At 44.5% G+C, this 144,179-nt stretch overlaps 2 protein-coding genes across 4 annotated transcripts; one reads left to right on the forward strand and one right to left on the reverse strand.

Annotated features, from left to right (window-relative positions):
• The first annotated feature begins 3,424 nt into the window (after positions 1 to 3,424).
• On the forward strand, positions 3,425 to 106,516 carry ARHGAP20 (Rho GTPase activating protein 20). 3 transcript variants are annotated; one of them, XM_083169966.1, is made up of 15 exons: positions 3,425 to 3,698; positions 26,241 to 26,326; positions 42,058 to 42,228; positions 49,563 to 49,712; positions 57,742 to 57,783; positions 60,066 to 60,150; positions 69,557 to 69,634; positions 72,172 to 72,238; positions 86,808 to 86,990; positions 94,995 to 95,173; positions 100,285 to 100,446; positions 101,391 to 101,500; positions 101,909 to 102,116; positions 102,252 to 102,366; positions 104,065 to 106,516. In XM_083169966.1, exons 1-15 carry the CDS (start codon positions 3,600 to 3,602, stop codon positions 105,906 to 105,908), a joined length of 3,579 nt encoding a protein of 1,192 aa, XP_083026092.1. In that variant the 5' UTR covers positions 3,425 to 3,599; the 3' UTR covers positions 105,909 to 106,516. The 3 variants fall into 3 exon arrangements, with proteins under 3 accessions (XP_083026092.1, XP_083026093.1, XP_083026094.1); XM_083169967.1 differs by having other exon boundaries at positions 3,426 to 3,698; positions 101,927 to 102,116; XM_083169968.1 differs by lacking the exons at positions 3,425 to 3,698; positions 26,241 to 26,326; positions 42,058 to 42,228 and adding an exon at positions 45,606 to 45,665.
• Positions 106,517 to 109,243: 2,727 nt separating this feature from the next.
• Positions 109,244 to 112,611, reverse strand: LOC146058026 (uncharacterized). The gene is made up of 3 exons (XM_083169969.1): positions 111,995 to 112,611; positions 111,109 to 111,530; positions 109,244 to 110,192 (listed from the first exon to the last, which is right to left on the reverse strand). Exons 1-3 carry the CDS (start codon positions 112,047 to 112,049, stop codon positions 109,647 to 109,649), a joined length of 1,023 nt encoding a protein of 340 aa, XP_083026095.1. The 5' UTR covers positions 112,050 to 112,611; the 3' UTR covers positions 109,244 to 109,646.
• Positions 112,612 to 144,179: the final 31,568 nt, after the last annotated feature.

Here is a 144,179-nt window from a genome sequence, read left to right on the forward strand (position 1 = left end):
GAATCGGCAGTTATGACCCTGTGCAAGCGTGAAAATTAGCAATTCGCAATCACTCACCATCAAATGATTTTTCCATTGCGTGCAGTCCGTGCGTAGCCCGGGACTTACTCAGTGTCTGTGATCATAGGCAAACACAGGGGGGGTGGGGGTTCTGGTTGCCTGGAAACCCCCCTCCTCTTGGTAAGTGCCTTAAATTATGACAATAGCACTGGTATATAATATGATCAATCGATGCCACCACATCATGCAGTGTAAGGGACAGAGCAGAACTGCTGCACATGACCAGTGTACCAGCTTCTTCTACCACATTTACTGCTCTCAAACATCGCAATGGACCAGAGAGCAGCTGTCAGGAGGAAGAGACAGGTGCCTTCCCATGAAGTGGGAGATTAGAAAGTGCAGTACTGTTTCTATTTTGTTTCTGTTTTTATTTATTATATGTTTAACTTTTCCTGACCACTTATCTTATTTAAATGTTTGAAACAGCCTAACTGTCTAACAACTTGCTGGTGACCCAATGACCGTATCCCGTTGGGAGGTATGCACGATCGAATGAACCCCTCCCCCTTTAACCCGGTTCCCCTGTCTTATGTGGTATGATCTGTACGCATGTGCAGTCTCTCGATAATCGGCCAACCTTTGAATTCTTAGATGTGCGATCAGGGCTGAATAACCCACAAAGTCACATAAACATGTGGGAAATATGGTGGGATCATAGAGAATACCCACGCACATAACAATCTGATCATCAAAAACTTTTGTTTGTGAACAAATTTCTTTGGGTTTATCACCAAAACAATCGGTCATATGCAGAGAAAGCTGCACTGGGACCCTGTCAGTGTGATCAGCTATGGGTGTCCGATGGACCCACAAGCTGTTCAAAGTAGAAAAAAAGAGATACAAAAAAAATAAAATTATATTCCCAGGGACTAGTGATCGGTGTTTCATAGAGGGTTGCTGGTCACTGGGTTCTCCAACACTGATGCATGACCCCATAGGCGCCGATTCCGTGTGTGCTAAAGGGCTTGAGCACCCACGGAAATTCCATGAGCACCCACTGGCCACCCCCCTAGTCCCTCTGGCCGCAGCAGTGCTGAATCAAATCATACCTGCGCCGCGGCCGCTGTACTTTACTTCTGCCCTGCCTGCAGACCACGCCCCAGCCGAGCACTCTGTCTTACGTGTCCTGCTGCTGCGTAGCCGCCTGGCACCATCGCCAACCTTCCCTACCTCCCTCTCCCCCGCGCATGATCACACAGCGCGCCCGGGCCTGGCCACCTGAGTGCGATGAGGACTCATGAGGCAGGCAGCAGCTTACCCGGCCGGTCCCGTTCCAGACCAGTCCCTGAGCCTCAGGATGAGAAATGATGCACAGATAACTGTTGATAAAGATATTTTTGTTCTATGCAATCTGACTGTATATATATATATATATTTATGTGCCTCCACAATGCTGCCATCCATGCATGTGCTGTCTGCTGACTACACATGTCACATGTGGAGGCACAAAATGATGTAAAATAATTTATATATTATACAGCCAGATTGTAATGTGTAAAAGGGGGACTCTGCTGCTGCAATGTGTAAAATGGGGAACTCTGATGCTGTAATTTGAATATTGGAGACAACTGTGCTGCGTAATATAAATTGGTATTATTTTGTGGACACGCCCCTTCCCCATGAAGCCACTCCCCTAAAGTTTTGGCTTGAACACCCACCTGCAAAACGATAAATCGGCACCTATGCATGACCCTCGTTGCTGGTGTAAAGTGATGCTCTGAAATGGCAGCTCACTTTTCACCGTTCACCGATCAGGGGAGTACTGTATAAGCAGTAGGGATGGCCTTCGACCATGGATGATTCAAAATTCAGCCGATGTTGAATACTTTTGCCATCGATGGATGAGAACCAGAATGTTTCCCTCCATCGATGGCACAGCAAAACGATGTTTTGCATAGCTCCGCCACCCCAACACCCGCGAAGCCCCGCTGTGTGTTTTGATTGGCCAACAGGCCAATGAGTCAAACACAATGGATGACCATTGATAGTTAAAAATATTGATGGTCATTCAATGTATATTTTAACACTATCGATGGCCAGTTGCACGATTGCCATCAATGGGAACCATCGATGGCCATCCCTAAAAGGCAGCGGTGTGTGGAGTGGGGGCTTGTTGCATGTGAGCTTACATTGGGGGGTGGGCAAGGTGCAGTAGCGGCAGCGATGTTGACAGTGGCGCATTTCCAATACATTCTTCGTGAAACATAACCTAGACAGTGTTGCGAGGGAATTTGCCGGGACGAGCTTTGCGATGCAGTACGATGTAATTAATATTGGCATTGTGGGATTAGTAGAAAGGCTTTATTATGCATTAGTGTGAGGTATCACATGCGGTACCCCGGCAGCTCCCGGGAGGCCGGATCGCATACGTTGGTACTTGTTTCCTAGCACGGCGCCCACAATATTAAGTTGTATGGTATTGCATCGCATGCCATATGCCCGCATGCGATGCGATTTTAAATTGTATAAGCCCCTATACGATTTTTAATTGTATAAGCACCCTAATGGGTGCTTACAATGTTAAATGCACCCCCACTATCAACGCGGCGGTACGCGTCCTCCGACCTTTTCATACCCCCACTATCCACGTTGGCGTGGAGTTGATTTTATATAGTGTGGCGAGTGCAACGAGCCACCGAGCCCGAAGCGTGGCGAGCGGGCGCGTATTACTTTACATGTATTCCGCGTCCCCTCGCGGGGCTCGCTGCGTTCGCCACGCTTCGGGCTCGCTGCACTCGCCATGGCATACAATGGCATACAATGTGATGGTATACAATTTTAAATTGTATAACATCGGCTGCCATCGCGTAACATCGTATCGCATACCATCGTATGCCTTATGGTATGCGATGCGATGGGCGCCGTGCTAGGAAACAAGTACCCATGCGTTACATCATAGATGGTCCTTCTGCACATGATGTATCATATGTGATCCCATTCATGGATGCGGGATTCGGTAGATCCTTGTGGCAGGCAGCCACTGAGATCTGCCATGCAAGAAAAAGACATGCAATATGATACTTTTCGTGCGATCCATCGCAACAATGCACTAGAATCGCATGATGAATAGTGCCCATATTGCACTAGTGGATGGGGACCTTAATACCACCGCTACATTCACCACCACCAAGCAGTAAGATGCGCAGGAAATACCGTCATGTATTTAATGTAGGATCTTAGGGAGCTGAGAGCCCACATACAGTATGACACTTGGCCTGCCTGCATAGATATTGATAATAAGCTATCAGCCACTGCTCTATGCTGTAATGTAACACAGCAAGCAGATGCTGCAGTGCCACAGGCCAGCGCTACATGCTGCACGGCCGGGAGATGTGCGGAGACTGAGCGGCAGCTGCCGGGAGGAGGAGGCGGGGAGGCAGCAGCGGGGCGGGCCCGGGCACTACTAGAACGTGATCTCAGTACAGCAGCAGCTCAGAGCAGCCAGCAATGCCCGTGCAGGTGATGCCTGTCCCTCTGCCCGTCTCTGCCAGCCTCCCGGGTATGAGCCACCAATTGTGGGATTATTAGGGAATATCTTAATGGAAGCTATGTCACCTCAACAGGACAATGTAGGACAAGCGAGATCTTCCTCTTTGACTGGAGAACTCAAAATATCCGGGGACACAGAGAATAAAAAGGTAAATTATGCCAATGATGGCACACACAGATGGCTGGCATAATGGCATACATTATATCACTGACAAACACATGAATGGCTGGCATAGGGGCATATATTATAGCGCACTGATACACTCATAGATGGCTGGCATAGGGTCATATATCACACTGACACACAGAGATGGCTGGCATAGGGGCATATATTATGTCACACTGACACACATAGATGGCTGGCATAGGGGCATATATTATGTCACACTGACACACATAGATGGCTGGCATAGGGGCATATATTATATCACACTGACACACATAGATGGCTGGCATAGGGGCATATATTATGTCACACTGACACACACACATAGATGGCTGGCATAGGGGCATATATTATGTCACACTGACACACATAGATGGCTGGCATAGGGGCATATATTATATCACACTGACACAGAGATGGCTGGCATAGGGGCATATATTATATCACACTGACACATAGATGGCTGGCATAGGGGCATATAATATATCACACTGACACACATAGATGGCTGGCATAGGGGCATATAATATATCACACTGATACACACATAGATGGCTGGCATAGGGGCATATATTTAATCACACTGACCCACATAGATGGCTGGCAGAGGGTCATACATTATATCAGCACAGCACACACATAGATGGCTGGCAGAGGGTCATACATTATATCAGCACAGCACACTCATAGATGGCTGGCAGAGGGTCGTACATTATATCAGCACAGCACACACATAGATGGCTGGCAGAGGGTCATACATTATATCAGCACAGCACACACATAGATGGCTGGCAGAGGGTCATACATTATATCAGCACAGCACACACATAGATGACTGGCATAGGGTCATACATTATATCAGCACAGCACACACATAGATGGCTGGCAGAGGGTCATACATTATATCAGCACAGCACACACATAGATGGCTGGCAGAGGTCATACATTATATCAGCACAGCACACGCATAGATGACTGGCAGAGGGTCATACATTATATCAGCACAGCACACACATAGATGGCTGGCAGAGGTCATACATTATATCAGCACAGCACACACATAGACGGCTGGCAGAGGGTCATACATTATATCAGCACAGCACAGACATAGATGGCTGGCAGAGGGTCATACATTATATCAGCACAGCACACACATAGATGGCTGGCAGAGGGTCATACATTATATCAGCACAGCACAGACATAGATGGCTGGCAGAGGTCATACATTATATCAGGACAGCACACGCATAGATGACTGGCAGAGGGGCATACATTATATCAGCACAGCACAGACATAGATGGCTGGCAGAGGGTCATACATTATATCAGCACAGCACAGACATAGATGACTGGCAGAGGTCATACATTATATCAGGACAGCACACGCATAGATGACTGGCAGAGGTCATACATTATATCAGGACAGCACACGCATAGATGGCTGGCAGAGGTCATACATTATATCAGGACAGCACACGCATAGATGGCTGGCATAAATGTATTGATTATAACAGGATGCCACACAGATGGCTTATTTATATTGCATGAATATATGTTTATTTCACTGGTTGCTGTATCAGGATGTTTTGGCTCAGTGTAGATTCCTCAGTGATCACTGCAGACCATTCTGTGTGACAGCAGTGTGCACTATGTTGTATGCCAGGTACTATGGGGTATGTGGTGGCTGGTGTCAGTGTAGACTCATCAGGGATCACTGCAGACCATTCTGTATGACAGCAGTGTGCACTATGTTATATGCCAGGTCCTATGGGGTATGTGGTGGCTGGTGTCAGTGTAGACTCCTCAGTGATCACTGCAGACCATTCTGTATGACAGCAGTGTGCACTATGTTATATGCCAGGTCCTATGGGGTATGTGGTGGCTGGTGTCAGTGTAGACTCCTCAGTGATCACTGCAGACCATTCTGTGTGACAGCAGTGTGCACTATGTTATATGCCAGGTACTATGGGGTATGTGGTGGCTGGTGTCAGTGTAGACTCCTCAGTGATCACTGCAGACCATTCTGTATGACAGCAGTGTGCACTATGTTGTATGCCAGGTACTATGGGGTATGTGGTGGCTGGTGTCAGTGTAGACTCCTCAGTGATCACTGCAGACCATTCTGTGTGACAGCAGTGTGCACTATGTTGTATGCCAGGTACTATGGGGTATGTGGTGGCTGGTGTCAGTGTAGACTCCTCAGTGATCACTGCAGACCATTCTGTATGACAGCAGTATGCACTATGTTATATGCCAGGTCCTATGGGGTATGTGGTGCCTGGTGTCAGTGTAGCTATCGGAACGCGTCCTCTATGCACATGATGTATCTATATGCATTTATATATACACTGAGGATAAATGTGTGTGTGTGTATATACGCATGCATCCTCAATAAATAAATAAATATATATATATTATATATGTGCATAATAATACTACTTGGTCATAGTACCATTGTCAGCGATTCATCTGGCATGTGCTTATGCAATTTAGTTTCCTTTCACTTTTTCATAGGAAAAGGGAAGCTGCCAGTGCATGTGTGTCTGTGTGTAGAGATATATATAACTAGTGTCTGTGAGTCTCCAAAACACTGCCATCTGCTGGCATAGAGTGAAACTACATCTCTTTTTCACACATGCACAAACACAGAAGGTAGCAGACTAGCTTTCGAAGCTTTTGCTTTGAGCGGGCGAGCGGGCTTCCTAGTACAGTATACTGAGATATGGCTGCAGCATATCAGTAACTTCACTCTTTACAAACACCTTGTTAATACAGTGGCCTTTTATATTACAGTGTATGTATATATAGCTGTAGCGTTCCCTACACCATCTCAAAAACGGTCCTCAGGGCCCTACACAGGTCACGTTTTCTAGGTCACCCAGCAGGTGTGCTGTGTATCACCAACTGTCACATTTTAAAACCTGGAAACATGACCATGACCTGAGGATCAGGTTTGAGAACCTGTGTCCTATACTGTATTATATATTGGAAGAGAGGAATGCAAAGAAAACAAGTGTAGCAGCGCACAGCTTTGAGAATAAATGAAAAATAGTTTCAGATTGGATGATCTTGGATACGATACATTTATTAACACTTAATATAGTTTAAAAATGCATATATCATAAAAATAATGGTAGTAAAATATACATGAACACCCCAAGATATATTAATGATGACCGGAGAGTCAGTTCCTAGTATACCTCTGGGAAAAGATAATTGGATAAAGATAGTTACCACCCTTTTAGAGGGTACAGAAGTCCTCCAACAGTCCTTAATCGGTCCAAGATGGCACAAATTACCAATGGCTGTGAGGGGGTGGGTGAGTCCAGTCCACGGGTCCGTGGATGCAGGGACTTTAAGGCAGATGCCAGCTGTAGTAGGTGTATTGCAATGGAAAAGTTCCTTCAAAGTTTTTGGAAGGGTCCCAGAGGTTGGTTCAGACTTCTATCCGGTATGGGTTTGCATATGTGGTTGTCCAAACAGCTCACTGACGCATTTCGCCACTCTTGGAAGAGAGGCAACCCAGTCTGGTGGCAGCTGGTGACGTAGTACTGGTTACCAGCCGGTCCCTGAGTCGACAATGTCTAGGTTGGCAGTCACTAGGTCGGCCACTAATGGTCGACAGTGACTTGGTGGACTCCTAAAAATGGTCGACATACACTAGGTCCACATTGACAGAAGTTCGACACAAGGAAAATGTCAATATTGACATGATCCACACTGAAAAAGTCGACACATTTTTATTTTTTTTTAGACCAACTTGGTTCATACTTTCCCATCCAAGTAGGCATAGAGGGCAAGTTAGATAACAAGAGTGTGCCGAGTGCAGCGAGCCACAGGAGGGGACGCAGAACACTTATACGGCGTCCATGTCAACATATGTCAACATAGACACTAAAAATGCAAAAAAAAAACGTGTGTCGACTTTTTTTAGTGGCGTCCATGCCAATGTCTACCTTTTGCATGTGTCAACCTTTGGTCATTGTCGACCTGTGGTATGTCAACCATTTATAGGTGTCCACCTAGTCACTGTCAATCATTAGTGGTTGACCTAGTAACATTGTCGACCCACTGTGACTACATCATAACTGTACCATCCACCTAGCATCTAACAGTCACAGTCTGCTCACTTCAGAGGGTGAGGATCCCGGCCTCAGCGTTCCATTACATCTTTCCTTGTTTGTTCTACTATGATAAAAGAGAAATCCTCGTCAAACCGCGCTTTGTGTATGTCATAGTTCACAGTTATACTGCGTCTGTCCAAGGAAGACCTGTGTGTAGGGGAACTGGTTATACCAGCTATATTTACAGTGCATCTGGTCTGTCATATCCTTGCCTGCTACGCTCTCCAGTTTGAGCTTAATTAAAATACCCAGTTAAAGCAAATCTCTGTTTATCTAGAGGGCAGTGTCACCACGTCACGTTCCATCTTTGCCATCTTCAGTTTAGGAACTTGCACCTCCTTCGCTACACACTGTAGTTATTTACACAACAAAGCTTTACTATTATTCCTCTGTCCTGCTACCCGTGGCACACTCTATGCATGCGCTCATTACTTGGGGGTGAGCAATGCTACAGGACTAAGTACATACAGAAAACGATGCAACATAATTATTTTTGAATTATTATTATTATTACCTTTTGGGCTAGAGAACACTATACTGTTGATAGATTGTTTATAGAAGAATGCGACATTACCAAGCAATCAATAATACATCTGGGGCTTCCTGGTAGCATAGAGTTTAAAGGGCTGGTTCCGTTATGTACAGGGGCTGGTACTGTCTGATGCCACAGATTTACTTCCATATGCTAATATGGGATTCCATACAACTAATGCGTAATCCGTGCATCTTGGAGTGGGAAGCCAGGTGGGTCACTGATTTCACGCCAATCACCACACCTCTACCAGCCCCTTGCTAACAGTAAGGGGCCCATTTGCCATAGGATCGCATATGCAATGTGATCTGGGCGGGATCTACCACCCAGGATCGCATTGCAATATGCAAACATATAGCTTGGATTTATGTCTTTGCAGATGCAGGGACATGGTGTCTGAAAGGAGCCCATCCCTGCGATCTGCTGTACAGGGATGCCGTCGTTCTGGGCATACACACTTAGCGCTGACCGCACTTACCCGCCCAAATATTCAATAGTAAATGGGCACCTAATAAGATACCTTAATAACAGAACAAGGGGGGAAAGGAGGAGTGTCTCAGTGTGGTGCACCACACCGAGACACTCCTCCTTTCCCCCCTTGTTTTGCAACTCTGCTGTGTCCAGTGGTAGCACACCCCTAATTGACATATGTCTGATTAACCGTCAATGCTTATTTAGGGGGCCGCTTTAAATACTCCTCGATAATTTCTGTGTGACCAGTCACCCCAAAAAAAACCTCTTCTATGTACCTTAATAACAGACTTTCCTTCCCCATACTCCCGGAACCCAGAATCACTCAGAGCTGTAGCTAAATGCCAATGAGACTCCCGCAAGACTGATCTCTTGGGTGTCATCGTCCAGTTGAGCTCAATTTCAGCTCGTTTTACAAAAAAGTGAGATCCGGCAAAGATCCACACAACTCAGATTCTGAAATAGGTGCTTCTGAGTCTGTGAAATATGTTAAAGATCGCTATTTGTGTCTGTGAGGATAAATCAGACTGAATCAAGTGCTTGTCAGCGTGCATCAACATTGTTTCAGCAAGGTAAAAACACACAACACTCCTACCTGTGTCAAGTGCTTGTCAGCGTGCATCAACATTGTTTCAGCAAAGTACAAACACACCACACTCCTATCTGCCTGTTAAATTCTATGGTAGTGCATGAAGTAGAAAGACAGATTATAAAGCCCGTATTACAGTATGTCCATTAAAAATAATATCAGTTGGCACAAGCAGATAATGGAGTTGGTCCAGAACAATATACAAATTGGGAAAAATGACTGCATGGAAAAAAAGCGGATCCGTACCCGCATGCACAGTGGCTTGTCTCTGTCGCTGTGCCTCAGAGGTAGGAGGCATCACTACCAGCGTGCATTCGCAACACTCCTATCTTTGGTACAAAAAGTGTGTTTGGAATGAGCCGGATCCGTGTGTATACTCAAGTTACTGTAGCCCGCAATTCCGCCAACACGCCAACATCATGCCTACATACAGTAGCCTCGGTGTGAAGATGAGCTGCTGCTAGTGGATCTGTAAGAGGAGGGGAAATACACACGTGTATAATTGCCATGCATCTGTTGTGTATTTTGCCCCAGACCCGTTCACTGCAGCCTCACTATATACATAAGATCCATCGTATCCCATGATAAAGGTTGTCCTGGTTGCTCACTGACATTGCACAGATCAGCGAGTCAGCGTACCATTTCCCAGACTTCTATGCTGTGCTGCTGGTAGCGTGGCCCTAACAGTAGCTGTGTTTTTCTTACTGACTTAAATGCTGATTCGGTGCCAATGATAAGTCTGTGGTTGGAGGAGAAAAGGAAAAATTAAAACAAAACAAACAAAAAAAAACCAGTCCCTATTTGTTATGAGATAATTGCTTGTGAGGTGTCCTTCTGTAAGCACCAGAATATACCTGACAGTACTGTAGTACGAAGATAATTACACCTTGGTTACACTTTTGCGTTTGGGTACATGTTTTGTAAGACAAAAAACATTATGGAGACTGCACTTTTATGGACTGAAATATCAACATTCACAGAGGGAGATTCTGTAAAGCAATTATGCGGTAAAAACCCCGTTATCAGGGTTTTTACCGCATTTTGGTATGCAGCAAAACCTGCACGGCGGGTTTTCGCTGCGAGGGGTAACACCAGCAAAAGCTGGCGATACCCCATAGAAGTCTATGGGCTTCTTAACGCGACCCACGCCGCCCCGAAAGGACCCCCGCCGCCTCGCGCCGACACCCCCCCCCCCCCCCCTCACCTGCTGTGTCCAGGCAGCACAGCGTGTGCTGCCTGGACCTGTGACCTCCTCCCTGCACTGTATCCTCTTCCGGGTGCAGGGAGGAGGAGGAGAGGCCACCCGGCAGCAGCAGCCCTGGGTAATGGAGGGAGGGGGGAGCTGTGGGACCCGCAGCACATCGCCGGCAAGATCGCAAAGGACAGCTCTTAACGCAAGAGCTGTCCTTTGCCATGATTATCACATATGTTACAGCATATGCGATAATTAGGCGATGTGCGGCGGTAAGGGGGCGCGGATGATACAGCATCCTGCCCACAGTGTGTAAGTAACTGGAGAACTTTCACTTGCTCTATGTAATCCAGTTTTCCAAACTTTTGAGGATATTCATACTTGAGCACAGGTGGCTTAGGGATCTATTTACTAAGCTTTGGATGGAGATAAAATAGACAGAGATAAAGAACCAGCCAATCAGATCCTAAGGGGCAGATTGATTAAGCTTGGTGAAGTGATAATGTGTCTGTTTTTTATCACCGGCCAATCAGCTCCTATCTGTGATGTTACAGGCTTGGTTTGAAAAATGACAGGTAGGAGCTGATTGGCCGGTGATAAAAACCAGACACTTTATCACTTCACCGAGCTTAATAAATCTAGCCCTAACTTCCATGTTACAGGCTGGGTTTAAAAATACAGTTAGGAGCTGGTTGGTTGGTACTTTACCTCCATCTACATTATCTCCATCCAAGTCTTAAGGTCCATACACTCTGGGCGACTATGCAAAGCCGCCCTCAAAGCCGCTTTTTCGGAGATGATGCGGGAGCGCGTAGCAGCGCTCACCGCTCATCGCTGGGGCATACACACTGGGCGGCTTTGAGCTGAAAGCCGCTCAAACATGCTGTTTTGAGCGGCTTTCAGCTCAAAGTCACCCGGTGTGTATGGGCCTTTACTCTGCGGTAATTTATGAAAGAAGTTCTTGCTCTCCACCAATGTCTTGGACATACTATATGAAGGGAATTCAACTGTGATTGTATATGAGATAAACGCATGATTTTGACCATGTTTCCATTGTGTCTTATTGTAAGATTCTGTTTGAGGTGACAGCCGTTAAGATGGCATCTGGCATGGTAGAATGCCATTTGTGGCTGCATGGAGGCTCAGTCCAGCCCAAATTTAATCTCAAAGGTGGGATTATGCCCATGGCAAGTAATAAATGGGCATTAGATGAAGGGCATTAGATGAAGGCTCCACCAAACCTTGATTAAGCATGACCCATATGTATTTGGTCATTTCACGTGGTTGTAACACCAGCATTTGTTTTTGGTTGGTACTGGTGCGGTATGTTTTTGTTAGATAAAGTATATACATATATAATAGAAATGTGCTGCTAATACTAATCTAACTATTACGTATTTGTAGCACAATGACTGATCTATAATAAGCATCTATTGCGTCATGGGCAGTGTAACAGGAAAAGGCACCGAATACTATAACACATTTATAATACGCTCTTATGATTAATAATGACCACCTTTCAGGTTCCCATTTTTCACTGTCTGTTGCCTTTGCAATTACCTATTAATACCGTACTGACTGTTCCCGATGGCTAAATCCACATTACCTGGGTCATTGTGCCATTAAATGAATAAAACATTGCGGAGAAAGAAGACAAAAAATCGTTTCCAAACCTAGAATGAGTTATTTCGTTTCCTGAGTCAACAATCCCGAGACTGTTTAATGTCTGGTAAAACAGGAACAGCATGACGGGACTTTGGTTGATAGCGTTTGACATGTCCCAGGAATATGTTTTGAGTTTGAAGGTCCTAAACAAAAATGAAGTACATGAAGGTTTATACATGAATTTGAGGCTTAGTGGATGAAAGAGCGTAAACAGGCCGGGCTGGAGTGTTTGCGTTCTAACCCAAAACACATTTCCAAAGTCTTCGTATGTGAGCTCTATATTCAGTGAGTTCTGCATGACTGGTTTAGCAGGCCAGATACCTCTGTTTACTTCTCCTTCTTAATATATTTAGGAAGTGACCATGACACAAAGCCTTGATTATTTGTAAGCTTAGCATAGTTTCAAGGAAAACATTTTTAGTATTGTTTGTATACAATAATCAGAGAATGAACAACAGGTCCTGAAGCTGGCCACACGGGTGTGGTATGATATGATGACAGTACTGTTTTCATCTAAAAGTGACCCTAACCCAATTTGCAACCTGTCCCTAATACTAATTGAAGCCTAAACCTAATCCTAATTGCATTATACTATAATGGCAGCCTAATCCTAACTGTAGCCCTATGCTAGTGGCTGTCTTTTGGCTGCAGTTCAGCTCAAATGGAGGTGTTGCGGTGGGAGTGGCTTTATAAAGGGTGCTGGATGGCGGCTAAAGAAGATGTGTGGCTGTGGGCAAGTGTGTCATCATGGGCACGCCCCCACTGCTGAGATCACTGGAAATGTAAAGCAGGGTGTGGCTACAATGGCACAATCCAACGCAAATGATGTCATTGTCTGCTAGATCACCCCCACTTTACTTGGCAAGTGGGCGGCTGGGCTGTGGGTGGTTTCGGGAAACTTGCCTTCGCTTCTGGGCCACTGGGAGTGGCAGCTGATTTTTAGGAGACTTTCGTCCATTTCCATAAAGTAGGCATGTATACCTACAGTAACCCTAAATGCAGCCTTAGCCTCATTTCAGCGTAACCCTACATAATTGTAGCCTATCTGTAATTGAAGGGTTGGAATAAAAATTAAATGATAAAAACTTTATTTTGTTTCAACTATTTTTTTTTAATTTGTGTTTTAGTGGGAAAAAAATGTGATTCCATTGATTAAATTAATAATATTTTAATTTCAGTGAAACATTGCTATGTATAAGATGCCTCAATTAACCATGTTTTTATGCGTTCTAACATTAACAATAGTGTTTCTAGGATTTGATATCATTTATTATACAACTTTCAGTAAAACCAATTTTTACTGCTTTCTATATTGCATGTGAATATATGTATGTATGTAGATAGATGAGACATATTAGAACATACAAAGTACAATCAGAGACATCTCAATTGGACCGAAGGATTTGAATTTAAGTAAACAGGAAGGAAATTAAACCATGACGAGTTTCTCTGTGTATTACCTCTTTCATTCTGTATGATGGAGTTGTTTACCCTTTATTATTGAGATTGTTAGTTGTAGTTTTCTCCTGTCCTATAGGATTGTTAGGAGAACGTCTTAACTGATGCTAAGCAGATTTAATACTTCTCTGATCTGGATCATCGTGCCAATAGCTCTGTTCTGTACTTAATACATTGGTTCAGCTTAGTCAAATGAAGACAAAAAACAGGGGGATTCCCTTACAATATATAAATATATATTTTTTTTTTCTAAAGAAGTCTTGTCCCTGTGCCTGTACTCACAGCTAGAGTGGCCGATCCCGGGATCCCCAAATTTGCCGGGATTACAATCCCGGGATTGTAGTTTCCAATCCTGGGATTTTAGTATTGGAATGTACATGCGCAGTCTAGTGCCGGGCAGCATCTAAACACCCGCTCAGACGCTTCCCGGCTGTTCCTGACCACGACATGCGTCTCTGCGCAGCGTGGCGGTCGCCTGCCTACTTCCGGTATCACCCCCCACACCCGGCTGCCTGTCTGATGTCGGCGGCACCGCCGCACTCCTGCCTAGAATGGAGTGGCATGAAGTTTGCTCTAGTGCAGTGATGGAGAAACTTGGCACTCCAGCTGTTGTTGGACTACACATTCCAGCATGCCCTGCAACAATTTTAAAATGGTCAAATAGCAAAATTGTTACAGGGCATGCTGGGATGTGTAGTTCAACAACAATTGGAGTGCCAAGGTTCTCCATTCCTACTCTAGTGTGTCCATGAGCAGTGATATATCGCAAGCATCTAAATGATGTCAGATATTGTTCAGACGTTAGCAAATTACAGTGCGTGTATGCAGTGGGATTAATATAGGGTACACACCAGAAAGATCATCATCGTGAGCAGATCGTGAGACGGTCATACGATGGTCACACAATCTGTTTGTGCACACAATCTGCGCACGATCTGATCACGATCTGTACCCAGTTGAAGGGATCATTTTCGAATCCTGACTGCAGCCGGTAGGATCTGCAAAACGACCATCGGATCAGAATTGTATCTAAAACGTGACAAAACATGCACAATTGACATACAATCGGTCGAGATTGTATCAAAATTGGGGGACTTGAGGCTAAATCGTTCTGGTGTGTACCCAGCATAATGTTTATTGACGGGGACACGGCCGTTAGGTTGACACAGCTAAGGTCGACATACATTGGGTCGACCACTGAAGGTCGACAGGCCTTAGGTTGACACAGACAAAAGGTTGACTTGCCTATGGTCGACAGGCTCATAAGGTCGACAAATGTGTTAGGTCGACAGTCAAAAGGTCGACAAAGCAAATTACCGTGTTAAACATTTCTACCCGGTAATTTGCCTTTCAAGTGGTTTAACACGGGTCATTTTCTAGTGTGAAAGGCTCAAGCTGGGTCTTTGACCTGGGAATAAAGCAGGATTGGAGAACTTGGAATTTCCACCAGGGTTGACCCTCACACTAGACCCGTGTTGAAAGGTAAATTACCAGGTAGAAAAAGCTAGACCCGGTAATTTGCTTTGCAGTATGAACGAGTGGTCAGACTGGACCCTTCAAAATGACCCAGCATTTAAATGCCTGGTAAAAGCTGGAATTTGCAGTCTGTTTAGTCAGAACTTGGTATTAGTAAATACTGCAAAATAGCCCCCATATCGCCATGGATGCCAATCAATTTTTTTTGTAGACTGGCCGATTTCTGACCGATCAGACCAAAAATCAACCGATAATCGGCCGATATTGATCAAATGCGCGCTTCTGCGGATCTTTTTCTAAATCTTCTGATCTTACATACTGCATTAAAAATCAGAAGATTTAGTAAAAGATCCATAGGGACGCACACGGGATCTTAAGAGAAATCTTTGGTGAAGATGTGCGCTTGCCTGAAATCTTTTGGGTACTTGTGAGTTATCCGGGCTGCCGATTTTTTCATTGCGCCCGAAATCGTGGGCATCGCGTCGGTCGTGGCCGTTATAAGGAGCCGCAACGCGATGCCCGCGATTTCCCATAGACAGTAATGTTAAAAGACACGATGGACCCGATTTCCGACCCGATTTCCCATAGACAGTAATGTTAAAAGACGCGATGGACCCGATTTCCCATAGACAGCAATGTTAAAATAAAATGACAATGTGAAATTGGCCAATATGGGCATTTCACATTGGATATGTTTTAAAAAAAATGTTTCATGGCCCCCCACCACCGTTAACGCCACCCCGCTATTGACGCCAACCCGAAGTGTGGCGAGCGCAGCGAGCCCGCGAGGGGCGGCGGTACGCGTCCTCCGACCTTTTCATACCCCTACTATCCACGTCGGCGTGGAGTTGAGAATAGAATAGTGTGGCGAGCGCAGCGAGCCACCAAGCCCGAAGTGTGGCGAGCGCAGCGAGCCCCACGAGGGGACGCGGACACCTGTGAAGCCCGCAAGGGCACGCGGATACCTGTGAAGGTATCCGCGTCCCCTCGCGGGGCTCGCTGCGCTCGCCACGCTTCGGGCTCGGTGGCTCGCTGCGCTCGCCACACTATTCTATTCTCAACTCCACGCCGACGTGGATAGTAGGGGTATGAAAAGGTCGGAGGACGCGTACCGCCGCCCCTCGCGGGCTCGCTGCGCTCGCCACGCTTCGGGTTGGCGTCAATAGCGGGGTGGCGTTAACGGTGGTGGGGGGCCATGAAACATTTTTTTTTAAAACATATCCAATGTGAAATGCCCATATTGGCCAATTTCACATTGTCATTTTATTTTAACATTGCTGTCTATGGGAAATCGGGTCCATCGCGTCTTTTAACATTACTGTCTATGGGAAATTGGGTCCATTGTGTCTTTTAACATTACTGTCTATGGGAAATCGCGGGCATCGCGTTGCGGCCCCTTATAACGGCCACGACCGACGCGATGCCCCCGATTTGGGGCTAAATCGCGGGCATCGCGTCGGTCGGGTGTCCTTAAATTAACTAAACTTAAGGACAAAATCGGCAGCCCAGATAATTCACAAGTACCATCTTTTGTCCAGGATGGACAAAAGATTTCAAGGCTAATTTATGCGCACATCTTAAGATCGCAGATCTCTCTAGTGTGTGGGCACCTTAAGCTTCAGCCAATCTACTGCTTAGTAAATGTACTATGGAATCAGATGCTTCTGTATGCTGCAGGACTTCTCCGCATGCAATATCCCAGTCTGACCTTCCCTACCTTTTATATTCAGAGGTAATTTTCCAGTAGACAAGACGTTGACATTTTGCAGCACACAACTCTCCTGCCAGTCCCTATTTATTTCTACTCAGATATTTTGTTTGTAAGGAAAATTCCAGCCTCCCTTGATATTTGCAGGGCTTTTACTTTATGGCGTGGCACATTGGAACCTTGGTTGACTCTGTTTCCAATTTCTGTCAACATTTTTTGTAACATCAACATTAATCTTCATGCAATGCGTCCTTCTTGGACAAAGGTTTTTGTGGCTTTAAATCCTCTGCCTGAATTTAGCAGAGGACAGAAGTTTGACAGACACCGGTTGTGCTCCAATTTTGCCTTCAACCGGGCAGGTATCATAAAATATAATAACATATCCAGAGATCTCAGTTACTTCAGCACTTTGAAGTTTTAGCATTCAGCCAGATCCTTACTGGAAGAAGAGGATTTGAGTTCTTAAAAGTGGGATTTGTTCTCAATGCCTTCTTTAAAATCCTGGCAGCCTAGTAAACTTACTGAGAACTCCATTATTTACAAATGATAGGCACTTTTTTTTTTAAAGTGCACATAATACAGCAATCTGTATTTGTTTTGGTTGTTTTCATGAGGTATTGGCGAAGAGTAAAGGAGGCCCCCATACACTAGTCCCACTTGTCTGAGGTGCAAGTAGGACCTGATTTGCATGGAGATGACTTTGCCCCTCCAGCTGTTGTTAGACTGCACATCCCAGCATGCCCTGCTACAGCTTTGCTATTTGGCAATGCTAAAACTGTTGCAGGGCATACTGGGATATGTAGTTCAACAACAGCTGGGAATGCCAAGGTTCTCCGTTGATTTAGGTGCTCCAGTGCATAGAAATAGCGTGTGTAGGCAAAACAAGGATACTGTGTGCTTCATGTATATAAGCTATGTCACTATTATGAGATGACGTCATAAGCTGAAGTTTCAGGAATATTGATTCATTTGTTTCCTTTTTGTTCTTTTATTTTTATTTTTTTAAATAAAACTGTGCCCGTGACATTCTTATGGTGAAGGTTATTGATATAGCCAGTGCTATAACAAGAGCTGTGTAAGAGGGGGCAGCTGCCCTAGGTAAACAACTTGGTTACAGCTGAAGAGTAACATCCCATCTTGCCCTAGTTTTATACTATGTTTCCATGTTTCTGTTTTCATTTGGAGCCTGTGGATATCACTGAGCAGAAATAATCTCAGGGGTAGATGTATGAAGCAGTGGAAAGGGAGAAGTGAGCCAGAGGAGAAGTGACCCATGGCAACCAATCAGCACTGAAGTTACATCTATAATTTGGATAATGTAACATTATACAGAGCAGCTGATTGGTTGCCATGGGCCACTTCTCCTCTGGCTCCCTTTTCACTGCTTCTTACATCAGAGTGATGGCTTGGCTTACAGGCATTTTGTGACTAGTCCAATAATCACTTTGGGGGGTATTTAATTTGTGCCGTATTTTTTGCCAGGTGAAAAACATCAAGTTTCACCCGTTTGTAGAGTGAATTAGATCCACCCTATTCAATCTCCGTGATATTTTTTCCCACCTGTGCAGAAATCCGACGTGCAAAAACCACGTGGATCTTGGAATTTGTCTCCGATGCACAAGTTTTGTTGAATTTATGGATGCCTTCGACAAAGTTTGAGTCCGTTTTTGTCCATAGCAATTCAACCCAAAAAAAAAAAAGTGGAAAGGTATGGGCAAAAACATACAAAAAAATGAGTGAAACCGCCTTGATTTAATATGGATCAGTGAATTATTACCATTTTTTTCACCTGGCATAAAAAAAAATGGCAATGATGAAATATCCCCCTTTATTTGTTTTGCATCAGTTATATTATTATATCCTGGTGAATTGGTTATTTTAAATCATATGGCCATCTCCAATGTGAGATCTCAGCCTGCAATGAATAGTGCACTGTTGCGCCTCTGTCTTTATTGTTTTCACTAAAAGTTCATTGATGTCTATTGTTTGATCTCTATGTAGATTTTAGTTTTATGCACAATTTATTTAGCATTACTATAACTCAGCATTAATATATAAGGAAGGATGTATATTACCACTCTGCATACCAGAATTAAGCAGGGTGCTTACTGTATATGTATAAATATTTCCATTTCTTAAATATGTACACTATGTATAACCCTTTTAAATACATGTTGTCATGGAAACAGTGAGATGCTTCTGTCTCCGGCACAGAGTGACTGAGAGGCCTGTAGACTTGCAATAAAAACATGTGTTGTGGATAGGGGGAGTCATATAAATGGATGTCAGTGATTACCATCATCCATTACTATCAGTGGCGTGATCAAAATGTTTTTTTTTATTCTCATAGGGCAGTGTTTTTCAACCACTGCGCCGTGGCACACTAGTGTGCCTTGAGCTGTTCTCAAGTGTGGCCCCCAGATCTAGAGATGCCCAAATCAGTTTACAGCCACCACCAGTTATTTACTGGTCACTTCTTTTCATGTAAAGATCCAATGTATTTTATTTTTGTTACCTGTGGGGACCAGTTGGATTGTTTTTTTTTTTTTAAACACATTGCAGTTCCATGTAACAGACAATTTATACAACAGTGATAAAATTAAAAGTGATAAACCACCAACCAATCAGATCCTAGCTGTCATTTTTTTTCAAACACAACCTGTAGTATGGCAGTAAAGAGTTGATTGGCTGGTACCTTATCACTCTCTATTTGATCACTTTTCAAGCTTAGTACATCTGGTCCTCAGCCTTGCATGACTTGGAGCTGCTATAAAACTGCTATAAAACTTAAAAATAAGTACTATAGTCCAGTTACTTTTATGTGTATCAATGGGGCAGTATGGATGATGTAATGGTTAGCAGGTCATGGGTCTGAATCCCACCATAGCCATAACTGTGTGGATTTTGTATATTGTCCCCTTGCTTGCGTAGAATTCCTCCTGGTACTCCGTTTTCCTCACACATAAAAAAAATACACTGGTAGCTTAATTGTCTCCCACCAAAATTTTGCCTTTGTGTGCAGTTGTAGGTATGTAACCCTAGTGTGTAAGTGTACATGGGCAGACTAGATAGGCCAAGTGGTTCTTATGTTACATCAATTTCTATGTTTCTGATGGAAAAATAGGTGATAATGGAAATGTTATTGTTTAACTAGGGATGTGAAAGATTTGCCCACAAACATGGCAGTATGCAGTAAGCAACGCCTCAAGAATGTTCCAATTAAGCAGAGGCCTACTGCCATTTAAGGATAAACAAGATAATCCAATTTATTCTCCTCTACTTCATGTCAAAAATATTTTTGTAATGTTAATTTTAAAGGAATGATAGCGATAATCAACTTTTTCAGCATTTTGCAGTAATATGTTAACGTATTTTGTTTACATATTTGGCCGGTATTGTTTACCCAGTTTGCTTGTGTCCGTGTTGCTATGCATCACTGACCCCGGTAACCACTTGTCAGCATACATTCTCTGAATACAGACTACAGTCACTGGCTTTTTATAAACATTGGTTAAGAAGTGGGATCTGTATTAGCGGACAGTATAACACGAGCTTGGGTGGCGTAGAAGTGTAAAATGATGTAGACAGGTCGTTAGACAGCAGGTTGGGTTTACTATCGAGATAGGAATTAAGACAACAATAATGTACTGTTAGAACATTTGCTCTCCAGTTCTATATATTCTGAAAAGGTTACATAATTAGATGATGCAGGGAATTCCAATGTGAAAGTGCAATAGAGGGTAAAAGTGGAACAATGATATAGGAAAGTCCTTGGCAAATTGAAGCAGATTATTAATGAGACAGTTTGACACGTGACGCGTCATCTTGCTCCGGACCACACAATACTTGGTCAGGGAGGTTGATTTACTCTACTGGGAATCTGGGAGACCTCTTTGCAAATCAGAAGTCTCCCGGACATTGTGTAGGCAAATATGCTTCCAACATCCAATCCCTGACTCCCCAACTCTGCTGTCACTTCCAATCTACTGATCAGATCCACCGATTGGCGGCCGATCCACAGGGGAATCTGGGAAATAAAACATGGCAAAAAAATTCAGATTTGCAAATCCCGACAGTTTTGGTCAGGAACCGGGAATCTGCATTCTTCGACATATTTAATATTCCCGATTTCCCGACCCGGACGGCAAAAGGATAGGGATATTGTCGCAATTTATCTGTAATGTATGGGGGGCATTAAAGGAAGTCAGCCCTCACTTATAAATGCATCACGCACAAATGTTTATAGTACCTTGTTTTCAGCACATAAGCTTCCATAACTGTACCATAAACCCCCTTCAGAAATGATGGTTCTAATTCTGAAAATAGAGGCTAGAAAACAAATAGAATAATATGAGCCACAAGCAAGATGCATGCTGGGACAGACTCCGCACAGATGTCTGCTCTGATGTATCTCTTGGATGCTTGTTTTGCTGATTCCACTGTACTGCCAAATGCTGGTTGTCAGGGGAAATAACACACGTCTGTGATTTCATCCAAGTCAGCTATAATATGAGAGAAAAATGCATTATATTGTGGTATGCATTACATGTTTTCCAATCTCAGGTGCTCTGTACATTCCACAGATGCATGTAAAAGTGTATAAGGGGAAGACATCCATAAGGCTGCATACAGCTCTTTACCTATCACCAAATATCTCCCAGCGTGACCTCTGCACTGTGCACATAATCTGCGTCTCTCAGCCGCACTAGTTACCTGCTCCCATTCATGGTTACAGGACTGTGTGTGCTGCACCCTCTCTGTGGAATGCTCTCCCACATATAACTCTCTCCAGTCTCCAATCCTTCCAGTGTTCCCTGAAAACTCAGTTTTTCAGACAAGCTTGTCAAATTCCATGACCACCCACATAACCTCCATAAGCTATCCCACCATGTTACAGCCCCTCTACAGTGCGCACATAACTTATTATTTTGTTTCTTCACTCTGATTGTGTGTCCAGGGACTCCAACCTTTGTCACACCCAGGACCAACCAGATACAAGACCAGATTGGGATATTGCCGCAGAAGACATGTGCACACGCCAGAGCATGCATGCTCGAGTCCTGAAACTGCGATCACATCAGATCGCAGTTCCAGCATTGGTCAGGGGTGGCAACGACGCAACATTTTGTGTGAGCGGTTTGGACAATGCAGGTAGCACTCATTGTGCTGCTGTCAATGCTGGTAGGTTTGTGGTGTTGTGCTGCTGTTGTAGCTGGTAGGTGTGTGGTCTGGGTAAGAGGCTGTTGGTACTTGTGGGCGATGCTGTACTATTGGCGCTGGTAGGTGGGTGGTGTTTTTGCAATGCTGTCGCATTGGCAGGTTGGGGATGTGTGGGTGGTGCTGTACTGGTGCTGGCAGGTGTGTGGTGTGTGTGGGCGATGCTGCTGCAGACAACATGCTAGGCGGGGCCTGATTAAGGGTTCCAGCCACCCCTCCCTTCCCCACAACCAAATTTTATGTTCATATTTAGCTAAAAATCGGTAAGAGGCTCAGGCCTCAGCTCCATTCATATTGCCACTTGTCGCCCTAGCAGTGCTGGCAATGGCACCAGTGGCATCCATTACAGCCTCTCACAGGACCTCCTCTTCCACACATGCATCTGTAATTTCCTCCCAACTAGGCAATGAGGGGTTAGCGGGGGTTACTTTATACGAGGAATATTTAACAACAAGTTACATTCTTGTTATCACTTGTTACAAATGTTAAATGTTTCTCTATCCAATCAGCTCCCATATGTCATGTGCTTGAATAATTAGAGGAGCTGACTGGCTGGATCCCTATTTAGCATTTGTAATGACTAATAACAAGAATATCGCTCATTGTTAAATCTGCACAATAATAAACTGTGTGGTGATGAAGTACCGCTTCTACAATATATATCGGCACGCCTAAGTAATTAGGTTTCATCCAAACCTCGGAGGCCCTTGGAACCCCAGGTGTCCCCCTATTGTATCCCCAGTTGCTGGGCCTGGTAATCTGTCCCATCATTTTTGACAGGCATGATATTTATGTGGAGTTTCTATGATCTCCCAGCGCAATTGGTGGCGCAATAGAAATAAAAGTAAATAATAAAATTAAGCATTTACTACCATGAAGATAATAGGAGTGAGCAATGGACAGGCAAAAGATACAGCTTATGGGGCCTTATTCAGATCTGATCGCAGTACAAATTTGTTTGGAAAATGGGCAAAACCATGTGCACTGCAGGTGGGGCAGATGTAACATGTGCAGAGAGAGTTAAATTTGGGTGGGGTGGGGTGTGCTGAAACTGAAATCTAAATTTCAGTGTAAAAATAAAGAAGCCAGTATTTACCCTGCACAGAAACAAAATAACTCACACAAATCTAACTCTCTCTATACATGTTACATCTGCCCCACCTGCAGTGCACATGGTTTTGCCCATTTTCCAAACAAATTTGTACTGAGCTGAATAAGGCCCATAGTCTTGGAGTTTCCCGAGATATCAGTCCTGCCAAATTAAAATATAATAAATACTAAAATATAACACAAGAAAATATTTTTGGCGGTTAAATCTTTAGGAAACTTATTGCGATGCCAGACAATCGTTCACCAAAACATTTGCTCTGGCGCTAGATGCCTTGAAACAAATGCATTAAATTAGAGTGAACCTGTTAAATAAACACTCGTTACGGCGAAAAAATGATATATTAACCCTTTGAGTGCAAACATCGCTGTGAGAGATGTGCAAAATATCCTCTAAAATTGCCGGCGTCGCTCACATTTGTTATATACATTCAAGAAAAAATGTGCAAAAAAAAATAAAATAAAGATTATATTTCCTATATAAGGTAAACATTACGGGTCATTATGATCAATAAAAATGTTTGCTTGGCAATTTTCACACCAATTTTGCCAAATTCACTTGGCACTGAAAGCGTTAACGTGAACTCTGTAAAGTAAGAACAGAAACAGTATTTGCATGAGATAATCCGCGGCTGTGAGGAAGTTGCACTGAGCTTCCCTCATCTGCCGCTTCCAGAGTTCATAACTAATAAGCTATAAACACTTCAGTGATAAGCTCCTGTTACACATGATCCTTCCTGAGGTAAAACAAGTACGTGAATACAATGTGTATTATATAACCAAGCCGTCATAAATCAATTAACAACTCAGGTAGCGTAATAATCTTAATAGCCCACAACAAGCGTAATGTAAAAAGGACACAAAACACAGCATACATGTAAAATAACTATGTAATACAACCTGCAATAATAATCCTTGTGATAAGTTGCCTTTCAACCAACAGGAAACGGATTCAAGATATGAGTTTATTACATTCAAATTTTTTTAACTATGGCCCTTATTCTGGTTGACTCGCTCCCTTGCGAGTCATCCAGAACCCGCCCTCCTTCGCGCATGGGTTCGTTCGCAAGGCTTGCGAATGGATGTTTTACATAAACACCATTGGGAACCTCCCCCATATTTCAATGGTCGCCGACCATCGAATGATGGTGAAGGCGCACGCATATGTAAGGGTGGTCCAGACCACTCGTACATATGCGTGTAGAAATCCAGGCAATAGGGCGGGCAGCTGACATCCGGTTATGTCAGCTGCCTGCCCCCCGCACGTGCGTCATGGGAACCCCCATGAAACGCTGGGCATTCACATATGCCATGCCTCCCAACATTCCATCGACAGGGAGGCGGGACATCTCACACGCCGTAGGCGCGTACCAATTTTTTTGGGGCGTGGCTACAGAAAAGGGGGTGTGTTCACACGCTCCCAGCGTGTGCACATGCGCAAAACATTGGTCCCAGTGCGAATCAACCTGAATAAGGGCCAATGTTAGAAATGCTATTGTAGGTTATATTGTAAGGCCTTATTTTCTGCACTTACTACATAATGATCACCCTGTTGTGACCTCGGAGTTGCTGGAGAAACTTATAATAGGCGTACAGTAGGACACATTTTGAACCTTCCAGTTCTGTTGAAGAACATATTTTTAGATGCACTTTGGCCAATGTAATAAAGACATTTATACAAATAATGTGGCATCAATAATTCTGTGAGCAGGAGGAAGTAGAGAAAGTAACGCCGCACAATGGCCCTGATTCACAGCTGGACAATATTGCAGCAATGGACACACTTGCCGTGCAACTGCAATAACATGCTAATGACCCAGAAGCCTTCTTGTGTATAGGAACAGCGACATGTGCGGCTTTGGCGCACGCGCTTTGCCAAATAATCACTAGGTACAACATCGGTATTGTGTGAAATTATCAATCGAGACCAATGTACACAGACTTAGTGGGGGTAAGGACAGGGCATTGTTCAAAGAAACGCGCAATAAGTCCAGATCGGATTGCAGTCCCAGGATTTTGGCACAAAAATGCTGATTTTTGAGTCCCGGGATTGGAGCCTTCACTCCTGGAACTCATGGGATAACTTGCACATGCGCCTATGTGCCCGGCACATGTGCACTAGCAGCACTTGGTTCAGACACTGTCGGGCTGTGTGGCAGTGGTGTATATGGCGCTTAGATGGGTAGCTATAGGCACACAGACAGGGCCAGCAGTATTTCAAAAGTAGTACCTGCCTCCAGCCATCATAGCTAGTAGACTGGCAGACAATCAGGGAAGCCGCTGCATCAGCAGCAGCTCCCGATTGGCTGATGGACTGCCAGATCTAATTGGCTGGTGGCCAACTCTTTTCACCAAATAATTAGTGCCATCCATGTGCATCCATCTATACACACCCTCCCTGCTTTCTACTCCCACCCTTCCCTACTGATCTCTGCACCTTTCCTCACTACTCCCTACACTCACCGTCCCTCAGTGCTCCCTACTCACATCCATCCTCACTGCTCCCTACTCACATCCATCCTCACTGCTCTCTACATTTACCTTCCCTCACTGCTCCTTACACTTGCTGCTTTCTGTACCCTTGCACACTGCTCCCCACACACCCTTTTCCTACTCCCTACAGCAATCCATAATTTAATCATGGGATTGAGTGTTTTGTAATTCCAAAATGTATAGAAGATGCTAGATAAATGTTAGCTAGCCAGTCCCCTTTTGAAAGTTTAATACCTCTCCCCCTTAGTGAGGTCAAAAAGGACCAATTAAATCTACATTTACTATATTTTAACTGTGTTGATCTGTGTCGGCAAAGCAAACCCCTGGAGATGTGGCTCAATTCAATCTGACAGGTGCGCCATATCCTTACTGACACCATTGGTTAATTCCCTGGTTAATTTCAGCTGTTTCTTGTTGTTTTCTTGTTGCGTTTGCATTGGAGGAAGAAAAAAAAAAAAGTTCACAAAAAAATATATACATTTGTCTTTTGCAGAAAATGAAGAGTTTGGCCCAGAGACGACAATCCGCACCGTCCCTTGTAATAAGCAAAGCGCTTAATAAATCAAGAACCATAAACAAGTAAGTGACACAATAATTTAATAATATTTGATGTACAGTGATGGGATGGGAAATGTCATGACATTATCAAACTGTATTGTAATGTGCCTGAAATATTTCTGCAGTCACTTGGGTTACTGTATGGTAAAGCTGTGCACTTCTGACCAATACACCAGCCGGCCGACCATTGCACTGGCTTAGAGGCTGATTTGGTAAGATTGCACATTCACCAGTTGGCTGCTCGATATGTCTAGCCAGACAGCACTTTTGCGAGGGCATTTAAATTGCATGCACACAGCGCCTATTCACAGATGACAGGGGGGACTCCGCGGATGCTGCCAGCCCATGGCGGGATGCAGGAATGTCCCAAAAAAACAGGATGTTCCCACGAAAAGCAGGACAGTTGGGAGGTATGTATTGATTAAGATTCTATTAGTTTAATTAACCCCTTGAGTGGTGGCCCCAGCAAAACCCACCACAGATCCTAGGAAGCCGCCGCCCCCCCCCCCCTCACCTCCGCTCCGGTGTTAGTACACCGGAGCTCTCCTGCCGCCGCTTCCCCCTGCCGCCTGTCAGTTATCACAGCGGCAGGCTCAGGGATGTTTCATGGCGGCTCGGGAGGACTCGGGCGCCTGAACTCTCCCGAGTCCCCCTGAGCCGCGCCGACCATCCCCGAGCCTGCCGCCTACGTCACTTATGCAAATGTCGGCTGGCGGCAGGGGAGCTCCGGTGGTGAGTGGGTGATAGGGGGTATAATAGGAGGGGGGGGGCAAAGGTAATGCGCCAGTGGTGCTCCGCTGAATGCAAAGTGGTATGCCCGGAAATTTTCCGGGACAGCCCGCTGTGGCAGCGCAGCTGAGCCCAGAAAATTTCCGGGCATACCACCCAAGGGGTTAATGGTTCAAACCTCAACTAGGTCAGCTTCGGCTGCAAGTGAAATGTTCTCGGAGCTCTGAATAGGTTAAATAATTTTTCGATATTATACAGCACATAACCGCTGAATGGCCATTTCCTGAGTGGCTGAATAAAAGGGAGTTTGGCCCTCTGTATAATAAGATATGTGCCAAGATATGTAAGAATTGTTACTTTTAAAGGACAGAATGAGAAGCGGGTGGTAATACAGAGGATCAGTCAGATGTTCTTTCTATGAGTCCTTGCGGAATATTCTCCATGTATCTGTTAGTCTTTGTTGGCTTAGGTCAAGGACAAGACACAAATGTGAGAATGTATCAAAGCAAGTATTCTGAGTCTCGCTGAATGGATGTGATTGTGTCAGCAGCGAGCGAGGAGCTGTTCTCTACAAAGAATACATGTGTAGCATTTGTGACTAATTTAAAGAGGAATTAAACACTGGCACGTTTCCAAACCAAACAATGGGAGCGAACTTTAATGGAAGTGTAAACAGATAGTCTCCAAAAACGATTGTCATACCTCGTAAAACTGCTACAGCCTGAATGCAAAGTTCTGTAAATTGTTTTTTTTTTTTTGTGCCCAGTGATTGTGAGCCCATTTTAAGCATTTTGGCTAATTGTTTTGAAAGTTCAGCTTACTATATAGATTGGTTACACAAAGACATGAAATTTAGACAATACTATGCGATAAGATCGTGGTAATTTATACCCCTTTTACACCGCCGCAAAAACCCGGGTTTTTCCCTCCTGGACCCGGGTCAGTGTCCTGCGGTCAGGATGGAGGTTGGGCACACAGCCTCTGCTGCTGTCTGCTGTACTGTGCAGACAGCAGCGGAGGCAGGGAGGAGGTTAATGGATGACTCTGTGCGGCATCCATTTACCTCATGGACGGGTGCTGCCCAGCAGCTTACCTTGGTCCGACGTTTGGAGATGATGTCATCTCCAAGCGCCGGGGCGGTTTACACTGCAGGTAGGCACCGCAGTGTAAACGGTGCAAATCCCGGATCCGACCTGGCTTGGATCCGTGTTCCAAATGCCGGGTCGGATCCAGGATTTGGGTGTAAAACGGGTATTACTTGGTAAAGGGGTCGGTTGGTTCAATGTGTAGGTGCTAAAGCAGGACACAGCTATTTAGGTAATTAACGGTGCTTTACTGTCAGCATAAATGAAATGGAAAACAACAAACTGCCCAGCCCCCATAATCCACTTCTTCGCCCTACACTCATCTGCACACAATGCTGGCCATACATTAGAGCAGTGGTTCTCAAACTCAGTCCTCAGGACCCCACACAGTTTACATTTTCCAGGTCACCGGCAGGTGCACAGGTGCACTCATTACTCACTGGCACATTTTAAAAGATCCACAGGTGGAGCTAATAATTTCACTTGCGATTCTGTGAGGAGACCTGCAAAACATGCACTGTGTGGGGCCCTGAGGACCGAATTTGTGAACCTGTGCATTAGCGTGATTTCACGGCCAAATGAATGATTTCGATGGCTGTTGCGATGCATTGTCTGTGTTTTTGCGCACATGCTGAAGTGTTTCGGTACAATTATGATCCGATGCGCGGGTCGTGAGAGGGATGCTATGATCTTACGTGCTGCACCTATGATCTGTCGGGATTGGGTGCAGATCGTGAGGTGTTTATTTCACATGCAATCAATCTTCAGATGGACCCTGCGACCTGCGTTATTTGAGAGGCATTGAATCTTCAAGATGATTGCATGCTGTTTGTGAGGCAGAAGATCGATCGTGAGGCGAATCATCGTACTGGGCAGCTGGATCAAACATTACACAGTTAACACATATTGGGGCAGATGTATTAAGCCTGGTGAAGAGATAAAGTGGAGATAAAGTAAGAGGTGATAAAGCACCAGCCAATCAATTCCTAACTGTCATTTTTCAAACACAGCTGATTGCCTGGTGCATTATCACCTTCTACTTTATCACTTTTGCAGCCTTAATACATCTGCCTCCATGTATCATAACGCACCAAATTGTGAGTCCTGGACTGGCAGGGAGGTGCTGGGGAGTCTGTCCATCTGTCTGTCAATGCCACCAATGTCCATCTTTGCCCCATATGCTGGCTTGTCTGCCCGTGCCCCTGTCCGTCCATCCATGCCCCCCCAGCCGTCTGCCCATCTATGCCTTTATACCAGTCCTGTGCTGTAGTCAGGTAGTGTCTCTTCTGCTCAGTCCTTCGTCCTCTCTCTTTACCCTCTCTCTTCCTAACACTCTCTATGCTCTTTTTCTCTCTCCCTGACACTATCTTTCTTACATTCCCCCTTTTTCCATGGAAAACGTCTCTCTCCCTCTAACTCGCTCCTCATTCTCTCTTACTCCCCTCTTTCACGTGCCCCTAAGAGGTGTTGTAGTGATAAAGGTTGGGGGCTTTCAAGATGTAGCTATGAGGTCCACAAAGTTCTAAATATGCCCCTGCTCACACCTGCCATTTCTTTCCTGTGTGGACTGATCCCTCCTGACCCACCCAACGCCCATAGCTCACTAATGCAAGTTACCCTCATACTGCCACACAAAATGATTGTGCTAATCATAGGCCTGATTCCAATATGTACGGTATTGCAGAAAAGCAGTTGTGCAATTCCTACAACTGATATGGTCAATTGGCCATACTTGCCTACCCTCCCGGAATGGCCGGGAGGGTCCCGCAAATCGGGTCCCACTCCCGGCCCCCCAGGAAGGGGGGGCAAGTCTCCCGCATTTTCCCCACAGCCCCGGTTCTCCCATTCTCCGTGGTATAAACCCCCAAATTTTGCGGGTCCGCAGGGAGGGGGCAGGGCTAAAATGACACAATTCGCGTAATTTTGCGTCAATTTAGCCCCTCCCACCATCCACAGACCCGCAAATTGTTGCAGCTGCTAGTCATGGGGGAGGGGCTTAGTACCATCAGCCTTGCATCGCCCCCAAAACGTGGCCTCTTCCCGCTTCCCTCTCACTCCTCTCCGGGCAAGTATGCAATTGGCGGTGACATGCCCTAGTTTTGTAGAACAGTTCTGGAAGGCCATGCCCAAATGCGGAGCCTGAGAATGATCTGGCTCAGTATACCTGCCATCACATTTGTACATACACTGCTCTGTCAGCTTTCGTCTTATTGGCCTACATAACATTAAAGACTTCTGATTTTCTGTCTCTAGGACAGGTCTAAACCTACAGTACCACAAATTAAATAATGTTGAATCGTCTTTCTCAGTAGTATTGCATAATGTCACGGTTAATCTTTAGGAAGAGAGGCCATTATAAAATGTGTTCCTCTGCTTATGCTTTGTCTCAATATGTGTTTGTATGTCAGGCTGAAAACATGTTTACCAATAATAAGGGTTCACTGTGTGTGGTCAAGTCACACAATGAAACAATCTCAGTTATTTGCAGCTGCAGAATGCACTGTACTTTATGCTCCATTGGCAAAAACACTAAACCCTGCTAAAAGCCAAATCATTAGCTGTGTTCAGCATTAGCACTGCAGCATCCGGCAACGATGGGCTCCTTCATTTCCGTTCCCTGCAGTAAGGCCCAAAATATACCAAGGCTGAAATATAAGGTTGGCAGGTTGTCCCTGTTTATTTATTTCCTGCCAGTATAAGAGGACAACTGTTGTCATTGTTGGTAGAATACACATATACAACGGGTAAGTTGAGCTTATGCGTGGGAGGAGCTATGTGCGGTCCGCATGGGAGGGGCTAAGGTTAAATGTAGGATTGCCTGCAGCTGTGTTCTGTTTTATTCCTTCTCTACTTACAAGGGGGACCACACACACATGGGCTAATTTCTTGCATTGCACTCATGCAATTACTATTTAACCCTTTGAGTGCCAACATCTCTGTGATAGATGTTCAAGATATCTGCTAAAAATGCCAGCGTCGCTCACATTTGTTATATAAATTCACATAAAAAATGTTATGTTAAAAAAAAAAGATTATATTTACAGGTCAATATGATGAATAAAAATGTTTGCGTGCCAATTTTTACACCTATTTTGACAAATTCACTTGGCACTCAAAGGGTTAAGCAATAGGGCCCATTTGATCCCTGCATCTGCCTTTCATAGTGTGGGAATGCACTATGAGAAGATATGTATAGAACAAGTGTGTACTAACTGAGGGGAATAGAACTGGCCGTGGAATGTCACTCTGTTTTGTATATACCATAAAGGAAGAAAACCAAAATAGTTAACAGCATTGGTAGAACCTCATAGTCACTGGGGTCAAACATTGGACAGAATGTAGCAACCTTGGTGTTTCTGTGGGCAGTACACTAGCAAGTATGGAAATTACAGGCCTCGGGACTAAGACACGGGTCTGTCCCAGGAGCGACCCGGCATTTGCGCTGAATGTGGCTGTCAGCAACCCAGCTTATTGCTGGGGGGAGGGGTGGAGCAACGGCACGTCAGGTGGGGGAGGAGGCAGTACTAAGGTAACACTGTTTCTTCCTCCATAGAAGAGAATGGGACCAGGTCAGACCCGGGTAGAACCCTTTTTTTACCCAGGTCAGATTTCCGGTTGCCCTTTCACAATTCACAGTGACCCAGGTCGACCTGGCAACAACCCGGGTCGGACTTGGGTTATTTGTGCGGTGTTAAGGGGTACTAGTGTTCTGTTTATAGGGGCTGATTCAGACCTATTCGGCGGTGGACAATTTGCACAGCGGCAGATTATTGATGAAGTGCGCATGCGTATGTGTCGCAAGGCGGGATTTCACTATAGCAGGGCAGTGTCTCCCTGATCGTATTTGCCCCAGCAGCGAACAGCTTTGGCGAGTTACACACTGGCCAGGCTGATCATTGGGGGAGGGTGGGGCAGGGGGTGACGGGAATGGGGCTTTTATTTGCAAGCGCTACGACGAAGAATGGGGCCGGCGGCTAACGTCACAGGACCTCAGCAACCCGCCCTATTTTCAATGTAGTTCTCAAGAATAAAAGTCAGTTTTCACCGATTTCTGGAGAAATCATTCAATGGACCGCGACAGTAGAATGATGTCTCCTGTTAGTGGAGGCATGCAAAGGAACGTGTTCTCATTACACATCCCCTCACATGTTACCGAGGGGAATTGGGGGGCGGGCGTTCAGTCAGGCGGTGTCTCAGGCGCTCGGCAAGCTGCTATGTTAGCAGCTTACTGTGAGCTAACCTGAATCAGGCCGTTTGTACCTAATGGAATGGGTCATGTTGGAGTGTATGTTCCCCTCACTGTAAATGTAATAGCTGAGGACAGGATCTGTGTAACTAGACCACAATCAAAATCTCTAAATAGTCTTTTTATCATATGTTCTAACTTACTATTTAATTATGTTTAATTGGATATTTCCCTCTCTCTAATTGCATTTGAATAAGATTCCGGTAATCCATTTACTTGCTCTAATATCTCATGTGTTTTATATTTGATTTACATCAATACAAACCAAAAAAATATCACTTGCTGTAACACGATTGACGGATAGAACATTTACTTTGACTTTACTGTCTTTAAAAGAGGCCTACTATGTTAATTACAAGGCATTTAAAGCCAGAAATACCCCAGCTCCTTTGCTTAGTAGAGGCTGAAGTGGGCCGGAGTAACAGCAGGCTAATTAGGCTGTACAGTCTGCTAATCAAACAGGATGCTAATCTCTGCTTAATGTGTGAAATAGACTAGTTAGGTCTGGTAGAGTTAATCTATATATGTGTGGAATAGACTAGTTAGTTCTGGCAGAGTGAATCTATAAATGTGTGAAATAGACTAGTTAGGTCTGGTAGAGGTAATCTATAGATGTGTGGAATAGACTAGTTAGTTCTGGCAGAGTGAATCTATAAATGTGTGAAATAGGCTAGTTGGGTCTGGGGGAGTGCCCCCTTCTTTGCACCAGCTCTCTGGACTACTGAGAAGTGGTGGGGTGGAAGATGGATTTTAGGTTAGGGAGAAAAGACTTATCATTTACCAGCCATACTTTATTTTTACATCCAAACCTTAACAGAGGCCTGGAATTGGTATGTCAACAAGGGTGTGCAGATGTGTGGGGGCGTGTGAGGGGCGAGCATTTAGAAAATTTTAAGTACAGGTTCTGATTAAATGGCATTGGACAAATAATTCTTACGCGCCATCTGTTTCACAGTTTTTTTCTTAAATGCTTCAGCAATTTTATAGTGTGGGCATAAATTGGGCACTTCCCCAGCTTATACTGATAGCCAGGCATGCTTGCCAACATCACAGTAATGATCAGCAGATTACCATCAATTCTAAATGCATTCAGTTCAACTACTTTTCATAACTGTAAAGACATTTTTGGAGCTGCCATGAGCATTCAATTCAAAGCTAACATTTTAGTTTTCAAGTTTGGAAAGTAAAAATAAGTGTTTGCATCTGATTGGTCACCATTTTATCACCTTTTCCGCTGTGCTCAGTTCCATAGATCTCCCCCCTCTCTTTTGTGCAGAACAGGAATTTCTATTTACAGTATAAGTGCGAGAAAGAGAGAGCCACACACAGCCTCTTATAAAGGAGATAAGAGGACAATTCATTGTACTCAGCCATGGGAAAGAACCCATTATGAAATATAGTGAATTATTTCCTGCATACCTCCTAAATGTATTTTGTATGGAGTGAAGTTTTAATCTTTGCTTGTAATTGCTCCATATTTCATTAAAGACAGTTATGTGTTAATGGAATTCCTGCATTTGCTTTCTAAGTTTGTGAATTTTGCTATTTTGTGGCATTTATTGCTCTATATAGTTGTGGTTCACAAAGAGGGATTGTAACCTCTAAAGATTAAAATAAATATTGTTGAGGGACTGAGAAATGCGCAAAATAGACTAACTAGGTCTGGGGGAGTGAATCTATAAATGTGTGAAATAGACTAGTTGGGTCTGGGGGAGTAAATCTATAAATGTGTGAAATAGACTAGTTGGGTCTGGGGGAGTTAATCTATAGATGTGTGGAATAGACTAGTTAGTTCTGGCAGTGTGAATCTATAAATGTGTGAAATAGGCTAGTTGGGTCTGGGGGAGTGAATTTATAAATGTGTGAAATAGACTAGTTAGGTCTGGCAGAGTGAATCTATCTAGAACCTTTTTGTGAATTGTCTTGATCTTCAGTCTGTCAGTTCTATATGTATCTTTGTGTCTGACCACTCAGCATCTTATCACAAGTACATTCTCCCACCATCATTGGGTTCTTGTCAACTCCAGCTGCACACACCGCAGTGGGGGATATCCATATACGGGGAAAGCACACATCTGTCCCACTGAGGGACAAGACTCTAATATATCCAGCACTTTGCAAATCAGCCAAAATATCACAGAAAACTGTTGATTTAATTTCAGCATTCAGCATTTTCATTACATTTCCCCCATCATTCATTAATTGGAATAAAATGTTTGTGCTGGCCTGGACACTGTCGACCTAACAACCGGAACAAACATTTATAGATTCACTCTGCCAGACCTAACTAGTCTATTCCACACATCTATAGATTAACCAGACCTAACTAGTCTATTTCACACATTTATAGATTCACTCCCCCAGACCCAACTAGTCTATTTCTCACATTTATAGATTCACTCTGTCAACTCTAACTAGTCTATTTCACACATTTATAGATTCACTCTACCAGGCCGAACTAGTCTATCTCACACATTTATAGAGTCCAGGTCAATATTTAATAGGTGGTCAACAGGCAAAAGGTTGAAATTGTCAAAATGTTGACACAAACAATTGGTCAACACATGAAAAGGTCAACATGCGTTTTTCCTTTTCGGTAGTTTGTTCATACTTTACAATCTACAATTGAGAATGGTAAAGTGCCAGAAGTTCGCTCACTATGCAGGGTACACATTACAGTAATTGGTAGACCATATGTCGACGGATGACAACGAGGATACAAAAGCGTGTTGTCATTTTCCCACGGCGACATATTGCCTTTTTTTGGACATGTTGATCTTTTTCACATGTCGACCATTCATAGTCAACGTTATGACTGTTGACCCCATAATTCACACCCATAAAATGTAACTATAGCACAAAATAAGGAACTTTAAAGATGACATTTGCATTTGTGAAAAGGAATCAGAGGAATTACTTGAACTTAGTCAGCACATGCTTAATGTACGTTAATGTTTTTTTTATGAGTTGTAAAGTCTTTGTTGTTAACCTATAATAAGCTTTAACAAGATTTTAATTAGCAGGCACCAGTTATTTGTTACACGTATTTGCAAATCACTTATTTTATACTGATATTTTTGTTGAATAACATTAGAACCTATTAAACCACAAAAATGCAACTTAGCCAGATGAAGGGTAGAACCTAGGATGGGGTGGGGGAAATATTGCAGAGCTAGAACTTGGGATGGAAGGGGTGGGGGAGTATTGCAGAGCTAGAACCTAGGATGGGGTGGGGGAGTATTGCAGAGCTAGAACCTAGGATGGGGGGGGGGGGTATTGCAGAGCTAGAACCTAGGATGGGGGGTTATTGCAAAGCGGTACTTGTGTATTATAGCGGCGCCCCCGATGTACATCGCGCAATGTTTTTATCGCATCGTATCGCATGCCATGCACCCGATGGCATGCGATGCGACGCGATTTTTGCCCCCTATGCGATGGAACATTGTATAAGCACCCTAAAGGGTGCTTTTAAGCACCCAAATGGGTGCTTACAATGTGAAATGCACCCCCACGCCACCCCCCCACCCCCCCCCACTATAAATGTGAACCCGAAGCGTGGCGAGCGCAGCGGTACGCGTCCTCCGACCTTTTCATACCCCCACTATCCACGTCGGCGTGGAGTTGAGAATAGAAAGTGTGGCGAGCGCAGCGAGCCACCGAGCCCGAAGTGCGGCGAGCGGACGCGGATACCTGTGAAGCCCGCGAGGGGACGCCGATACCTGTGAAGGTATCCGCGTCCGCTCGCCATGCTTTGGGCTCGGTGGCTCGCCGCGCTCGCCACACTTTCTGTTCTCAACTCCACGCCGACGTGGATAGTGGGGGTATGAAAAGGTCGGAGGACGCGTACCGCCGCCCCTCGCGGGCTCGCTGCGCTCGTCACGCTTCGGGTTCACGTTTATAGTGGGGGGTGGCGTGGGGGTGCATTTCACATTGTAAGCACCCATTAGGGTGCTTATACAATTTTTAATCGCATCGCATCGCATTGTATGGCATTGTATGCCATACACAATGTCATACAATTTGAAAATTGTATGACATTGTACAATATTGCGCGATGTCGCATCGCATACCATCGCATGCCTTATGGTATGCGATGCGATGGGCGCCGCTATAATACACAAGTATCTGCAAAGCTAGAACCTAGGATCGGGGGAGGGGGCGTATTGCAGAGCTGGCAGTTTCCTTCTGGTGTACCCTAATTTGCTTGCTAGGGACAGATGCCTTGGACGTGCTCTCTTTCCATTTTCTTTCTTTTTATTTGAGCTCCGTGTACGATCTATGATTTATTTAAAAGTATTGTAAACGTTATAAGAAGTGTTTATGAAACCTTAAATTTGCCAAAGTAAATATTCACATTATAGACTTGCGCATTATGGACCTTATTCTGGTTGACTCGAAAGGCTGTGAATTTTGCAGCCTTACGAGTCATCTGTCCGCAGTGCCGGCTGCCCTCAAGCACCGCGATCCCCCCACGAATGCCCATAATCATACATTCGCAGCAGTTGATGGTTGGTGACCGTCGAATGCTTTTTTTCCAAGGGCTCGCAGATCAGAGACACATCTGTGGTGACCAGAGACACATCTGTGGTGTCTCTGATCTCCGAGCACCCTGTGCGGGAAGCAGGCAGGCACCCACCTCACCAGGCGATTACCATGGGAATGCCCAGCGTTTTCGTGAGAAGGCCCATGAAATGCTGCCCGTTTCCATGGGCCACATCCCCCGGGCGCACTGTTAGGTGCGAGCGGGACAGCGAACATGTAGTTCACCATGCCCACTCGCACCCTGCGTCAGAACAAGTGCAGAGACGCACCTGCGAATACGCAGATGCAAAACATTGGTCCGAACCAATCAAAATATCCCCCTATGTTCATTTATTGAGAATTGGATGCACAATACTAACAATTGATTGTATGTAAGTAGTATTTTTATTGTATAAATTGCAATTTTACATCTCATATTTACAAATATACAAATTGTGACTCCATGAAGAAAATATTATATAACATATTTATTGTACAACTGTGCAATTCAATCATACAATTATTACTACATGAAGAAAATAATGAGAAAATGAATGAAAACGTTTTACTATTGTTCAATTCTACTCTATAGTAATTTCTCCATTAATTGCAATAAACAACAATTTAGAAAAAAATATGTATAAATTGCTTTGCTATTTTTGGAGGCCAATAGTTGCCTTGTCTTTAAAGAGTCTTTAAATAATGGCATTGAGCAGTCAACTGCTTGGGAATGAGCTGGAAGTGAGTCACCCCCCATTGGATGTAGCTTCTAATTATTAGATTCTATTGAGTAGCAGAGATTGCTTAGCATAGATTAACTGTGCAGGTAAGGCAATTTTGACTAGATCATAAACTATCATTACAAAATCTGTAGTGCATCTAGTCAAAATCTCTCACAAAATTGCTTAGTCAAAATTGTCCATTAGCCAAAATCTCTACGTGTGTACACCCCTAAGATTTGAGTGGGGTAAATGCCTCCAGGGTTTTTGCCAGCCTTGCTATTATCAGCTTCATACAGTCAGAAGCACCAGGCTAATGCTATCAATGATCATCACAATCACAGTGTATTTGCACTAACCCTGGTGTACCCACAAGTGAGGAACCGGTAGACGTATCCGCGTTTATGTGCAAGTGTCAGATCCACATACAGATCTGGGGGTGCCACTTGCACACCTCCCAACCGCCCCGATAACCGTGGGAACGTCCCAGTTTTCGGGGGAACTTCCCGCATCCCTCCCGCCACCGGCAGTGTCCCACGGCAGGGAGGGGGGGCAGTTGGGACTCCCCTGTTAGTTGCTGGTGAGCAGAAAATAGACGCTGTGTGTAAAACGGGTCGTGGCCTCGCGGGACGACACAATTATAGGCCACGTCCCCTCCCGCGGCAAGCAATGCCCCCTAATTTCAGGCACGCGCCTTCAGCGTGCGCAACTGTCCCTCCTTGGATAATCTCAAAGTTGTAAAGATACAATTTTACATTGGGCAGACAGACTTTGCCACAGTTCTCCTTGAGCACTAGTGTTTACCACCCGCACAAGTCTTTTTGTATTCATTAACAGGTCATTCGCTTACGATGCATTTTTTGCTCATTAGTATATGTGTCATGACATATCCAGTTTTTATGGTTTCTGTGGGTTTGCTGTCTGCGAGGATGTTTATATGGATAGCTAGACGGCCAGTCAGGGTGATAACATGACTTCATTTAATTTGACTGCTACATATTGGCTTTTATTCCAGTATACTTTTAGAAATGAGGTTTAAGACAGCCAAAAGCAGAAAAACAGTCTATCCACGGACAGCGGTAGTGACTCGCAGATGTCAGGCTGCATCTCAGCATCACTGCGTGTTATATTACACCTTAGGGAAGATTTACGCTGAATATACAGACAGTGACTGATCCAGCATTTGTTTATTATAGAAAAAAGTTACAAATTAGGATTTGGATGTGGTACAATGTACTGTGTGCTTCCACTGTGGTACAATGTACTGTGTGCTTCCACTGGTTCCGACATAGCTGCGTTCTCGTGAGACTTTTATTTATATACCTTATTTCCTAATGAACAGTTTAAGACATTATTTTAACACACAGGTTCTCAAACTCGGTCCTCAGGACCCCACACAGTGCAGGTTTTGCAGGTCTCCTCACAGAATCACAAGTGATATAATGAGCTCCACCTGTGGATCATTTAAAATGTGTCAGTGAGTAATGAGTGCACCTGCCGGGTGACCTGGAAAACATGGCATGTGTGGGGTCCTGTGGATCGAGTTTGAGAACCCCCGTTTTAACGCATATAAAATCTGTATATTACTGAGCTAAATAATGCAAACTGGGCCTGATTCAGACGTGTTCGCTAGGCTGCATATGTTCGCAGCCTAGCAAACAGATAAAAGTTGCTCGACCGCCCATAAAACGTGCCCTCTGCCCGCACCCTCCCCTGCCGTGCAAACACCTTGGCAAGTGTGATACCCGGACAGAGGGTCTGCAAATGCGCATATTCCCCCACGCGCATGTGCAGACCTGCACAATCGGAAACGGGGACGAATTCGGGCCGGTCTAATTGAACCTGAATCACCCCCTATGTGTATATTTAAATATCCCAAGTTAGTAGAGAGGTTTTTCTCTAACCAAGTAGCCAGAGCTCAACTGATCAATTTTCACAGTTGTACTGTAGATATTATCACTGTGGCTGTTTACATGCACTGGTATGGTTATGCAGCACAAGGCATCTGATATAAGTAGAGGCCTCCTGTTTGCATGCTCATCAGATCACCTGCAACATCATCAGCCAGCGGCTCATCAGATCACCGGGAACATCATCAGCCAGCGGCTCATCAGATCACCTGCAACACCATCAGCCAGTGGCTCATCATATCACCTGCAACACCATCAGCCAATGGCTCATCAGATCACCTGCAACATCATCAGCCAGTGGCTCATCATATCACCTGCAACACCATCAGCCAGCTGCTCATCAGATCACCTGCAACATCATCAGCCAGCGGCTCATCAGATCACTGACAACATCATCAGCCAGCGGCTCATCAGATCACTGACAACATCATCAGCCAGCGGCTCATCATATCACCTGCAACACCATCAGCCAGCTGCTCATCAGATCACCTGCAACATCATCAGCCAGCGGCTCATCAGATCACTGACAACATCATCAGCCAGCAGCTCATCAGATCACCGGCAACATCATCAGCCAGCGGCTCATCAGTTCACCTGCAACACCATCAGCCAGCGGCTTATCAGATCACCGGCAACATCATCAGCCAGCGGCTCATCAGATCACCTGCAACACCATCAGCCAGCGGCTCATCAGATCACCGGCAACATCATCAGCCAGCGGCTCATCAGTTCACCTGCAACACCATCAGCCAGCGGCTCATCAGATCACTGACAACATCATCAGCCAGCGGCTCATCAGATCACTGACAACACCATCAGCCAGCGGCTCATCAGATCACCTGCAACATCATCAGCCAGCGGCTCATCAGATCACTGGCAACATCATCAGCCAGCGGCTCATCAGATCACCTGCAACACCATCAGCCAGCGGCTCATCAGATCACCGGGAACATCATCAGCCAGCGGCTCATCAGTTCACCTGCAACACCATCAGCCAGCGGCTTATCAGATCACCGGCAACATCATCAGCCAGCGGCTCATCAGATCACCTGCAACACCATCAGCCAGTGGCTCATCAGATCACCGGCAACATCATCAGCCAGCGGCTCATCAGATCACTGACAACATCATCAGCCAGCGGCTCATCATATCACCTGCAACACCATCAGCCAGCTGCTCATCAGATCACCTGCAACATCATCAGCCAGCGGCTCATCAGATCACTGACAACATCATCAGCCAGCGGCTCATCAGATCACTGACAACATCATCAGCCAGCGGCTCATCATATCACCTGCAACACCATCAGCCAGCTGCTCATCAGATCACCTGCAACATCATCAGCCAGCGGCTCATCAGATCACTGACAACATCATCAGCCAGCGGCTCATCAGATCACCGGCAACATCATCAGCCAGCGGCTCATCAGTTCACCTGCAACACCATCAGCCAGCGGCTTATCAGATCACCGGCAACATCATCAGCCAGCGGCTCATCAGATCACCTGCAACACCATCAGCCAGCGGCTCATCAGATCACCGGCAACATCATCAGCCAGCGGCTCATCAGTTCACCTGCAACACCATCAGCCAGCGGCTCATCAGATCACTGGCAACACCATCAGCCAGCTGCTCATCATATCACCTGCAACACCATCAGCCAGCGGCTCATCAGATCACCTGCAACATCATCAGCCAGCGGCTCATCAGATCACTGGCAACATCATCAGCCAGCGGCTCATCAGATCACCTGCAACACCATCAGCCAGCGGCTCATCAGATCACCGGGAACATCATCAGCCAGCGGCTCATCAGTTCACCTGCAACACCATCAGCCAGCGGCTTATCAGATCACCGGCAACATCATCAGCCAGCGGCTCATCAGATCACCTGCAACACCATCAGCCAGTGGCTCATCAGATCACCGGCAACATCATCAGCTAGCGGCTCATCAGATCACCAGCAACATCATCAGCCAGCGGCTTATCAGATCACCGGCAACATCATCCATCAGCCAGCGACTCATCAGATCACCTGCAACACCATCAGTCGGCGGCTCATCAGATCACCTGCAACAACAGTGGCTCATCAGATCACCTCCAACATCATCAGCCAGCGGCGTGACCCGCAGTCACTGCAGTTCTTATAAAGAGGTCAGGAGACCCTGTAGATCTTATTGAGATCCTGGCTTCACGCCTCCGTTTACCCTCACCACCTCCTCTCCCCCCCCAAATGTCAATCACTGATGTCAATCACTGCCAGCCTGCGCATCTCTATCGCTGTGGCCCCTACGCACAGAGCGATGTACTGGCCTTTTCTAAGTGATCTAGTAATCACCCCGTGTGTAGGCCCCATAAGACTAGGTTAGATAATTGACAGAAGCTGATTGGTTGCTTTGGGCCACTTCTCTGAATTCCCCCATAGAAAGTTGGCCATCTCTTGTGTTTACATAACCACCTCAATAATGCTTGTTGTTATTTATAGTGCATTACGTGCTACTGATTAGTAGTTTAATGGTAATTGCTTTTCTCCTGTGATTGCAGAGATGGTTGTTTTTCACCTGTAAGTCCGGAATCGTGCCCGCTAGTCCAGGCGTTCATCTGCCCCAGCCGATCCTTCATAACGCATGGCCATGTGCAGCTGAAGACCGGTCTGCAGACCCAGGACCGACACCTGTTCCTCTTCACAGACATCCTGATCATTGCAAAGTCAAAGTGAGTACAATGTATCCATACAGGATTGCTCTGGTGTACTGTTGCATTAAGATCAAATGGGTACAAATTCACCCATTCGTACCCATTAGATGTTAAATACGACCGGGACCCGTCAACTTCAGCCAAATTCGGCTGTATGAATGAAAAAAACATCGATAGAACTGGGCCGTATAAGACCATGAGTTCTATCAGATCAGCTAATTTACAAAAATTCATACTGCTGAAGTCAGCAGTAAATACAACTGGAAAATAGACCTCATTGTCCAGGCGTATTTGGCTGAAGCCTGCATTAATCAGTCAGATCCGTGCAGTCTTCAGCCGGTCCTGGTTGCAGAAATACAGTTGGAATAATCAAATGGGCTTCCCTGGTATTTCTATAACCAGCACCAGGCTCTTGTCCTGGTCCTTGTTCCCAAAATATGGTCGACAAAAGTAGTAGGGGTCTCCCGTATTGCGGAAACCAGCATCGGGCTCCAACAGCCGGCAGTGTCATGTCACAGCCTGGGGAAACTTTTTACATAAATCTTCCTGCCAAAGCATGAGCAACGTGGCTGGTCAGCCCGGGCTGGGTCCCCTCTGCCAGGGCTGAAGCACAGGGCTGTCCCCGGGGTCCCTGGGCTGTGGACGCCGGGGTGATTGTATAAATCGAGATAAATAAAATGTTAAAAATAGATCCTGTGTTCTGTATTAGAGCTACAAGACCCAGCAAGTCTCCCCCGCATGCTGGGACATGGAGATCCACAAATGCCAGCATGTGGGGCATTAACGGGCCCACCGGGACTTGTAGTCCTACTACAGAACCAATACCTCACAAACATACACACACCTGTAAATATAAAACTTTAATACATACCACATACATACTTACCTATAGGTCCAATGTAGGCCTGTCGTTTTGTCCAGTAGAATCCACATCGGTACCTGTGAACAAAAAAAAATCATACCATCCCATTTGGCAAAGATCAGGTCCTCTTTGGTCCATGTAGCATGGACCAGGGATACAAAACAAATAATCACTTAACCGCACCTGACATGAGCAGTGCACAATGCAGCTTCCATGCTGTCTCAGCGTCTCCTTGTATTCTGTCTCGGCCTCTGCATCCGTATATTGTGAAAGCAGCTCCTGTACAGCCAGGCCGTCCGTAAGAAGCAATGGGGCCCGTTTATCACCAAGTTTTACCTTTTTAGCTATTTTAAACTAGTTGTGTATGATAAATGGTGCCACTTGGCTCCCAACTGTCATTTTCCAAACATGACAGCTAAGAGCTGGAACACCATTTATCAACAAGTAATAAATAGCTAAAACTGGTTGATAAATGGGCCACAATGAAAGTAAGTGTAAAAGTTTGGATGATCACCTGCACTGTCCTTACCAAGTGGAACGATTTGTAGAGTCAGCTTTTAGAACTGATCTTCTTATGACAAATATATGGTGCAGAGACTCATTAGATCAAGGCTCTAACATGTTCCCAGCTCTCTGAGCCTAGAGGTAACATGGTTCACTCTATACACTGTGGTCCTTTCTTTATGTTGTTTGTTTATACAGAGACAGAGGCCACATCTTGCTGCCAGAGGCCGTGGCTAGGACAAGGCTGTACAAATGCCCAAACCCAATTATCATGTAACATCGTGCTCCTATATTCAATCCTCAAATTAGGTTTTATATGGAGATAGTTGCTATAGGATAATATTAATGAGCTTCTCTACCCTGCCCGAGCCCCTTTCCTAATGAGTTTTCTGTAATAGTCCGAGTAGAAGGTCCTCTAACCTGATGGTTATGGGGGACCTGTTAATAACACTTCCAGAAATTGGAAGATACTTTTTCCCCCAATAACACAAATAATTATTCGGAAAAATTAGAGAGCGCAGTGAATTAAACACACAATGGTATTTATTAAAAATAACAATTTAAAATAGTCTCAAAACACTTAAAATGAATACATGTAATTATGTTATTGCACCAATTTGATCACCTTTACCTGTCACAGTCTAAATTTAGTATAAATTTACCTGTATATTTAGTCCAAGTGCTCTTACCCACTTAAATGCTGGCGGATGGAATGTCCAATTATAAGCGGGGAGCCAGTTTATGGTGGTATATGAAAAGATGATGAAGTCAGGGGCGGATTGGGTTCCAAATCCGGCCCGGGAGCGCGGGGGGGGGGGGGGGTGTGTGTGTTTGCTGCAGCATGAACGCCCGGGGGGGTTTGCGGCGGCATGTACGCCCAAGGGGGCATCGGTATGTATGCCCGGGGGGGAGGGGAGATCGGCGGCGGTGGTATGCGACAATGCTCCCGGGGTGGGGGGCCTGGCTCACCTGCCGCTGCTGCTTCAGTCAGTGCTGGCCGGGCGGAGGGGGAACAGGAGCTGGGAGCCTCGGGAGGTGCTGTGCGCGCATGCGCAGCAGCCCTCCCACGGCCATTTTGGAAGTGGGCAAAGTCCACGGCCGGACCCTTTTTAATGACTTTTGGCACGGCCTACCGGTCATATACCACCATAAACTTGCTCCCTGCTTATAATTGGACCATCCACCAGCATTTAAGTGGGTAAGAGCACTTGGACTAAATATACAGGTATATTTATACTAAATTCAATCTAACACTGTGACAGGTAAAGGTGGTCAAATTGGTGCAATAACATAATTACATGTATTCATTTGAAGTGTTTTGTTCTTTATTCAAATTCAAATTGTTATTTTTAATAAATACCATTCAGTGCGCTCTCTAATTATTCCGAATAATTATTTGTGTTGTTTTTTTATTGGGATTTGATGTTGCTCCCTCTGGGAGCTGCCATATAGAATTAATACTTTGTTTGAGAAATATATATAACCTCTAATTAGCGCCTGATTTTTAGATATAGTATTTACCCCAATAGTAATAATTCTGGTGTGTGTGTGATGTGGAGAAGGGGGTAGGGGGGCATTAGCAGGGGTGAGCAAATGGCAGGTACAAAATAGGAGAAGGCTCTTATGGGTAAATTTAATAGCTGGCACAATTCAGACATCAGCAATATCCCAGCGTCTGCGACTCGCACTTTTAACATTTACCCCATGGGGTTAACTGACCAAACTTTGTTTATATTCAGTGCTCTCCGGGGGTATTTCTGTACATTGGGTTTCTCTGAGGACATCTTTAGTAAAGAGATAGATTGTGCTTAAATCAAAACAATTTAGTTTGTTTCTTGATGACTTCATAGTCTGAAAGATAAGTGGATAATATATCATAAGAATGCAGTTGACCAGTTCATGTGAAATTTAAGTTATATTTAATTTTGGGAGACTGTTCCCTGATTTAACTGGCCTAAAGAAGCTTGGGCTGGACCCCTGCTATGCAACATGTTTTTGTTCTGTATTTAAAGGGCTGATGTGACCAGTGTCAGACTGGGACAGGAAGGGCGCACCAGGGAATGCAGTGCTAGGGGCCCAAGCTTAAGAGGTATGACCAGCCACCACATGGGGAGTTGCCAGCCACCACAGACAGATGGCCAACCATTACATAGATCCTGCAAAGAACAAGGCCTCTTTAAAAAAAAAAGAGTGGGCAGGGATGTGTCAGGATCACCCACTTTGATTAGTTTCCCTAAAAACGGACCAAGCACTCAAGTTCATCTGTGAAATTGCTCCACTGACCTTTAAGGGGGGGTGGGTTTGTTTACCATGGATTACCAGGAGCCAGGGGAAGGAGCCCAGGTGGAATAGGTGGTTCCATGTGCTGGTATAGGAGACTGGTGGTGGCAGCAAGTTATCCACCAACAGTGCAGTGGGAGGAGTCAGTCACAGGTTATTACTGAGGATTAAAGGTCATCCCTATTAGTGGTAAAGTAAGCCCACTGAGACTGATTGGCTGAGTAAGGTCATCTGCAGGGCTTAAGTGGTCCTGGAGAGGTGATGGAACTCATTTTCACTTAAGTACCAGGACAGATGGACCACAGGTGGAGGAGAACCATTGAGCCACCAGGACCTGATGAGGGAGACGTGGCTCCAGCTCGTTAGCGGCACTACTGCCACCTGCATCCTCTATTGATGTGGGTGGTGGTGCATACTTTTATGTGGGAATTACTGTGCGGGGGATTGTGGACCTAGTTTTACCTACTACTACAGGTGGTGGAACTCAGTCCCACCCCCAATCCACCAACTCGATCCCCTGGTCATCTGGTCACACCCGTATACTTTAAGACATTTATGAAGCCCAAAAAAGTACAAGAAGTTACTCCTGGATAGATGCAAGTGTTCTACAAGTCACAATGGACACTGCAGAGTTTATTTACTAAGAAGGGAGTGAAGATGGGATGTTGGTATGGGCATCCAATCAGATTCTATCCATTATCTTCTAGGAGGTACTAAATAAATAAGAAGTAAATTATGATTGGTTGCCCATATCTTCAAATAAACCCCTGCATGTGGGTAATATTACATTGCAAATCATCTCTGGTTGTTGGACATTATTATAATTCAATGTTCTCATATGTTAATTGCTCGTTTAGTGTTCCCATGACCATGAATTTAATCCGCAAATTTGTTACTCTTTCTCCATTGTAGCCAGCTCTGTATTGCTCTGAATGCTCAGTGCTGTTTTCTATTTATATATGTTATGTAACTGGATCATGTGTTCACCGCGTGCTCTTGTCCCGGTCTCCCCCTAAGGTACACTGAGAGACATGGGTCAGACCATAGGACATAAATGTTCATGCAGAACCCTATTGATTTCCTCATCTCCTATAGGCAGACATGGGGGAAGATTACAGCGGTTGGGAATAACAGTTATTTTTGGAAATCCTTAACCTGTTCTATACAAATTATAACATTAGCAATGTGTCATTTTATATCATTTGCATATTACGAATAAACAAAGGTTTGAATATTTTTATGGATGTCAAAACCGAAATCCCCTCCTGAATTTACAGAAAGGGGATCATATCGGCTGCGGGAGTGACATCACACGGGAGTGACATCACACGTCCCTTGGACTTCGGCTGCATTCTTAGCAATGCAACCGCAGTTTAAGGATTAGCCCACTCGATCAGTGATTCTTGCAGATGCGCGGGGCTAGCTGAATGGGTTGGGATCATTTGATCTACAGCAAGTTGGTCGACAAGTGTTATGTCGACACCGTTAGGTCGACGTGGGGAAAGGACGACACAGTTCTAGGTTCGACATGGGTCAAGGTCGACATGGGTCTAGGTCGTCATGGGTTTAGGTCGACAGGTCAATAGGTCGACACAAGCAATAGGTCGACAGGGTCTAGGTCGACAATCAAAAGGTCGATATGGGGTTTTTCACAGTTTTTTGACCCAAATGTCAACACAGTCGACATGGGCACAGTTTCCAATGCACCACATCCCTTCCCATTGCTCGATATGCTTCGGGCACGGTGCCTCGCTGCGCTGGGCACATTATTTTATTCTCCCACCATGCCCTAGTGGATGGTAGGGCATGAAACACCGCCTGTCGGCACATGTCGGCTCAAAAAACAGTGAAAACAGTGAAAAACCCCATGTCGTCCTTTTGACTGTTCACCTAGACCCTGTCGACCTAAACTCATGTCAACCTTAACCCATGTCGCCCTATCCCCATGTCGACCCAACACTTGTCGACCAACTTGCTGTAGACCAAGTGACCGTATCCCAGCTGAATTAGCCCCCACAGATTGTAACACTTTACACTTTAGTAAATCATCCTGCTGTACTAATGTGCATAGCCTCCTATAATTGTGCAGACAGTGTCCTGAATAATGTACTGCATTTGCCACTCCAAATAAAAACTGTGTTTAATACGATAATGACCTTAAAAAAAATCATTGTTGTCCTCTGTTAGTTGTCAACATGATTACATTATAGGAGGGGGGGCAGGGGGGAGGGGGGGGGGGGGTTCTGCACAGCGCTGCCAGGCAAACTTTTCCTTCTTATGTAAGTAAATCACGGCAGAACCATTTGTTTTTTTAGGAAGTAGATTGTTTTCTTCATTCAAATCTTTTCTAATGGGAATCGTCAGGAAAGGGAACAATGGAACCCGGGCAAAAATCTTTCCAGCTCTGGCATTTAAAATAATATCCGTCATGTAAACAGTAAAACATGAGTGACAAGCTCAATGAGAAATCATCACTCGCAGATGAGTCTGTTAAACGGACAGGAACGTCACACTAATGATTTTTATTGACGACAACAGCATCGTTATTGGGAGAGGATGTGATGCTGCTGTTTGTCTTGGTCACTATTTATAAACCTCATATAACAAATGCGATCTTGGCAATTAAAGGAAGTTACTGCCTGTTCTTACAGTGAATATGATACTGCCTTCCCCAGCAGAGGAGCAGCACACTGGTAATTAGATGGACTGGACTGAATATGTACACTTGTTTCCTACTCTGAGTACTTTGGCAGTTCTCTGCAATGGAAAAGCACAGCCTAGAACTGAGCAATTTACCTTTATTATATCACAGGAAAATAGATCCGTCATTCTGATAATAGCTTGTGTAATGGGATTTTATGTGGACCCTTCCCTTACTGCCTGATCCAATCTATATGTTGGCATAGTCAGGCTCTGGAGTAGGGGGCTGTGGAGGCCAGACATTCGCCCCTGTCCCCTCGCTCCACCAGAAACACTGTTTGAAGTACGTGCTATTATATGACAGTTTCTTGCTCTGCTTAACAGCTTACATTCTCAGAACATGAGATAATATCAATATTTTGGTGAATTGTAAAGTTGGAATGCACCTTCTCCCTTGTCAATAACCTGACCTTGCCCCTGTGGGCCGGCTTAGTATTATCACTGTGTACAGCAGGGATGGGGAAACCTTAGGCCCTCCAGCTGTTTTTGAACTTCACGTCCCAGCATGCCCTGCAACAGTTTTGCTTTTTGCCCATGCTAAAACTGTTGCAGGGCATGCTGGGATGTGTAGTTCAACCACATTAGAACTTTCAATGCAACATTCACGACATAAAAGTCAACAAGGTTGTAACCAGCATAGAACAAGACAGGCGCGTAATAAAAACACCTGTACATGGGATATTGGGCCTAATTCAGACTTGATCGCAGGACAAATTTCTTCTCAAAATGGGCTAAACCATGCTGCACTGCAGGTGGGGAAGATGTAACATGTGCAGAGAGCGTTCGATTTGGGTGGGATGTGTTAAAACAGATATCTAATTTGAGAACAAATTTGTCCTGCGATCATGTCTTAAGTACGCCCATAGTCCACGCATCCAGCGCCTTGTACATTTTATGTTCTATCTTTCTATGCAAGAAATATACAACAGTGAAGTTTATGAAATATAAATGTGATACTTTCCATATACAGTATATGCATTTCATGGTCTTTTGCACTTTTTTGCAGGTCCCCATCTCACTATAAACTGAAGCACCATGTGCGCGTGGGTGAGATGTGGATTGCATCCTGCATGGATGAAGTCTGTGAGGGCAGCACATTCCCAGAGAGGTCGTTTGTCATAGGCTGGCCAATCACCAACTGCGTTGCAACGTTCAGGTATGTCCTTGTCATGTGGCGGAAAAACAGTTCTAAGTAAATATGTGTGTTTACTTGTTTCTGAAACCTTCCATTACAAAGTATTTATCATTATAAGATTATAGGATTATTGTTGGCAGAATTATGACAGGGGGTTTGGCTGTGGGGGGGTTAAAGATAGGTTGGCCATGAGAGGGGAGGGGGGAGTTAGGGTAAGGCACTAGAGGGAAGATTAAGGGTAGAGAATAAGGTTACATTAGTCATTTCTACCACAATGGCGGAAGTCTGACCCGGAAGTGACAATCATATGGCCACCGGGTCACTGCTGAGCCACTAGGGACAATAGGTTGACATTCTCCAAAATGTCAAAAATTTACGAGGCTAATTCTGTATAAGATGCAGTTTTCTGGAATTTCAAACTGATATAAAACCACTTTTCTAATTCGAGATGGGTTTTAAGTTTTTCTTCTGTTATCAATGTTGCTGTTCCAAGGCATTTGGGTGAACAATATGTTGGTCTTCCCACCTCCATTTCTGTCAGTTATTTTAGTTCATTGATTTATGGTGGCTTCAGTCAGTTATTTCAGGTCATTCAAGTTTTCATCCAAATAGATCCAGCAGAAGGCCCAGAACAGGCTCCCTGGCTCAAAGTTTTGGCCAGTGGACACCAACGAGAGGTCCAAGACCCCAACCCCTTGTTATGTCTTCTGGGATCCGATGTCACCACTCTGTGAGGTTTTCATCCAAATCCTTCCAGTGGAAAGCTCAGAATAGGCTCCCTGGGTCAGAATTCTTCTCACCCACCAAGGTCTGACCAGGACCTGGCCAGGATCCAACTGGACCACCTGGTTTCATCCTTATCGGTGCAGAGGTGTCTGAATGCATACCAGGACAAACAAACCAACAGACCAATTCATTTTATAAATAAGATTATTAATTGATGTTGACAATTTGGTATTTAAGGAATTCATTTGTGTAAGTTCTGTAGACATTCATATGTTAATATTCTCTAGAAAAACAATATTTTGGCTGAAGCTACATTTTGGAACGGCATGGCGTAGTAGAGAGTATGTGTTGCGTGACTCACCGGCACCCGTGCCATGTCACACGTTTGCAGTATTATTAATATCATTATTATTCAGAACATCTATTTTATTTATTGGAAAACCAGAAATGGAGTTAAAAGCGTATTAATTTATTGAAAACACAACTATAGAACCTTATTTAAATGTATATACAATTCTGTGAGTGTGTCTTAAAGCTAATAAACGTTGCGAAAATCATTAGTGATATGTTTATGGGGTATGTTTACGGGGTATGTTTGTGTAAGCTTGGAGAAAGATAAAGTATCAGCTAATCAGCTCCCAACTGTCACTTTACAGCAGCATTTCTCAACCACTGTGCTGTGGCACACTAGTGTGTCTTGAGCTGTTCTCAAGTGTGCCCCCAGAGCTAAAGATGTCCACACCAGTTTAAATGTTATTCACTGGTCTCTTGTTTTTATGTGAGGGACAATATATTTTATTTGAGTTACCTCTATGATTGTTTTTTCATATGGGGCACCAATGAGCCAGCATCTCATAAAAAAGTGAGGAAGAGGTTTTCTTCTAAGGTGCCTTTTTGCATTTATGGTGGCATGGGATAGGGTGGGGTGGGGTGTTGGGGGAGATGAGGGACTCTTGGTCATTGTTTTATGGCCCGCATATTTTTAAAAACAGTTACTCTGCTGTTTTTTCGGGGGGGGGGGGGGGGGGGGGGAGGCAGCACTCTCCCAGGGAATGGGGTTTTACATAGCATTTTTATTTTTGTCACCAAAAGGTTAGGTAGCAGGTGCCATTGGTGGGAATAATTTGGCCCTTATCAGTATAGGGGTGCCCGTATATGTGCAATATCAGTCCAGGAGTGCCCGCATGTGTGCTGTATAATTATATGGGTGCTCACATGTGTGCTGTATAATCCCATGGGTGCCCCCATGTGTCCCAAATCAGTCATGTAATACCACGACCCTTTTGTGATGCCACGCCTTCTTTTGTGAGACCACGCCCCCTTTTCGCCATGCGGCTTCTCCGCACAATGGTCCCACATACTAAGTGGTTGATTCTGGGACCACCCATTACCATATTTCTAGATTCGCCTATGATTTTGTGTACTTATTATCTCCACCTACTGTCTCCTTACTGCAGTATGTATACGGGTGTGGATCATTTGGTCGACAGTCAAAAGGATGTCCACTATTGGTCGACATGGTTTAGGTCAACATTACCAATAAGTCAACACAAGCAAAAGGTCACAGTAAAAAATGGGTGACACAGAAAAATGTCATCATGAGTTGTTTAAAAAAAAATTGTGTGTCTATGTCGAAATCTGGCATGGCTTGCTGCGCTCGCCATTCTTCGGACACGGTGCTTCGCTGTGCTCAACACATTGCTATAATCTAAATCTAAAATCATCATGAAAAACTCCTGTCGACCTTTTCCTGTAGCAACTTGGTTTTCCGAAACGCGTTAAGCGTGTTTTACTGGTGTATGGACACTTGACTTCCGGGTAGCAGTTATCCACGACTGAGGAGGATCCTGGACTGAGCCCCCCTTGACTCCGGACCAAGGGACCCTGAACAGGAGACTTCCCTGAACATCTCTATGCCTGCTGCTTTGCCTGGGATTCACTGTTATACGCTTTTATTACTGTCAACACTTTGTAAGTGTATCTTCCACATTAAAACCTTTTTTACCATTATGATCTGCACCATGTCTTTCCCTATTTTGTCTCCCCTTTATGCTTAATAGGGGAGAATCTACTTGGATCTATTTGGAGTATTGAATCCATCCATTGTATTCAAATCCTGTGCAACATATGACCAGTTGTATATGGTTTTGTATAAAAATATATATATATATTTTTTTTTATATATATATTTGAGGCTATTCACCCTCTGAACTTAGCTACCACTGAGCGCTATCTTTCAGTTCCACTTCATCTTCTGTTGCATTGTCTTTTTGAGTAGTTGGAGGTGTATCTACTCTGTGGTTCTGTATGCTAGCAGCACTTTGGTTTTATTGCGCATCTACACAGCTTTAACTATTGCACTTTCAACCTCGGGTGAAGGGCATGGCTTACCGCCACAACTCCCGTTCTGGTCATTTTGATGCGCATCTAGTTCAGTGATCACCAGCTGCTTTGCAGAGCAGAGTAGCTGTGGTTACTGGCTCTCCCAACTGTCATGTCCCCTCCCCCACCATCTGCTGGAGGGACAGTGTCCAATTCTCGTCACTGTCCCGCTGTAATCAGGACAGTTGGGAGTTGCGTGTTTCAGCAAGCCTTTGTACTGACATTAAGTCCACTTGCTGTCGTATTCCTGGCGCACCTGCTCCTGTGATGCTGCTTTCAGACCGCAAAACTGGCTTTGACCAGGTATTTTAAAATGTTTCTAAAAATGGGTCTGCCAGCTAAAACCCCTTTCACACCGCATGTCTTTAACCGGTATTTCAGTGCAGTTTTTGTCCTTAAACGGTATTTCAATGCAGTTTTTGTTCCTTCACAACACTGAACCCGTTTTATCCCATAGAAAACAGTGGATGAAAAAAAACGGGTCTGAAACGGGTAGGACCCTGCTTTATTACCGTTTAGAAATACCAGTTCAATGGAACCGGTAAATTCACTCTGCACCATTCAGACTGCACAAATTACCATTTTAAAACGGTAAAAAAAACTGCAAAATAACAGGTAAAAAGTGCGGTCTGAAACGGTCATTGAGTGGTTTGGGGAAAGGCTCACATTGCAGTGTTGGTTTCATCTCACATTTTGGTCCAACCTCGCATTGATACAAGAATTACACTTTTTTTCCAACTCAATGAGGTCCACTGAACCATTCGTTTTGTAACGTGCAGTGTTATGGAGTGTGCTAAGTTCTGAGCAGAGTGCAGGATTTAAATTCCACCTGGCAGTAAGGTCAGTGGAAATTTGACAGCCCACATTCCCCTTTGCTATTTGAGCTTTCTGACCCGCATCAGCAAACGTTATTGGCTGCGAAACTGGTGGACTGTGCCATTGGTGTTAGCTGTGGATGGTGCTCTGAAAATACTCCATGACGCTTTGTTATTTAATACAGTGGAATGTCAAATAAAAATTGAGGGTTACTGATTAATCAAACGTTTAATTCATCTTAGACCAATCAAAGTTAATTGTTGATGGGTTGCTATGCCTTATTACAGATTTGCATTGCTGTTTATATATAACTCACAGCATTTTAAAGTAAATTAAGTAAAAGGTTTAAAAATATACGTGAAATGCAGCCGCAGCGTTAATGTATTTATAGCCGCTAAAGCTCCTGGCATTGGCTGTGCTAAAGACATTGTTCAGTAATCTAGGACACATATGGTATGTAGATCAAGGCTTTATGGCCGGGTGACAGTTCATCCAAAGTTCTTGACGTGATTAAAGTTCAAGACGTGATCGATAATGAGGACTTGTGATCCAGGTATCTTGGTAAACATTGCATTCATTATTTGGGTATCTGGATGGCTCACAGACAATTGTCCTGTAAATAGTTCGACATCAAAAGGTCGACATTGCCAAAAGTACGACATGCACTAGTCCATATTTACAACAGGTCTACATAAGCAAAAGGCCGACGTTGCAATGGTCGACGCATGTAAAGGTCAATATGGGTTTTTCGCATTTTTTTCCCTTCTTTATGAATTTTCATGCTTGACCATCCACGTTTACTCCATTTGGTCCGAAGCAGGGTGAGCAAAGTGATTGCTGCCCTGAGCAGACAGCCGGGGAGGGAAGCCAGCCATCGGAGAAGGAGCAGCCGCATGGATGGCCATCGACCATCGATGATTTGACATCAACGATGGTTTATGGCCGATGTAGAATAGTTTTGATATTGATGGGGGAGAACTAGACGGTTTCCCTAGACTGATGTCAAGCCTAAACGAATATTTTTTTTAATTTTTTTTCCCCCAGGGGCCGAGACACGGAGTATAAATCAGGGTTGCTAACCCTCCCGGAATGGCCGGGAGAATCCTGATCCCCCCCCCCCCCCCACGGAAAGGTAGGCAACCCTCCCGGATTCCAGGGGACCCCCTTCCGCCCCTCATGTACCTGGTGGCAGAAGCTTTAAATTGCCGCAATTCGTGGCTTTCCGGTGGAAGGGACGGGGCTAAATATGCAAAGTGCATCGGAGACCCGCCTCTTGTGGGATTTGCCCCGCCCCCAGAAGTGATGCTGATAGTCTCCTCTCCGGGGTTCTCCGGGTTTTTCTTGTGTTTGTCTACCGGAGAGGAGACTATAAAAGTCGGCAACCCTGGTATAAATCCACCCCTGACACCCGTGAAGCCCTGCCTGTAGGCCAGTCAGTCAGAAAGAAAATAGATGACCATCGTTAGGTAAAAACATTGATGTCAACCATTGCATAGTATGCCACAATTGATGGCCAGTTGCACTATTGCCATCGATGGCCATCCCTAAGCAGCCGGCCAGAAAATCACTGCAGCTGTTCCTGGAAACTTTCAACATGCTGCGGATTCGCAAGACTAGTGCCAGAGGACCCAGTAAGTCAGGGATGGGGAACCTTCGGCCCTACAGATGATGTTAAACATCCCAGAATGCCCTGCAACAGTTTTAGCATGGCCAAATAGCAAAAATGTACCAGGGCATGCTGGGATGTGTAGTTCAACAACAGTTGAAGGGCTAAAGGTTCCCCATCCCTGCAGTAAGTGAACACCAGGTTCTGGTGCGCTTTGTCACACACTTTCTATAGAGGACTGCAATAGATCACTTCTAGCTCTCATTTTATAGATTGAATTTGATAAATAATAGCTTAAAGCTGACAGGTTGCTATGGCAACTTCCCCGCCAATGAGACCTTAGCATCTGACGACTCCCTCTAGGGCACCTAATGATCTGCATTCTAGCACTAACATAGATGTACAAGTAGGATCATATTCCTTATTGTCTTTTTGACCTATAAAATAATAGTTTATGCTTTTCAGTAGGGACTGCTCTTGGAAAACAAGTCACATAGCTTTATAAGAATTGTTTGTGGGCGACTAAAACATTATTGGGCTACGCAGTGGCATAGCTAAGGGTCTGCAGCCCTAGCGGTGGCGGGGGGGGAGCCGATGCCACTAGGGCGCAGGGCCACGGAGTCGTAGGCTGCAGTTCTTTGTGAGCTGCAGCGGTCAATACTCTGCTTAATCTCCGGTTGTCTGTGCGAGGACACTCACCAATGGGGTGGGCCGTGGGCAGGTCAATGAGCATCCTCACAAAGTCAGCCAGAGAGCTCCTCCCCCTTTCTCCCTGCTTTCCAATGCCCCTTCCACATAGCCTGCTCCTCGCTGTTCTTCCACTGTGGCCGCCGCTCCCCCATGCACTCTGCTTGCTGTATACTAGAGCGGCAGCTGGAGCGTGAGCACTGTGTAAGCTGCCACCTGATTAATCCCTCTCGAATTCTGGGGGGGACAGCTGTCACAACCGCCGTCACTGTGAAGTTGCAGCCTGCGCCAGGAGTAGCTGGCACGCAGGCTGCAATGGATGAGACAAGGACCAGCTTGGTACTTTTTCTCCTCTGCCCACCCCACTGCCCATCAGCTGCCTGCCACCCGCCCCATCCTCCACCTCCACTTTTTATGTTTTCTATATGTATTTTATTTGCGTACCATACAGAGGTGCAGGGAGGACAGAGACAGGCAGAGATGCAGGGGACAGGGGAGATAGACAGGTGAAGAGGGGACAGGGAGACAGATAGCTGAAGGGGGGCAGGGAAAATGGATACGTGAAGAGGAGACAGGGAGATGGAGAGGTGAAGGGGGGGACAGAGGTGTCTCCCCCCCCCCCCCCCTCTGTATTAAGTATCATGGACCCTCCAGAGTCTTAATACAGCTCTGGCTGCTGGGATGCACTTAATGTAAAAAAAGTTATAAGATCCATTCAGGCTGTGTTCTGAAATGTATATATACTGCATTTACATATTGATCGTAGAATGTTTCCACATGTTTATATAGCACATGAAATAGTAAAATATTTACTCTATGTAGTTGTATTTTAAGGTTGTATTTTCTACTATCCTTTCACCATCAGGATAGTTTCCCGTGGGTAGATACAAGTGGCTGCTTAAGGCAATGGGACAAAATCAAAACATTCAGTAGGCCCTGATATTCAGCGTTTCTGACCCTCAGAGGGGACGTTGCAAACATCCCATAGTTTTGTAACATCCCATGGCTCTGCTGGGATGTGAGGATATTAGCTAAGCCTGGCTTGCACTCCACGGTACCTCCATAAGCCCTGGTACTTGGTACTATGGCTCTGCTGGGATGTGAGGATCTTAGCTAAGCCTGGCTTGCACTTACCGGTACCTCCATAAGCCTTAGTACTGTGGCTCTGCTAGGATGTGCGGATCTTAGCTAAGCCTGGCTTGCTCTTACCGGTACCTCCATAAGCCCTGGTACTTGGTACTATGGCTCTGCTGGGATGTGCGGATCTTAGCTAAGCCTGGCTTGCTCTTACCGGTACCTCCATAATCCCTGGTACTTGGTACTATGGCACTGCTGGGATGTGAGGATCTTAGCTAAGCCTGGCTTGCACTCCCCGGTACCTCCATAAGCCCTGGTACTTGGTACTATAGCTCTGCTGGATGTGAGGATCTTAGCTAAGCCTGGCTTGCACTTCCATAAGCCTGGTTACTTGGTACCCACCCCCCATCTTGGCACTAATTGGCTGCCCCAATTTGCTGAGCATCACTTCACAAGGAAGTAGGTGGGATGCCCCATAAATGCGTAAATCTCATGGATGCCCCAGGATAAGAGCCAAGTATGGGCTGTACATAGGATTTTGCTAAGATCTTGTTCTTGACAAGATGTTTAATTGACCTCAAGAAATGTATTATTAAAGCAGCTTAGGTGTGAAGCTAAGAGATGAGTGTTGAAGTTGTCACAATGGGCAGCAGAACTGCTTCTCGTCACGTTGTTAGTGTTAATGTATTGCATGTAATAATGTATGTCAGGAACAGAGCCTTCGCTTACACCTTACTTTTTATGTTTCTCTTAAAGCACTCCAGAGGAGAAGGAAAAATGGCTGATGCTTTTCCAAAGGTAGGTGACTTGTTTTTCATTTTGTATCTCTTTTATTGTAAGGTAAAATAGTTCCATTCCTCCTTCCCTTAAAGGCACCATTGTATTAGGAAAACATTGTGATTTATATAAAAACACATGATATTTTGCAATGTAATTGATATCTGAGGTTACTAGAAAAAAAAACTTGGACTTATTTGTCTTAACCACATTTAGAACGCTGTGAACATTGCAAGGTTAAATAAATTGCCTTTTAATAACTTATAATGTCGGTGAGAGTTCATAACTTTACATAATGGATAAGGTATGTCTCCCTAAGACCCAATCCATCCTATGCGGTCTAAATTGGAGAACAGATGAGTGTGACGAAAGACTTGCGTACACTTACACGATTCAGAACGATTTCACTCAATTTCGAAGGATCGAGCCGAAATCGCATGCGTTTGAAATTCCATCTGATCAGATGTGCGGTCATGTGCACATCGGATCGGAGTTGGAGGTCGGACTTGCACGTCCGGCCTCCGAACCCCTAACCGGCAACAGGCCATTTTGCATTTAATTTAAGAAATAGTAGTGTAGTGTGTTTTCTAGCTGATAGTAAGCGTTGTCCGGTTCCTCTATACCCTAGATAAATCATTTGTGAGAAACAAATACTGTGTGTCAGGCAGATGATGAATGGTTTATGTGGATATTCATGTTGGCCGGGCAGCTAGTGTTAGATTCCTGTGGTCTTTTTGGATACAGTTTAGGTCTGGGGAATTTTGTGGCGCTTGGACCGAAAAGCTGAAGTCCACATTTTTATTGTTGTGTCAATATGAAAAGTATCAATTTTACGAACTTGCAATTCAAAATTGAAGCTTTTTCTTATTTATTTTAAAATGTTCTCTATTTAACGTAGAGCTAGAGCGATTTTTGTATATTATTTCCAGAATGCAGATGCCAATAAACCTATTTCCCACTAACCGAATTACTAGCCATAAGTGTCCAGTTATCTGGCTAATTCTAAAATGCCCAATTAATGCAGTCAACCTACGACTGTGAACATATGTTATCAGGTCATAGTCAACGTCCAACCGTATTCTCCATCATTCACAATTGAGTTTTGATCGATCCCGTTTAAATGCTGATCAATTTGCCGGGCATTTTGGCAAAAGTAAGGAAAGTGGACCTGAATTCAACACATGCCCAAAAGTGATAAATGATTGTACTTATCTTATTTGGTTGTACTTCTCACACAGTATATTTTAAAATGCAGTAACCCACAATTATTCAAATTAGACATGGTCATAAACCATCGATGGATTCAAACCAAACAATGTTGATAAGCTCAGCTGTTATTGGTGTAGATCCAGTGGCAGAAGTACCCCGTCATCTATGCTTTGTCCATCTGCGATTGCTACCAGCTGAATGTTCTCTGTCCTCATTCATCGATGACAAAACCATTGCTGGTTGTCTCCGAACATTGGAAAACCATTGACCAGTGATGGTTTCATGGTTGATTGCCATCCCTAATTAATAAAAACCATTATGTTAGGGGAGTCTGTGCATCCAAGAAGGAAGACGTATGTGCATCTGTATGCAGTCATTTGGGCACTGTTTGCATAAAGATTTTAGTTTTTACATAGGAAAAATAATGCCGGGCCCAGGTAAAAATGTTTGGGGGCGTTGCCACCTCCAGCATGTGCTGTGCTGACAGCAGGCTCAGCATGAGCTCGTGCGCTGTCAGTGAGACGCTCATGCTGAGCCTGCTGTCAGCATTGCACATGCTGTAGATCTGTGGGTACTTGTGTAGTTTCACTGCGCCAGCATGGCGCCGTGCTACTTACGGGTTCTACGCTCGCCACAAACTATGTTAAAAAAAGTAACTTAACTCCATGCCAACATGGATAGTTCATACCTCCACTATCCATGTTGGCATGGAGTTGATTTTAAATAGCGTGGCGAGCGTAGCGAGCCACCGAGCCCGCAGCGTGGGCGAGCGAAGCGAGCCCCGCAAGGGGACTCAGACGCACTGCGCCATCCTGGCGCCGTGAAACTACACAAGTACCGATCTGTGCTGCTGCTGCCCAGGGGGAGTGGTGGGGAGGACCAGGGCCCCCGCTGGGCTCCTCCAGCAAGCCCAGGCATGGGTATTTAGTATCTGCTCCCCCCCTTTTGGAAATCATTTCTTATTACATTACCCTTTTAAAGGGTTCGGAGAGAAAATAGATGACCAAATAGTACTTAGAAATTACGTTGCACAAGAAAATCTTTGAGCAGTTATGGTTACCTTTATATATTTTCTTTTTCTCTTTTACTATTAGATACATCAAAGAGGAGAAAGAAAGTGACCACCCAAAAATAATCCCACTGAAGATTATTACAAAGGATATTGGGAACTGTGCCTATGTAAGTGTTTCTGACACCCCTAGACCTGGTTAGGATAATATTTCCCCTAATCACATTACGCTACAGGCATTTTCTCCGTGTATTACCTTGTTTCTCTAAGGAAAAGTGACGAGTATTACCTAATCTACAGAGGTCACATCGCTCTAATGCGAAACACATATATTTTATACATGCGTAATTTAATTAAATAGACTACACTATGGGATAGGTTCATGTAAACTATTACTGGCAAAAGTTTTTCATTAAAAGGGGCCAAGCGTCAGCTCCTTTGGCCTCGATGCTAAATCTCAGCTTGGGTCCCCATAACGGTTCTGCGGCCCTTTCTTTGCCCAATATATAAAGCATTCTTAAACTGTAATATATGCTTTGCACTATGATCCCTCCTTTACTGCACAAAACCACAAATGAAGCTATGGTTATGGGTGAACATCATTCTGGCGGCTACATATATGCCCATTGCAGTGCCTGAAAAATCGCTAGTTTACCTCTAAAAACTAGTGATGTTGATGTTCCGTGATTGCACCACTGCAGCCATTGCATTTACCTGAAACACTCACTACTGATGTATGGCCGTTTCACACTCCACACCAACTCAGGAACAACGCAGGATTGACCCGGGTTATTTGTGTGGTGTGAAAGGGATATTATAGGAACAGTACCAGGTGTAAATGGTATGGTCCTGGAAATATGTGTTCCTATTTTATATAACTCTTGTGCATTTCAGCTGCAATTCTTTCTAGGAATGTTTTATTCGCCTGGTTGTGTAAGTAGTTATTTATTGGGTAGGAGTGTTTCAGGTGCAAAATGAACGTATTAGTAAAATTCAGTAACTATAACATTATATTGTGCTTACCAAGAATGTGATTTTGGGTGTCTACTATTAGTGTGATGAGTAAAAAGGCAAACTGCAATAAATTAAATCCCTTTATGACATTTCAGTTTAATTAGTACAGCACTTTGTCATCTTTTAAAATGACAAAACGCGTCAATGATGATGTTCACGGGCAAAAGGTGTAATTAAGACTTTAACGTGAATTGGTTTGATAATGCAATAAATAGTCCCTGCATGTAAAGCAACAATTACACTATTAGATCAGTGCGAGGTCATGTCTACTAAATGTCTGCATTCCGTATTTACAGCACTTATACAGTACAGTATTAGCATAACTTGTACATTAATAACAGTGGTGTTTGTGTTACACACGGGGACGATGCACATCACTTGCTGCCAAGTTGTCCCTTGAATTTTGGTCATGGGGGCCCAGCATTACCGCAGATCACTTCAACATCACACATTTTGCTTGCCAAACATTTGTGGCCGTGCAGGAAAGTGTGTGATGTTGGATAACTATTTCAGTGGATCATGTGCTTGAATCGATAATCAAAGAATAACAAAAGTGCAAATGGATCACTAACTATTCATTCACAATTTCCGGAACATCGAAGATAGGGTGGCCAATCCTGGGATCGGGATCCTGGGATTTGGCCCCAAAAAGTCCGGGACTTCAATCTTGAGATTGGAGCTTCCAATTTTGGGATTAGACTGAGCACTCTAATGCCGGGCAGCGTCTGAGCACGGGCTTAGACGCTGCCCGGCTGGTCCCGATGCCCGGCCTGCAGCACTGCGCAGCGTGACTGTCAGAGGTCACATTGCGCAGGCCGTGCAGCTGCTCTGCCCGCCCACAGCCATACTGTGACTGCATGCTCCCAGACACGCCTCCAGCTCCCCTGTCGACGGTCCGGCTCCCAGCTACCCGGCACTTGGCCGCCCCCACAGAGCCCGGCTGCTCCCGCCCGCACTCTGTAATAAAGGTAATGGTGGGGCATTTTTTTTATTAGAGACACCAATCCCGGAAATCCTGGGATTGGACATTTTTCAATCCCAAATTCTAGGATTGAAAAAAGCCCCGGGATTGGCATCCCTAATCGAAGAGTGTGTGCAAATCAAGTAAGCTTCCACTAATCTGCGACTGGGACAGGCTGGTAATAGTCAGTGCTGACATCACAGACCCTCCCAAAATACGCAGAAGCAGGCATTTTTTCCAATCCAATCACACCCAGAAAATGACACTTTTCTGCCCATAACTGGCATCAAACAGCGAATACATTGCGATTGTGATCCGTTCACATTTTGAGTCACTAATTCCCCTTGCACACGTGAAATGCAAACACTGCGCCTGTAAATTGCACCATTTGCCAATACTCTAATTAGCGATCCATGTTGAATTAGGCCCCACAGACGATTGATTCGCCCCTTATTACATTACTGCACAGCATTATGTTTGAGTCACATATGCTACGTATAACTGCTAATACCATTCCAGACTGTATTGCTGGCTTCTCGTATTGATAATGGCTTTGTGGTTCGGGATAGTTATGCAGCCTTCTATGAATGGTCTGTGGAATTTTGTGGCCAGACATATTATATACATTGCATATTTTGGAGCGACTCTAAATACGTAGACACATCGCACGACTATGGCCGGTTTTACGGCCTAAATTAGTTTCACACTGAAACATGTGCAGTCAATAATGAATGATATGTTCCAGGTTGACCAATGAGATGTAAGTACTCCTCTTTATGAAATATTAATATAAAGCCGGGATACAAATAATAATGGAATCTGCCGTTGGCCGTTTGTGAAGAAACACTTCACGGGAGAAAGTATTAATTCATTGCATTGTACCTGGAAATTTAGGCCAGATGGCTATTATGTCACTGTGAACGTTATAAATAGCTCTGATACGAAGCACCTGTGCTTTTGTGTTTCATTTAGGAGGTAGCTGTGAACATAGACCAGATTCAGTAATGCGGAAAAAAAAAACAAGTCATGTTGTGTCTGGAACACACCATGTTGCAATGCAAGGGAAACAAACGCATTTAAATGTTTTCTGTGCAGGGGGAATAATGGCTGTTTCTGCATGTAGCCCACATATGTTAGACAGCTTTATTTTGGCAATTTAGCTTTTAGTTTAGCTTTCAGTTTGAACATACCCTACCCAAATCTAGCTCTCTCTGCACATGTTACATCTGCCCCACCTGCAGCGCACATGGTTTTGTCCAGTTGTTTTTTTTTGTTTGTTTTTTTGCTGTGCTAACAAAACTGAATCAGGCCCATAGTGCATGGAATGTTGTCATCCGCCAAGGTTTCCAGCTCATCCTATTGGCTCTTGGAAAAGCCCGAACACTGGATGTATAATAATGCATTCAAGCTGAAGCGTGCCTTCATCATACCTCCCAACATGACCCTCTCCGGAGAGACACATTGCTCTGTTCATGGACTTCCCTGGTAATGTATGATTACCATCACCTGTGGTGAAACACCTTTCTTATCAATTACCCTTTTAAAACAGGTGATGGCAATCATACATTAAGAGGGAAGTCCAGGAACAGAGTATTGTGTCCCTCCTGGAGAGGGTCATGTTGGGAGGTATGCCTTCATTTTGTCTACATTTATGGGCTGATTCAAATCGCTCGTAGCGACCCGAATTTGGCGCCAGCCCTGATAGTTGGAGTTTGCGCATGTGCGTGTCCATTTCTGCGAATGTGCAAAACCCGGCACCGAACGACTTCGACAAGTAACACACTCGCCGGGCCGTTCATTGTGGGAAAGATAGGTTAGGGTGCGGAAATGGGGCTGGAGAAGGGGAACGCCACACAACGTCAGCGCCCACACAGTCTGACTTTTATTTCCGAAGGGGAGAGAGATCATTTGATGGTTGGCAACAGGAGGGGAGGCGTTCTGCTTAGCAAACCTTACTGAATTAGGCCCTTATTGCTTTGTATTGCGTGTTGTATTGTATAAGCTACCCCAGGTGATATAGATGATTTTTGTACTTAGGAATTGCTGTGCGCTGTATTTACACTACAGTATATTGGCTATCTCTGAGTAATTGTACCCCTTGGAACCAGTGATTGTTCTCGCAGGCTATTGTGTTAGCGGAGCGCTGATTCCTTTCTCTTTTGTTTTAAATATTGATCATTTCTTGTATTTGCCAGTTCTGTCAATGATTGAAATATTGTCAGTGGTGCTAGGAATAGGTAGAGATGGTTTAGGTTTCTTTTAGCCGTCCAGTAGCACCTAAAGCAGGCATGTCCAAACTGTGGCCCTCCAGCTGTTGGGAAACTACACATCCCAGCATGCCTTGCCATATTTTTTTTTGCTTTCTCCAATTGCAAACTGTGGCAAGGCATGATGGGACTAGTAGTTTCACAACAGCTGGAGGGCCATAGTTTGGACATGTCTAACCTAAAGGGTCTGATTCAGACATGTTTACTAGGCTGCGTAGGGGCAGGGCCGCTGTTCGAAGGGAGAGGAGCGGGCAGGGGCACATCCAGCGTTTTATGGGTGTCCCCAGGAAAATGCCATCTATATGTCAATCATTTCAGTCCCTGTCCTATGAGATCTTACAATCTAGTCCCTGTCATACAAGCACTCGCACTTGCACAGAAAATTAGTGTTCATTATTTGTCAGAATCCATATAATATACCAGTGTGGAGTGTGGGAGTAAACTGGAACACCTGGAGAAACACGCAAACACGGGGAGAACATACAAACTCCATACAGATGGTCTATTGCAGCATTGAACTCATATCTCTAGTACTGGAGATTGCAGAACGCACAGGATGACTGTTACAGAGTGTTCAAATATGATGCTGTTGTTTCATACACAAGTACAGTACATAGATATGGCATCCACTCTGTGTCTCATTGCGAGCATCCTTCTAACTGGCTACACCCTCATCGGCCTCAGGGTAACACATGGTGGGCACTGCATTGCCTCCATATTACTGGCTGCGTGCTCTGACTCACATCTTCCAGCATCAACATGAAACTTTTCTACTTCACAGAAACATCTCTATATTTAGCTGTTGGTGGAGGACCTACTGATAATTACACCCATTACATGACAGTTCACGGACAGTTTATGTTACAGTTAATCGTCTTTACTTCAGCCCAACCCAGCTCATTAACAGTCACATATAAATAGTCGGTTTTACTGCTTCTTATCTGTTATTGTACTTGTAATGCTGGGACATGTAGTGCAGTTGAAGCTAGCTTTTCCCCAGAATTATTCCACCCTGACCTACTAACTCCAGTTATACTGTGCATAGCAAACATTATATATAACATCACAGTGATCTGCAAAGAGTCGGAACAGGTATTATAGGGTGAATATAGTGGTATGTCCTATACTCCTGCTCTTGCCTACTGTATGCACAGCAAAGAGTGTGGCATAAGTTATAGGGGGAAATGTATCAAACCTTGGTAAGAGATAGGGGGGTAGATGTAAGAAGCAGTGATAAGGGAGGAGAAGTGATAAAGTGCCTGGTACTTTATCACCGGCCAATCAACTCCTGACTGTTAAGTTACAGGCTGGTTTTAAAAAGGGACAGTCAGGAGCTGATTGGCCGGGAATAAAGTACCACTACTCAGGGGCGTAACTAACTATTCAGCGCCCCCCCCCCCCCCCCCCCGCACGTTTATTCGGCGCCCCCCACCTAACCTGCCCCCCCTTCTTACCCGCGGTCTGCGTCGTCTCGCCCGGCTCTCTGTCGGGACCTTACTGACGTCACGGTCCCGGCCGGCTCCTGCTGCTACAATGAAAACGGACTCTTAGAAAATGGCTGCCCCCATACTGCAGACAGAAAACTGTCTGCAGTATGGGGCAGCCATTTTCTAGTTGTCAGTTTTCATTGCAGCAGGAGCCGGCCGGACCGTGACGTCAGGAAGGTCCCGACAGAGAGCCGGGCGAGACGCAGACCGGGGGTAACTATAGCCCCGCAGCCCCCCCGGCGGCGCCCCCAATTTCTCTGCGCCCCCCCCCGCCACCGCGGGGGCTGCGGAGCTTAGTTACGCCACTGCCACTACTCCTCCCTTATCACTGCTTCATACAGCTACCCCAAAGTACCAACTGCCATCTCCTGTGAGGGACATTGTATGATTTTCCCTCCAAGCGGCTGTATGCTAGTGCAGGGATTCGCTTTGCGGGGGGGAAGTGGGGGTGTCGTGCGTTCCGAGGGGTGTCGTTTACCTGCTATTTAGGCAGCAAATATACGCAGGTCTGAATCAGGCCATTCGTTTGTATTTAAAATGTTCAGAGAGTATAGTGGGATATGTAATACTGTAGGTTCCCAGTTCCAGCTGGCAGGTTTTCGTTGGGTTCCTCTGTAGACTTTAAGGTGTATATATATTGCTGCTTACTCATGAAAAACATGCATGCTTCTTATCTCGGGACCTATTACATAACCCCCATAGAGATGGAAAGGACATGGCCTAGCTTATTACTAAGCTTGTATAAAACCAATACCGCCCAGCATTTGTGGGCTTAATGCAAAATCAGTCAGCATTTACTCTTTAACCAAAAAAATTTGCAACCCTTGCATCCGTGACGCTTAGGGGGTTATTTTAGTTCACTCTTTCTGACAAAATCCTTCTTAGATGGACAAAACCATGTGCAGTGCAGGTGGGGCAGATGTTACTTGTGCAGAGAGAATTAGATTTGGGTGGGGCTTTACTTCAAAGTGAGATCTATATTGCAGTGTACAAATAAAGCAGCCAGTATTTACCCTGCACAGAAACAAAATAACTCACCCAAATCTAACTCTCTCTGCACAAGTTACATCTGCCCCACCTGCAGTGCACATGGTTTTGTCCATCTTAGAAGGAATTTGTCAGAAAGAGTGAACTAGAATAAGGCCCTTAGTTCCAGGAACAAACTGGTCTTTTTTTCTTGCTCCGAACTGAGGGTAAATGTATGAAGCTTTGAGAAGTGGTATCTATCCCCATAAACAAATATTGGGGTAGATTTATGAAGCTCGGTGAAGTGATAAAGTGTGTGGTTTCTATCACCGGCCAATCAGCTCCTACCTGTAATTTTTCAAACCAAGCCGGTAACTTCACAGGTAGGAGCTGATTGGCCGGTGATAAAAACCAGACACTTTATCACTTCACTGAGCTTAATAAATCTACCCCATTATGTGCAAGGTGATAATGCACCAGCCAATCAGCAACTCACTGTCAGATTACATATTGGAGCTGATTGGCTGGTGCTTTTTCACCTTGCACATAACGTCATTTATGGGGATAAATACTACTTCTCCAAGCTTCATACATTTACCCCTGAATCGGAACCACAATGTCATATAGCTGTATACAGTATTACACCAGTTTATGGCATAAAAACTTGTATTGTTATATTCTATTAAGTATAAAGACAACATTGTTGCATATCGTTACCAAGCCATTACATATTAACAAGACGTGTTAAGATGGGTGCGGTGTAGGGCTCCGACAGCACCGGCAGTCGGGATCCCACCTAAAAATGTGCTGCATATATGGTAAAACTGCTTCATAGATGAGTTCTGAGCCAGGACACCCATCCCCCCAATGTGTAATACCCATGATCGGTCCAATCTCCTTCCTTCTAATAACCGTGCATCATTCTGCTTCTATGAATTATTCACCAGACTCTTATGCCTGGAGGCACCTCTGTTCCAAGCACCAGAGAGGGTGCGGGTCTCCGAAACCACAGGAATCCTGGGAATGAGATTCCCATTTTGGCAGAGAGAGTTCTGGCTTAAAAAAGACCTTTTTTTAAATGGTATCCAGATCAGTAAATGACAGTGTCTCTAAATCGGCAGTGAGTAATTCAAAACTGAGTGGTCAACAGATACAAAAGGATGATGGTGTTTGAGGAAGGCAGGTTCAAAAGGTCTCAATGACACGCAAACGGCCAACACATGTGGTAGTGGGTCAAGAAAAATTGCCCAGAGTGGCAATTTAAGGGCCTACATCTGACCCCCAAAAAACTGGAAAAACTTTTTGTTGACTATTAGGGGTAAATTTATTAAGATGGGAGTTCTCTTGAAAATGGGATGTTGCTATAGCAACCAATCAGCTTCTGGGCCAGATGCACTAAGCTTCAAAAGTGATAAAATGAAGAGTGCTAAACAACCAACCAATCAGCTCCTTCCTGCCATTTTTCAAACACATCCTGTGACGTGTCAGGTAGGATCTGATTGGCTGGTTGTTTATCACTCTCCATTTTATTACTTTTGAAGCTTAGTGCATCCAGCCCAGCATCTATTACCTTCAAGAAGGTGCAAAATATATAAGAACCATCCCATCTTCAATAGAACTATCATCTTAGTAACCCCATAGTGCATCATGTCGGCATTTGGAACATGTCAGCCTTACCTGCTGTCAACCTTCCAGCTTGCAGCCTTTTGTGCGACCCTACCTAATGCATGACATGGTGTCCACTTTTGGCTGTTGATGTAAATACTGTAACTCTTCTTTACCACACTCTTTTCAAGTAACACACATCGTCTTACCGTTGTAAATGATTGCGACAGCTGCATTTATATTGCGCCGTTTCAGCAGTGAAGTGGAAATTGCCAGCTGACAGCTGTCTATGAGCACAGGATAATGTGGCACTTCTGGATTTATTTTCTGACTTGCAGGACACTACTAAAGTGACCACAATCTTTTTCTAGAAAATGAGCAAAAAAAGGTGGCATTACATTTGTCCTAAGTTATTGCTAAATAAAGATGCACTGAGCTAGTACTGAGTCACATTTGGGCTTTTGGGAGTAGGAGCATGTTTTCTGGGGGGTAGGAGCATGGTCATTTGTTGCTGGAAGTGAATTAGCAAAGCTTGTAAAGATTTGCCTTGCTGAGATCAATACGTACTGAATGTTCTTGTGTAATCCATGCAGGCAGCCTCTTGCAGTTACATCATGACATGACTGAGGTCAAAGCCATTCTCCTACCTGAGGGACAGATTTATTAAGCTTGGAGAAGAGATAAACTGGAGATAAAGTGGAGATAAGGCAAAAGGAGATAAATTGCCAGCCAATGAACTGTGTTTGAAAATGACAGTTGGGAGCTGATTGGCTGGTGCTTTATCTCCTTTTACCTTATCTCCACTTTATCTCCAGTTTATCTCTACTTCAGGCTTAATAAATCTGCCCCTCAGTTACATCACTAGCGCCCAGTGATCCTGTCTCTGAGCTTCCCCAATTTGTGGGGACTATTGTCCCAACTGCCAAGAATGTTGGGCAGCGAATGATCAAGGGAGGAGGCTTGTGGGGCTGACCTATTTATTACAAACCACACCCCAAGTTAGCACGGCCACACCTTCCATGTATCATGTTCACGCCACCTCTGTGTGTCCTGAGGTCAGTAGTATGGAGATATTCAAAAGCATCTCCAGCATATATTGTATTTCATAGGTGCAAAGATTATCCTACGTGTTTAGCAACTGAGTGACTACTGTGTACACAAAGTATTCGCACATGACTAGAGCTAATTTGTGAAGGTAATTGGAATTTTTTTGTTCGTTTTGAATTTTCTTTAATGAAAATGGAATTCTTTTTTTTTTTTTCATTCTTTTCTATAGTCGAAAACACTGACGGTGACCAATGAGGATACTGTGACCGATGTTATAAAAATGGCTTTGCAGCAGTTTGGTGTGGAAGTAAGTCATTACCGGGTGCCTGCAGCATGATACTGTATATCTGGATAAGTAACTTACATGTGTACGGGGTAAAATGTCATGTTTGACTGATGCTATTAATGAGATTTATTTACAATTACTATTTATTTGCTGAATTTGGGAAAAATAATAGTAGCAAACATTGTGGCACTTTATGGTGATTTATGACACTTTGGCCCTTATCCCGGTCCGTTCGCAAAGGCCGTTCGTTCGCAAGGAGACCAATGTTTTGTTACTGAGCATGTGCATACCCAGGGTGCGTGCACACACTGCGAATAGTCAGATCCCAGGACAGCGAGTTGGGGGGGGGCGGAGAGGGGAGGCGGACGGCCCCATTATCATATGTGAACGCCCATCGTTTTATGGGCGTTCCCATGAGAATACTGGGTGTTCTCATGGTAATGAGGCCGTGATGTGGGTGCGTGAATTTGCGTCCGATTCCGACAATTTAGCGCTCGTTTCCGTCAAAAAGCGGCCATTCCAACTAGAGATGTGCAGGTTCTGATTTACTCTGATTTACTCTGATTTCAAAGCAGGATCTTATTGGCTATCCCAAATCACACGACAGTTGTTGACAGTTGATAAGCCAATAAGATCCTGCTTTGAAATCAGAGTAAATCAGAGCCTACACATCTCTAGTTCCAACACTCAGTCGAAACATTGAATGTCGACTGTCGAGTTACAGTTGGAACAGGTCGAAAACGGCCACATGAATCCGACTGTTCGGAAAGTCCAGACTGTCGGATTCGGGATTGAATACCTCCGTTAGTACACAGGCCGCAGAATCTGTAAAATGCTCCTAGATTCATGTATTAACAGGGTTGCAGCATTCATTAACTCCCTAGTTATCTGAGTTTTTTTGCATAAAAAAATTCCCTGATAAGGGGGCTAATTGAATAGGGGTATCAGTTACCCATGCTAATTCAATTTTCCCATAATAGTTAGAAACATCCTTAGAACCATATGTTTAGGGTACCAAGAAAACCTATTACTACAATGCAGCATCTGTATGGGTAAATCAATTAAATGTGATGTAATCCCACATGTTACAGGGTCATGTGCGAGTGATCCATACAGTATATACAACAGACCAACATTGGCCATGTTACTGTGTATACCTATGGTGGTGGTGTGATCTATAGTACATTGCCCAATATTGGGTCAATATGGGTGTTATAGATGGGTCTTTGCCCGTTGGTGTTTACTGTCTAAATTCTCCACCACACAAGCATTAATGCTAGTTACATCATCGGAGGGAACTACAGCAGTCTTGGGACTACAGCAATCACGTGGAGAAAATACAAACTGCACACAGACAGCATCAACATAAGCACACTGGCAGTAATAATGTCCTATTTAGTTGGTGAACATAAATTATTTATTTATATATTATTTATTAACCATTTCTTATATAGCGCAGCATATTACGTTGCGCTTTACAAAAGGAGACAGTGATACAACAAACCGGGTATTTATAGACAGTCAAAGGTAGGAGGGCCCTGCTCGCAAGCTTACAATCTATAGGCGTTGATACATAAGGATAGATACTGTAATCTTTATTGCATAAAGTCCACCAGAATGCAAAGGTGTGCTGTATGATACGGTGACCCAGCAGTTTGGCCATGGGTCATGAGGATGGAAAATGTGAAAAAGAAAGAGTAGATATGTTTGGACTGTACAGTGGGGATGTGATTAGATAGGAACGGTATATGACAGTAAAGTGGCTGGTTCTGGAATATGATAAGCTTGCCTGAAGATGTGAGTTTTCAGGGAACGCTTATAGGTTTGGAGACTGGAGGAGAGTCTTATTGTGCTTGGGAGGGCATTCCACAGAGTGGGTGCAGCCCCAAGAAAGTCTTGTAATCGGTAATGGGAGCGAGTAATGAGTGTGGATGAGAGACGCAGATCTTGTGAGGAGCGTAGAGGTCGGGTTACAATTGCTGATGATCATATCTCAGCAAAATATTGTCTCCAAACCAATGGCAACATTAAATGATCGGTTTTCCAGGGCACATTAGGATGCTGCATCTTAGTAATAGGTTTTTCTCTTTGGCTGGATATGATGAGTGCTGCAATGCTTTAGTTAGCCAGATCCCCTCTATGGGACTCCTGCAGTGCTAGGGAGAACGCTGAATAAATATTCCCTATGCTCTCATGCTCTTTCGCTGACATTAGGATCTTCTCAAATTCCCGGCCCCTTAACAGCCTGTCAGGTATTTCATAATTACCGTTCAGCTCTGATTCAAATCAAAATGTCATTTTGCATAATATAATACTCCCCTTCCATCATGATGTCACAATGCAGCAGGGATTACATGCTAGAGTTGTGTAAATGTAGTCTCTGGAAGTTTGTTTTCATAACCTGGGGGTGGGGGAGTGATTACTGCCTTTGTGGTGCCAGCGGCTAATGATGTGTTTGCCGCAAATAATTCCGTATTAGGATACACAATCCCGGAGTTACATGATACACTGACAGTGATAAACATTTCCAAGCTTATTTGGTGTTGTGTTCTCTGCAGGGCTCAGAAGCAGATTACCAGTTGTGGGTCACCTCGGGCAAAGACGATGCACCTTATCCTCTTATTGGTATGTCCACTGAATGTCAACTTCAGCTTAAGCTTCCAGTTGGAGGCTATCAGAAACTCAACAGCACGATGATATGATAAAAATTTATAAATGCGAGGTTGTATAACAGGAATATCCTATTGTTGTAATCTATTGATTTGATGTCCGGGATTCGTGTCATTTGGTTTAGGGTCGCCCCATCCATCGATTGCACATTCTGAGTGTGTCAAACATTTCCGGACATCACATCAATAGTTACCCATTCCCTTCTGTACCATGGCCCTTATTCAGATCTGATCGCAGTACAAATTTGTTCTCAAAATGGGCAAAAGTATGTGCACTGCAGGTGGGGCAGATGTAACATGTATAGAGAGAGTTAGATTTGAGGGAGTTATTTTGTGTCTGTGCTGGGTAAAAACCGGCTGCATTATTTTTACACCGTAATTTAGATTTCAGTTTCAACACACCCCACCCAAATCTAACTCTCTCTGCACATGGTACATCTGCCTCCACCTGCAGTGCACGTGGTTTTGCCCATTTTGAGAACAAATTTGTACTGTGATCAGATCTGAATAAGGGCCCATGTGTAAGAAGTCATTTTATTTTTTATTTTCATTTATTTTCAAGTCATTGTATGAATATATAAATATATAAACACTGGAAGGAGCTATCCAGGATATGTGCCCCAATTTAAGATGGGTTTCGCACTACTCTAGTGGAGAGTGATAAAGAACCAACCAATCAGCTCCTAACTGTCATGTCATAGGCTGTGTTTGAAAACTGATTGGTTGGTGGTTTAACTTCTCTACTTTATCTTTCTCCGAGATTTGATCAATCTCCCCCTTAATTCTGTATTTTAGGCAGTATGTCATACTTTGCATACAGAAGGTTAGGAAACAGTAGAGGTGCATTTACTTTACGTCTACTTGAAAGCGGTTTTGACTACAGGATTTTCGACAACAATACTAAGAAGTGCAAAACCAAATGTGTGTTGCATTTAACCCTTTGAGTGACAAATTTGCTGTGAGAGATCCTCAAAATATCTGCTAATAATGCCAACATCGCTCACATCGACCGTTCTTTTAGTATAAATAAATACGGTACTTGTTTCCTAGCACGGCCACACCGATTTGTATCGGGGTGATCGTGTCGGAAAAATCGCGTCGGTCGCATCGCATGCAACCAAATCGCATGCGATGCGACCGACGCGATCGACCCGATTTTTACATTGAATCAAATGTGAATAGGGCCCCTGGGACCCTATTTTACATTGGATTCAATGTAAAGTAGTCCCCAGACCCACAATTTTACCCCCTCAACGCCACCCCACGATTGACGCCAACCCGAAGCGTGGCGAGCGCAGCGAGCCCGCGAGGGGCAGAGGTACGCGTCCTCCGACCTTTTCATACCCCTACTATACGCTTCGGGCTCGGTGGCTCGCTGCGCTTGCCACACTTTATATTCTCAACTCCACGCCGACGTGGATAGTAGGGGTATGAAAAGGTCGGAGGATGCGCACCACCACCCCTCGTGGGCTCGCCACGCTTCGGGTTGGCGTCAATCGTGGCGTGACGCTACCAATGGGGTTGGTTAACTTTTTAACCATGACGGGGCCATATACAATGGGTCATATTGGCCCATTTCACATTGTTTGCTATGTAAAATGGACTTAATCAAGTCCATCTTATCTTGTGCCATTATAATGGCACAAGATCGACGCGATGCTCCCGATTTCAATGTTAAAAATATTTTAACATTGAAGCCTATGGCAAAATCGCGTCGGTCGCGTCGCGGGCCATGTTTATGCCCGCGACCGACGCGATGCTCCCGATTTTGCCTTTGCCAGCAAAATGGACCTGATTTCAAAGGAAATCGGGTCCATCGCGTCCATCGTGTACCTTAACTTTAAGGTACACGATGGACAAGATTGTCGCCGTTACAGGAAACAAGTACCATAAATACAAATACAGCCAAGTCAATTCATTAAGGTTTAGTTAAATATTGCTGGCATAAAAAAAAAAAAAGAACAGCCGCTGTAAGCGGCGCTAGTAATTTTAGCGGATATTTTGAGGATCTCTCACAGCGATTTTGACACTAAAAGGGTTAATATTATTGCTGTTGTAAATCTGCTGCCAAAACTGCCAACAGGAATCCCACTTCTTAGTAAATATTCCCTGTGTGATGTGTAACTCTTATCCTAAATCCATAACTCTCTTTTCCACTAATGATTGTTTACTATGGTTCTATCCCCACCCACTGAAACCTGAGGTCATCCTAACCTAACCCACTTTAAAAATATGTACTGTACACATAACCTTGTACCGCTAATTTGGATTCTAGTGTTATACGGTGTGGAAACATAGAATAGTAACTTTTTACGTTTTTTTAGATTGACATTTTTATCTTATTTTGTAAATTACTAGAAATATCTGTTTTGACACAAATTTGCAGGCAAATAACGAATCACCAATAAAAACACGGATTGCGCTGTTTGTCTCATAAATAAGAGCATATAAGTACTTTTATATTATTACAGCTTGAAACGAAACTATAAATATATTTTGTGATCAAGCCCAAGAAATACGCATCGAGTATTTTACCCGATTACGCAGATACTAATTCTTAGAAGTGAAAATGCTGTTTGGCTTGGGGACAGATTCTAAACAGATGTGTGGGCTATTCACGGCGCTGAAGGGAGAACAGATTACACTCATCTAAATATAAGAGAGAAAAGCATGTGTCAAACATAACTGGCAGATGCTGGTGAAATAATAAACTATCTCTCCTATTCCGACTCTATGGGGGGATTCGATTATCGGTGATGGTTCCGTCCTGGGAATTATGTGGAAATAAGTATATACTGTAGGCTTCTACAGATGGTGCTGCTATATTGGGTAGAAATTTGGAAAGCTTTTTGGAGCTTGATACATACAGATGCACAAAGCTTGAAAAGCTATACAATAGAGAGTGATAAACCACCAACCAATCAGCTGCTAATTGCCATGTCACATGCTATGTTTGAAAAATGAAAGGTAGGAGCTGATTGGTTGGTATAACTGATTGGTATCACTCTCCATTTTATCACTTTTCAAGGCTTGGTACGTCTCGCCCATGGAATGTGGTCAAACCTTCGGAAAGTGCCATTTAATGAGTTTATACTGCAATTTGCCATTAGCACACCATTTGCCCTATGTCTGTGTATTTTTGTGTTGTAGCGATTGTTTTATTTACAGTTTATCATGTAGTAATGAAGCCGATATAGATGTTTACCATTTAATAATAAATAAATAAAATAGCATTTGTGGCTTTTCTAGGGCTACATTGATAAATGGCACAAAAACATTCCACTTGTTAATCATAGACACGGTTGTCTAGGACTTTGGCCTCTTACCCAGAGTGCACTGGCTAGGTGCACGGGGGTTGGAGAATACCTCGGTGGGCTGCCTAGTCTTGGTGTTGGTCGCTTGGTTGACCGCATTCATTGGTGAATTTGGGTGCTTTGGTTTGTTTCTATGGAAACTAAACCAAGATTAGCCCTCCTGACATTCTAAGTGGGTGGTCCTGTCTGCTAGCCACACCTCTCAAGCTTGGGCCCCTTCCACTGCATTCCTGGTGCCCCTTGTTAATGGCGATATGATTATTACCAGAGATACAATATGTGAAAAGCGCAGGTTACGTAATGTGTCCGTAACCTGCTTACCCTTTATACCTAGCTACGTGCGAACAAAACGTAGCGCAGCGTAGCGTACCTTTTAATTGTATGTTATACACTTAAGAACCAATACCTTGATAAGAGATCCCTTCGCAGGACTTTGTCTCTAATTCTGCGAATATACTTTAAAGGACAGAGTCCGCAATGTACCTTATCGCTATTATGCGAATAACCAGACACGACCACTGAATAGAAGTAAGGAGGTTAGAACTCCATATAAAAGGTTGTATTAAAGTCCCTAATGGACAAAAGGGGGTTACAGAAATAAGAATAAACAGGTATAACAAGTGATACAATCTACTAACAATGAATACTAACAAACTCTGCTAAGGGGAAAGAATACAATAATACAAGACACAATCAGCCAACAATACTTATAAGAATAAATACCGTGAAAATGCAACCGTTTACCGTGGTTATCTAGTAAGCGAAGCGCAGTCCGGTCAGAGCTCACTATCGTTCAGGAATGAACTATAGTCCGGTAGGAAGGTCCAGGGAAAGTAGATGTGCCGAAGAGACCGAGCCTGCTCCGGGTCGCCTATCTTATAGGGTCAGAAGGGGGAGGTCAAAGGCCATTCTCATTGGTCAGAGATCATGTGTCCGGTCCACTGTGATTGGAGGTTAGACGCTGTACCTGGTCTGACCAGGTGCAGGGGAGTGAACTTTAAGAGTCCTTTGTTTGGTGGTTTCGGCGTCAGCAAGGATAAGAACCGGTTTGAGCTAGTTTCCTTTGTTAACTACTTACAACAGAAACTGTCTCTGGAATATGGATTATGTCCATATCTATCGGGCAATGTACATTGCGACATATTCGCAATGACCGGAATACTTCGCATAATGAACTGAGCGGAACGGTACTAAACACGATATAGACAGGTGTGTGCAGGGCTAACTAAGCTATGTGTGGCGTTCTAAACCTTTTAACTATATTTCATTTCGTGTAAGTGTGTTATTATGAATTTATGTGTGATAGTATGTCTACTCTTCTGGTCCATATTGTCACACATACTCGGGTATGGAAACTTTATTTGCGCAACTCTGCGAACCAAAATGGCGGCCATACTATCACAAAATGGCGTGTGTGTACCTAGACTTCCACAGTCCACCCTTTAACAGTAAATATAAAACTGTTACAATACAAAAACATTTCACACGACAATACAGAAATTCATAATCCTAACAAAGAAATTGGGATCCATGAAATAAACATATAAGGGGAGTAAACCATCTGCTCTCGGCCGATCCAGGATCATGGATAAACGATGGGCCGCATTTATCGAACAATCTACTCAGGGTCACGAAGGATAATGTACAATTTAGGGATAAAAATAAAAACAGGGGTGGTTACAACATATACACATTCACAAATATGGCATCCTTTGGTAGGTATTGTTTGTGACAACAGACCCTTGAACTCTTTGTTGTCTCTCTTTTTGGTATGCCTTTAAGTATGATGGTATTAAAACATCCGATCCTGGGTAAGGTGTCAAGTTTATAGATTCTACCTTAACCTAAGCTGGGACGGGTAACACACTCTCAGAACTCTGTATCGTCCGTCCAATGCCTGGCAGCAGGGCGGCAGCGGTATCCTTGCTTTTGAGGATAAGAACGGATAGTGGGGGGGGAGACAAGAATAGGACCCACAACAATAGAGAAAACTGAGAAAGCAACAAAGTCCTTTTGCTGCAGTTTTCCAGGTGTGGATACATCACTTGCATTTGTGGTCTAGGATCTCCTTGTGGGATTACCATAACCTGTGGCTGCCCGCCAAGCAATGTTTCGATGGGGACCAATGAGGTGGAGTTCTGAGAGTGATTTTACTACTACAAAAAGAGATTATGGGGTGTACCATCAGTCCCTGAAGGTTAACACATGACTTAAACCTTTTATATATATTTGCATACTCAAGGGTGTTTCTGGGCTGCCATATCTATACACACAAACGTCAACATATATATATATATATAAAAATAAATAAATAACTTAAATGCTTCTAGAGTGGACTGTACAAAGCCAATTTTGTATTACCTGCAGAGGATCCTGCTGGAGGAGGGATGTGGAGATGGCTCTGTGGGAACAGCCGTTGCAGTTTGTTTCCCCCAGACAAGTAAGGCATGATTCTGTCGTCTTACCTGTCTGTGGGCACACCAGTAATTTTGGACTAATTTTTCCACATACCTTCCCTGTCAAGACAAGTCAGGCCATGGGCTATCTCTGTCCTGACAGTTTGGCATGTTCTTAGAGTCACTGGTTTACCTTGTCCATCTTTCTATTCCTGTCCACATCCCTTCGGCTTCCAGACTGCTTCTCCTGCAGGGGACACAAATCTTGTATTACTATGTGAATATACTGACATTTATAGGGGGAACACAAACATTATCCGCAGAGCGCATGGCTCACCCAGCTGCCTTGCCAGCATGTTCATCATCAAGTGACACTGAATCCTCATTGAAGATGTGGTTTTTACACTTGATAACAGCCACTCTGTCCGGCAGCTGTGTGACTGTCGAGAATCTTTTAAACTTACAACGCTTGCGCCACTGGAGTGCCAGCTACTGAAACAAAACATCTGATGCGCCATAGGGCCTAAGATCTTTTGTATTACCCCAACAAACATACTTGGAGTCGGCATGAATATTGGCTGTTTTTTTTTTTTTTTTTTCAGTTCGCAGTACTATTAATGAGACTGCTGCTGCTGAGTGAGACGTCCAATGGGTTCAGCCTCTACTATGCCTTTTCCATCTATTACGGTATAGCCAGTGTACAATTTTTTCCTCTCGGTGTTGTGGAAAGAACGGAAAAAAAAAATGAATTACCTCTTCCAATGGGTTGTTACCACCCTTTGGGGGCATGCTGCAAAAGGTCTGATTCAAACATGTCATGCAATCATATTCGTCTCGGCTCCCACTAAATTCCACCATTCCAGCAACCTCAGCACCACTCCACCCTTTGTGCCTTTGGCGGGCACACCTGGTAAGAGTGTTGCTGGGTTTACAATATTACCCATTTTACATGGTAACATCAATGCAAGTTCCCATTTAGTGAACTTGGCTGATGAATATTTTTCACATGTTTAGGCAGAATTTTAGGAGTGTCCAGACTATATGAGGAGCATAAACAGTTAAAACACACCCCAACACCACATTCTCAGTTTTGTTTACCAGTAGTGCTATGGCGACTACACTGTGTAGACAAGTATGAATGTGCTTAAGTAATAGGGTTTAATTGCACACTGCAGTACGACATTGGTCAGGCTGGCATCACCAGGTTTCTTACGTCACTATATCTGTCGCCCCCTCAGCAGGTCTAATATTCTACATCACATGGTCTCTTGTGTCAGTTTTACCCATGGCAAAAAGCTGTAATCAGGCCTGTTTGTGAAGACATGGGTATTGTGATTGCACCTATTTATATGTAAATGCGTTTTACAACCCTTTTCATTCTTTGTAGAAGGGGAATGCTTTGTGCATTACTTGGACTGCTTTTCACAAGATGGTGGCTGTGGTTGCCCTGGGTAACATTAGGAGTAATGCTTAAAGTTATTGAGACTTTGTTCAAGATTTACTGAAAAATATCTCTATTGTGACTACTCGCTTTGCAGGGTACCGCATATTCATAATGGTATTTCTCTGCTGGGAGTGCGACAGATTCTTCGAACTATTTATCTATGATTTGTGGGTTTCTGGAACAGAAGGGTAGGGGAAGGAGAAAAAATTGGAAAAAGAGAGAGAGAAAAACTCAAAAAGGGTAGAAAATATTAATGACAGTAATGTGTACATTTATTTTCAACAGAAACATTTTTCTTTTATTTTGATGACGCCAGGATTTAGCACTATGGGGGAATTGGCTCTCAACTATTTGGTTCTTACCCTTGTCAACTCCTGTTCTGATTCGTAAGCCCTCCCTTTCTTTCTGTTTCCCAATGTGGTTGTGACTATGGGCTGTGTCTAGGGGTATTTAGCTAAAAGTTCTCTTTTTGGGAACCTTGTTATTTCACTGGGTATTTTCCCAGCTCAACCTCAGGTTTCGAATGGTGAGGCTGTACTTTGGGGCGCTATACTTTCTGTTTTTAACAGGGTTTCTATTGAAGCTATGGTTGCCATTGATCCTGTGTCCTTCCCATCTTTAGTTCAAAGGGAACTCGGTATTTGTGCTGTAGTTTTTAGCTACCTTAGATGGATTTGACTCTATAACAGTGGAATACAACATTAGCCTCTGAGGACTGTCCAGCATATCTTGCACTTCTTGTGTAAGATTTCTAGGAGTGTCCAGAAATACCCCATCAGGGGTGCAATAGATGACACATCCCATTTTACATAGTAAATCTCTACCCAGGAGGTTAGTCGGGCCGCTGCAGCCAACAGAAAAGAGTGTTTGGTATGCAGAGGCCCGCTTATAACATCTGCTGGTTTCGTCAGTGGGTAATGTTGTATTTTTTTTCTGTTACCCCGCTTGCTGCTACTAATTGCTTGACACAACCTAGACCAGGAGGGAATGTTGTTAACGGGTTAGGTACAAAAAAAAACTTTATATTTAAACTATTCCACTTACCCATATCTGAGGCTCCTCCCTCAGATATTGTCTTATGTTACCTGGATGTGGGGTGTATGTGTGTCCTACTCCCTGTTTGCATATATGTGTCATGCTTAGGGCGGCGTTGGCTACTAGGTGGGGCTATGGCTATGTGTTGAGACCTACCTGTCTTCTCCCATTGTGTCTCTCAGTTACTTACATATGTGTTATGTTTTCTATGGTTATTTACCCTGCAATGTCTGGCTATGTGTCCATTGTTTCCACATTTGAAACATACTATTTGGTTTTGTCTTTCTGTCATAAATCGTTTGTCCAGATCAACAGCAGATTTCTTTAAAGTGTGTATTGACATCTGTCTGCAGTTGGGGTGAATGGTTTCTAGGTTGGTTCTCAGATTTTTTCTAAGACCTTGTATCAGCACAGAGACAATCCCTCCCTTAAGATGTATGTTGTCCCCGTGGCCGGGGATACCAGAGTGTTTTGGCAACATCTGTAAAGCACGGTTGAAATATCCGCTGGTGGACTCACCATCTTTCTGTGTGATGGTGAACCCTAAGGTATTTTCAACTGTCCCTGGGAAATATACACCCAATTGTATATTTATTAGACATATATTTTCCTGGTTGCCCTGTTCAGTTAAGATCTTATCGCCCTCCACACCACTGTCTCGAATGAACTTCTGGACATCTATATGTGAAGGGAGGCAAGCTCTCAACATGTATCGCCAATCCTTATTGGTGGGCTCATCTGAATTTCCTCGCTCCCTTACAAATTTCTGACACTTTGCCAGATCTTTGCTGGGATCAGGGAAATTTTTGATGATTGAATGACGTTCCAATCGTGTCCATGTATTGTGCATGTCACTATCCTTTACAGGCATTACCTCATCCCCGCCTCCCCGTCCACAAGGAGGTTCCACTGTGTGCAGAGGGTGGATCTGTATTCCCCCTGCACCATTGGACAACATCCCAGGAGCAACTATCTCTGTGCTGTGTTGTGTGTACTTACCTGTGTCTAATACTATGCTGTTGACATCAGCCGTCTCCTCCTCCTGTGCTGGGACCCCAGCAGTGGGTTGCACCTTTTCCTCAAGCATGTTAAGGGCATGGGAGACGGCCAGTGCCAACAGCTGCTCGTTCTCCTCTCGGGTTTCCTTATAAGGGGGTAAGACAGGGTACAAGTTAGTAACGGATACATTATTACTTATGTCTTTCTTATGAGTCATTAACCCCTTCGGCACATATGGGGGTGGGGGAGTTGATTCTATTGCGGCAACGGTTGCATTTTTATTGTGGCTGATTGTGTCCGGCATTGCCAGATCTTTGATTCCCCATTGTTCCTGTCCTTCCTTCTGCCACAATTTAAGAATATCTATATGCTTCACTCTCTTCTTACGACTGGAGAGTAGGCATATTTCATCTTTTACTGCCGATAAGATTTCTGGATCGAAGCTACCAACACTGGGAAATTCTAACTTGCTGCCTTGTGTCATTTTTCTCCATTTATTTTGGTAAACAACTGCGAGTTCACCGTGCTTCCTGCACATAATAAAAGCAGCCGATCCTTTTGGCCGGCTTGCTTCCTCCCTAACATGCACGTTATCACAGCGTGACCCGTTATTACCCATAGTTACAGGAATAAACGTTCACAGCTTAATAGATATCGGTGGGTTATTACTTATCTGAGAGCTCCCCAAACACTCACTTCTACAGCTTCCTAGAACATCCCACAGTCAAGCAGGTGCGAAGGATACGAGGTACGATACTCAATCATCAAGTCTTTCAACTAGCAGCGAACTTCTAGCCAACTTGCTTGATGCGGCACAATTTTTCCAGGGTATAACAAACTTGTTTTCCTATACCCCCAAAAATTGGATTTCTAAAGTAGCTAATCGGAAACAAGTGCGTTCCGATGTATCTTCTTGTACCCTCCTAGCGGAATTAATTCCACTGAAGGGGCAGTTCCTATGGGCACGTCGTCACGTGAACCCTAACCTTGTCCTACCTGGACTGTACTACACTGCGCTTGAGTCGTGTCGTCACACACCCGTTCGCCTCAGTTATTTTTCACACTGGGCGCTGGTTACACCTTGGTCTTATGCATATATTTGAAATATTTCTGTACAGAAAATCTTCCCAAGTTGGTAGCTTTTCACTGGATACTTATGCAGGTATAAATCCCTTATAACACTCTATAGGAATCTATTAAAATAATGCTTGAGTTGCTTGTTTAAAAAAAAATGAACAAAAAGAAAAAAACTTATTTTCTTTTATTAATCACCGCCTCACTCGCAGTATATTGCTATACTGTGTAAATAAAGCTAGTGGTTAAATACTGTTCACCTTTGAGTTCCTATGTGTGCTGCATGTGCAGTACCAATGAACAGCCACGTGTGTACATGCACTGTTCACAGGCCGCCGATGAATCGGCCACCCACGTGTTCTATAGTGTATTTGCAAGGTTGCACTCGGGTTTCGCTATACGCAGTAATTGCGCTTAAATGTGGAATAAATCCCTTAACTCCGTCCGAAAGTTACGTATCAAGATGCGAAATAAATCCCGCACTTAATCCGTAAATCACGTACAAAGATGCGAAAATTTCCCGATATGGGCACGTGCGCGCGCACCTTGCGTAATACACAATAGACGCTTTACGTTACTGCAAAAGGCCCAGGACTTGTCGCCACGTGGCTGAGTCCCTGGTTTTGCAGTAACTAACAAAATGTTATAGCTTTGCACAGAGGGGATCCTCTATGTACTATAATAAACACAGACTCCACGTGTGCGAACCTTATCGCACGTGGTACATATACTATAATAAACAAGCAGCCCAAGACACTATACCCCGTTAAACTACTTGTGGCAGGCAGAAGTACAGTTTACTAAACACTTAGGTATGATATGCTTTAAAACACGTGGCTTTCACTTATTGTACTCCGGGTTCAGCGCTAGCACTTCCCGAACCCCGCACCGCCGTGGAATCGGCCTATCCAGCAATGGAAACAAATAAATACTTCCACCCTTTTGCTGGTATAGGTCGATCCGCACGCCTGGTACTGAGTTCTGGACTGTGGAGCGGACGGACGAGCCCTCAATTGTTAATGGCGATATGATTATTACCAGAGATACAATATGTGAAAAGCGCAGGTTACGTAATGTGTCCGTAACCTGCTTACCCTTTATACCTAGCTACGTGCGAACAAAACGTAGCGCAGCGTAGCGTACCTTTTAATTGTATGTTATACACTTAAGAACCAATACCTTGATAAGAGATCCCTTCGCAGGACTTTGTCTCTAATTCTGCGAATATACTTTAAAGGACAGAGTCCGCAATGTACCTTATCGCTATTATGCGAATAACCAGACACGACCACTGAATAGAAGTAAGGAGGTTAGAACTCCATATAAAAGGTTGTATTAAAGTCCCTAATGGACAAAAGGGGGTTACAGAAATAAGAATAAACAGGTATAACAAGTGATACAATCTACTAACAATGAATACTAACAAACTCTGCTAAGGGGAAAGAATACAATAATACAAGACACAATCAGCCAACAATACTTATAAGAATAAATACCGTGAAAATGCAACCGTTTACCGTGGTTATCTAGTAAGCGAAGCGCAGTCCGGTCAGAGCTCACTATCGTTCAGGAATGAACTATAGTCCGGTAGGAAGGTCCAGGGAAAGTAGATGTGCCGAAGAGACCGAGCCTGCTCCGGGTCGCCTATCTTATAGGGTCAGAAGGGGGAGGTCAAAGGCCATTCTCATTGGTCAGAGATCATGTGTCCGGTCCACTGTGATTGGAGGTTAGACGCTGTACCTGGTCTGACCAGGTGCAGGGGAGTGAACTTTAAGAGTCCTTTGTTTGGTGGTTTCGGCGTCAGCAAGGATAAGAACCGGTTTGAGCTAGTTTCCTTTGTTAACTACTTACAACAGAAACTGTCTCTGGAATATGGATTATGTCCATATCTATCGGGCAATGTACATTGCGACATATTCGCAATGACCGGAATACTTCGCATAATGAACTGAGCGGAACGGTACTAAACACGATATAGACAGGTGTGTGCAGGGCTAACTAAGCTATGTGTGGCGTTCTAAACCTTTTAACTATATTTCATTTCGTGTAAGTGTGTTATTATGAATTTATGTGTGATAGTATGTCTACTCTTCTGGTCCATATTGTCACACATACTCGGGTATGGAAACTTTATTTGCGCAACTCTGCGAACCAAAATGGCGGCCATACTATCACAAAATGGCGTGTGTGTACCTAGACTTCCACACCCTCAGTCTGACACTGAATTCCCCTCTACACAAACTTCAAATTTCCAAGTGCCAGTTATGGATAGATTATCTAGTCAGTAGGAAATTCTCGCTTTGCATTCTAAGGGGTAAATTTACTAATATGGGGATTCTATTAAAGATGGGATGTTGGCCATAATAACCAATTAAATTCTATATATTATCTTCTAGAAGGAGCTAAGTAAATAAGGTAACTCCCTATCTTCAATAGAAATCCCATCTTTGTAAGATATATGTATACTGACCTCCTCCCGACACAACCAGAAAAAATCTGGACAGATGCTATAACACCTTGGAGCAGGGACATACCTGGCACATTAGAGACTAACACCTTTCTTAAACCCATGGAGAAGACGCTGAAGATACTTTGCTCAGCCCAGATGCAAGAGGTCCATATAAAGACCCTACATAGGGCATATATATCTCAAGCACAGCGGAAATATTTTGTGCCGGGAGAGTCGGGAAGGTGCTTAAAGTGTAGAGGTCAGAGGGCTGACTTCTTCCATAGCATGTGGGACTGTGGACGCATAAGAAAATTTTGGGACAAGGTAATGGGGTTCATAAATAAGGTATGTCAACTAAAATTAGCTAAAGACCCCCTCGCTATGATATGTGCTAATTTTGCTAACTGGAACCTTCAGGGCCGGAAAACAGCACTGGTCCCTTTTCTCACCATTGTAGTGACAGTGGCAAAAAAAACCATATTGAGAAACTGGACGGTGTCATCCCCCCCGTTTCTTCACCAAGTTCGGATAACCTTGCTGAATTTGCTTCATCTGGATAGACGATCCACAGTCCCACACGTAGAACAGGGAGTCAAAAAATTCATGCATAAATGGGGAGTATATATAGACTCATTGGATAATGACACAAAACAACAAATATATTCGCTATATGAGGGCACCACATGGTACCTAACCAGATCACTCAGTACTGCATAAATGGCGACCAAGACCTGGTGGTGGGGGGGGGAGGTAGTTTAGTTTGGGGTTTGTATTGTTAAATTATTGTATGGTTAATGCAGAGAAGACAATTACAATGTTGCATTTGAATGTATAGAGCTTTATTACTGTTATTATGACATGACATGGAAAGCATATGGAACAATTCTCTGTACAAATGTATCCTGATGTTTATTACTTTTCTGCTAAAATAAAAGAAAAATGTTTTTAAAAAAAAAAAAAAGAAATCCCATCTTTGTAAATTGACCCCTTCATATCATCGCACAATTTTAATGGAATGCGTTTTACTTAACTGGAGGGCAGAAAATGCCTTCTCCACAGCATTTGAGGCCATTTTGCCTGGCTGGTTACATGACTCACTTTCAGTTGCTTACATCACCATGGCTGTCATAGTTTTTTTATGCTGTATGGTGTGTAGGGATGGCCATGGTTGCCTTTGCCATCGAAGGCAGCCATGGCAAAATAGCAACTGGCCATCGATAGTGTAAAACTATGCAATGGATGACCATTGATGTTTTATAAATCAATGGTCATCCATTTTCTTTGCCTGTGGGACAATCAAAATACAGGGATGGGGCTTCGTTGGTGTTAGGGGTGGAGCTATGCTCCGCCCCTAATTGAATTGAATCTTGACATTGATGGGGGGGAAATCATTTGGTTTTTCCCTCATCAATCAAAACTATCTGATTTATAATCATCGATGGTCGATGGCCATCCCTAATGGGTATGCGTCATTATTTTAAATAGGTATATACTTATGGTAGCTCCAGAATCGCTGATTTCTGGTTTCAGCCCCAGATGTATATATATGTATATATATATATATATATATATATATATATATATATATATATATATATATATATATATACTTGACAACAATTTTGGATTAGTATACTCGCATTAAGGAAAGTAGTATGTTGTAAATACAATGTTTTAAATTACACTACCGTAGTCTCCTAGGTGAGGGAGGCCATTTTGTGGGCGGAACCTGTGACATCATTATGTCATTCTCATTATAATATACAGTATAAGAGTTATATTACAGTAGAGTACTTTCATCTATTTTTCTGCAGGACATGAATACCCGTTTGGAATTAAAATGAGCCATATCCGTGATGCATTGCCTCAAATCCAGGGCACTAAGGATTCCGCGTTAGACCTGGAGGGGCCCTTCATCATGGAGCAGCTGCCCAGGGAGATGCAATGTCAGTTCATACTGAAGCCCAGCCGCCTGGCCGTGTGTCAGCAGCTAACTGGTGAGTCTCAGTGCTACAGAGGGCTCATTCAGTGCACAGTGTTCAACCCAACAAGTCTGTTATTACTGAAAGCTGACATAATGAAAGGGTAGAGACTCACATTCCAGCTGCCTGAGGTATTTTCCTAGAATTTACGGCATGTTTACACATATTGAGGAAAGTAACATTTTCAGGAAACCGTCCTCTAAGGCAGTTTCCAATTACAACAGGGAATTTTGAAAAATCCTGCGCAGTGTATGTTTATGTCAAAGTACACGGGTAGTGCTGCTGTATAGAACACATACACTCATAAGTGTGTGTGTGTGTGTCTGTGTGAGGTGGGGTTGTTGCTTTTATGACAGATTTACTTTTATTAATTAAAGGCTATTAAATTGTCTGCTGGGTCAGACTTGTAGCATTGCAATTAGGATTTGTTGTAAACGAATCAGGCTGACTAGCATGCTAAACTGTCCGGCTAGTATGCTAATTCCTGGCCACACCCACCCTTCTGCATTCAGCAGGGGAGGGGCTTAGTACTAGAAGACACATCCCATTCCTCTTTATTAATTGTCTTTTTATGAACATTTCCGAAAATGTACTTAATTTAGCATAGAACGCCAATTAGAGAATTCGCAATCGAACAACTGTGCATCCACATCAATATTAATTTGCAAAAACTAGCAGTATGCATAGAAATTGCATAGAAGTAGCAGTTTGATTGACAGGAAGCAGTGGTTTAGGGGCAGAAACATGGTTTGATTGACAGGAAGTTTAGGCATGGGAACGTGGCGATTTCTGGGTGTGTTTGTGAATACGGAGACATGCCCAGGTGTTTTTTTTGTTTGGGTCGATATATATAGAAAAACTAAAAACTCTGGCACTATTTTAATTAAATCCTTTATAGGTATATGTATATATAGCAGCGGTCCTCAAATGTGTCTGTACTTACACAATTTGATGGGTTATTATCTTAGGGGAACCGCATAAGCGGACTCCTAAAAATATTTTGCCCAGCAGAAGAAAAAAAAATTTAGAGAGGAGGAACTGCGCTTATTTATATAATCACTCAATTCACACCGCTGGTACAATCTGGCTGAATTGTATATTTAAACAATCATTTGTATTTTTATATTCTAAAAATAAAAACTGCATTTTTCCAATTCCTAGTAACAGTATAAAAAAATTGTATATACACATATATAATAACAATTTGTTAATAATCTTTGAAAATATATAATCAATTTGAATTTGCCCTAGTGTTACACCACAATTTATGACTACAAGTGGCCACTTTTGCTAAATACAGCCGACTTCTGATGTCATATACTCTGTTCTCCTTTTTGTATGCCGCAGTAGCTTATAGTAGATGGTTTTTATGTCCAATGATTAGTTTGACACTGTTACACATAATCTTATGATATAGCCATATTACTGTATCTTTACAATAAGACTCTCCACTAGCCTCCAAACTTTCAAACGTTCCCTGAAAACTCACCTCTTTGGGCAAGCCTATCATATTTACGTACCACACGCATAACCCACTGAGACACTTATGTATTATATAGCTTCCCTTCTGGACTTGTAACTTGGTGGGACTGCTATGCTATTACTGGTGACTGTCCTTGTGTTTCCCTCCTATGTTCCTATAGATTGTAAGCTTGCAGCAGGGCCCTCCTACCTCCAAGTCTGTCTGTTGTTACCCAGTTTGTCTTATCACTGTCTACTATTGTAAAGCGCTACGGAATCTGCTACGCTATATAAGAAACTGTAAATAAATAAATCTTCACCTCAATGGTAGTTGTACTTCAATAGTGGCAGTTCACGGGGAGAGGGGGTACATGACTCAGACCAGATGGTTGATGGTTGCGGTTGGGTCGATATATATCCCCAATATACAAGTAATAGGGGATTACTGTAGAAACAAGCAGTACCGAATTCCAATTTCAAGGACTAGTGCGGTACACCCATCCCCGATAAATGTTTTTTGTTTGGGTCTCTGATGTCAGCGATGACCACTTCCAGCCTGGTCCTTTAGCAGACAAGACCTAAAATGACGTAGATGAAAAAACCTGTTCAATTATTGAACCATGTCTGTTGTTGTTTTACCCCCGTTTTTGTTTTTTTTTGTGCTTTCTGCTCTTCTAAAAACTGGAAAAAATAGATCTCTTTTCACTAGTAATAAACAGAAGTGATCGACACGGCACACTGTACAACTGTCCAAATGCATGCGAAGCGAAATATCTGTGTAAAACCAATTGCTGCTCGTTAAGTATCCCCCAGTGCTAATTTAATGCTAAAGTTAAACAGCCTTTTATTGCAGTGACGGCCTACGGCAGCAGGTAAGCAGCTTTCACCAGCCAGCTAATTATAGCCCAGCCTGCTGAGGGTGATCTGTAAGCCCATTGTCATTCACAGTTCATCCTTTTCACACATAACGCGGCGCAGTGCTTACAGTAGTATCTGTCAGGCAGGCTGCACAGGTTTGCTAAGGGAAAGCAGAGCGTCGTGGCGGAGAAAAAAACACAGCTCATAAGTTAAATAGGGGATTTCAGTTTAGACTATAGTAGCTGATCTGTAAACCTAAATACATGTCTTCATTTTAAAAAGTGAGACTTAACTGCAAAGGAAGTTTAGCCTATGTATACGGTATACAGAGATTGGTTACAGATGAATCCTCCAGTATATACTGTAGTTAGTGTGTCATCACTAGAGACAGGATTATATGCATTTGCATATTTGCATATGCATTTGCATATTTTGCCCATTCTCACTGGTTATTGCATATTTTACCTAAAATCTAGTGATGGTGCATATTTTAGGCCCCGCCTTCTTCCCACCGGTGAGTCACAACACTGCTTTGCCCTGCTGCTGCTGGCCAGGAAGTGGTAGAGTGTGCAGGCTGGTGCAATATGTGCGCAGTGTGGGGCACCTTGGATGTACTCTATGTCTGACACTGCTCTAGGCTGCCAATCCATGTTGATAAAAGTCAGTCAGGGCGGATGCCATTACGAAGCTCCTGAACCTTTGCCTGCCCCAGGCCTGGGACTTTACACCAAGAGACAGACTTCTGCAGCAGAGGAGGCTGGCAGAAGGATTGTGACATCACGCGGCGCAGAGAAAATGCTGTGTCACAGTGAGTATGCGGCGCAGGGAGGAAGCCTTCCACTGCGCCGCCCTCACATGCTATGCTGACATTTGATGAGGGTCCGTGTAGTTGATGGAACAAGAGCTTTGGATGCTGCAGTATGCTGTAGCAGCCAGGAAGAAAAAAAATCCTGTGCACAACAGTAGACATCTGCAGATGCTGTGGGCCTATTTTTGAGATTTATTTGCAACTAATTATATGCTGATTTAATTACTTTTTTTTTATTATTTAATGTAGCATATTTTAACACTTTTCATGCATATTTTAAGTATTTTTCATGCATATTTGCATGCATATTTCAAGCTTTTTTTGTTGCATATAATCCTGTCTCTAGTCATCACAGAAAATGTCAGATAATAATGTGATTAGTTGTCTGTTTGAGGAAAATGAATGACAATTTTGAAAAATAACTTTAATGTTATAACTCTTGCAGCAGTGATAATCAATTTAATGAGTCAATCAATCAGTCAATCAAAACTTTATTGTCACTGTACCCAGTGGCAAATGCAGGATTTCTAGAGGGGGGTTTCCAAATGTAATCCAAAATCTCCCACTCTACAGCACGTTGGAGTAAGTACGGGAGTCTGGGAGATAACAGCCTTGAAAATTGGTCTTTTTTTACACTGGATACTGTATGGAATACAGTATTATTTTTTAACAGTACAAATGGTCTATAGTATAGGCTGTTTCAAATGATAAGATAAGTGGTCAGGAAAAGTTTTAACATATCATAATAAATAAATACACAAATGTAATAGAATTAGTACTGCAATTTCTCCCACTTCATGGTAAGGGGCCTGTCTCTTCCTCTTCCTGGAAGCTACTCTCTGTCCATTGAGATGTTTGAGGGCTCAGATCCACACATACAGTAAATGTGGTATAGAAGAAGCTGGTACACTAGGCATGTGCAGCAGCTCTGCTCTGTTCCTGGTGACAGCTCTATTGTTCATATTATATACCAACTATTGTTGTCATAATTTAAGGCCAAGAGGTGGGGGGTTCCCGGGCAACCAGAAACCCCCCTACCTATGGTATCCTATATTTTAAGTAAAGGTTTCAGCAAATCCTCAGATTCGTACCAGCTCCAGATCAGTCAGCACATATTCTAAAAATAAGAGGGAAGAGCCCTCATAGTGTATTATTTAGAACACGTTCTGCACTAACATCAGAATACTTCAAATATATAATACGAATGCTCATATCAAAAAATTCTTGCTTTTCATTCACGTTGGCTGAAACCCAAATCATAGACACGTTTACAGGAATTCCTCTGTAGTAAATATAGAAACACTCTAGTGTAAAACTATAAAAACAATCCAACGGGCCAAGCCTGAGCAAGTTCCCCCAAATCCTCGCACCATTGGATGTGTCCACAACAGTCTGCTTCAAGTATCCCTGTTTAGTGTACCACAGGCTAAGCCACACCAAAGCGCTAATCCTAAAGTATAAATTTACTAAGATGGGAGTTCTATTAAAGATGGGAGGTTGCCCATAGCAACCAATTTAGATTATATCTATTATCTTCTGAAAGGTACTAAATAAATAAGAATCTAATTGGTTGGTATAGGCAACATCCCATCTTCATAAGAACTCTCATCTTAGTAAATTTACCTCAAAGTGCCTAATACACTATGGGGTATTCAATTGTAGTTGAAACTGCCCTCTTGTCGGAAAGATGGCAGTTTCCAACTTGAATAGGTCAGAAAGGGCTCTGACCTATTCAATAAAGTCTGTTTTTTTTATGGCAGGAGTAGCCACAGATCCACGGGTCGGATTTGGCCCCAATTCCGGCAATCTCAATCCGAATTGAAGAGATGAGGCAGGGAGGTCTTACCGTCCACCATTCTTATGCCCTCCTCCCGCCACCACCCCAGTCGCTCACCCAGTCCCGCCGTTGGACTGGATTAGCAACAGCAGCCAGATCCGACAGATGGATTTGGCTGCTGATTGAATAGGGTTATGTCCGATCCATTCCAACAAATGAATGTCGGAAAAGAACTGACATTAATTGAATCTACCCCTATAAGGGAACTAAAACGCATACGAGAGATGCAGATACGAGAGATCTCATCAAGCGTCATTATATTATTTATTATTTATTTAATTATTAACAGTTTCTTATATAGCGCACACATATTCCGCAGCGCTGTACAGAGAATATTTGAACATTCACATCAGTCCCTGCCCCAGTGGAGCTTACACTCTATACTCCCTACCACATGTACACGCGCACACAGTCATTCTAGGGTTAATTTGTTGGGAGCCAATTAACCTACCAGTATATTTTTGGAATGTGGGAGGAAACTGGAGCACCCGGAGGAAACCCACAAACTCCAGACATGGTGGTAATGGAACCCATGACCTCAGCGCTGTGAGGCAGTAATACTAACCATTACACCAGCCGCGATGCCCATGGATTATACTTTATCTCCAAATTTCTACAAGCTTCTTTGCTAGACCAATGCCAATTCTAAGAACCTCCTAGTACAATATGAGATTCACTCAGAGCCAGTCGCAGATCTTTAAAAATCAGTATTCGTTGATTTCTTGGTCTTTCCAGCATCCTTATGACACTCTGGGTAGTGCTGCATTTCCCAGTCCTGGCCCAGTCACCAGCTCTCCCCTACTGTATAGCCATGCGTCTATAATGTGCAAGGACTGACATGCCCACTTTGTGCGTCTGTAGAAGGTTTTAGATGTTACCACCAGTTGCACCATGAAAACTTAACACCAGCTCTATGATAGGTGCAGATTCTCCCAATATGGCCTCTGATGCGAGCGATTAATCACCTGTTTATGCAACCAGTCCGCCACACTCGCATAACCCACTTCTGAGTGGGAGCATCTCAGTGCGTCCGCTAAGCCACCTCCCAGCCACGCTCCAGGATTGCCCGGTCCGGTTCAGCGGTCTAACAAACAGTTGTAAATAACATTGGATGTTTTCTGTATTGAAGCATCAAGAAAATACAAATAAAACTTTTTTTTACATTTTTGTTTCCATTTTACCAAAATTTATTTCCACTTTCTGTCATTAATTTCTAGTCACGTTTCCTTGGGCATTTGATGCCGGCTGCAGAGAAAACATAAAACACAAAACATAAACACGCCAATACTAAACATAACAGCATGCAAATGCAGCCGCCAGACTATTAACTAACCAGCCCCGCTCCAGCCACATAACTCCCATTCTCTACGCCCTTCCCTGGCTACCTGTAAAATGGCAAATCTTTTTCAAGATTGGCTTACTCACTTTCAAGGCCCTACATGACCAGGGCCCAAGGTACCTGCAGCAGCTGCTGATCCCTTACTGTCCTACTCGATTACTACGATCCACTGAAGGACTACTAACAGTACCAAGAATCTCCCTGAATTCAACTGGGGGTCGAGCTTTCAACTTTGTTGCTCCAACTCTATAGAACTCTCTTACTCGCACAGTGCGAGAAGCCCCCACAGTAGATTCCTTTAAAAATGGACTCAAGACGTACCTATTTACTCTAGCATTTTAATGATATCTACTGTTAAGCTTGTTGTGTATTTTGAGCTGTAAAGACAATGGTAAAGCACTTATACCCCTTTCACATCGCACTTTTAAAACGGTATATTGCCGTTTTTTTTCCATTTTAAAACGTTTAAGGCTGCAGTGGGAAAGTGCCAGAGTTGATTTACCGGTTAAAGTTAACCGGTATTTCAACACGGTTAAAAAGCAGAGTCCTACACGTTTTAAAGCCGTTTTTTTGGCAGTTTGAACAGCTCTATTTCAATGGCTTTAAACGTGTCCCTTGGGGGTTAAACGGGTTGAATGTTTGAATGGTATTAAATGATTTTTAAAACGGTTTTCACCTGCAATGTGAAAGGTCTCAAGGCTCTGACCCATTTTAAAGTCCCATTTAAGAATACCGTGTCATTACCCATTTCTGCAATGTGAAAGAGTCCTATTAGGAGAAACGTGCTATATAAATATCATTATTATTATTATTATTATTATTAACTATAATAAGGGAAAACCAAAGGGAAAATAGTTGTAAATTGAGTCCGGTACTTTGCACTTCTTTGCTGGAAAGTCACAGGGTTACCGAAGGGCTATGTAGAGAAATATTTTTATAAGTTAACGTCTTCAGCAAAGTCTTTCCACCCAGTCCCAGGGGCGAGAGCGCGAATCCAAGAGTGTAATATATAAAATAATAAAAAGTGAAAAAGAAACAGGCTGCAATCGCTATAATTCATATCTCACTTGTCCCAGAAATACCACACCCGAAAAAAACCTGAATTCTTTATCAGTTACACATGGGTCCAGAGCTGTCCTTCTTACTTGGAATCTGCAACCTGAGACAATTGTGTTTGTCAAAATAAAGATCCTGTAAAATCCTTGGCTGCCAGAGGGGTTAAAGTAATCCAGTAGTGTTTTCCTCTCAACATAACTCTTGGCTGAAACAAGACGCTTTAAATTTAGGGCCAACATTACTTTGGTGGGGCTGGGTTTTTTTTACGGGATCCAAGTGTGCTGATTGTTTTACACGAAGATTGGCTAAAGTAGTCTCGCAGGACAAAGGAAAAGTATTTAGGTGTCAGCATTATGTATCTTTTCTGCCGAAAACGACATTCCTGACATATAAATGGGAACTGCCTATCGAGCCCATAAAGCCGCCTGACCGACAATTAAAATTATGTTTAATGTACATAGTTTAATAAATCACATCACATAGTTTAATAAATTAGCAGTGCAGAATACCAGGAATTATGTAATCAAGTCATCGTTACTGGGCAAAATAAACGAAGACTGAATTGTTTTGTTCTTTAACCGACACTTGTGGTCTCACCCAATGAGCAAAACAAATCCCGGTATTGCTCTCCCAGTAAATGGTTTCACCTTTTCCCTCCAGATCCGGGCCAGAAGCCATTTAAAAGGAAACGGTCGATCATTAATTGGACCTTTTGGCGTGGATCAAATACTCAACTGGATAACATCCAACTTTCTCCAACCTCTTCAACCCCTGGAAGGCTCTTTGGCCTTTCCTTACCATCCATCTGTGAGAATGACAACCTGCCTAAAGCCATCATGGTGAGTTCTGAAATTGTTTCATTAAGCTCGAAGGTTCTTCCAAATGCTTTTATTGTTTCCAGGATGGAGTCGCTTACATGCTCTTTGGCAATACACTGCTAGCTTTCGTGGAAATGGTGGTGCACTTGAATTCCGTACACGGCGGGTGCAGCTCTTTTGTGTGCGGAACCAATATGTCAAAGAAGCCTTTACAATCACTGGAACTCTTAATGTAACAAAGGCACAAAAAATGGTTGCCTTCACTCTCTGGGTGAGATTTACTAAGTCAGGCAGGGCCATACTATGGCCCTCCAGCTGTTTTGCAAAACTACACGTTCCATCATGCCTTGCCACAGTTTTGCTATTGGGGAATGCTAAAACTATTGCAAGGCATGCTGGGATGTGTAGTTTCACAACAGCTGGATCATCACAGTATGGCCATGCCTGTACTAAGCCTTGGATTGTAAAAATATGAAGAAATAGAACCTGTATATCAGCTCCTAGCTGCCATGCTGCAAAAATAAAAAATAGGAGTTGATTGGTTGGTAGATTATCTCTCTCCCATCACTCCCCACTGCCCCTATATATGGGACAGGTACACAAGTTACTGAGGGGTAGATGTATGAAGCAGTGATAAGGGAGGAGAAGTGGAACATGGCAACCAATCAGCTGCTCTGTATAATTTTATATTATGCAAATCATAGATGTTACTTGTGTGCTGATTGGTTACCATGGATTCATTCTCCTCTGACTCACTTCTCCATTATCACTGCTTCATACATCTGCCCCAATGTGTGGCATTTCTTCCTATAAAAAATTATGACAATAGTCTCCTTAAACCTGTCACATACTGTACACTCTTTAAGGGCGGGATGTACTAAGCTGAAAATGCGGTAAAACCCCACTTAGATCTCTGGGATGTCTTGTATGAAGTCATATGTCAGCATTCACACTGTAGACTGTCTTCATGTGGGCATGAATAAAATGTTAACATCTAACATATCGACATCTAGATTTGTTGACATATGAAATGTGGAAATGTTGACAGGAGGATTAGGGATACATAACACATGAAATGCTGAATTTCAACATGGTTAATGTTGATATGATGAACACGTTGACATGACCATGTTGACAACAGTGTCTGTGTCGAACTAATGACGTTGTCATTATACTCCTGCTGACATTATGCATGTTGACATGGTCACTTTTCACTTAATATACCAAACCCAATGTCCTAGTGTTCACATTTTCACATGAGTGCCAAAATCTGATTGGTCGCTTTTAGATGAAACAAACAAGTGGTTTGACCTCAACTATTTTCTTTTGATAAACTAAGATAGTAACTTACCTCAGAAACTATATAACTGAGATCGGAACCCACCTCCTGTCATAAATATATTAAGCGATGCTATATAAAGTAGGTTATTCTGGTTCACTCGCAAAGCACAATCACTCTATAATGGACAAAACCATGCTGCACTGCAGGTGAGGCTGATGTAACATGTGCAGAGAGAGTTAGATTTGGGTGTTGTATTGTTTCTGTGCAGGGTAAATACTAGCTGCTTTATTTTGACACTGTTATATAGATATCAGTTCGAACAGGGCCGGCCTTAGGCATAGGCACACTAGGCAATTGCCTAGGGCATTTGGAATTCCTAGGGGCATCAGCAGCTTCTGCTGATTAAAATGATATGCAGCATGCCTATATTCTGTGTGAGTGAGGCTGTATCTGCATATGAAATAGTGTATTCATGGAAATCACTGTAACATAGCATTCCGTATGCAGGTACAGCCACAGTCGCACACAAAATATAGGCATGCCGCATATCATTTTAATCATCGGAAGCTCCTTGTGTGTGCTGGTCATAACAATGCAAATAAGACGAATTTTCAGCAAAAAAGGCACCCAACGTTAGCAGAAGGGCCAGGAGCTGCATGGCCTATTGAGACAAGATGTATGAGGAAACATCTGAATCCAAGCAGAGGCAGAGGTCACAGTATTAGCGGCTGTGCGAGTGCGGTCTGCGGGTGGGTTGGTTGTGCAATAGTGTTCGGCATATGTGTAAGGGGCATTATGTGTGTCATGTATAAATGCATTAATAATGTGCGACATATGTGTAACAAGCATTATGTGTGTCATGTGTATAAGGGCATTAATAATGTGCGACATGTGTAATGGGCATTTTGTGTGTCATGTGTATAAGGGCATTAATAATGTGAAACATATGTGTAAGGGGCATTATGTGTGTCATGTGTATGAAGGGCATTAATAAAGGTTGGCATAATGTGTAAGGGGCATTACGGTTATAAGGACATAAATAATGTGTGTCATGTGTAAGGGGCATTACTGTGTGGTATTATCAGGGGTGCCGAGAGAAAGGGGTAGGGGGTACAAATTACCCAGGCCAAAGCCTGATGGGAGGGCCCAGTGGGGGCCCTGGGCCCCCTCCCCTTAAGTGACAGCAGCAGCTGCAGCTCTTCTCCTCTGCCCAGCACACACTGCTTTGTGCTGGGTTGCAGTGTGGCCATGGAGGTGGTTAAAATACAATATTTTCTCAGGATTTTTTTCTAAGGGTATAATTTGATGAGTAATGTATATAAGGTAAAGTGGTACTACAATGTGATGTAACATGAATAAGGGACACTCTCACATGCACTACTGTGTGGCATAATTTGAATTTGGGGTAAAATTGTGTGGCCATGCCCCTTCCCAGCAAGAACGCACCCCTATTTGGGCTGCGCACCAAATGTGTGCATTGTTTCTATTTAAAATATTGCAGGTAGGAGCACCAAAATGATGACTGCTATGATGAGGGTTGATGGTGCTGGGAAAGGGGAGCAGTGTCAGAGGCGGAACTAGTGGCGGTGCTAGGGGGCACCAGCCAAAATCTTGCCTAGGGCATCATTTAGGCTAGGGCCGGCTCTGAGTTCGAAGTACACCCCCTACCCAAATCTAACACTCTCTGAACATGTTACATTAGCTCCACCTGCAGTGCACATGGTTTTGCCCATTAAAGAGTGATTGTGCCCTTGCGCGTGAACCAGAATAACCCCCATAATAGCTTAACATGTTTTGCAGGTTATTCAGCAAGCAGAAGAATACAATTAGTACTGTGCCCTTGCCCACACATGTAAATTAGAAATGTACAGTATACTGTCCATTATATCCTTCATATGTATAGCACATTTTTGGCCTGATGCAGTTTGTGTTGTGTATCTTGCATGAAATCGGTCAGCACATGCCTAGAAGGTGGGCCCATGGGTATTTGAGGACTTATCACCATAGGTGCCAATTTATGTTTTTGCTGGTGGTTGCTCAAGCCAAAAATATAGAGGAGTGGCTTCATGGGGAAGGGGTGTGGCCACAAAATAATACCAATTTATATTACGGAGCACAGTTGTCTCCAATATTCAAATTACGGCAACAGAGTTCCACATACATAAATGCCCCCACAGTGCAGGTACATAAATGCCCCCACAGTGCAGGTACATAAATGCCCCCACAGTGCAGGTACTCCGCGTACAGAATACACTCTTCCCGGCATACTGTTTCCCAGGTGGTGGGTCCGGTAATGTGGGTGCTGCAGCCGCAAAATAGCGAGTTAATATGGCGGCCCAGCAGCGGGACTCTGTCCCGTGGGTGCTCATCAATTTCCGTGGGTGCTCAGGCCCACAGAATCGGCACTTATGCTTATCACTGAACATCTGTCTACACCTGGAGAGGCAGGGAGGGGGCATGAGGGAAGCACTGAAACTACTACTGCTTGGTCTGTCCTGCTGCCAGTCACAGACGGCCACCCAGCTGCTTTCTGTGTTCCACCAGTCAGGCATTGATGCAATAGAGCGTAGCCTGGAGTAAAGCCTTCTGTCTGTACTGTTAGTGGAGCACAGAACAGCTCTAACTAGACCGAAGGCCATTTTTTTGAATTACTGTAAATGGATGTCTTTCATAACAATAATAATTTATTTTAGTTTTCAGTCATTATATGCTGCTGGAAATGTAGTTGTTATACAGCGGCTTGGCTGTAAGGAACTGGCACAGTTTCTGACTTAACCAGCCGTGCCAATGTTACATTGTGTGCTGTAAAAGCTAATATCAGATGATGTATTACTGCACTGCTTGTATGTGACAATGTAAGGGTTGGCTACACTGTAATACCAGGCCTAGAGCGGGACTACTGCACGGGTTGCCACTAAAATCTCAGGCATTATGTTGAGTATATAGTCACCAACTAATAAATCCATCTGTGGTCAGTGTGGCAGGGACAGCATCTCTACACATGGAAGTAATGTTGAAGATCCAGTCCAGGTTTTTAGAGCAGCAGCAAGGAAAAGGATGTGATCAAGGTTGGGCTGATTAGCAGTACCTGTGGCTTCCTAATAAAGTGTTTCCAGGGCAGGAAATCATTGCTTCTGATGTTGGAAGAGCTGCCCAAGTGATATGCCAGGGTGTGGGCTATGGTAGGGACTGGGTTTGAACTATGCTGTGATTACCTGTATGCTGCTTGCTGTACCTATACTTGCCTAAACTGTGTGCCTGGTATGCTGTGACCTGCTCCAAAAATAAAGACAGAGACTTCATCTTGATCCAGTGTATGTGATTCCTTGTCACATAGGTTACAGATCTACTGTATGGTGCTGATTCAGTGTGTGGACCCAATTTCAATTAATTTGCAGTTGATCACGGTTTATCTGTGCATGGTAGAGTATGCGCAGATCCACGGATGCGATGTCCTCCACAGTGCCCCAAACATGGTGGCATGATTGACATGCTATGTTGCGTTCAGGAGGCACCAGGAACCATGCTAGGAAATTGTGTGTTCTGAAGCCAATGGCTGCTTCGGCAGCTTCCGTCAGTGGGATTTGGTCAGATAGCCCGAGGCACCTGAAGATTACTCAGATGTCCAATGTTCATTCAGTTGATCCGAAGCTGTTCCCTAGGACGCAGCAGCAGATTAGAGAAGCTGGCAGTCAGCATCTTTTCCGCTGCCTACAAAGGCACAATTAGCATACACTTCTGACACAGCCCCTATGTTCTGGGCTCTGATAACCACGGTAACATCTTATCCAAAAAATGTTGTTCATTTTTGATCGTGTGCAATTCATTTCTCTTTCCCATTGTCTCATAGGATATGCTGTCAGTCCTTTGTCAAGACGGACCGTTCACCAGAGGAATATTTAGGCGTTCCGCTAATGCGAGAGCGTGCAAGGAGATGAAAGAGAGACTCATCGCGGGATTCCACATTGATTTCGCTTGCGAATCTATTTTTGTCACGGCGTCCGTGCTTAAGGTACGCACAGCACCCACAAAGGACATTGTGTCAGTGTCTGTTCTTTATGGACAAATAAATGAGTAAAGACAGAGAGAAATTCATTGACATTCTAACATATCGATTACAAATGACAAAATATATGTTGTTTTATACTTTGTGCCCTGTCTATTTTCTGTGATTGACCATAATACCGTACAAAGCTGCAATAAGCATTCAGAAGCATAAACTAGACTAAACTAAACCCTTCCATTGCTTAAAGATGTCTGAAACCTTTGAGAGTGGACAGGTGGACAAGTTGCCCATTTATAGAATGTAGTTTATAAGTTATTGGTTGCTATGGGCAACTTATCCACTTGTCTTATTTAGAAGTCTTGGCTGGATTAAGGTTTTGGGTGGCCTGGGGCACTTAAGACTGGGGAGCCCTAAAGAGCAACATTGGGGACATGGGAATGGATATTCTTTTGCAAGTGCGAACAGGGAAAGAGCATGGCGACACATCACACCCCAATTTCACGTAACACTAAGATGTACGCACCGTACATCTCTTCCCCAGCTGCTGTGCTGCCCCAAGGATCACGCCTACAGCAGGTGACAGAGTTCCCTCTCTACCTTACTTCACTGTGGGACACTGCTGCACATGAATAGTACCTGCTTGGAGACTCCACCCCCTCTTCTACAGCAAGCAGTGCAGTCCAATTCTGCATCTCTAATCAATGGCTTGGGGCCCATTATGCCTTCCATGCACCCAAACATTGCCCCCAATCCAGCTCAGCGTTGGTCCTGATTTACTCTTTATTCTGTTACAGAATCCACACTCAGTTTTCTCTCCTCTCCCTTCCTAATATAAAACTTCTCCTATCGCAGCACCGATGGTCTTCATAGGTGTCAGCCTGACGTGCCTACATCTGGCCATGATTATTCACTGTATTATTCTAACTTGTACAATTATTTTCCCCTCTCAGGATTTCCTTCGCAATATCCCTGGCAGCGTCTTCTCATCCAAACTTTATGACAAGTGGGTTTCTGTTACGGATCTAGGGTGTCAGGCGGAGAAAATTAAGTCTGTTAAGAAGTAAGCATTGAATTGTAGCACCTCTCGGAGAATACATGCAATTGCTCCCGCGCTCATTAACGTGGACATAGGATACTCTTAGGGCCTGATTCAGATTCGCTTGCGAAGCAGTGTTCTATCGCTGCTTAGCGAGCAAGTAAATGCCGGCCGCTGGGTGAGGGTGAGTCTTCACATGCGTATTTTCGCCGGTATGCATTCGCAGATCCGCACCATTGGTCCACGGATCGAGTTCGCAATTTAGCGCATGAACCTGAGTAATCTGTAAAGGGAATAAATCTTAGAGAAAGTCCGCTAGCAGGATCTTCCTACAATCATAGCACCTGCATAGAATTTAGGGCAGCCTCCCCGTCAACTCTTTGTAATACACGTGTTCTCCTGGCAGCACTTTCATACATTATACATATCTAGTTTGTTTGGTTCCCACAGGTTAGTGGAGAAGCTTCCGCAAGTTAATGTCACGCTGCTGCGCTACTTGTTCGGGGTCTTGCACTGCATCGAGCAACGCTCTGACACCAACCAAATGACGGCCTTCAATCTGGCAGTGTGCATTGCTCCGAGTCTGCTGTGGCTGCCCAATCCTTCCAGCCCGGAGGCGGAGGGCGAATTCACACGGAAGGTAACCTGTTCCATAAAGAACTAAAAAACTATTAAAGTGTTACATAGGAATAAAGTTGGTCACAAAGAAACCATTCATAAACGAAGGTGATGTTTTGCGTCGCAGTGGTGAGCATTTTCCGTACCTCTCTTGCAGGTGTCCTTGCTGGTCCAGTTCCTGATAGAGAACTACTGCATGATATTCGGGGATGACATCTCATTGCTGTATGCCGGCTTGTCAGCAAAGGATGATAACAGAGAGGACAGCTCAGGTACTACACTTTCATTTTAATATAATGGGGGACTTGGGCATCATCATTGTAACACTTAATCTAACACTTTTTAGTACCTAGACCTGGCTGCTTTGGGGCATCATTATTATACCTAAACTAATATTTACTAATGTAATAATGTTTAACACCCTAATTGCTACTCGTCATCTTTGTCATTCTTAGCACTCTGCTACTACTTTTTAATGTAACACTTTTTAACACTTAAACTGCTACTTCTCACTGATGTGAGGCCTTGGAGTGGTTGGGTTGTGCAGGCCCAGAGGGTCCTGTTCTCTGGGCTTGAATCTTAGAAATGTTATGGACCAACCTGGGAAGTCACTTGCAGTAGCAATACCTGCTTTACCCCTCCGTATGCCGTCGCGTCTGTGGCTGGGACCCGCAGATCTACTTGTCTGCGGTCCCGCCACTCCTCCTGCCGTCCCAGTGCTCCTCCTGGCGGTGGCCTCCTCTATCATCCTTTAAAACAGTCTGTTGTTCGGGGCAGCCATTTTGTGTGGGTCCCGGCCACAGACACAGCGGCGGCAATTGGAGGGGTGGGTGGAGGCGGAATCTTAACTTTACTGGGGGGGGTGTGGGGCGCTGCTGAAATTTTCCAGCATGGAAGGCGCAAATTTTGTAGTTACACCACTGGTCACTTGGTGGTGGTAATGTTCCCATATTCCCAATGTTCCCAGTATAGCGTTCCCATATTTTCTGCCCAAAAAAATATGCTAAGTACCTCAAATTTTACTCCATGTGAAATTGTGGAGTTTATTATTACTATGATTGCCAGTGTGCTTAGTGTTTACAGGGTCTGTCTGCCTTTTCTCTAATGTCAATAAATGTACAGTTATATCCAGGGTGTTATTTGGGCTTTGACAACTACGTGCTAATTACTGAAATAGAGACACCAGCTATCTGCAGTAGTTGCAGAGTTTAAAGGGCTTGTTTTCATGTTTATCTATCTAGATACTTTTAATAATTTAGTTTGACCAAGGAACCTCAGCTAAAATGAAATGTTAGCTGAAAACTGTGAAGTCAGCCTTTTTTGCTTGACAGACAATATTTAGGCAAAAACCACAGGTGTCCAATTTTGCAAATGCAAACTATGAATTTACAATCAGTCAGTAACATAGCACGGCTCTGATGTCATTGGTTTCGATTGACATGATTGGTTGCCGAGGGGAAATAACGGCGGGGAGGGGCATGTAATGTGCGGGCGCCGTTACAAGGACTCGGTAAGCTATGAGCTTTGCAGCTTACCGAGTCATTACAATCAGGGCCCTAACTGGCATCAAAATAGGGGTTTACAAATATAAAGTAAGTATGAAAAAACTCAATAAAATTGATTTACCGTAATCAAATCACTATGGTAATAAATTAATAAAAGGTCAGGGTGCCATTATATCCCATCTCATCCTTAAGGACCTATGGACCTTATATTGAGGGGAAATATATATATTATCTAACAAATCTATAATATATTTAGAATAAAACAACTTGCTTTTGCATTATTTGACAATTTTTGTACACTCAGTTTTAACATGCAGGTGTCTTTGGCAAAAAGCTAAATCTGATTAATTGTCGCCCATGTACTAGGCCTCTGATGTTTATGGAATAGAAAAGAACACGCAACAATATTAAGAGCTTACTAAAGTATCAAGCTATCATTCTAATGCTCATCTTCCTTTCTTGCAGATCTCTGTTCTTTTAAACATATTGACTCTTCGTACGATAGCCTGGAGAATGAACTTAACGATGATGGAGATTCCTCATACAGTAGACTTCCCACCAAGATGAGTCACGACAACAGGAGCAGAGACTCTGTTCTGACTTTAAGCGACTGCGATCTGGACCATGCCTACGCCGAAGAGGCTGAGAACTTCAGCTCTTCCCAGACTCAACTAGTGAAGATGTCAGTAGGTTCTCACCATCGGTCAGCCTCACACGAACAGTCTGAGAATGAATCTCTGTGTTCTAATACTTCTGGGTACTCCTCCACAACAGATGTGAGACGGCACCGGCGTTGTTCCGAGCCGGCTATTGGAATTCTTGCGTCCAGGTTCAGTCAACTTAACGAGTCTTCGCATGATAACAACTCAAGCTGCGATGCTCTTCTCTCCCAATCAGCCGATGATTATCTCAAACAGCATCGCTATTTGCAGGTTGAAGGGCAAAAACTTATCAATCGCAGTTTGACTCTGGGAATCGAAGTCGCTAAAAACAACACAAAGCCGTCAAGTGACAAAAAGACCGCTTCTAATAGACTTTTGCCACCTAGTGCTCTGAGGTTGAACATTTGTCCTCACACTAGTTGTTCTAGCTTGTCTTCTCCTGGGACATCTCCATCAGGATCTTCAATAAGTTCTTTGGACAGTGCTTTTTCTCAGTTCTCTGACTATTCAGTGTTAACGCCAAACGAAGTGCCTTCACCCTTAGACTGCACTTTACGGCAACATAGAAAGCAGGTGGAACTCAGTCCAGATTTCATGGGCGTTAATTCGTTTTCAGGCTTTGCGGGAGCTGAAGAGAGCAAGCAACCTTACAGCGGTTCTGTATTTATTACTGGAAAAAATACGGTACAATGGCAAAGCCATAAAAGCCCTGCTAGCAACCAAACCATTGCCTGGTTGAAAAATAGCAGATCTACTGTGAAAAACTGGACCTCAAAAAAAACAGACAAGGCAAGAAATGACGAGAAAAGCAGAACAGATGGAGACCATACCTCTAAAGAACTATCTTCAAACAAACACGGAATTTCAGAATGTTGTTTGTTGATGGAACATATGACTGTGCCAAAAGTAGACTGTCAAACCGAGACCCGTATTACAGTGCCAAGAACTACACAGGTCAACCAGGATGGGCCCCTAACCTGCAACGCAAGTTTTGCTGAAGTCACTAGGAGGTACGTTTCAACAAGAACACATTCAACAGACAAAGGCGTTACCGACCGAAATGGAAATGATGCCAACGGGGTGGAGTACAGTTCATTCCTATTCCCATCTCCCGTGTCCATAAGCATCGAGATATCCCCGCACAGTGACGACGGCACACAGACGCCACAAACGCTTTTTCTCGGTCACAATATTGCATTGTTTAGCCAGAGAAACAGAAGAAAATCCACAAATTCCTACAATTTAGAGGAGCCTGCGCCTCTCAGTGCGAACGTGAAGTCTTCTAGTGAGGACACGGTCCACCCGCATGGAGACCAGACACCCAGCACCAGGGACGAAACAAACAAAACTTCAATCAGTATTCGTGTTGCCAGTTTCAAGAAAAATAGGGTTTTGCCTTCTAATGTGGACACAGGAGTCAAAATCGCAAATTGCGACTTGGAGAAAAACTTTTGCGTCTCTCCGAAGCTAAGTACCAGCATGGGCGACTTGTTCCTGCAGCCTGAAATACACAAGCAAATTAAAAGTACGCAAGAGTGCGACAATCCCGCCATTACAGTTGGCAGAGAGTGGCACATAGAACGCTGTAGCGATCCTAAATTCGAAGAAGTAGACCAAAGATTTTTTGCAGAAGAATCCTATGTGTGAACATGGGTTGGTAGAACATGACATCCTTTCTTCTTGGTAGAGCGAAGCGTTCATTATGCAATGAAATTAGTGAATCGGGCTCTTTTTTTTTTTTTTTTAAACAGAGATTTTGAATTTTTTTTCGATCATGGAACGGTTACAGCCATGTCTTATTTATGTGAACAAGTGTAGTCTTTTTTTGTTTTCGTTTTTTTATTTTTTATTTGAAAGAGAATTTTTTCAGCGGATGAAAACGGTGGAGTATTAAAATGTTCCAGAATATTTCATGTATCCGAAAACTTTGATGCTCATTCCGATGTATAATTGGGACCAGTCTGTTTTGTGTTGAGGAGATTGCAAGGAAAACGTAGTTAATGTCAGTAAAAATGAGCAAAATGTAATATATATACCTAAAATAGAATTTGTCTGTGATATTCTGTTTCACTGTTAGATTTTGGGCCGTGTTCCTTTTGTGTGCGATGCGTCATCTATGAATTCGTGTCGAGTACGTTATGTTACATATTATATTTAAAAGTAATTAAAAATCTCATCTGCTTCATAAGTTTGCACAGATTGTCCTGATGTAATTTCCATTATTATACTATTATTAAAAGATGTGTATTTTTGTACTTCGCGGAAATGCTGCTAACTTTATATGGTTTTGTTCATTGGCACTGATAATAATATAAATATATGTATTCTATAATATTAAATAATAAAGCCATTGTAACATAATGTCATGCATGGTTGTGACAAGACTACAAAGTATTTGTTTCTAGATAAAAATGATAATCATTTGTCAAGGGCGAGGTGTGGAGCGCTATGTTGCTGCACCGCAATCTTCCTATGACAGTCTGCCCCTTGTGCGGAGACTGTGCCACTGCAGGGGCATCCCTACGCCGCTTGACACCCAGTGAGTATCAAGAGGCAAGAGTATCCCGAAGCAGGTGCTGGCATAAAGGGGGTGTGGTCTCACGGCTGCCCCTGCAGATTGATTGGCTGCGCTGTTGGCTCCTATAACAGTGTTGTACGTTATGTTACTAGGCATTTTGGTGTCACCCTGGGCGCGGCCAGTAAACCCGTAGTGACGCCATTGTACCACTGACTGTTAATTGTTAATTCATTTAAATGTGCTTATATAATTTCTATAAATATTCAGTTACTAAAGTTACCTCAGAAAAATACAGAATACATCTTAATTGCTCAGCGCATGCGTCCAGAGTTAATTTACATAAAGTTACAGACGTGCGGCCGGTGAAGACGTAGACATCGGAGCTTCTGTGTGCAACTCAAATCAACCTCAATAGGGTAGACCTACAGTATCTAACTGCATATATGGGAAGTGGGGAAGATGCTGATACTAACCAATAAGATTCCAGTTATTATTTTATAACTGGTAGAATCTGATTGGTTGCTAATGGCAAGAGGCCAAGGGAGTTAATAAGGGTTCTGGTTCTGTAACTATGCAGGGGTGGTCAAATTGGGAAGATTCAACTGATGGCCAGGATGAGTATTCGTATCACATGGGAGCGGGGTGACCAGATTTATGTCCATGTCTGAAATGTGATTCATTTTATTTAAATGGAGTAATTCTTAGGCCTCGTACACACCAGAACGATCACGATCGTGCGTCGATCGTGAACCGATTTGCTGTGAACTTCTCGGGAGCGCTCCCCCGGGCCCAGACTCACGATTTGCATAAGATGGTGTATTTTTTACTTACGATCTTCAAACGATCGCGAGTCGTTTGCGATGGTCGTCCGACTGTCGTTTTGGTGCATCGTGTGTGCACAGTGACTGTCGTTTTTGAAATTTAAATAATGGGCAGGACTAGTTGTGGGGTACAAATAACTGCAGCCATTTTAGATCTGTGCTTTGTGACTAGTGAGGCTTGGTGTATACCTGCTGAACGCTGTACATAGCTGTTTGCTCTGCTTTGTTTTTGCCTGGCATTACAAAGTGTGCTTTTCCTGTGTCCATTATGCAGTCTGCAGTGATGGATTCTTACCAGCAAGATTTTCTGCTTTCCTATGCTGTGCTCAGGGTGAGGCAGCTGAGGGCCCAGCGTAGAAGAGCTAGGTCATGCTGGACCAAGCAGTGGCTGCTGAGCCGTCAGGCTCGTTCTCACATGCCACTGCTCCTGGAAATTCGTGAGAATAATCCCAATGATTATAGGAATTTCTTACGTTTGGATGATGCCACCTTCCATGAGTTGCTGCGTCTCGTCACCCCCCACATCCAGAAGCAAGATACCAAGTATCGCATGGCTATACCTGCTGAGGAGCGGCTGGTGGTGACCCTGAGGTTTCTGGCTACAGGACGGTCTCTGGCTGACCTGAAGTTTGGATCCCTCATCTCCCCGCAAGCTTTGGGCCTCATCATCCCCGAGACCTGCAAAGCAATCGTGAAGGTACTGCAGCACGAGTATTGCAAGGTAAGGAAATATACACCACACACTTGTAGTGAAAACATATAATGTTTTATTAAAATAAATCAAACTTTGACATCCACACATTTTTAGTTTTCCTTATTTTTGGATTAAATACAAATGGTACAAAAATAGAACCCATTGATACGCATAACTGCAAACTGTTCCAAAGTGCAATAACATGTCCAAAAATATCTAAAACATTTCACTTTTCTGCCTTGAGGTACGGAGCAGTAGAACACACAGTGCTTGTGGCGCAGATAATCAAAGTACCTTCATGCACACGCGGTGCATAGTGCAGAAGCAGTGGTCCCGGCCCCATTGCTCCGCACCATGCGCCACGTGAGCATGGGCTTTATCTGCGCCACAAGCATCATGTGTTATACTGCTCCATGCATGTGCAAATGGCAAAAGTGTCATTTTAGAAACATTAGGTACGCATAATATAAAAATAGACCAAAGTGCTATAACAAGTCAAAAATTTTGTAACAAACTGAGCTTTAAAACCTACTGCCGCACTCACTAGAGGTACGGAGCAGTAGAACACACAGTGCTTGTGGCGCAGATAATCAAAGTACCTTCATGCACACGCGGTGCATAGTGCAGAAGCAGTGGTCCCGGCCCCATTGCTCCGCACCATGCGCCACGTGAGCATGGGCTTTATCTGCGCCACAAGCATCATGTGTTATACTGCTCCATGCATGTGCAAATGGCAAAAGTGTCATTTTAGAAACATTAGGTACGCATAATATAAAAATAGACCAAAGTGCTATAACAAGTCAAAAATTTTGTAACAAACTGAGCTTTAAAACCTACTGCCGCACTCACTAGAGGTACGGAGCAGTAGAACACACAGTGCTTGTGGCGCAGATAATCAAAGTACCTTCATGCACACGCGGTGCATAGTGCAGAAGCAGTGGTCCCGGCCCCATTGCTCCGCACCATGCGCCACGTGTGCATGGGCTTTATCTGCGCCACAAGCATCATGTGTCATACTGCTCCATGCATGTGCAAATGGCAAAAGTGTCATTTTAGAAACATTAGGTACGCATAATATAAAAATAGACCAAAGTGCTATAACAAGTCAAAAATTTTGTAACAAACTGAGCTTTAAAACCTACTGCCGCACTCACTAGAGGTACGGAGCAGTAGAACACACAGTGCTTGTGGCGCAGATAATCAAAGTACCTTCATGCACACGCGGTGCATAGTGCAGAAGCAGTGGTCCCGGCCCCATTGCTCCGCACCATGCGCCACGTGTGCATGGGCTTTATCTGCGCCACAAGCATCATGTGTCATACTGCTCCATACCAACAGGGCAAGAATTGGTTTTACAATTCACGTAAAACCGGAGGGTCCTGCTCTCCTGTGAAATCAGGCAATAATGAGGTGTACAGGTGGGTATAGCGGGCTGGAGTTGAAGGTTGTGCGGAGGATGCTTGGACAGGTGGAGATTGATTTGGCAAAGTGGAAGGGACTGGTAAGGGTGCTGGGGGAGTAGGCCCTGGTGGTTGTTGGCAAGGAAGAAGGCCAGCTATGTTGCATTCAAATGTAAGGCGGTCTAAACGGCCAAAAAACAATAGCTCGCTGCTTATGCGTTCAAAGGCCATTTGCTGGGTTGGACTCAGCTGGCGTAAGCCGTCAGACAAATATTTCCCGAAAGCATCAAATCGGTCGGGAGGCCTACGTAGAACCTGTTCGGCCCGTATCAGTAATTCCTCCTCTGGGTTGTCTATTTTCTTTTCCTTGCGGCGCGATTTTTTACAGGCCTGTTGTGGCGGTGTGGGTGTAGTGGATATTCCTTGCGATGTTCCTGGAGACTCCGACAATCCAGACAGGTCCAGGGTCGGTGAATGTTCTGTCTCTGCACTGTGTTGCTGTGGAAACAAATACAAAGTTCAATTTATTAATCAAGTTTATTTATTATTTCTACAGTTCCCTACCAGCGTGAAGGATTGGCAAAACATCGCTGCAGAGTTTGAAGAGACATGGAATTTCCCAAATTGTGGAGGAGCCATTGATGGCAAACACGTCCGCATCAACCAGCCTGCACAGAGTGGTTCCTACTACTTCAATTACAAGGGATACTTTAGTATCGTTCTAATGGCTGTGGTTAATGCGAACTACGAGTTCATCTTCCTGGATGTTGGCAGGAATGGGCGTGCTTCGGATGGTGGAACTTTGAAGGATACCAAGTTCTACCAGAGGCTCACCTCCAACACTCTTCACTTGCCGTCGGTCCAGGAAACCAAACATGGGCTCAATTTTGTGTTCGTGGCAGACGAGGCATTTGCCCTTCATGAGCACATCATGAAGCCATATGCCAAAAGGGGCCTGGACCACGACAAAAGAATTTTCAACTACAGGCTTTCCAGGGCACGGCGGCTTGTGGAGAGTGCGTTTGGTATCCTGGCAAGCCGTTTCCGCATTTTCCATACTGCCATCAACCTGAGGGTGGACAAAATAGACTGGGTCGTCATGGCGTGCTGTGTCCTGCACAATTTACTGCGCCGTAAGGAAAGACCACAAAGGCCTACAGGACCAGCACCACCAGAGGTCCCAGAGGAGCCAAAGGAGGTAGTGCAGATATCCTCTGTGGAAACGCCGGCGCAACAGTTTAGGGGGACTACACGCGCCATGCAGGTTAGAGACCAGTACAAGGACTATTTTAATGGAGTGGGTGCTGTCCATTGGCAGGAGAACCACATTTAAGACATGTGTGGACTGAACCTATTCTCCGGGCCCAAAAAAATAATGAGGAAGGACATGTGTCAATACCGGGTCTGTACTTACCGACAATGGTTGGGAACTTTCATCCACAGTCTGCAACACCTCATCCCCCTCACTCTCCACCATGAGGTACAGTCCGGTCCTCTGTGCCTTCTGACTCAGGGTGAAGGTTAAGAGATTGTAGTACCACAAGGAGGTCTCATACACGTCGCCGGCTCCGGCACCAGATCTCTTGGTGGTCTGCATTTTCTTATGCTCTTTTAGGAACACAGTGCGGAGATTTTGGATTTTTTTCCGCACCCACTCCGCATTGGCTTCAGGGTGATATGAACGGCTGAAATTGGCCAACTCATCCAGGGCATTTGCTCTTTTAATTTTGTTACTGTAGTCTTTGGACTTCGTCTTCCAAAGACATTCGTACTCCCTGTATTTGTCGATAAATGCTTCGACGAAGTCACGCTCCTTTGCCAGAGCCTGAGACATGTCTATAAGAAAATAGATAAAAAAAATTATTAAATGATTATAGTTTATATATTGTTAAGACACTTCTTTTATTTCAGGTTCACTTTTGTTAATATCACAATAAAGTTTTAAGTTTCACCAACCAGTTTCCTTTTTATTGTAAACAAGGTGATAGTGTACACAGCTTCATCTATTCCAGTGTTGGCCAACCTTGACACTCCTGCTTTAGTTGAACTACAGATTCCAGCATGACCTGCTGTGGTTTTGCTATTTACCATTTACACACAGAGATATATCACTGCACTGCATTGGTGGGCAGCTAATGCACTGGTGGGCAGTGGTGGGCAGCTAATGCATTGGTGGCCAGCTAATGCATTGGTGGGCAGCTAATGCATTGGTGGGCAGTGGTGGGCAGCTAATGCAGTGGTGGGCAGCTAATGCATTGGTGGGCAGCTAATGCATTGGTGGGTAGGGAAGGTCCAAATACCTGTCTTCAATTTGGCTGTGCTCCAGGATCCTCCGTCACTGCTATCCTGTACCATCGACGAGTCTCACAAAATGGCTGCGGAGGGAGTGACACACACAGATATATCACTGCACTGCATTGGTGGGCATCAAATGCACTGGGGGGTAATTGGTGCGCAGCTAATGCATTGGTGGGCATTGGTGGGCAGCTAATACATTGGTGGCCAGCGGTGGGCAGCTAATGCATTGGTGGCCAGCGGTGGGCAGCTAATGCATTGGTGGCCAGCGGTGGGCAGCTAATGCATTGGTGGCCAGCGGTGGGCAGCTAATGCATTGATGGGCATTGGTGGGCAGCTAATGCATTGGTGGCCAGCGGTGGGCAGCTAATGCATTGGTGGGCAGCTAATGCATTGGTGGGTAGGGAAGGTCCAAATACCTGTCTTCAATTTGGCTGTGCTCCAGGATCCTCCGTCACTGCTATCCTGTACCATCGACGAGTCTCACAAAATGGCTGCGGAGGGAGTGACACACACAGATATATCACTGCACTGCATTGGTGGGCATCAAATGCACTGGGGGGTAATTGGTGCGCAGCTAATGCATTGGTGGGCATTGGTGGGCAGCTAATACATTGGTGGCCAGCGGTGGGCAGCTAATGCATTGGTGGCCAGCGGTGGGCAGCTAATGCATTGGTGGCCAGCGGTGGGCAGCTAATGCATTGGTGGGCAGCTAATGCATTGGTGGGTAGGGAAGGTCCAAATACCTGTCTTCAATTTGGCTGTGATCCAGGATCCTCCGTCTGCTATCCTGTACCATCCACGAGTCTCACAAAATGGCTGCGGAGGGAGTGACCAGGAAATGAGTATAAACAAGCAGGATCTGACGACGGTCTGACGAGGCAAGTGCACACGATCATCTCGCAATCTGCATACAATCAGCCCCCAATCTGAGGTCGGATTGACAGATCTTTACTGCAGTAGGTAGGATCTTCAATCCGACCTACGACCGGCGGGTACGCGCATCGGATCGGAATTGTGGGCTTAAAACAAAAGATTTTGCACCAATCTATAGCAAACGCTCGTACGACCCATCGAAATCGGAGGTTTTTATGCCAAATCGTCCTGGTGTGTACGGCCCCTTAGTCTCTGCACTAGTAGTTACATTTTGGGTGCATTTGGTGATTTCAGTGCTGTGTGTACAGTTGTATATAAGAAATAAAATCTGAAATTGTTTTGATATAGATGATTTCTAATAATTGGGCGTACCACCCCCTGCCTGCATACCGCCCCCTCCCTGAATACCCCACACCCTGCCTGCATGCCACCCCCTGCCTGTATACCGCTCCCCTACCTGAATACCCCACATCCTGTCAGCATACCACCCCCTGCCTGCATACTGCCCCCTCCCTGAATACCCCACATCCTGTCTGCATACCGCCCTCTGCCTACATACCACCCCCTGCCTCCATACCACCCCCTCCCTGCATAGCACATCCTGCCTGCATACCGCCCTCTGCCTGCATACCCCCCCTGCCTTCATACCACCCCCTGCCTGCATACCATCCCCAACCTGCATATCGTCCCCTCCCTGCATACCACATCCTGCCTGCATACCACCCCTTGCCTGCATTCCACCACCGCAGGCATAGCTCCTCCTGCCTGCATACCACCTTCTACCTGTATACCGTCCCCTGCCTGCTTACCACCTCCTGCCTGCATACCACCCCCTCCCTGGATACCACATCCTGCTTGCATACACCCCCTGCCTGCATACAGCCCCTGTCTACATACCACCCCCTGCTTGCATACCGCCCCATCCATGAATTCCCCACCCCCTGCTGCCTGCATACTGCACCCTGCATGCATACCTCCCCCCTGCCTGCATACTGCACCCTGCCTGCATACCTCCCCCTGCCTAAATACAACCCCCTGCCTCCATACCACCCCCTCCCTGCATAGCACATCCTGTCTGCATACCGAGCCCTGTCTGCATACCGCCCCCTGCCTACATAATACTTTCTGCCTGCATACCACCACCCCTGCATACCACCCCCGCATGCATAGCACCTCCTGTCTGCATACCACCTCCTGCCTGGATACCACCTCCTGCCTGGGAACAGCTATAGACCATATAACAGAACAATGATAGTGCAGCACCTTTGATAGAATAAAAGGTTTACTCAATAATGCACTTACAATAAAAAGATGATAAAAAGCATAAACTGATTGCCTGCGGCAAGCAGAAACCGCGATGGCATCCCTCAAACATCTGGGTATAGCAGTAGTCCGGATGGAGGAAGATGTCACTGTAATGGGTCCTCCCAAGGATAAGCCAGAGTCGGGTATCAGCCAGTAGCCATCCCCGGCTCTGGCTTATCCGTGTGTGCTTCTGGTTGCAGGAGGCCGACGTATGTTGTAAATAATGTATCAAATGCAGGAATTAGTATGAAATAGCTTCTATTGTGCATACAGAGGGCAGAAGGGCCCCTTTGTAGCCAGCTGGAAAGTAACAAGCTGCACATGTCTCTGCTGCGAACACGTGCCAGGATTCCTCTCAGTCCGCAAGCTGGCCATACACAGCATGTTATTGTACTAAATGGCCAGTCAGCAGTGCCTGATTAACCAATAGGATGATTAGGCTGCAGCCTAGGGCACCAGGACTTGGAGGGGGCACCTTGCAGGTGACAATAAGGCTAATTTATTCCAAGCTTGTTAGTTATCACCTGTCCGATCTACTGTGGTAGTTAGAGTTCCTAATTTGACGGCAAGATGGCTGTGCCAATGTAACTTACTGATGGAACAATTACTTCATGTACATTGTGCTACAGCGCCAGCTGGGCAGCCTGAAGTTAAAGTCTCCTTCAGACGCCACAAGCATTAGATCCTACATGCCAGTTGTATACCCTTGGTTACATGCACATGGGCAGTATGACTGGCGAGTCCCTGTACGCCCATACACGTGTGTTGTAACAGCATTACAAGGGGAGCTACATGGCTCTGTATAAGCCTAGGGCACCTGGAACCTTTAATCAGGCCCTGGCAGGTGGGACAATAATCGAGCTGTCTATGATGGTCAACGATAATCGGCCATTACCCTGAAGATGCTAAAAAATAGCAAAAATGGTAATTCATTTATCCAACCTGTAAATAGCCGGTATTGTTCAGTTCTATGCAGCAAGTCTCTACTTACAACCGTACAACAATGGTAAAGAAAACAAATGGGTATGTAACGGTCACAAGCACTTTCATCATAGTGGTGGTTACCTTAAAATCAGGGGGAAACCCATCATGGGGTCCCCCCTGGCTTCAGAGTAACCAGCACTAGCTCAGCTTGGTCTGGTGGACCCATAGACTTTTAAGGGGGTATGCAATGTCATTCGAGCTCCCGCAGCCATCTCCCGACGGGGGAGATGGCTGCGGGGCCCTATTCAATGCTGTCTTCCCCGCTCGGCGGCCGGGACATTGAATCCCGACTGCCGAGCTCCAGGCGAGCTGACCGAGAACGGTACAGGGGCACGGCTGTCGCGCTAGCTCGACAGCCGTGCCCCTGACATTGAATACCCCCCTTAGTGTGGGCATCCCCTTGCCATATTCCAGACAGAACCAGGCAGTTTCTACAAAGGTTTGGTGAGCCCGTTTAATAAAAAAAAAAAACTTTAATTAACAAAGACGCTCCTTTATTACATTGATATTTCAGTGGCATACTTCTGACGTAATCCGATTGAACTGAAAAATTACATTATCCCGATAGATAATAACATTTCCATAGGACTGCTACAACCTTTTTAGGCCTTTTTCATGCGGTCAAACCATGAGTACCCTATCTTAAGTATAGGCAAAATGTTATATTTATGGAAGCATTTGTTTATTTGTTTTGTGGGATGGAAGGGGGTTCAATTCATATTTGAGCAGGACCATAGGTATTTACTAAAATAAATATAAAAGTAGAATGTGTGTATGTGGGGGGGATTCAATTAAGTGCCCGAAAAACTGAATTTTTTGCTGTTTTTGGTTGAATTTACATTTGACCTAGTCAATTAAACTGACGATTTTTCGACCGGCGAAAACCGGGTTTTTTTTTTAAATTGCGCCCGTTTTTCGACTGTTTTTTAGTCATGTTTGCTAATGCAGCTGACAAAGTTTTTTGACATCTAAAGGGCTGACATCCCTGTATGGTGACATTTATGTACTTCATCCACATTGGGTGTAAAAGACTCTTTGGGAACAGCAGGAGCGCTCAAACATCTATATGCCTTTTTGTTTTCAGTCTTTGATGCAGCTGACTGAAAAAAGTGAAACTGCACCGAGAAACACGACTACATAACGTCCGAAAACATCCGCAATTGTATAGCAAAGAGCTTTTTTTTTCAACTAGCTGAAAAAAAGAGACAATTGAATACTTCTTATTTTCATTTTTTCTAGATAAACTGCCAAGTAGACAAGTAATAAGTATTGATACAAGCACTCAGCGAAATAAAGAATACAGAACGCCAGATGACGCCAACGTTTCAATGCTTTATGGCATTTTCGTCAGGGCAGCAATTCATGTTACAGTACTCACCATTTATGTAGTGCTCGCCTTCACCAAACCGTCCCTCTGGGCGGAATCCGGCCAGTGCCGGTGTCTCACCCGGAAGTCATCACCCTGTGAAACCACCACCGCCATCTTGCTTAGGGGAAAGCTGTATACATAATGAATACAAGGTATTGGCAAAAACGGAATGATGATACATTTTAACATACATTACACAACTGTATAAAAAAACATTGCAAGCCCATGGTTTCATTTAAACCTACTGGACTAAGAGAGTCCAACAAGAAGATCCATTTGGCCTCCTTTCGTAAAAGTATTTTTGATCTATTGCCGCCCCTTCGAGCGGAGGGACATGGTCCACTACCATATGCCTTAAAGCAGTGGGTGAGTGCCCTGCCTCTGCATGATGGTATCTGCATGACTTTTTGGGGGGGTTTTACATAACACACTGGCTCTAGATCTCTGCATGACCCTATCTTTGGTTTTAATGAGGTCCTTACGATCATAGCCTCGCTGTATATATTTTTTAATCATCAGATCTAGCTGTACCAATGTGTCCGCATCATTATTACAGATTCTTCTGACTCGCAAAAATTGGGACAAGGGCAGTCCCTTTTTGTACCGCCATAGGATGAAAACTAGATGGGGGCAATCGAACATTTCTATCGGTTGATTTTACAAACAATGTGGTTTTTAGACAAGTATCAACCAGATCTATCCTTACGTCTAAAAAATCAATACTTTTGTCTGATATGACACTAGTCAACTTCACAGGACTATCACTCAAGTTCTGGTCAAGGATAATTTGTTCCAGGGCATTTCTGTCCCCACGCCATAACAGAATCATATCGTCTATAAATCGTGAATAATAGACGATATATATATATATATATATGGAAATGGGGGGTACTGTAGAGTGCTTCAACCCAAATAGATCTTGAATTGCTTGCAAATTAAATGTCCAGTCCAAGGGGGATATTCAATCTGGGATCACGGCTGTCGATCCCCGCTGACAGCCGTGATCCGGGCCTGTTTGCGGTCAGATCGATGCAAAACGACAGACGGGATTCAATGTCCCGGCTGCCGATGGGCGCAAAGGGGGCATGGCCGCAAAAACGGCCATGGATTGTCGATCTGTGGCCCGGATAACGACAATCCACGGCCGTTATCGGCAGAACGGGCCAGAAAGCTTCTGAAGTAAGGCCCTTCTGCCGTGATCCCGCATCAATGCTGTCGCTAATGACAGCATTGAATAGAGAGCTGCCGCTATTTCCCACGTCGGAAATAGCGGCAGCAGATTGCATACCCCCCCCCAAGTCTTTTAAGATGAAAGGTCTTCTTCCAACCACACTCCCTATGTATAGGTGGCTGCTATGTTTCTCCGCTGAGGCGTTGTTGTGTCGTCTCGATAAATATGTACTAGAAAGGGGGGATGAGAAGACAGCGCTCTCTGGTGTAGTAAGTAAGTTTTCACAGTTTAAAAACAATTCTAATGTGCGTACCATTCAGAAGTACTTTTGTGCTCATCAAACAATAAGTGTTGTTTAGGTGTCCTGTCCTTGTGGATTTACCAGGATGGTTGCCTGGACGAATTAATTTAGCCTCTCTAGGCAGAGTTCCTACAGGTTTATGTCAGGTCCCAATAGTAGTGCCACGCAGTGATAAGGAAAGAAAACTCCAATTAAAATGTTTAAAGTGGAGTTTAATAAGATGCATAAAGTGAATAAATAAAATAAATATAGCTTACATAAAATGCTGTAGTAAGAAACAGGTAGCTCTCAACGTTTCGTCACTCACGGCCTATTGCATAGGGTGGCCTTCTCTCCTGATACTCTCCTGATGAAGTCCAGCCTATGCAATAAGGTCGTGAGTGACCTTCCCCCACTTACTCTTCCACGAGTGTATAGAATGATATTTATCTGTACGTGTATTTATAGATTTATTTATCTCTAAATGTATTTATATATCTACATGTATTTTGCACAGGAAATATTCTATTCAGTACACAGTGGGGGGAAAAAATCAGACTAACCCTGCCTCCGGAGCTGCTATGAAATGATCTTGCTTTAATCTTTGTGTTTGGGCGGACATCTAAAGCAGCTCCGGCGCGGGGGTGGGGCTCGAGCCCGCAGCCTGGACTTTCTCGGACACTGGAATAACGGCACACACCACAGTGCCAGTCGACCTTAGGATGCCTCTCTATGTAACGCGAACCTACACTGCAGTGACGTCATTCACTATGTGCTGTACCATCGCCACCTATTGGCAGCTCCTGTAACTACACCTTAATCCTACCAAATTTATAAGCCAGACACACACTGATCTCCGCTAAGGCTAGTTTGACCGGATGGCAAAAAGCTGGAAACACTTTGTCCGGCTTTTTCCCTGACAGTTGTTTCTTTCACATGCACCAGCTCCGTGAGCCAGTGCTGTGTAAATTTGAGGGTGGAAACTGAAGTGATGTCAGTTTGTTAGCGGTGGAGAGCTAAAACCGCACACCAAATGACCGGTGTGTGTGAAAGGTCCCCATCACCCTCAGCACACACTGACCTGTGAGGACGGGACGGCCACGGCAGCCGGACACTGCAGTGGTAATACCCGGCAGCCGCGCCGTGACCATCCCGTGTGAATGGACACAGAGCTGTCCATTACACACTGCAGGGACGGCACGGCTTTTAAGCCGTGCTGGATTTTGCTGTTCGGCAGGAGCCGGACAGTGTGAAATAGCCCTAAGACTCACACTCGCACTGCTCCTGCTGAACTTGGGGCAGAGTCTCTGCTGCTGCAGTGATGTGGGACACATTACCTTAAAGGTAGGGGGCTTCTTAACTATCAGGTTCATGGGCAGGGTCTCTACTCAGTCCCTGTAATAGTCATGGAATATCAAATTGCACCCCCTGTAGTTTTGCACATGTCTGTGGTGTGTTTGCATGGTGGAACAAATTAAAAGTTAAATCAAAGGTCATTTAATATTGGTTGGTTCAACTTCATTTGTTTATTCATTTATTGTGAGAGCGGTGGGGCATTTGGCCAGGTCTCATTAAACCCCTAAGTTGACCGTAAATGTGGTCAACAATCAGCACATCCAGCAGGTTGACCAGTGGTGGCTTCTTACCCTTCCAATGTCAATGAAAACAGTACAATAGTGGGAATTCCAAATTTTAATGGTGCAGCCAGATGAGATGGTATCTAGAACGTCAAGATTTCAATGGATCTTCCCATGTCCTAGTGTCTCCAGTATTCTCTCCCAGTGTGTTAACAGCGGTATATGGAGAAATTCTACTGGTGATGGGTGAAACGAATAGAGAAGGAAGGTAGATGGGCGTAACCCACTCACGGTAAGTACATTGACGTATATGCTCGTAGCGTTTTCTTTCTCCTATGACATGGGAAGATCCATTGAAATCTTGATGTTCTAGATACCATCTCATCCTGCTGTGCCCTACATGTTTGGAACTCCCACTATTGTACTGTTTTTCTGTGATGTTTAGGGGTTCCTGGTGAAAACCTGAGGAGAGTACGAACTAAAGGCAGCAGCGTGTCATATCCTATAATTCTGTGCTTCCAATGTCAAGTTGTTCCTCTCAATTGCTTATGAGTAAAAACTGGGGTCGGACAGTACTCCGGAACGCCGTACCAGACAGGCTCCATTCATCAATTTCTGTAGTGTCCGGTCCTGGGGGTATCCTGTCCAGGAGGCTGCCTTCCTGTGACACTTGTAACCGGGAGAGGAGGAGGGAGAGAATAAAGCCTGCCGGCATGGTCCGGGCATGTAGCAAAAACCGGTACGTTCCGGACTACACAGGAAGGCTGTAATCAGGGGCAAACGCAGGATTTTCAGAAGGGGGTTTCCAGAGGTGCGGAGCAAAGCACAGAGATGGACACTTAGGTGACCCAGTATATGCCGGGTCAGTTAAAGTATTATAGATGGATGAAATGTATATAAATAATAATATATATATATATATATATATATAGAGGTAGAGGTGTAGGCCTGGCACTCCTCCAGCAGTATAAGTAACCCAGGTGCCTTCAGGAACAGAAGTACAGGATAGTGAAGAAACAACAGCGGCACTCTGGGGATTTTTAGAAAAAATATATTTTCAGCAAAAAAAGCTTCCAACGTTTCGGGGTATGTGACACCCCTTTGTCAAGGTTATACGTGCAATAAATGTTTATTGCACGTATAACCTTGACAAAGGGGTGTCACATACCCCGAAACGTTGGAAGCTTTTTTTGCTGAAAATATATTTTTTCTAAAAATCCCCAGAGTGCCGCTGTTGTTTCTTCACTATCCTATATATATATATATATATATATATATATATACACACACACACGAACATATATATATATATATGTTCATGTAGGGAAACGCACACAATCCAATCCAACAAGGGGAGTGCCAGGTCAAATGTAGAGTATAGAGACTTATACCAGTAGTCAAAAGGCTATTGATAGGACCAGCACATCCAGGCAAATGAAGTTCAAAAAGGATTCCACACACATTTATTGTGAGATAATAGTATATAAGGCCAATATACTTATCACGGGCAGCAGTGGATCTAACATGGAATACAGCAGCATGGATCTCACATAGTAGTAGTGTCCGTGAAACCAACCAATTACCCTGACGGGCCGTTTCGGCGCAGAGGCGCCTTTTTCAAAGGGTATCAACTGGCACTGGTTTAGCTAGACCTTAAATAAGGAGTAAATCATGCTCAGGTGCGCCACAGACGCCATCCTCGCCGGCGCGTCCTCCCACCGCTTCTACACTTCCGCCTGGTTCCCATCAGCAGCCGGAACTTAGTATCGGGCATAGGAACCAATAGAGCAGGTCTGGGGAGTGCGGGGAACCGGAAGACGGCCGCACAGCACCGGATGTTGTCATTCCGGCCTCATCGTTGGCATGGAGACGCGATGTTTCCATCCCTAGGATATAGCAACAATAATATACATCACAAATACATCAAAATAATACATAATACAAATAAATAAAATGAATGGTTACTGCATATGCTGTGGGAGCGGGTCAAATGTTAAAATGAGACTATATTATCACTTCTGACACAGAAAGTGTCTGTACCCAGTGACCTCGCTATCAACAGTACAGGCAGGTTCCATCAAAAATAAATATAACAAAAGGAAACCTATAAGAGGACCTATTAATGCACCAAGAGATTCAATTCATCTAGATGATGTATCAAAACAAGGCCAGTGGGTCACCAAGACCCAAAACAGGCTCCACCATCGATTCACCACCACACAATTAAATGAAGACGGACATATTAAATTCCTCATTGAGACCTGAGGGGGCAAGTGATTTCAAATGATAGATCCACTGACTTTCACGTTGGAGGAGTCTCTTATGCCGATCACCCCCTCTTCGCAGTGGGGGGATGTGGTCTATCAGCATGAATTTAAATTCATTCATTCGGTGGCCACAATTTGCATAATGTCTCGCGACAGGAGGAGTAGTGCTCTCAATTTTTACCAGAGCTTTCTTTACAGAGGAGCGGTGTGCCGCAATCCTTTCCTTCAAGGTTTGGACGGTTTTCCCCACATACACCTTGTGGCATGGGCAAACCACTATGTATATAACATATCTGGTGTCGCAGTCCATACGGTACTTTAACTCGTACGTTTGGCCAGTTGTCCTATGCTGCCAGCTGCTGCCCGTGATGATAAATTTGCAATTGACGCATCCGGAGCACTTAAATGATCCTTTCTTACTGCCCAACCACATTCCCACTCTGTCCACTCTGGGACTGATATCAGAATAGACAACATGCTGTTTTATATTCTGGCTACGTTTGTAGCAGAACAGGGGTGGTCTCCTGCATGTTTCTCCCAATGCAGGGTCTGTGCTAAGGATGTGCCAGTGCGCCATTATAGAAGCTCTTACTTTCCAGGATGTAATAGAGTATGTATTGGAGAACACCATCCTCTCCATTTTATCCTCTTTTTTAGTCGCTGACTTCAGTAGATCAGTTCTATTCAATGCTAGACATTTGGATTTAGCCTCATTCACCTCCTTGAGGCCATATCCTCTGTCCAAAAAACACTTGCCCATATTATCCAATACCCCTATCAGTTCTTCTCTCTCAGAGGTAATTCGTACAGCTCTTAGCAATTGAGCATATGGAAGACCAGTTTTAAGAGGTTGGGGGTGGAAACTCATTGCCAACAATAGGCTGTTTTTATCTGTTGGCTTTTTAAAGAGTCTAGTCGAGAAATGTCCATCCACAATTGACACAGATACGTTGAGGAAATCGATAGATTCCCAACTATTAGTGTGGGTGAATCGGATGGAGCCCGGGAGGGAGTTGAGTAGCAACACAAACTCATCCAGCAAGTCCTCACCCCCAGTCCAAACAAAAAAATAAATCATCTATATATCTAACGTACATAGATATAAACTGAGAAAACTTAACATCAGACATAATGAATTTACTTTCGAAATCATACATAAACAGGTTCGGATACGATGGGGCCATGTTTGACCCCATCACGGTCCCCTTAAGCTGTAAATAAAAACTATTATCAAACAGAAAATAATTTTTATGTAAAATAACCTCGAAAAGCAAAATCAAAAATTCAATGACTGGACCGGAATAGTGAGGACTTGCACAGATGGTTCTAAGTATTGCCTCAACCCCCTCATCATGGCCTATATTTGTATATAGGCTGGCGACGTCCATCGTCACCAGCATGCTGTTGGGGAGTGGTTCACCAAACTCAGAGAGCCTATTCAAAAAATGGGTGGTATCCCGTAACCAGTATGGTGTATTTTGGACAACCGATTGTAAATGGAAGTCCACATACTGGGAGATGGGTTGACACAAATACCCAATCGAGGAGATTATGGGTCTCCCAGGCGGAGACACCATAGAATTGTGTATTTTGGGCAAAACATAGATGAGGGGTATCCGCGGATACTCCTGTGTAAGGAAATCCGCGGTCCCCTCATCTATCCATCCATTGGTAAGTCCCAAACCAATGATGGAATCAATCTCTATTTTATAATTGGTCGTCGGGTCAAACCGTAATTTTTTATATAGCAGGTACTGTCCATGAGTTGGCGCATAACCTCATTCACATATCCAGCGTAGTCCGATACCACTATCCCCCCGCCTTTGTCAGCGGGGCAGATAATGATCTGTTTGTTCTCACGTAGAGAGCGTAATTTCTCAGATTCCTGTTTCGTGAGATTGGACCGCTGGATATGTGCTTTCTTTTTAGAGAGTATTACATCATTACGCACCAACCTCATGTAAGTATCTATCGACGGGTTATTACTGGGGGGGGTCAAATGAAGACCGTACTTTAAAGGGGTTGGTGTTGACAGTGGTATCACCACTATTGTTAGTCTGCCTCGTAAAAATAATCTTTAAGTCTCAGCTGTCTGTGAAACTTGTACAGCTCGGTCTCACAATCAAAGGCCCTCTGTTTGAATGTAGGAACGAAGGTAAGTCCCCTGTTCAGTACACTCAATTTGGCCTGTGTGAGCTAATACTGAGACAGATTAAATACCATCAATCCTTGCACCCCTCCAACTTTTTTGCCTTTCTGTGTTTTGTCCCGCCCCGCCTGCAAAGTTTTTTCCCCTGCGCCTGTTCCATGTGGAGGTGCCCTCTCCTAAAATGAAGCCGCAGCACCTCTAGATGATTGTTCTGCCTCACTCTGGGAGGAGTCCACATCAGTGAAATCTACTTCCCCTCGTCTCCTACCACCAGAGTCCACTCTCCAGGTACGCCTAATAGATTGACCTGTCATCCATGGATACACCCTTAACTCTTTGTAGTCATCTTTGACTCTCTTGTATTTAGTTTTCTTAAACACAAGCAACTCAGTCTTGAATTTCAAGACCGCATCCGCAAGCTTGGTAAGCCACTCCCTTCCAACATCAGCTTTTAAACATGCATCACCATTATTTTCACACAGGTCAATTTCTTGCTGTACAGCGATAATATCCTGATTGACCTGCTGTATCACAAGGACCATGAGATCCCTACTACATTGATTAAGGATTTGGCACCATTGGGTGCAAAAATCCTTATTAGACCGACCCAGCGTTGGCTGGTTCCGAACTCGGAACCCTCTGGGGATTAGGTTTTCTTTATAATACTGGGACAGAGTGAGTCCATGGAGCTCCAGTTCTACAAGTCGCTTCCGTAATTTCAATAAGTCCGAGTAAACTTCCCCTGGGCTATCGTGGTCAAATGCCAACGCAGTGGTGTCTTTAAACAGGATTTTAGAAATGTCCTTGTCTGTAAACTTCTTAGGACCAGTAAGGTCCTCCATAATCAGATTTACTCTCTGGTTACTCTGCTGTGAATAGCAGTGTAGACCACAAAAATATAAAAAACAATCAAAATGCAAAAAAATGTATATACAAATAGCTAGTAGGTGCATCTCCAGTTTCCAAGGAGTGGTATATATGTTCATGTAGGGAAATGCACACAATCCAATCCAACAAGGGGAGTGGCTAGTGACGACAGCTTTTCCTGCACCCGGCTTCTCCTGCTCCATCCACGCTCGCCCACACGCCGATACGCTGCTTGTCCTGGTGGCTAGCCGGCAGTCTGTTTGAGATCCAGCGGTGACTTAGAAGGCGGTAGGAGTTGTTGCCTGGGAGTTTTATGTCAAACCTTGTGGTAACCAGCCCACAGCGGTTATCCGCCTGGTACGAGTCTTTATTGATTTTTGTACCTGCACTTGTCTGTGTTTTAAAATAAATACGGTTTTACACTATGAGGCGCACCTCTTCTTGTTTTTGAACAGATTACCCCTTTCACGCCTGGAGTCCGGAGTGCTTCTTGGAGGTTGCTGCAGTCTCACCACGGACTTAGTGTTGCTACAATCAGTGGACTGTCTGATTGGTTACAGCTGGTGGTTGGCTATACATTAGTGCAGGTTCACCTATACCAGCGGTTCTCAAACTGTGGGTCCTGACCCCAAAGTGGGTCCCGACTTTCTCAGCATGGGGTCGCGACTCCATGTTGCTGAACATCAGGCCAATGACTTTTCTAATCTCAGTCAGTGATTAAAGGAGTCTGAAATATCTATTCAATTGTCTGTTACTTCAGGCTGCTCCCATCACTTCTGCCTCCAAAATGCTGCCATGTATGTGCTGTCTGCTGACTACACATGTGATATGATGACCTTCTGCAATAACTTGCTGGGGTCCCGTAATTATTTTTAAAGTCAGATGGGGTCCCAGAGCAAAATAGTTTGAGGACCCCTGACCTATACCTTTGTGCATATATATATATATATATATATATATACATACATATATACAGTATACATACATGCCCTGGGCATAGCAATGTATTGGGGCCCCTACCGATCCTCCAGCAGTAGGGGTGGGGGAAGCTTTGATGTCCCGCGGGTGATAGGGGGTATTATATCAACCGCTCAGCATGTAGGGCCTGGATCAGTAATTTACACTAATTACCCCTTTAATGCACATATGGTGGGAGATGGGGTGGGAGAAGGGGGCATTGGGCTGAATGAAGGGGCCCTGATACATAACTTCCAGGGTGGCAGAGGATGTTTCATGCGCAGAGGAGGGGTGTATAGTGGAGTGGGCTTATTATTCGTAATTTTCTGGTGGGAGGACAGCTTGCTTGACTGCAGATATCTCCAGTTCCCGGAATAGATTTCTTAGATTTTAATTGAATTAAAAACTAGAGAACCCCACCTACCAAATGGTATTGGGGACTAGGGGATCAGAGTTCAGGAGGCAGAGCAATCTGCCAACGAGTATATAAAACTACATACCAGGTGTGTGGAGCTGGAGCAGTAACCAGCTGCTGGAAGGCTGATATCTCTGGTTCTGGGAACAGTAGAGACAAGCTACTAGTGTCCATCAAAGGGGAGAGTCCCAGCTTTTGGAATATACCCTCAGAAAAACTCTAAGTCAGACAGAACTTGAAATATTTGACTGGGAAGAGCAATTAACAGACTTGGATGGGGACCACTGCTTTGAAGTCAGATATCTCTGGTTCCCAAGGGCCGATTTTTACAATTCTTGTACCCATGGAAAGAGGGGACCCTCAGCTTTCAGCCCTGGACCCTTAGACTCCTGGGGGGGTTTCTGGGTACTCAGAACCCCCCCCCCTGCATGCGCCACTGGTAATCTCCCCTTGTCCCTGGTGATCGCTTTCGCAGGCATTCCCCCCGGACAAGACACCCCCACGACAGGACACCCCCCGGACTGGACATTACAAGCTCCGGAATGCAGAGTTTGATGTCCGGTCCGGCGTTCTGGGGGTATTGTCCCGTTCCAGATTTTATTTAGTCCCCTCTCAATCTACCGCAGACTTTATAACCAGTGCAGCCACACTTTACACCTATGCCCCTTTCTGAGTCCCTGTAGCACAGCCATCCACAAGACAAACATGAATATGAATGCAGCATGCTAAATAACTAACTGCAAAAGTGGGTCAGATAGTTCTGTCATGATGTAATCCCTCATTAACGTGCACACTGAGCTGTGTCCTTAATGCTAATAAGGGAGGGAGGGAGGGAGATAACACATTTTTAAATGTTATGGGGACATTTATGAATAATGTATTATCCCATTACGAATATTCTACTATATTATCTGAAGTACCCTCTATAATGTGGTCCCTTCTGCACCTGCCCCCATGCTATCTGTGCGCCCCTACTGTTGCACTAACACTATGACTAAGTCATTGTCATATGTTAGTAGTAGTCTATATCTATATACACTCTTCAAAGTGAAAACTTTGTCTGGGGTGGTCTTACTTTCTTTTTATTATTATTTATTCCTTGATACATTGCAAGTGCAACTAAAACCCTAAATACAACCTGCTATATACTGTTGTATACAATCGTCTTATGTCAGTGATGGAATGAACACCCCAGACATATACGTATGTGCTTTTATAATTTAATTAAGTCAAATGTATTTCATTCATTAACCCATTGATTGATCTTATATATGCATCAATAAATAATTGTCATAAAAGATTAAAGGACCCATTTATCAATGTGTTTTAGCTAATTAAAACTAATTGTCTATAAAAAAAATTGGAGTCCCATCAATCAGCTCCCAATTTTTTTAACAAATGACAGGAGCTGATAGGCTGGAGCGCCAGTTATCATAGGCAATGTGTTTTAAATAGCTAGAATTTATTGATAAATGGGCCCTTAGATCTCCACTCTGTAGTAATAATAATAATGTCCACAAAATAATTTTCATTAGGGCTTGCGCAATATTGGTCTAAAATATAAAAAATAAATGTAATATCCAATGCTGGAGAAACACACACAAACCTATCTCTTACCAGTTTCCCAAAGATCTATTGGGTATATTCCATTGGTGGCCCACCAGTAGCCCAAATTCCCATACACACTGGGCGACTTTGAGCTGAAAGCTGCTAAAAACAGCAAGTTTGAGCGGCTTTCAGCTCAAAGCCGCCCAGTGTGTATGGCATCATCGCCGGGAAAGCTGCTCAGTTGACCGCGCCGGGCAGAGGGAAAGACGCTCAGTGTGTATGGCATCATCGCCGGGAAAGCTGCTCAGCTGACCGCGCCGGGCAGAGGGAAAGACGCTCAGTGTGTATGGCATCATCGCCGGGAAAGCTGCTCAGCTGACCGCGCCGGGCAGAGGGAAAGCCGCTCAGTGTGTATGCACTGAGTGGCTTTCCCCCAGCGATGACAGCGATCAGCTGTCCATACACGCTGGGAATAATCGCCCAGTGTGTATGGACCTGTATTGTACAATAGTATATTTGGCAGGATTCTGTTGCAGACAATGCCCAGGTGAATATGATTAGAGCTATGGCAACTCTTGTCCCCACTCTCCTGACCATCTCTGTCACCCACCACTAAAAATGCCCATGGGGTAATTAAATATAATATGGAATCTCCACTCTTAGGGCCTGATTCAGACTTGATCACAAATGTAAAATCTTTCACCAATCTGCACTGCAGGTGGGGCAGATGTAATGTGCAGAGAGACTTAGATTTGAGTGACTTATTTTGTTTCCATGTAGGGAAATAAATACTAGCTGCTTTATCGTTACACTGCAATTTAGATTTCAGTTTCAAAACCCCTCCTACCAAATCTAACTCCACCCAAACCCCGCCGAAAACGCAATGCATACGCAGAGCCATTTGCAAAAAAACTGGACCTTAAAGAGCACTTTCCATCTGCATCGGCAAAAGTTTCCACAATTCTGCAACAGGCTGGAAGTGCTCATCGCTGTTGTCAGAGAACCACCCAAAAAACACCTGAGCACACCTGCATTTTGTCGGCCACGCCCACAAAATGTCACGTTTCTTACCTAAAATGCTGGCTTCCTGTCAATCAAGATGTGATTACATTGAAGCGGAATGCAAACACGCATGCGCAATGTGAACACTGTGCATGTGCAATTGCGTTTTCTCGTCATAGCAATCCCTGCTGTATTTGGCCCACTGACAAGGAGAGAACAAGGAGGAGAACGTATCAGATACATGGCCATGGTACAGATGAGAGGCATGGTATTGGGAATGTATTGTTCTCTTACTATTGTCAGTCAGCAACAGGTAAAAGGGTGGTTCCGGCAGCATAACAAAGGATGGCAGAAGCCAATATGGGCCAGAAAAATTAGCTTCCATCAGTTTTTGTCAGTCATGTCTTAATAAAAGAAAGCAGAGTTCTGTATACTGTATTTATGTCTCTGGGATACAACACAGAGCTGTGTCGGACCCCAGGGCAATGACAATAAAAAATGTCTGCCATATTGGGTAAGATTTAATAGGATAAGAGATTCAGGGGCAGATTTATTAAGCTTGGAGAAGAGATAAACTGGAGATAAAGCAGAGAAAAGGTAAAAGGAGATAAAGCACCAGCCAATCAACTCCCAACTGTCTTTTTCAAACACAGCTGATTGGCTGGTGCTTTATATCCTTTTACCTTTTCTCCGCTTTATCTCCAGTTTATCTCTTCTCCAAGCTTAATAAATCTGCCCCTCAGAAAGTGAGAGATTTGGCAAGAAATCTCCAGGTTTTTTTTTTAAAGCGGCAATCATTTACACTTTAAAATCAAACTGGTTTTGCAGTGTCAATGATTGCCGCTTTAAAAAGACGAGATATCTTTCTAAATCTCTCACTTTCTGAATCTCTCATCCTATTAAATTTCCCCCCATGGTCTTATTGCATGTCTACAATTATGTACTGAAGCACAAAAGGGAACACACACTTTATTTAGCAACTGTTGCATCAGGGAATGTGCAATGATTATAAAGTTTTCCGAAGGTGGGAAACCCCTTTAAACTATCAATAATTATCTTAGTAAATTGAGTTATGATGTCATTGATTGTAAATGGGGGGATCTGATGTCATCTCTTTGGTGTTTATAAGGAAAACGTGTGTATTAAGCAACAAAAAATTACTGCTAGAAGTCATTTCAAAATATAGCGCCCTCTACTGTAAATCATAAGAAGTCCTCCCTGGTGTCAGCACTCCATAAAATCACCACAGCTTTACTGGGTTTACAGCTCCTGAGTGACTTATAATATCCATTGTTGGTAGATTTCCTCTTGGCAGAGTTTTGAAAACAAATCTTTATTATTAGACACTTTCTCTCATAATGAGTCCTGTGGGGCCAGCCGCAGCAGCATTGTCAGTGCGGCACTGTGATAAGCAGAGCAAAACTAATTGGATTTTTGGAAGGAATATTAAGCACGTGAGATGTCTGCGCTGTGCATCTGCATATTCCCGAAGTTTGTTTTCATTTTTTCAAGTAAAAGAGTAAAGACTCCATTTTCACTGCCGATAAGATACATGTAGTTATGTTGTCCTAAGTGACATTAATGTTCTCTTACACACTCCATAATGGATCTTAACTGAGCTGCTCTTATCATTAGGTCATTTACTACAATTATAGATAAGCAAATTTGAAGTGAAGAGTTGCAGAGGTGCTAAGCATGGGTATAAATGGGACAGTTGTTATGGGCCCTGAGATTCTCTCATGAACCAAATCCTGTACCCCCTTGGGATTCGGTATGAAATACCGACGGTCAAAATCCCAACGGTCAAAATACCGACAGCTACTGAGCGACGGTCAAAATCCCGACAAGGTCAAAATCCCGACAAGGTCAAAATCCCGACATGGTCAAAATCCCGACAAGGTCATTTAAAATCCAGACAAGGTCAAAATACCAACATACAGTATAGAATGTAGACAGGTGAAAAAGTCAACATGACTTTCGGTCGACAGGTCGCGAGGTCGATATGGTTTTTTTCACAGTTTTTTTGACCCGAATGTGGACACAGTCGACATGGACAAAGTTGGAAGTCAACCACAGCCCCTCGCATCACTCGCAATGCTTCGGGCACGGTGCCTCGCTGCGCTTGGCACACTATTTTATTCTCCCACCACGCCCTAGTGGATGGTAGGGCATGAAATACCGCCTGTCGGCACATGTCGGGTCAAAAAACGGTGAAAAAACCCATATTGACCCCGCGACCTGTCGACCGAAAGTCATGTTGACCTGTCTACATTCTATATGTCGGTATTTTGATCTTGGTGGGATTTTAAATGTCGGGATTTTGACCATGTCGGGATTTTGACCTTGTTGGGATTTTGACCGTCGGTCAATGGTTGTCGGTATTTTGACCGTCGGGATTTTGACTGCATCCCCCTCTTGCATGTGCTGCACTGCAGTCATCAAGTCGAATGCAGAAATAGAAGGAAAGGGAGGACTGGAGTCCAGCTGGAGGACTGCAGGTAGCTGGCACAATATGGTTTGCTTTGCGCTGTGTCTGATGCAGCAGGAGACACGTCCTGACACTGCGCTGCTGGCAGTGTTGCAAGTAAGGGGGTACGGCGTGGTACGGAGTACCTGTAAGAAACATGTTGCAGGTACGCAGTACCACTTACCCCTGATCCACTGTCATTTCTATTTTCATTTTAAGTCTAAGGGCGGGATGTATTAAAATACATTGCCGCCCTTCGCCGCGATGCTGCCAAATATGTACTAACATATGCGGCTGGCATCGCGGTGCCGTGACGGAGGCCCCCCGCGATACCTGTACACTGGTGTGCGGGGGGGTCTCCGTCACCTCCCTGCCGCCACGCTCTCCCCTCACGCCGGGGAGAGCTATGCATGCTGTCCCCGGCGCTTTCTCCTCCCCCCTGCAGCCGGAAGGATGTCCGGTTGCTTCACTAGGGGGAGGTAAAAGGTAAGCCAGAGGGGGGGTCGGCAAGGCGGCGGGTTTGCGTCGGCGTCGGCGAAAAGAAGTCCATAGGCTTCTATAGGGTATCGCCACCCAAAGGTGGCGATACCCTTCAGTGCGGTATCATTTTTGATACATTGGAAAATGCGGTAAAACCGGGGTTTTACCGCATTTTCCATTTGATACATCTCGCCCTTAATATAATGCATCCGCAGCCCGCCCACCCAGCGTTATGATTGGTGCTGTATGCAGCTACCTGCTACTGCTGATTTAGCCTGTCACACTGACTGGCATCAGCAGCGCCGACAGCATGAAGAGCAGGCTCCACTATTGTAAGCACAAGCTGCCCGGCTCTCCCCCAAGCAAGAGCCAACCCACCCCCAGTCATTCCCTGTTTCTCATTCCCTGTCTCCTGTGTCCACGCCTCTATTGTCATTTAGTCACTCCTCTAGCTTTGTGTGACCACGCCCCCTGATGACACATGACCATGCCCATTTTTGGTGGAGGCTATCAGTACCACCAAGAAAAAAATTCTACTTGCACCACTGGCTGCTGGACAGTAGAGGAACATAGACAACTGCAAAGATGTAGCAGAAGATTCAGCAGTGGGAGGTAAGTGTGGGCTGGGAATAGGGATGGCCATCATTGCAATCACAGCATATGGCAGCATACTATGGAATGGTTGACCATCGATCGTTATCCATTTTCTTTGACTGGGGGTATCTAAGGAGGGCACTGGGGCTGGTCGATTTGGTATTGGATAGGGCTGATTGAAGAGATACAAACATACATTGCCCCCGATCTCCACCACATCAACTGTACTATGGGCCTTATTCTGGTTCATTCGTACCCTTGCGAATGACCAAAACCCCGCCTTGCAAATGGTTAGGCCGCACCAGCCATTCGCACGCCGGATTCGTTCGCAAGGCTTGCAAAGGGATGTTCTACATGAACATCCATTCGCATGCCAGTGGGAACCTCTCCCATCTTTTCGATGGTCGCCGAAAATCGAATGATGGCGAAGGGGCACGCATTTGTAAGGGTGGCCCAGACCACTCGTACATATGAGCGAAGAAATGCAGGGAATTGGGCGGGAAGCTGACATCCGGCTATGACCCCCTGCACGTGTGTCACGACCGCATTACCATATGTATGCCCAGCGTTTTAATAGGAACGCCCATGAAACGCAGGGCGTACACATATGCTAATGCCCCAGCCCAGTACCCCACGCCCCTCTCCAACCCCCTGCTCACAAGGCTGGGAGCGTGCATTCGGCGACCAGACTTCCCGCCGACTTCGCACGCTCCCATCGCATATGCAAAACATCGTTCCGAGCGAATTAACCAGATTAAGGCCCTATGTGTATTGATGCATGTTCCTTCCTGCCTCATATAAGGACACTGTTTGCTCCGATTCAGCCTCAGCTCTGTTTACTAACAATGGCTCGTTATACTGATTTGTTACCAGACACAGGAAAACCAAAATAAACTGTGTTGAGCCCCCTTCTCCCCCTCTTACAGTCCTGTATGACGCATCATTCCTCACTGAAGGGTTATCATTTACTGTATGTCTCATAAGCTCTTTATCTAGAGCCTGACTTTCCATGTGGGCACCACCTGCCTGATAAATCTAGAACACATGGAATTCCAGAGCAGCTGGGGTTCCTGTCACAGGGAAACAACCGACTTCAATATGGCTGGTGAGTGGCGTGTGGGAGATCAAAGCGCATTAAGGGCCTACTAAATATGTTAAAACTGAATAAACACCTTGTTATTATTATATCAGCCTTCAGAGGATAACGTCACACCCTAAGCGCACATTTCTGCTCACTTTGTAATCTCTCGGTTGCTTCTGTCACTGCTCACATCTGGGTGAGTCAGCTTTGTCCAAAAGCTGCCTCCATAAGCCCATAAGAATGTTGGTGAATGGTGATGCAAGGCCGATAGTTATCATTTTCCTGGAGTCCATATTAGTACTAAACTGGCAATATAGTAACATACATAGTAACATAGTAATTAAGGCTGAAAAAAAGACGTTAGTCCATCAAGTTCAACCTATCTAACTTGTAACTACTGACTTGAGTAAGTCATATCTATAGGATTCCCTTAGTGGCCAAAAATGCATCCAGTTTTGATTTAAATTCATTAACAGTAGTTGCTGTAACCACCCCTGCCCGCAATGATTCCAGAATGTTACTGCTGTAATGGTGAAGAATCCTCTTCTTAATTCAGTACGGAATTTCTTTTCTTCGAGCGTCAGTACATGCCCGTGTGTCCTAAGTATAGGCCTGTTAGTGACCAATCATCTCCCAGTTCCATATGATTCCCAATCCTGTATTTGAACATACCAATCATATCCCCTCTCAACCTCCGTTTCTTCAGTGAAAACATGTTCAGCCTGGTTAACCTATCTTTGTATTCTAGTGATTCAAGACCTTTTACTAGCTTAGTCGCTCTTCTCTGGAGGTTATTCTGGTTGGTGCGTAATTTTCCGAATTCTTTCGGAGCGGACCGCACGCCACGCTGTGCGGACATCGTACGAAGAAACGCCCACCGGTCCTCCGCATTTGGACGGACTCACTCTTTAAGAAGAGGGCGTGTTTACGGACGACATCCAAACCTTGCGTGTGCGGTGGACACACACATATTCTGCACGGTCTTACAGCGTCTGAACGGACTGGAAGCTGGCCGTACGCACCGATGCAGTGTATTTCCGCAAAACTCACGACTATTATCTGAACTCATAAATCTGTCACATGACACACTTATGCAATTAGGCAACCTCATTCAAAAGGGATTGTTTTTATTGGTCATCAATTGCAGTGTAAATGTGTGTAAAAAATGCAGCCGTGCTTTCAGCATATATTTGTGTGTTTAGTAATGGTCCATTTAGGCTGCAATGGTTCCAATTGAAGCAATGAAAAGAGTGTAATTAATGAGTAATGAGTAGTGAAGTGGATTGTATTGTGTTCAGCTGACAGTGGTTCAGGTGCGGCCGTACTAATTGGGCGATCCGAATGCCTAGCGCATGACCGAGTGGTGTCCGCAAAGTGAAACTTGCTTATGAAGACCGCATATTTCCTGCCTGTTGGTTCGTTTGCAGTCGGTGTTCTGTCCGAATGCACACCTACCAGAATTAGTGCACTCCCTCGTGTACGCCCATGTTTACGCCCAGTTTAGCCCACTTTGAAACTACGCCTCTGTGTAGTTCCGAATGACGCCCATATTTCCCAAGTGAATGCGGTGCACATTTCTGTACGGTATTAGTGAGAACGAGTACGGAGACCGTGCGTGGCACATGTGCGCTATGCATGCGCAGACGGCTAAAAAACACCATCCGAAAGAATTCGGAAATTTACGCATCGACCAGAATAAGGCCCTCTGTACCTGTTCCAATTAATTTATGTCCTTTTTAAGGTGTGCTGCCCAGAACTAAACACAATATTCCAAGTGTGGTCTCACCAATGCCTTGTAAAGAGGCATCACATTGGATTCTTGAAGAGGCTTCATGTTTGATGATAGCCTAGCCTCCCCCATTGGTAATATTTATGGCAAGAGGCTTTGAAGGCAAACCTCCCACATGGGGGAAAAAGGAGGGGGGATATGGGGTCTTTCTGAAAAAGGCAAATAGCCTCTTGGCCCAGGGAATGGCCGTGTGTGACACCCTGGTTTACTGTAATGTTCAATCCCCTGCCACGTGGGACTCTGTGACCCAAGGGTGGGATGGCGGGACAGTGCTTAAAAATGGGACTGTCCTGCAACCTTGGGAGGCCACTCAATACCTTTTTTACCTGTAAATAATTCAAGCAGGATTGGCAGAGTGACTGCAGTACCAGCTAATCAGGATGATGCACTGTGTGAGTAATTGGGTAACTGAGAAACTAGGATAAATGCAGGCTCTGAAGCCAAAGGATACCAGGGTAGTATTGTAGAACAACTATACAGGATAGTCACTGGAGCCAGGGAGTGCAAAGGGTGGAAACTGCACTACGTCTGAGAAGTCTAAACAGGAGATAACACAGGAACTCTCTGCAGGTCAGCAGACAACAAAGCACTGGCGATTTGTTTGTGCTAGAAATCCAAATTTATACCCCAGGCTGCCAGTGGATTGGTGCTGAAAGTCACATGACAGTAATCAGGCTCTTGACTGGGAGCTAAATGGTCAGCTGACCGAGACTGCAATGGTGCTGTCCATGGCTGGAATTGGAGGGAACTTTGGCGTGGAGTGTGCAGCAGACAAACAGCCATGGCCGCAGCCTCTGAAAGTACAGGGGAGCGGTACCACAGTGAGGAGGCAGCTGGAGAAGGATGTCGATGGACCAGTAAATAACAGAATGTTTCTCTGTGTGCGGCGCAGATACTGTAGGTAAGCACCCAGCTAGGATAAACTCAGGGGCGGATTGACCATAGGGTCCAAAGGGAAGATCCCCAGTGGGCTGGCGTATATCAGAGGTCTGTTTTGTTTTCTGAATATGTGACCCCATCCCTCCCACATGACAGACAGCCCACCAAACTTAATACACTGCATTGTCTTCATTCATTCTGTTATTCTATCTCTGCAGTACAGTAACTCTGCCATATAGTGATTCTGCTATGGCCACACACAATGTTATTTCTCTTTTGCTGACATATCAGGCCACTTCTACAGCCATCGTCAGTATCTACATTACAGTGCTGTAGTTCATGGCAACAGATACCCTACCCTGGCGATTTGACATTGCAAAGTGATATAGGCCCCTATTCTGATTGACTGCGTGTAATCGCAGGGGAGCGATTTTTCGAGTTATCCGTATGTGCAGACGTTGGGCGCTCGCACACAACAGTGCGGACAGGGGAAGTGGGGCAGTGGGCCAGGGGATTCCTCCATGGGAATGCCCAGCGTTCATAGGCATTCCCATGAAAATGCTGGGCATTCTTATGGTAATTACCCGATGACGCAGGGGCGGGGGACAGGCAGCTGACGTCAGCGGAGGGCGCCCACAGATCTGAGACACCACAGAGGTGTCTCAAATCTGCGAGTGCTGGAGAAATCATTTGATGATCACCGACCATCGAATGATTTCTCCCCAGCATCCAAGGCTGCGAATAGATGTTTATGCTAAACATCCATTTGCAGCTGTGCAAGGCTGCGAAATTTGTAGCCTTGTGAGTCAACCAGAATAACCTCCATAATCTGCCTTCATCTCCAGCAGTGACAGGTCCTTTTTAAGATGCATCCAGTGTCTGTCTGCTCTGTGGTGGGTCCTGGTTACTTGTACACAGCTGTTTTGTCCAGGAGATCTCTACAATATGAGCCCTTCCGGATCACTTATTAAATGTAAATGAAATGTATCTGTGTGTTGTTTCGCAGCAATGTTTCTGATGCACATCTCTAAATAACTTGACATTTCAAGGATGGGAAGCTGTTCATGTACGATTCCCTGATACTTAGGAGAACATGTCGGTCCACGTGACACAAATCAGCTCGATTTCAGAAAACCGGTGAGAAAATCCTTGTGCCTGGGACGATGACATAAACGATGTGTGCAAGAAATAGTCTGCTCTGTCTTTCATCATTGATGTGAGGACAGCTCGGCTGTCTGGAATCTGTCTAGAATGCTCATTAAAAATAAAATAAAACAAACTGCATGCACTACCTTACATAATAACACTTAGAATATAGCTGCGAATACTCACATGATTCAAGGTTGTTCCTATTGGTTTCCATCTACTAGAAAATTCTCACTCAGATACCTGGGTGTCAGCTTACCCCTAAAAGATTCAGGCGATGGTGATGTGCCTTTTTTTAAAAGAATAAAACAAAGCAGAGGAAGGGTATTTAAAGCAACCTTAGGTGTCTAATACCCCTTTTCCTGCAAGCCGGGTCGCACCCTGGATTTTGTACCCGGCTACACTAGAGTCCCCACCTGGCATAATGCCGGGCAGGTGATGTCATCGGGAGGTGGGGTCGGGGAGGTGCTGGGAGATGAGAGAATATCCCAGCGCCGGCTTTTGCACTGTAGTGAACGGGACCTGGGTCGCATTGACCCCGGTTACCCGTTTACACTACACAGTGACCCAGGTTGAATCCGTGTTCAACCCTGGTCATTACCTGGGTAGAAATGCCAGGTCTCTCGACCTGGGTTATTTCTACAGGGAGCGTTTCCACCTGCCTAAAATCCCGGGTTTTGCGCGCTCCTGTGCAAAAACCCAGGATATTTAGGCTAGTGGAAAAGGGTATTAGGTATTAGGTATTATTATAAAATTAGGAAGGACATATTAAATAAAAAGTATAAAATTTATTTATTTAAAACAGATATAGCAAATAAAAGTATAGCATATATAACTGCTAGATGTGCACAAAATAAATGAAGGGGGTTGTTCAGACCGGATTGTGATTTCGCAAGCAGATTAACACATGACTGTGGATGTGTCCGGGCCACAGCGCACATGTGCCCTGTGCGAAAGAACGGGCCACAGCGAATGCAAGGTCCTTTGTGCATGAATCGCACTTTTTTAAACGAAGACTGGATCTCCATTTGGTTACCATCTTTATACTTAAACGTTATTTACAACCACGGAAGTTAACTCCCGGTACTGAATAAAATACCCGGGGAACCGCATGTCCAAAACAGTTCAAATTAAAAATTGGTGAAAATCTTTGGGAAATAAAATGTATATTTCGTTATTATGTTATCTGTATTTATAAAAATGCGTTTCATTCTAGATCAACGTTTAGGGCTGATGGTGCCAGTGTTTTTAGCTCACACATACATTTGGTTATATTTTTCTTCAATTCCTTCACTATGGGCCTAATTTAGACCTAATTGCAGGGCTGTGTATTAGCAGGCCGGGTGATTAATGACAGACTTTGCATGCGTAGGGCCTGTAGTACACATGTGAAACATACAAACATAGAGTTTAATGGCAGATTAGAACCATTCGGCCCATCTAGTCTGCCCCTTTTTTAACAATTAGTTACCCTATAGTTACCCTTAAACCCTATTTCATCCTTATTTCTTTGTAAGGATATCCTTGTCTATCCCATGCATGTTTAAATTGTTCTACTGTCGTAGTCTCTACCACCTCTGCTGGGAGGCTATTCCTCTTGTACAGTACCATTTCTGTGAAGTAATTTTCCTCAGATTTCCCCTGAACCTCCCTCCCTAAAGTGTCAGTGCATGTCCTCGTTTTGCCCTAATACTTCCCTTCATTTGAAGAATGTTTCCCTCTTGGACCTTGTTAAAACCTTTGATTTACCTAAAAGTCTCTATCATGCCCCTTCTTTACCTTCTCTGCTCCAAACTATACACAATAAGATTTTTTTAGTCTTTCTGAATAAGTTTTGTGGTGTAGGCCATGTAAATTTTTATTTATTTATTTACAGTTTCTTATATAGCGCAGCAGATTCTGTTGCGCTTTACAATAGTAGACAGTGATAAAACAAACTGGGTAACAACAGACAGACTTGGAGGTAGGAGGGCCCTGCTGCAAGCTTAAAATCTATAGGGACGGGGGGGCGTGGCCTGACGAGCAAACAGGGCAGACGTGCTGAAAGAGTGCTCTTGCCTACTACAGCCTAATTTTACCCGTTTTACTGCCCATCACCCCACTCATACCCCCCACCCTTAAGGCAGCATAGCCCTCCCGGGCACCGACCGCTGCAGACCATCGCTGCGGAGCCGGGGAGTGCTTCCCAGCACTCCTGCGGGTTGCGGCCTGGTCTGTAGGCCGGAACCGGGACCTCGATTTCGGCCAGAGGTGCGCCGCGGACTTCCAGGGCGCAGTGAAGCGGCTCAACAGGAGCTATAGCGGCGAACCGTGCCCTCCCCAGCAGACGCTCTCCTGACCTGGACCTGGAGGGTGCCCGGAGGATTCCACCCCCGCACGACCGCGACGTGACAGGACCTCAGGCGCCGACGGAGCTAGTGCCGGCAGCAGGGTAAGGAGAGCAAACTGCTCGCTCTGCATTCGCCGCTCTGCGGCGCATACACATACGGGGATCTCCCCTCCAACAGGGGGTACCCTAAGGGGACGCCAGGACAATCTCCCTCACCTCTCTGCTGTGGGGGATGGTCGCCGTTAGCGACATACTGCCTCAATTTAATAACAGCTGGGTGCCCAAGCCCCACCAGCGCCCATAACAGCCCAGACCTGTCAGCAGTGTACATCATAAAAGAAGCTGTGAAACTTGTCACAGCAATCATAAAGACCTGCAGGTTGGGGCACACTGCCCAGTGCACCCCACAGCCATAACGCAAGAGGGGCTGAGCATCTCACCAATTGCATAGCTACAGACCCTCGCTATCTGCAGCATCTAGCCGCCTTCCCCAGCTACATAGGTCAGGGGGGGCCCTGAGGACCCAACTATAGGAGCCAGATACCCCTGAAATATGACATGAGCCACTAGGGAAAAAAAAAAAAAAAGCCCAGTTCACCAAGCATCCTCATCCACCCAGATGTGACACAGCCACATTCTGACACATAATGCCCTGACCAGGCCGCGCTGAGGGGACTATGTGCTAAGCTACCCACCCCAGACTTCACCGCCCGAGACTCACCACCAATGGCCACTCCACATGACTAAACGCCGCCGCTCTAGATCCCTGGTGACCACCTCTGCTAAATCATCCCAAGTGGCCGCATTCCGCTCCTTGTTCGGCACTCCTGCATCTGAATCAGCCTCCTCCGCCCCATCATCTCCCTCCCAACCTGTCAACACCATAGAAGAATCCATGGCGGCGAATTCTCCTAACCAGAAGTCAAAAGCCGCTGGAGGGGCCCCAGATATGACGGCCATTCTTACCAAATTGCAATCGTTGCCGACTCGCCAGGAGATGCAGCAAGACCTATTGACCACGGAAAAGAGGCTAGAAGAATCCATGCAAACCCACATCTCCGCTATTAAATCCGATGTCAAACAGCTTGCGAATAGGGTGGTCACGCTAGAAGAACAAAGTGAAGAGGCGGACTCAAAATTCTCCGACCTCCATGATCTTGTCTCCCGCCAATCCCGCTCGCTGGTAGAAATGAGCCGCAGGCTTGATGATATGGACAATCGGGGGAGAAGGAACAATCTGAGAGTAAGGGGCCTCCCTGAAGATGTTGCACCCCACTCCATAGAACCTGCTCTCACCAAGGTGTTCAATGGTCTCCTAGGATCTGATCCTAACTACTAGATACTATTTGATAGAGCACACAGGGCTCTACGACCCAAAGGGACCCCGACAGAAAAACCACGGGACGTGATCTGCAGGCTGCATTACTTTCAGGAAAAAGAGGAGATTCTTAGAGCGGCAAGACGCAATCCGGATGTGGACTTTGAGGGCCACAAGCTCCAAATCTTCCAAGACCTATCATGGTCCACCTTGCAACAAAGACGCCTGCTTCGGCCTCTCACAGACGAACTTAAGAAACGTGAGATCAAATTCCGCTGGGGCTTTCCACTAAGTATCCAGGTGAACCTCAAAGGATCGCTACTAACCCTTCATGATCCGGCGGAGGTTGAAGGCTTCTGCAGCGCACTGGGAATACCTCCCCCGACTCTACCTAATTGGCTAGACCCATCTGAACTTTCCGTTCCACCCCTGCCCCGCAGGGAGCGATGGCAGACTGTTCCAGGGTCCGACAAGAGGCAACGGGCAGCCACCTCTGGCGGCCCAACTTCTGGAAGGGAAGACCAACATCAACGCCAGCAGCCGAAGCGACCAGTTACTGCTACTCCTATCACGTGAATATTAGATGCTTTTCTTCTCGGTTACAATAGCCAAATGTACTACACTGTTTTACTAGGATAGAAGGAGGTCGCCTCTCTTAAGACGACCGCAGTTAAAGTTAAAATTCCATGGTCTTGGAATATGTTTGTTAGAAAATTACCATTATATAGTGCTCGAACTTTTAATTCCTCGGGCGGGTGCATGTTAGCACCACTCTAATTCTGCCTATTTATATATTTGAAAGGTAGCTTACTCTAGTTCCCCTCTACCCCCCCCCCCCCCCCCCCCCGCTCTGCTGTAAATTTGTAGACTATGGGCCTTTTTAGGTTCCCCTGGTCTATAGACGCAGAGATTATCTGTTTCATTAACAAAGTTTATTTCCAACACTATGTGATATGTACCCCCTTCCTCCCCCCTCTCCCCTCATGTGTCAACCCTGCTCCCCCCCCCACCTGTACCTACTCAGCAGGAAGCGGTACTATAAGATGTTACTGACACTACTATTAATGAATGGCTAACCTAAAAGTGATCTCCCTTAACGTGAAAGGCCTTAATATACCAGAGAAGAGATCCAAAATCCTTCACATGATGCACACAGACAGGGCAGATGTGGTCTTCCTACAAGAGACCCATTTTAGAAAGGGCGCAGCTCCGAGATTGTCCTCTAAACACTTCCCAGTGGGCTACTTTAACGACTTCACTGAGACCAAATCCAAGGGCGTAGCAATTTTATTTGCTAAAAATGTACGCTTATCTGAGGTGAAAGAGACCCAGATAGGGGACGGTAGAGGTTTGATGGTCAAAGCTACCATTGCCCATCAGATTTTTACATTCGTTAACTTATACCTTCCCAATAAGGGCCAAATACGCTTCTTCAGAGAAGCTATGGAACAAATAGAAGATAGCCTGGAAGGGGTATGAGTGGTGGGAGGCGACTTTAATTGGGCCTTGGAACCAGAAGTAGACACCACAAGCGTACCTAATAGAGCCTCACTGAGGGACACTAGAAGATTCAAAGCCCTGCTGCATGATTTCCAACTGATAGATACTTGGCGCTTAGCCCACCCCACAGATAAAGACTACACTTTTTATTCACACCCACACAATTCATACTCCCGTATCGATTATCTTTGCGTAGATCATAAATCCCTTGATTTTGTAGTTGAGGCCTCCATAGGACAGATAGCGAGCTCAGACCATGCTCCTGTGGTTCTCACCTTGTCCCTCAACCACCCACCCATCCACCAATGGAGATGGCGTTTCAACGAACAGTTCTTGAGAGACGATTCCTGTCGGGTCCAGATAGCAGAAGCCATTGATGATTACATAGCTCATAATAACATAGAAGATATGTCACCGGTATCTATATGGGAAGCACACAAGTGCGTTATTCGGGGGAAATGCATCCAAATAGGCTCCCGTATGAAAAAGAAAAAGACAGAATGCAGGGAGGCCCTACTTGATAAAATAAAGAACTTAGAACTGATTCACAAATCCTCCCTGACTCCGGAAATCCTAGTGGAACTACAGGAAGCAAGATCGGCTTTAAATAGCTTACTGAACGAATGCACCCGCAGAGCGTTCCGCTGCTGCCGCCATAAGTATCATAGATGGGGGAATAAGCCTGGTAAGCTACTTGCCAGAGCCCTAAGGGCCCAAAGATCCCTGACCTATATTAAGGAGATGAAGGACCCGGCCGGTGTCCTACATGCCTCAGATACTAAAATGGCAGAAATCTTCCATAGTTACTACACGTCTCTCTATAACTTGAAATCTGGTAACCCCCCCTGTGACCACTTAGTTCATGAGCGCGAAGTGAAGAAATACTTGGAGGAGATAAATTTCCCCACCCTCCCAATGGATATTACATCTGTGCTGAATGACCCCTTCACAGAGCCAGAACTATTAGCTGTATTGAAGACCACCCCATCCGGCAAAAGCCCGGGGCCAGATGGTTTCACGGTAACGTACTACAAGGCGTTCCAGGATAAACTCATCCCTCTCTTGTTACGCGCCTGCAATGCAGTCTCCCAGGCCTCCCCATTCTCCTCCCAATCCCTAGGTGCCCACATAACAGTCCTCCCAAAGGATGGCAAGGACCCAGCCTTGCCATCCAGCTATCGACCCATATCACTGCTAAATGTAGACGTCAAACTATATGCGAAACTATTATCCAATCGTTTGGCCCCCTTGATGCCAATGGTGATACACCCAGACCAGGTGGGCTTTGTCCGTGGGAGAGAGGCAAGGGACAACACTATCAGAGTTATCGACCTGATTACACACGCTCAGTTAACCAAGACCCCTACTATGCTCCTTTCCACGGACGCAGAAAAAGCGTTCGACCGCGTAGACTGGGTATTTATGGAGGCGACTTTACGACACATGGGCATAGGTGACATATTTCTACAAAAGATACTAGCACTTTACCGATCCCCCTCCGCCCAGGTGAGAGTCAATGGCCTGTTATCTGGTCCGATAACTATATTAAATGGTACCAGACAGGGATGCCCGTTGTCCCCATTGATATTCGTACTTTGTATGGAAGCTCTGGCTAGAGCCATTAGGTCAAACCCTGATATCAATGGACTAACAGTGGGCAATACTAGTCATAGACTAGCATTGTTCGCTGACGATCTCCTAGCAGTGATCACAAACCCCACAGTATCCTTGCCCAACCTCATGAGGGAATTCTCACGCTTTGGCACACTCTCAAACTTCAAAATAAACTATACGAAGTCCATGGCCTTAAATATCTCCCTTCCCGTCAACCTAGCCTCCT

This window comes from Crinia signifera, chromosome 2 (genome assembly GCF_055691185.1).
Source record: "Crinia signifera chromosome 2, ASM5569118v1, whole genome shotgun sequence".
NCBI lineage: Eukaryota > Metazoa > Chordata > Amphibia > Anura > Myobatrachidae > Crinia > Crinia signifera.

Coding starts and splice junctions, on each gene's coding strand:
- ARHGAP20 (XM_083169966.1), top strand. CDS start 3,600: ATGGAAGCTATGTCACCTCAACAGGACAATGTAGGACAAGCGAGATCT. Junction 3,699..26,240: donor GGGACACAGAGAATAAAAAG/GTAAATTATGCC, acceptor TGTCTTTTGCAG/AAAATGAAGAGTTTGGCCCA. Junction 86,991..94,994: donor CGTGTGTCAGCAGCTAACTG/GTGAGTCTCAGT, acceptor TTTTCCCTCCAG/ATCCGGGCCAGAAGCCATTT.
- LOC146058026 (XM_083169969.1), bottom strand. CDS start 112,049: ATGGTACAGGATAGCAGTGACGGAGGATCCTGGAGCACAGCCAAATTG. Junction 111,531..111,994: donor CACAGCCAAATTGAAGACAG/GTATTTGGACCT, acceptor ATTTTCTTATAG/ACATGTCTCAGGCTCTGGCA. Junction 110,193..111,108: donor AAAGTTCCCAACCATTGTCG/GTAAGTACAGAC, acceptor TTGTTTCCACAG/CAACACAGTGCAGAGACAGA.